The sequence below is a fragment of the Lampris incognitus genome, chromosome 9 (assembly GCF_029633865.1).
Source record: "Lampris incognitus isolate fLamInc1 chromosome 9, fLamInc1.hap2, whole genome shotgun sequence".
Lineage (NCBI taxonomy): Eukaryota > Metazoa > Chordata > Actinopteri > Lampriformes > Lampridae > Lampris > Lampris incognitus.
The window spans coordinates 22,287,779-22,404,311 of NC_079219.1; the positions used below are offsets into that span (position 1 = coordinate 22,287,779).

Genomic DNA, 116,533 nt, shown 5'->3' on the forward strand with positions numbered 1-116,533 from the left:
GCAAACATCCTGCTCTCACCATCTGATTTTGTAGGGGGGGGTTGTGTTTTTACCTACCTTCCTACCTTTTTTTCCTCCATCTATGAGAGTGACTATTGATTGGTTTAAGTCGGGAGATTGAAGCTTGTTTGGCTTTGTATCCAGTTCTTTGTGCAGGAAGAACATCTGTAGGCTCTCATGTAGAGAACTCTCCTTCAGGATGTTTCAGACCATGAGTTTATTCCACAGACATTATTTCAGAGAGTGCCCATTACGATACCAGAAACCTTGTGCTGTCTACATTTTTAGTGAGGATAAAGGTATGTATTGGACCAAGACCTTGTGGTCTTTAAAGTAATAGTAAAATTTATTTTTTTTAATTCGTGATCTGAAAACATTTTGATATGGGCCTAAGATGATTGACGTCCTCATGATAAATTCAACAAAAAAATACATCTCACATGGCTGCTTTTAGGGAGAAAATCTTTGCTTTCACTTACATATAGGGGAAAAACATACATCACAATCAACCCCCTACAAACCACCTACTGAAAGGATAATTCTGTTTGGGTTTTTTTAGAACCTAGGTCTTATTTTCATAGGTTTTGCTATCATGCATTTTGGTTATGATATCATTTTACTCACTGCCTTCATTTCAAAATTTTGGACATGAGACAACTGCTAGACACAGCTTTACAAGGGCATCTTATAGGGAAACTGAACATGGGTTTTAAACCTGTCCGTTCAGCAGTAGCAACAATTGAAAAATAACCTATTGCCTCGGTTAGACTGTGTACATGATTTCCCCATCTTCTTCTTCTTTCAGCTTGTTCCCAGTTGCTCAGGGATCGCCACAGCGGATTTTATAGTTTCCATTGGTAGCCTGTGAGGCCACAGCACCAGTGGCAGTCATTGTTAACCCGGGCCTCAACCAATCCGATATGGAGCCTCGACCAATCCGGTACGGAGCCTCGACCGATTCGGTATGGTCTTGTCAATCCACATGATCGTCTCCTCCTCCTCCTTCTTCTTCTTCTGTTTCTTCTTCTTTTGCTTGTTGTTGTTGTTGCTTATTCCCTGTTTCTCAGGGGTCGCCACAGCGGATTTTACAGTTTTCATCGCTACCCTGTGAGGGCACAGCACCAATGGCGGCCATTGTTAACCTGGGCCTCGACCGATCTGGTATGGTCTTGTCAATCCGCATGATGATTGACAAAATCTTACGTCGGATGCCCTTCCTGACACAACCACTAACCCTATGTAGGGGGCACAGGTAAAGCACTGGATGCCATCCCAGTATTCATGGACTTGCACCTATGCCTGTCACCAAATTTCCCATTATCTACTTCCTCATTGTGTTGGCTGTGTAGTGATATGATGAATGCTACTACGGTCATTCCTACAAGTTGAACCAGAAAGTAGCCCAGTGGTCGACCATTGATAATATCGGACATTTCGAGTAACAACGCTTAACTTGCACTGTCATTTTCAGTTAAAATAGTATGTGATTTATAGATAACTGGGTTAAATTAGATTTGTTGAAACATTTTTGATGAGTCTTATGGGACAACTGTGTTCAGTTGCCCCATAACAACGGAATCAGACTACACAAAATGTTTGTCTTTCACGAGGGTCAGCATGTCAGATTAGGTAATCATAGTGCCATACATTCTTGCCGCATCTTGGCCGGGAGGCTGGCAACACTACAAGTATGACCCCAACCAATCATTGTATGCTGCCTTTCAGGCTCTTGCGTGAGTTCATAGGTCGTCAGGGAGGAGGGTCAAGAAATTGTCAATCATGGCTACAGAAGCGCTATGTGTGATGCTTGCGGTCTTGTGTGCCGAAGCGGAAAAGAAAGAAACAAACAAACAAACAAACAAAAAAACGATTGTGGACGCTGTTGCGTCTTGTCCTACCGGGGAATGATAATGTAGCATAGCTTAACCACTACTCACTGGGTTGCTGAAGTGCCTCCACTGTTTCTCGCCAACATTTAGCCTATCTTTCTTGGCATTGTACTCCCTCGAGGAAGCGTCAAAAAGACAGGGGTATTGTTGCCACTGCTCAGTTTCATCGTACCACCTGACAGCAGCAACAGCAACATCCCTCTTTCTCGTTTACATATGTGCACCAGAAAGCACTCTGTCATTCTATTGGTCAGCATCAAGGAACACGTCGTAGGATTTGTCAGACTAAGCAGGAATATACAAAAAAATCTGACGTGCTTGACTTTTCGTTGGGGTATCGTGGGGCATCCTAGATGCCACATCGCTGATCTTCGAGTAAGTCACACTATATGGGGTAATCGGGCTGAACGCTGGAGATTTGTCGGCAACAACAAAATTATGTCAAAATCGGGCTGAATTCGTGTAGTCTGATCCCGGTTTAAGATGCTGCTGCAAAGCTAGTGGTGGACTCATCTCAGTCTTGACAATTAAGACGGTGAGCAAAGTGATATGGCTGGTATGCACAATGGCAAAAACTACGAAAATAAGACCCTTTAATATGGGGGCATCAAAGTCACCGGAACCGTGTCACTCAGGCAGCTGACATCGGGTCCATTGTGTTAGAACCATAGAAATTGGCCTTTGGGGTGGGGTGGCGGTCTATTCCATTGCCTACCAACATGGGGATTGCCGGTTCGAATCTCCGTGTTACCGCCGGCTTGGTCAGGCGTCCCTACAGACACAATTGGCCGTGTCTGTGGGTGGGAAGCCGGATGTGGGTATGTGTCCTGGTCGCTGCACTAGCGCCTCCTCTGATCTGTCGGGGCGCCTGTTCTGGGGGGAGAAGGAACGGGGAAATAGCGTGATCCTCCCACGCGCTACGTCCTCCTGGCGAAACTCCTCACTGTCAGGTGAAAAGAAGCAGCTGGCGACACATGGAAGCATGTGGTAGTCTGCAGCCCTCCCCGGATCGGCAGAGGAGGTGGCCAGTGACCGGGACAGCTCGGAAGAGTGGGGTAATTGGCCAAGTACAATTGGGGAGGAAAGAAGGAGGAAACCCCCCCACTCAAAAAAAAACAACAAACAAACAAAAAACAAAAAAAACGAAAACATAGAAATTGAATGAGAGTAGAACGGACATTGAGCTGTTTGCCTTGGTCATTCGAGTAGTTCAAAACAAAATGGCGATTAATATTAGTTGTTATGGTAACAGCACACCTCAGTGGAGCCGCAAATGTTCGTACTACTACTCCACTGCTCGATTGGTCGTTACGGCAAAACCTCACTTCAGTGAGTCCCCGGTTTAGCGCAAGTCCGTTTAGAGGAAAGTTAGCCCGCTACAACTGTCACTGGTTTTTACAACGGCAGCGGTTCAAATGAAAATGGCCTCCGCTCTGACCATCCTGCTATGTTGACTTGAGTGGGAACGTCCGTTCTACTCATTCAGGTTCTATGGTTAGAACACTTATGAGGTGCTAACTAAACTCCCTGGGTAGACTTGTGAGAAGGTGGGATGTGTTGATCTATTACAACACGGCACCCCCCCTCCCATTACCACCACCATCACTGTCCTCTACATCTACACCCTTTTTTATGTTGGTGGGTGGAGACAGGCTAAAAACAAGTGCTTTTTCTTTACGGTAAGTAAAGAACTCGTGGCTTTTCCACTCTTTTAACCATTTCTGTTGCATTTATTGGTCAGTTGAAGCAGCACACTCAAAGGAACCATGGGATTGTCCGTTTTTGTTTTATTTCATTTCCTACATGAAGCCCTGAAATCAGTAGTACTCACACAGGCCTCAGAAGAGAGCAAATCAGTGCCTGGGACTGGGCAGTCTCGTGGTGGTGGTTGGCCTGGTGGAGACAGCCGGTGGAGACTGGTTTTGGGTGAAATTCTAGGCTGGGAGTCAAAGTCTCTCAATCAAACTCTTTTTTTCCCCCAGTGTCCCCGACTAATGAACGGCACTAATTGATTGAAAACGCTGGTGGGAGGGGATGGATGCAATGGGGATGGGGAGAGTGTTGGTTGGTGTGAGAGGGAGAACGAAACTTGAAGAGAACAGTGTCTGGACTCGGTCCAGATGGATGGAGGGGCCCACAGCAGAGAGTCCTGAGAAGAGAGCATATAACAGCAGATACATTTGCCACAAGGGAATCATCAATACAAAAAGGGACAGTCAACTCAGACTCTCCAAAGCTGCTCCCCTGCTGATAGTGGTTATACTTGGTGGTTAACCCTACAATAATTACTGTGGGTTTATTCATTGTGGGTATTTGACAACAGTTGTAAGGAGTTCTCGTGTATTGTGTATTCTTACGTCATGTAGCCAAATCTCTACCGTATTAAATACGCCTTTATCTGATTGCCCATTTTAGTATATATATATATATATATTTGAATATAATGACGTATAGGACATTTATTTCCTCATGACTGCCAAAAAAACCGAGCACACTTGGTTCGTGCTGAGCAAATTTCTGACTCGTATTAGCACTGACTCCATGTTAACAGGAGATGGAGAGGATGTGCTGTTCCAGATCATCTTTACAGCACCACTATTGTCCCCACAGGTTGATAGTCCAGGCACACGTGTTAACAACGGAGCAGGAAGAAGAAAAAAAGACCAAAAAAAACCCGGCACAGAAGTCGATGAGAAAGGCGGAGGGGTCACGATAAACGCTTTGTACTGCGGGCCTCGCATATATTCTGCACAAGATCTGCACACATTCGTGCCACAGCCCCGCACCGCGATAAAAGAGACCGCAGCGACATGCGTGGGCCTTCCTTGCTGATTGTATTCACCACGAACCGCCGCTTTCACCTGACACCACTGGCGAAGGCTCCTGCCTGTGTGACTTTAACATAACAACTGGTACCGAGAGAAGAGACTACAAAGGTTAGCGCACTATAGGTGCCGTGTGTTTAACAAACGGATCCAGCAGGACATCTCAAGGCCAGTTCTTTTCTTTTCTTTCTTTCTTTCTTTCATCTTATAAGAAAGATACAGCAATGCCCCCCCCCCTCTTTTCATTCAGCCAACTCATAGTGATATATATTGCTCAAGACATACCTACAAGGATATCTCGTATATCTTGAGATATACTGCAGCATATTGATATATTGTTTTTTTAAATGCTCATTGCACCATTTTTAAAATATATATATATATTATCGCGCATGTTGTAACGAGACGTTTTCCAGATAATCCTGTAGCGATGATGCAAGACAGCAGCACGATGAGATAAACTCATCCGCTGTTTTTCGGAGTTGTCAGAATAGATGTTCACATGTGGTTGATATGCACGTGTATGAATGCGGAGCGCCGCACGGGAGGCGCTCCTGCCGTGGCAAAGTCTGACGCCTCCGCTGGTTCTGTTTGCAGGAGGCGGGTTGACTCCGACTCGTGTGTCAGACGGCAAGGTACGGAGGAGACGTCAGAGCTTCGTCCCGCGAGACACGCGCCGTGACACGGGCGTCAGCTCGTTTGGGAGAATCCATGTAAGTGAGGCCAAACGTGAGTTATCACCTTGTTCCTCTCTTGGGTGCTGCTTGCCCTTGCATTCACACTCTCGGCCCAATCAAATCCTCCCATTTACCGACTCGTGTGACCCGACATTTTCCCTAGTTTTAACCACGTTTCAATCATTTTTTTTACTTTCTTGGGAATTCATCTTTTTCGTTGGCTGAAACAACTTCAGACCTTGGGCACTTCCACAGATGAAAAAAGATAATGAATGAATGAATGAATGAATGAATGAATGAATGAATGAATGAATGAATGAATGCTAATTCCTTTTGGCCCAACCGCCAAAAACCAATCAAATCCTTTTCTTATCGGGGTGGCACGTTAAAACTGGATCGCCTGGGTTTGGCTGTTATATTACATTCGTCCCTGACAGGCTGACAGCAACAACAATAATAATAATAATGATAGTAATAAAATTAAGAAGACAGTGATGAAGATGAAGAAGATGTATAAGGCTGAACGAGGGACATATGTTCAGGGTGTACGTATTGTAGATTTTGCCCTCGTGCACCTTCATCGTGCCTCGCTAGTGGTGCTTTAAGGTGTTTCAAAATGGAAACGGGCCTTGAATGAACACACATGAAGGCTGACTGCTCACCAGCAAGTCTTGTGATCTGGAGGATTTTACAACTTTCAGCCCAATTCCCCTTTTCAATGCAGACAATTAAGGAAAAACTCTCATTGAAATAAGAAACCTTTTTTTCCATTTGTATAAATTTGCATCCTAAGACAAATTGATTCGGTCCTGCACAGCTGCACGTGTTCACATCAGGTGTGAGGATGAGCAGGTCTCGGACTGCTTTCGTCAAAATGAAACTTTATAACAACATTGTGGATATTTTTGAAATATATTTATTAAAAATCGAACAACTCAATGAACAGGAAGGAAATATTGTCTGTGGACAATATCACTTTATAAACAAACCTACACAGTGCTTTTTTTCCTCTCTATCGGACTGTGAAATATCACACTTTACAATTTACATTAACGAAATCAGTATTTTTTTCATGTATTTATTCATTTATTTTTATTTTTTTTCTAGAAGTGAGTCGTTAAATAAACCGGATGCTGCCGACCGCTTCTTTAGGAACAGCATATGTATTAATATGTCCGGACGAGAAAGTGCAAACTCAACGGTATTTCCTCAGGCTAGGGAGCATCACATCTTTATAGTGAAGTGAGAAAAGCAGGCAGCGAGTTCAATTGCGCCGTTGTACTCTTCGTTTAGCCGGATTGTTGAAATGAGACGCCCTTGCCGTTTAAAGTGCACGTGACGCGGTGGGAGGAGAGGGCCTGTGTCGTCTTGTTTCACAGCTCATAAAGGCTCCGCGGGATGTCACCCTATTCCGTCTGATGAAATGTAGGCTTAAACCACTTTTCTTTTCTGTTTTATCATACTTTAGTAGCTTTTAAAAAACCATAAATATATCGTCTCGGGAGACAAACATACAATTAAAAAAAAAAACAGTCCCGCGAAAGTCAACAAGTATATGATCAGTCTGTGACGGCGGCGGCGGCGCGCGCGGAGGCGCTTCAGTCGTTGTGTTTGCTGGACTCCTGGTCGCTCTGGTCGTCGGTGAAGCACACGTCGACGTCACTGTCGTTGTCGCTCTTCTGCTCGGCGTCGTCGAACATGCCCTCGGCTTTGTCGTCGGTCTTCTTGATGGTCTGCCCGGGGTGTCTGGACTTGACGTGGCGCTCCAGGTCTCTCCTGCGCACCAGCACCTTGCCGCAGAACTCGCACCTGTACGGGGTGTTGCCCTCCGCGTGGAGGCGGATGTGCTTGTTCAGGTTGCTCGGGTCGCCGAAGGGCCGGAAACACACTTTGCACTTGAGCGGCTTGTACCCCGTGTGTGTTCTCATGTGTATTTTAAGTCCGTATTTTCTCGAGTACAGCTTGCCGCAGTACAGACACAGGTGGCCCTTCTTGGGCTTGCCGGAGCCCGCGTTGCCGGCGGGCATCGAGTCCAGCCTCGCCCTGTTCTTCTCCACGGCGATTTCCGACAGCTGCTGCGTGTGCATGGCTATCTCCCTGTCGATGTTCGCGATGGAGCCGAGGTCTTGGTTCAGAGACGGGGCGCCGAAATAGGACATCGACTCTGGGTACTTGAGCAGATTGCTAAAATGGAATTTGAGCGGGTAGTACGGCGAGCTATAAAGGAGCTCCCCGTTGTAGACGGTGAAGGGCATGAGGGGGATGTTACAGTCTCCGCTGTAGGGCTTGACACCGTCGAACTGAGGGAGGGAGAATCTTTCAAAGTGAAATCCAGGGGGCATCTGGGGGTAACGGGACGGGGACAGGCCGGGGTGCACCCTGCTCTCCACCTGCTTGAAAGCGGAGTTCTCCTCAATGTGAGGTAGCACCGGGAAACCCCGGATGGCGTTTGCGCATGGCACCATGGGGGAAGTCGAGTCCATTGTGGGTACACACTTTGGCGGATGGCTGCCACCGTTCAACGCCTCGTTGATATTGCGCATTGGCTTCATGTTGCCAACGAGTTTGCTGAATCCCAGGCCGCTGAGTTTGGAGTCCTCCCTGCAGACGTCGGTGGCCGACACTTTGGAGACGCCCATAGGCTTGAACGCGGAACGCACGCCGGGGTGGAAGCCCATGTTGCTCAGTACGGAGGACGCAGCTCCGACGCCAAGGAGGTGTCCGTGGTTTCTGGCTGAGGTTACGCTCATGTCAAGAGCCCTGTCCTGCTCCTCCGAGTTGGTTTTCTTGGACAGCGCCGCTTTGTTCACGAAAGGCGAGGAGGACACAGTCCGCCTGCCAGAGTCTGAGATGGAGGTGTTGTGTCCGTTGCTCGGAGAGGTCGAGGTGTTGGGGATGTCTCCGGATTTCGGTGACCTGTTGAAGCTCTCCGTGCCTCGGGCCTGCTCGTTGTTTACAACCCCCCGTCCGTTGCTCAGAGCGCAGTGGAAGTGGACGTGCGCCTTGAGTGTGTTGGGGTATTTGAATATCCTCCAACAATACCAACAGATGTAGCGCTCCTCACCTGGAGAAAGAACAGGACACGTGGTGTTAATGATACGATAAAGTGACACAACACAATATAACACAACACAGAGTAATAATGGACGCGTTATATTGTTGTCAGTTCCCGTGCGTAAAATGCAGCTCGGTGCGTAAAATCCAAATGAACGGCGCGGGAACTTGCAAAAAAAGACCAATACTAAACAAATGTCCCTCCTAAAGTTTAAATACACGAGTGCATTGTCTTGCAAAGCTTCTCAATGAACACAACCCCGTTAGAATTAGGCTGTGCACTCTTTTGGCCCCGCGTAATGACCCCAGTGGAGTTATTGGACGCTGATATACATGTAATGATTTTGTAATCCTCACACTGGCCATTGTTTACTGTCGCCATCAAAAGAGCAAACGCCCTGCCCAATCTGGCGCACAGAAACCCATGCATTGAATAGTGCTCTCTCTCTCTCTCTCTCTCTCTCTCTCTCTCTCTCTCTCTCTCTCTCTCTCTCTCTCTCTCTCTCTCTCTCTCTCTCTCCCCCTCTCTCTCTCTCTCTCCCTCTCCCTCTCTCTCTCCCTCTCTCTCTCTCTCTGTCGCTCTCTCTCTCTCTCTCTCTCCCTCTCTCTGCCTCTGCTCTTTCCCGTGGAAGTGACAGCAGCTGTTGCTTGAAATCGCAAGTCGCCAGAAACAATGGCGGTGGCCCATCTGTTGATGGCAAATAATAGGAAAGCGTATGTCAAGGAGCGCGCTGTGTGTCGGCCGAAGAGCGGCGTACAGAGCCGCGCCGCAGAATCAGGGCAATATACATCCCACATAAAAGTTAGCATTCATTAGGCAACAATACCTCGCGCACCCAAGCTAATTTGCCGTGAAGCACTTGTTTTTTGAATTTATTTGCTTTTGAATACATGAATATTAATGACGCGGTGACATTTGTTAACCTTTGTCCAGCGACTGAATCACCGTCCTGTCCTTCAGTGATCACTGAGACACGTCGATTTCTGTTTATTCTCCTTCTTCTTCTTCTTCTTCTTTTTATGACCGGATTGATCCTATTTTCATTCGTTTTGCACAATCATGGTTTGGGTGCAGGAGGAAGGACTCCTCTTTTGGCTTGTTATCATTTGCAGGGGGATCATCTAAATTCATTGGCTATCAAGGGAATTTGCTGTGTAAAATTCGTTTATAATATATTTTTAAAATCGGATTACATGGATTAAGCTGGTGTCCCATTGCAAGCAAAGCAATTAACAGAAAATTAATCCCCAAGCATCAACTGCTGACCCAAACAGTGTGCGCAAAACGGCAGGCGCATTATAATGACCAAGCTCGCTGTCGGTTATTGCATCGAGTTAATATTAATAGTAATATTAATATAGTCCGGGTTAATGTTTTGTGTTTTTACGGTCCAGAAATAGGCTAGGCCAATGCTTTAATCGTAAAACACGGCGCTTCACCCTCAGATGGCTCGGCCTATTCACCCAGACAGACAGACAGACAGACAGACAGACAGACAGACAGGTAGATCATAATTTCATCGTACTTGCAGCCCATAACATTGCATTAACCACTTGAAGGATAAACACATTTAACACTTTTTAAAAAGTAACTTTTTTCACGATTATTTCGATTGCCTTTGCTTTGGAATGATAATGATAATAATAATAATGATAATAATAAAACAATACACAGTGAGAAAGTGCAAAATAACTGACTGCAGTGCCTCGCCGCCATCATCGGGCACGGCGCTACTGACAGGGGCTTAACCGGTGTAATGACACTCTCCTCAAAATGTCGATGGTGGTCGCGGGCGTCCGCAGCACGAGGCCTTTACGACATAATTGTGGGGCCCATTGAAAAGTTTGGCCGAGCGTCGGTAAATTAGGCTGTGGACGGAGGTGACGTGTGGTGCCCTTGGCGTGGTTTCTGCCGCGGTGTTTACCTTTTTCGTCGTGCGTCGGCGTGGCGGTGGTGGGTATGTCGTACCACTGGGCCAGAGGGTTGGAGTACCACACACTCAGCTCCTCTCCTGCAGGGACCTCCCTCAGCACGCGGTAGAAAATCTAACGGGAGAGAGCCCAGAGAGAAAGATGACTGACATGTTCCCCCCCAAAAAAAGAGCAGCTATCAATTACAACTGGCGGAACCTTTTATATAGAAGAAGAAGAAGAAGAAGAAGAAGAAGAGGAAGAAGAAGAAGAAGAAGAAGAAGAAGAAGAAGAAGAAGAAGAAGAAGAAGAAGAAGAAGAAGAAGAAGAAGAAGAAGAAGAAGAAGAAGAAGAAGGTCACCTGTCCACCGGGTAAATCAGAGACAGCTTCTAGGTTTTGCTCTTGACTGTTCCTGGCGGCGCGTATCAAGCCGATCCAGTCCGGCACAGGACAACCCGACTCGTCCACCAACTCTCCCCTCACCATGCGAATCTAGCGGAGAACAGCAATTACAAGACGTATAATGAGACACATAGATCCTATAAACACACCCTCTTTTTTTCCCCGACACACACACACACACACACACACGCACGCACGCACGCACACACACACATGCAAATTAATGCTTGAGCATCTGTAAATTATCATTATTATTAGTAATAATTTCTCTATTTCTCTCTGTCTTTTTCATTTAATTGCTTTTCCTGTGTTATTGGAGGGAGAAAAAAAGCATAAAAAATAAATTAGGCAATCGGATCTATCCTTGGGTCTGTCAGTCTATCTGTCTTTATTCATTTAATTATTTAGTGTCGTTCGCCCTGGATATTGTCTGGTATAACCTGGGGTATCCCAAACCCGTTTAAAGGCGTTTTATCCGCTCTGTTGGGCCGCGCTGATAATTGACTAAAGAGAAGGACACATGGGCCTAATTGAGTTGATATGGGAAACGAATGTGAGGAGTGTCAGAGCGTCTCTAATCTGCTGAGAGAGATTATAGATCGGAGCGTGACGTTTGACACAGCCGGGGACACGGGGGCCGCACCTGATGACTGCGCGCAGCCCGGGGCCGCGTGCATCCTCACACGTCACTCACCATGTCCCGTGGCGTCAATCCCCCGCGAGAGTCATTCTACAAATGCACGCGCTTGCTTCTGATATTTTACCGAATAATGGCCAGCGATTGTTTCTTCACTACGAAGCCCTTTATTATTGTTGTTATTATGTGGGTCTTCGTCGCCATACCGGCGATTTTGTCTAGAAACTTCCATTTCAATCTGCTAACAGCTCAAATTGTATCCTACTCAATTTCCGTTCAAATAAAAAAGATCTATTTATTTTGTTTTACCTCGAGGGCGCCTATGGTTTGTGCGATGGCACCTCTCCTTGGCTGGCTTGCGTCAGGATTAAATGGCTGCCTGTGAGATGTGAAACGGCTGCAAGCGTCCCAAACGGCCCATTAGGGCGGTTAAATAAAACCCCAGACTGACAAGTCGGCCGCTAATATACACGTCAATTATCTCCAACCTGACAGCACAAACAGCCTAGCGACCAATACGTCCGATGGACTTTGACAGCGTGGCTTAAAACCGTTCCTTTTGACCTGTCAGCTTCTGAAATAATAAGAATGTGTGGAAAACAAAACAGCCAGTGTGCACAAATATAGCTGTTTCCGTATTGTTTTTTTTCCCCAAAAATACGTTTAGACAGCGCAAATTTTATTTCTTCTTCTTCTATGAACAAAACTGTGCTCTGAATCGTCCGCCATCACAGAGTTCAAAGTTTTGTCGTTTGTTGAATATTTTTTGTTTTAATTTAATAATTTGAAGGGGAAAAAAGAAAGATATTCTCGGCCTTTTAACTTGAAATCTTTCAGTGCATTTGCTGTTTTACACCCATCCAGAAAATCAAATCAAAAGAGGTTGCTTTTTTTTCCACATTAAAAGTACACCACCGAATATAAAGACATAACTGTACAATAAGTATATATAAGCCTATATAAAAAAATAAAAAGTTTCAGAATACCTTTTTCTTGGGGCCCACGTCTTTGCGGTCCGACACGTACTTCCCGAGTTTGAAGATGCCGGCCACCGGTCCTATCCGGAGACCTGCGGGGATGCTGCAGTCTGCACACACACTGATAGCGGACGTCCGCGCGGCTTGCATGGCTGGCTCGGCGCGCGGCGAGATCAGAACCATGAAGAGCGAGCGGTGACTGATTCTAGAGACTGAGTAGTGGGGGGGAGAGTCGGGAAGATGAGGACAGGCCAACCTCCGCCCGGAAAGTGACGCGCCGGCGTATGTGATCCGGCTTTTCTAATGGAGCGGCGAGGTATCCCCTCGGCGCATTAAGGCGCAAGGACGAGCATGTGGGCAGTAGGCGCGCACGCGGCGTGTGAGAGAGTTTGGCTCTCTGAGCAGCTGTGAGCAGAGGGGGGGGGGGGGCGGAGGGGGGAGAAACCGGGGCCGAGGTGGTCACATGGAGACTTTCCCTCACCCTATAGCACCAAATGAATTGCTGCAAAACGGTCAGGAGACAAAAGGCCAGGCGACCTTCCCATCCCCAAAATCCAATTTGTCAAGGGCAGAGAAAAGAGGGTGCACAATCAAAGGTCTGGAGTTACCATTAATCCTCAGCATGTGGCTTTGTCCGCCAGACAGTTCCGATATTTTAACTGACAAATCCGCTGTATAATTTATCCATAAATTCTCACCCTTTTCATTATTCCCTTTCAAGCCGTTTTTTTGGAAATAAATGACTACTTTAAATCTACTTGGCTGGCCTTCTTTTGGTTTTACATACTTCAAAGCACTTTATTCTCCTCTTTGTGTCCTTACTTTAACAAAAGGAGCAGGAATGTTTGGAGGACTTGTTAATTTCTATTGACTCTCGGCGTGTGCCGGCGGGTTGAGATCAGGCAGGTACTCAAAGGGAGAACCACCAGAGGAAGGGAGAAAAAAAAAAAGCAACAGCTCGAAAATAACCACCACCATCTTTCCATTTCTCACACTTGTGGGTTTCTTGTCGCGTCTTCTTTGCAGCTCCTATCATGCATGCATTTCTTTCTTTTCTTTTTTTTTAAAGTCATATGGCGAGGCCTTTCAGAACAATTTTACAACTTTCTCCCGCCATCCTGCATTATATGTCCCACTTATCCCAAAATCATGCAGTTAGATACACATTCCCATCACACGTCAATTACACAACCATTCCAATCACAAATACACGCCATATATATGCAATAATATGCATATGTGCATATATGCAATTATATTTATATATATAATTGCATATATGCACATATGCATATTATTGCATCTATGCAATAATGCACGTATGCATATTCAATAATATGCATATCTGCATATGTGCAATTATATATATATAATTGCACATATGCATATTATCGCATATATATGCATATTGTTGCATCTATGCATATATGCACATATGCATATTATCGCATATATATATGCTATTGCAAGTTCTCATAAAAAGTGTGTAAAGGTAATCTAAAGACATAATGGTTTATCTTACCAAGCAATCAAAACGTAATTATAGACTGATTTGACCATATATAGGCCTTCACAAGGAACGAAGACTGAAAATGCACCATTCATTCCATCGCTGCATATCACTGTATATAGCCGATGTTTGGCACAGCGTTTTGGGACTCCAAACGTCAGAAAGTCAAAACTGACTGTTATTTCAAGGACAGTTGCACCAAGAACCTGTGGGCGACAAATTCGGGTCATGAAAATGTCTTGATGCCGCCACGTCGGTGTTGATTTGTGTGTGTGTGTGTGTGTGTGTGTGTGTGTGTGTGTGTGTGTGTGTGTGTGTGTGTGTGTGTGTGTGTGTGTGTGTGTGTGTGTGTTTGACTTGTCGTCTGTCTGTCTGTCTGTCTGTCTCTCTCTCTCTCTCTCTGTCTATCTATCTATCTGGAGTGTAAAGGCATCCCACTGCTCCATTCTGCGGGGCCTCTCTCTCCCCTCTCCCCCTCTCCACAGAGCGTGAACGACACGCGAACAATTTCGTCAATAGGCGCACATTAACTCCGGCTGCGCGGCCGGTTATTTATTAACGCGTCGCCATTTGCGGGCCGCTTCCCATCCACTCGGCGATAACGGTGCATGCCCGCTACCCCCCCCCCCCCCCACACACACACACACAGCCAAGCCTTCAGCCTACACGGCCGTCTCGTCCCGTGCATGCTAAAGGTCTCGCAGTTCTCAAAGTGAAATTAATTATTCCCGGAGAGGAAAAAGGGGGAGAGACGTTTCCTTTCTGCTTGCGAGCCTTCTCAAAGTAGAAGGGTGAGTCCAGATCCAATGCGCGCACTGGAGCCCGGCGAGGAGTCAAAGGCTCTGTGTCAGGCCAGGAGCAGTGTTCGCGGCAAATGGGATGGAAAATTAAATGAAATTAAATGGTTCGACCCGGCGGTATTGTCCTCCCCCCCTTTGAAAGAAACATTAATTACATGGTTGGATCTTTATCCGGGAACAATATTTCGGAGTCCATCAACGGCATTCCACAAGTGCTAGTCTCTTAAATGAACTCCACTTCTTCTTCTTCTTTCTTCCTTTTTTTATACTCAATTTAAATAACGACCTTCCAAAGAAGTGCATGGGGCTTTAGCGGAGGGGGGGGACGTGTTTTATGAGAGCTGGCCTGGTTTGCCGTGCTTGGCTCTTGCCAGCACGTCAGTTTTATGGCCTAAACGGCGGGGCTCTGATGAAACTGGTAGGCCATTAATGAGCCGTGAATAGAGAGGAACAACCTGTCTGCGGAGCAATGCGATAAATATAAGGACCAATGCCCCACCAGGAATCCCTATTGATGCTCTGAAGCCATACTTTCGGTCGGGGGGGGGGTGCCAAGGGTTCATCGCCCACCTCCCCTTTGCAGGGTTTCAGAGGGGGGCTACAATCGAAGACCCCCACGGGCTCAGAAGAAAACACGTTTGTGTCAACCCATAAACTTGGTTTGGATCATTTTTCGGAAGACCCCCAAAACCTTTTGTCCTGCTCCGCAACGGGGCTTGTGGCCTGTTTTTCCCACGATACGTGTCACTTTCAAATCATTTCGTCTTGTAAATGATACGAATCTCTTTTGGTTTTGGATTATTTTGTCCAAAGCTGCGCACCTCGGTTTTTAATGTGGTCACCTTTGATGCGTTAATGTATAGTGTGTGTGTGTGTGTGTGTGTGTGTGTGTGTGTGTGTGTGTGTGTGTGTGTGTGTGTGTGTGTGTGTGTGTATGTGTGTGTGTGTGTGTGTGTGTGTGTTCATTTTCTCAAGGCAAGAAATCTAAAATACAGCCTTTAGGACTTAACATACCCCTCGACGACCGCCCATTACACCTTGGGGTGGTGTCTTCCTCGTCTCCGTTTCGCCTGCGTGTCTTCACCTCCTCGCGAACCTGCCGAATATGAGAACATGCGAGCTGGGCAGCGAGCAGACCAGCTGCGTTGATGCGGGTGGCGGGACATTACCGAGGCACTTGAATAGTAATTATGCTTGTATGGGACTCCCACCAGATGACATGATTGGGATTTTAACCCAGACTAATATTCAAAATCGCATTAGAGGCTATAGCTAAATAAATGACCCCTCCTCGATTCAGCGCTGTTCATGCGTGCTAGCGGCTCTCGTTTTAAACGGTGCTCTTTTCTTCGCGAGTGGGCCGCGCCGTTTCAGTTATTCAAAGTCCCCTACAAAGTCCGCGCCGGCTTTTCAGGCAGATTTCCCTAACTTAAACGCCATTGTTTCCGGTTGAGAGGGCGCGGAGAAAGGCGCGCGGAGCGGCCTGAATTGATATGTTTCGGTGTACCTTATAAATTCATACCTTTTCTCACCCGACTGCGCCAGAAAGGAGCTGTCACTCCGCCCGATTCTCTGTGCTGTCGGACGCGTTTAGCGCGAGAGAGATGTGTTTGTGAAGTTCATTCCTGCGCGAGGGGAGGGGGGAGGATCTCTCGCACGCTGAATGGGGCAGCGTGTCAGCCCTCCTCCTCCTCCCCTCCTCGCCGGGCCCTCGGCCACTTGCAGCATGCGCGCACAAACAAGTGACAGAAAGTCACTGGGTTTCAAAGAAGTCGCAGCTTTTGCCCTTCTGCGCGAAAGGAGGCTTCGTTATTTTATTTGAGTAAACCCAGCATCCCCCCACCCCCCACCCCTCCTTGTATAGGGCGATGGTTAGGTTGCTGACCTAACTGGCAACGCAGTGTGTTTCTGCAGAAACTGCACATCGTGTCAATGAGCAAGTGTAAACAACCTTAACCTACGACTGAAAGAGCATGGCTTTTTTTATATGCTTAAAAAGGCGAGATATTTTAGACAAAGTCAAAGTTATTATTTCAGACAAAAAATTCAGACAAGAGTTCCTTTGCCCCCCCCCCCCTTGATGAATGAAAATAGCAAAACGTTTCCCTCCCTGTCGGCGGCCATCCGTGTGTGTTGAACGCACGGCATTAATTTGCACGCGCTTGGCAGGACGAGTTTATTTGCAGAGTTAAAAAAAAAGGAATTTTTTTTAAAAATCTGGGCTGGATAGATCAAAACATTTCAACGTCGTATTGTGAAACGATCCAATGGCGAAATAAACCTGACTGAATTTCGTTTCGTGTAATTTCAGTGTTATATAAAACGAGTCGCAGCTACAACACTGCACTTGCTAACCTCCGAGTTAAACTCAAGATGGGAGACGTGAACTTAAACATGTCACCGCGTCACTCATGCTGCCCCATCATTGCATCTTGGGTCGGCTTTTGTATTCTTGTACTGTGTGTTTCGCCTTCCGGATGGGCGGTGGCAGGTGGATATAATGGGGGGTGACAGCACCCTGGATGGCGCTACGTAATATTGTAAATCACCGCCCTCCCCTCACGCAGAGGTAAGGCCTCGCTCGTCTGCTGATTATACCGCTAATCAGGTCCATCCCATCATATTGATGAGAGGGTCTCTTTCACCGATTTCGTGATAATGACCGGACCTGGGTAAATATCATTCCGGTTGGATGCACATTAATAAGCAGCTGTAGCAAAACGCAGTCTAATGATATGTACCAATCGACTCTGACGGCTCCTCATTAAAGCGCTCGATTGACGGTTCTGGGTTCTCCTAATTGTGCCTGACTCAGCATGTGGAAATGACGTACCGGAGGAATATTGATCGGTTCGATAGACATATATATATATATATATATATATATATATATATATATATATATATATATATATATATATCCTCACAAAGAAATCCTCAGCATATACAGGAGTCACGTTTTGTTGCATAATAGTTGAGGTGTGAGTAATAACACTTCGTGTATTCTCGTTTACGGTAAGCTACTTTCTTGATTTCCTTATTTCAGTGTCATATCCGTTGTTGTTTTTTGTTTTTTTTTGCATTGTGTGCTGTTTTCTCCCCCAAGAATGCCCAATTTGTTGTTATACTCTGTCAAAATGAATAAAAACATGACTTAAGCAACACTGTCGTGCCTGTGGGAGAAAAAAATTATGAAACAGTTTACTTCTATTTCACTGAAGCTGGTGCAGATATGCACTGAAGCTGTTATGCTACTTTATGAATTTCTGTAAGCAACACATATGCAGCCTTTTCCTTTTTTTCCACATTATTTTGCTGAGGAAACTGAGAGAAAATCTGATACAACACACCTAGTCCACAATAACACGGTCATCTGTGCTTGTTTATGCATATGAGGGAATTCAAATTGCTCTTTGCAAAAAAAAAAATTGTTTTTTTCTTTCCAAACGTGCAACTATTTTGCAAACATATCGCCCTGAAATTCCAGGATGCATTGAAAATAAATGCAGCAGCACATAACAGTATCAATGTGCATACAAATGTCAGATTTTTAGTCTTCCCTTGAGGAGATGACATTTCAATCGCATTCCAGTAATATTAATGCCACAGCAGTGCAGTTGCTGCCATAATTCTAGTATGTAATATAATAATTCTGTATAACAGTGACCCTGTCCTCATTTTTGTTGCTTTTTCTGTGAGTGGATTCGTGCTGCATGTCTGGGCTCCCAGTCCCAAGTGTCAGCCACCCTGCCTCTGCTCTATCTCTATGGTACACTGAGCATGTTTGGCATGTGCTGGCGAGATCCAATCGCTCCCGATCAGCGACAGGAGGAAAAGGTGTGGATGTGGATGGAATGGGGACAGGAAACGGCTGTGTGCCATCGCTTTGCTGCAGGGAAGAATCATGTTGACGCTTCCCCTACCACTTCAGAAAGTGTCAGGACGACCAACTCGACCCTCAGGTGACTCGCTCCCTTTCGCTGTTCTCTCAGTACCTCGCTTCCTTCAGCCTGTCCCCCCCTTTTTTTTTTACTTCTTTCATCACACCCAGAAAAAGCAACATTTCTCTCTCTCTCTCTCTTCCGAGTGAACTCTCATACAAGTGAAAGAAGAAGCAAAGATTGCTGTAATATCTATTATTCGTCGCTTTGATAAGGGACCTCAAACCAAATTCCTGTTCCAAGTCTACTCAACTTTGCTCACAAAAGAGACATCAAATAACAAGACGAACAAAGCAAGTGAATGCTGATAGCTTTATTTGCTAGTGGAATAAAGGAGGAGCGTAAGACACACAAAAAGTTTAGAGACCATGTTGAGTGGTCCTAGGGGGGCACATTTTAGCCCTATGGTAAAGGCTCGACTTAGTAGCAAGGGGTCACTCGGGGTCTTCATGTCCCGGTCAAGGAGCAAAGGTCAGCAGCCAAACACGGGGACTTGGTCAAAGCAAAGCTCAGAGGAGATGTGAAGGTTTAAGGGCGGCAGGGGGTCACATGGTAATTTATGCTTCTTCGTCATCAGAGTCATCGGCTGCACCAGTGATGGTGTAAGTCTGCTCCTGGTGGTCCGTTTCCAGCACATCATCCTCGTTTTTAACCGTCCTGAGGAAGGGAAATGTATCAGTATGGGTAAACGGACCAAACCATGCCCATTGCAGTTAGATTCTTTTTTGGTGGTCGATATTATCTTTGCTATATGAGTGAAAACGCTAAAGCTAGGGGATGAGGCCATGTTTAAGACCATGATGTTGCTGTTAATGTCTGTGTCTTGATGTTGGGGTCACTTTAGAGGTGCCACCAATCAATCAAGCAGTTATTCAAAGTACAACATTTGATTCTACTGGGAAAACAGCAGCCTGCTGTGGAGATAAGGAGATACTATATGATAGCTTTGGAAGGCTGATCTTTTGCTGACCAATACTTTCCATACTTAAACGATCAGAGACAGTTTTGTCTGTATGGTTCTAAATGATGCCGAACAACATAAACTTGACTTAAAATTTTAATGAAGTCTGGGTTTCAGTCTTCTAGTGCCTTTGTTGCTTAAGAGTACAAATATACTTAATTAAACTGTATCCCAAAATTTAATCAGTTTGATGCTCAGGCCTCAAAGGAAGCTCTGCTTGAAGGAAACGGAGGGATACCCGATGTTACCTTTACCTGATAAGGACTGTTCTTCTCTCAGTCAACTCCACGGCCTGCCCTTCATGGGTTTCCATGGCGGCGTCATATTCATAGGATCCATGTCCTACTCCAGCACCCATGCTTCCAGCACCACCCTTCACACCATCAGCACCCATTCCACCCGCAACCGAACTGATACCACCCATGCTGTCTCCGGCCCTTCCTTCAGCACTTCTCATTCCTGCATCTCCAGCCGCAGGAGCTGCCATACCATTGGCACCCTTCCCTCCACCCATGCTGCTATTGGTTCCATTAAAACCTACACCTGAACCACCTGTGCTACCAACACCCCCAGCGTCAATTCCTGCACCACCCGTAACATTGCCAACCTTCGCTCCAGCACTAGCTCCACTGCCTCCTCCTACGCCGCCAGCACCAAATCCCCGAGTGCCCATTCCTCCAAGACCGCCCATGTCTCCAGCAGATCCCATTCTTCCACCGATTCCACCCATGCTTATGCTCATCCCAGCACCACCAATGCTCATGCTGCTACTGGTAAGGGAAAGAGTTTGCACCATGCCGGAGAGCCGCAGGTCCTCTCCCTCAATCAGTTTTCTGTAAAAATGAAATAAAAAAAGACACATATCAGACCTAATGTACCAATTGATGGCTCTAAGCTTGATTTCTGCTGGTTGTTCCATCACCTGTAAGTTGTAATCTCTATCTCCAGAGCCATCTTCACATTCAGGAGGTCCTGGTACTCACACAGGTGCAGTGCAATTTTCTCCTTTGTGGATTTCAGCTGAAGCTGCAGGGCCTCGATCCGTGCCTGTTATGTAATGTGCCACAATGGGATGCAGGCATCACTAAAAAACTGAGTCCCCCATATAGTGCAGGTTTTGGTTTTTGCATGTATTATTGTTTGCATGTGTATGTGTGTATATGAGTCCATTTGTGTGTATGTTTTGAGAATATCCTACACATCTTTACCTTCAAGTCCTCCAACTCTTTCTTGCACTTTTCCTGTGTCTCTAGGATCTTGGCCTCGAGAGCTTCATTCTTGGTCCTCAGGGAATCCAAGTCTTGTTCTTTGTTTTGGATCTTGAGCATTTAGGGAGTATTTTTGCATATGTCAACGTAACACTTACTTTGTCATCAATGATCAATTCTCACTTTTGCTCATTTATTGTAACGATGAGAAAGATTCAATTTTTTCACTTTTATACCCACATCCTTTTTCGCGCCTGCTATTTCTTCTCTGATGCTTCGAACCTTGTCCACATGTCTTGATGTCTTACTGGTTATGTCTTCAAACTTGTTCTTATACCACGAATCCATTTCCTATCAAGGTACAAAGGACAACTGATGGGTGGGTGACAAAAGGAGCTAAACTAATTTGCTATTCAGTGGTCTTGGCTATGGACTTTTACCTTCAGATTATCACATTATTTTACCTGGAGATTTTTGGATGCAATTTCATCATACTGGGCTTGGATTTGTTTCAAGGCAGCAGCCAGATCAGGCATGGCGAAGGTGCTATCGGCCGAAACATGAGCTGCATATATCTGCTTCATGAGTTCAGCAATTTCCTGGAAGGAAAAATAAATCAGAGTAATTACCAAAATAGAAAAAGTCTTTATAGAAAAAAATAAAATAAAGACGTAAAGATGAGACCCACCTGTTGGTGGACCCTTTTCAGAAATTCAATTTCAACTTCCAGCTGCTCCAGTTGTTTCTCCAAGGCAATGCGTGAAGATGTGGCTTTGTCAACATCCTGAGAAACACAAAACATTGATACCCTATCCGTTTGGAGTTATAAAGACATTGAATGTAGCGGGAGAAACTGGCTAATGTATTCAGAAGCTGTTAACTTACAGGACGGAAGGCCTCAATGTGCATTTCAGCTTTCTTCCTCAGCTCAACTGCCTCCTCATATTTGACTTTCACTGAGTCCAACTGAGCAGCTGTGGACTCTTTAGCAGCCAGGGCCATGTCCTGAAAAAGCAAGAGACCATAAGTAACATGGTTGTCTAGATGTTCTGGAGGTATGTGTGTAAGGCTGTGTGCAAAATGTGGATCAGCCTTTTTGTATTTTATACATGCACTTTATACCTGCGTGTATACACATGCATATGCGTGTGTGTGTGTGCATGTGTGCACTCATGCGTGTGTAATCGAGTCATCTGATCTGTGCTCAAAACATTTCTGAAGACAGCTGTACTCCACAGCACCCTAACACGCCGAGGCACCTCTCCATTTGCCTGCCAGAAATAAGCCTGTTACCTGGTAACAAACCTTGAAAACACCAAGTTGACGTCTTGTATCATTGCTTGAGCAGATCCTCTCGGGCTCGGTGAGGCGTAGCCCCCGCCAGAAACAAAGACTTTTCTCTTTATGTTCTTTTGGTAATTTGAAATGTAAAAATAAAAGAGCAACAACGTGTGTTCTGTCTCACCCGCTGAACCCTCATCTGGTCAGCAATCTTTCGCAGCTCCTTCAGCTGCTCCTCATACAAGAGGCGCAGACCTGTTGGCTTCTCAAAGCGATTCTGGTAGGCCTCAATTTCTGCCTCCAACAGCTTGTTCTGCTTCTCCAGTGATCGAACCTGCAGGAGCGGCAAAGGGACTTCAAATCAGATATCCGTTGTGTTGTCACAAGTATGCCTGAATCAGACACCACAGTGTGCTTCCTGTCCATGTGCTCACATAGGTGAGAATAATATGCCCCGGTTTTTCAGAAAAACACGTTTTTATTCATTTTGCCTTTTGTTCGTGTCACATTCAAGCCATCCACCCATCCATCCATTATCCACACTGCTTATCCTACACAGGGTCACGGGGATGCTGGAGCCTATCCCAGCAGTCACTGGGCGGCAAATGGGGAGACACCCTGGAGAGGCCGCCAGAACATCACAGGGCCCACACACACACACACACACACACACACACACACACACACGCTAACCACTGCGCCACCGTGCCGCTCACATTCAAGCTATGTTCAGACAAACTGTAAACACTTACTGATGAGACAAAGCTAAAATGTGCTTTTATTTATTTTACCTTTTCAATATATGTGGCCAGCCTGTCGTTCAGGACAATCATTTCCTTTCTTTCACTTGTGCGGGTGCTGAGGTATTCCTGGTTCTCGGCTGCAGCCACATCCAGATCGATGGCAGCCTGCCCATCGAAGCCCACACATACCAAAGCCCCAGCACTTGCACTGGAACGACAAGTCAACAAAGACTGCTTGACGCTCACTGACCTGAGAGCTGTGCATATCAGATCTGTAGGAGCACAAGGCAATAACAGCATGCCAAACAGCGCTTATCCTCTCCTGTGGCTGTTCCCCAGAAAACAAAACTGACGAGAGAAGCGTACATACTGTATTGTTTCGTTTTATTCACACTGACTCTTCTTTTCCAGATGAGCTGTGATAAAGGTGTGAAATGCATGCTGTGATCCGTATCTGTTTCTTTATCCCCTCCGTCATAAATCCGTATCCGTTTCTGATCTTCAGTAATAGCTCTATACATTTTTTGATGAGCTTTCACTTGGGGAAATATTAAGAAGTGTTGACGTGGAAAATGTTGCATGTTCAACTTTGTAATGTCATGAAAAATTGATGAAATTTTCCCAACGGCTTTGAAAAATTAGAGTACAAGTGTGGATACTGAAGCTATAAGATTTGTTGACAGTTGGGTTCATCCTTAAATCAGATATTCTCTGACATCACTTATTATTTAAACATCTAGTATTTGAAAAAAAAAGGTTCTTTTCAGATTGAATAATACCCATTACTTGATACGACATTGCATCAGAGCCATGAAGGAATCAAGGCAGGAATCACAGGCTATGAATCACTCAAATTCATTAGAAAATTTATAAATCTGAAATGTATAGGCAGAAAAACAATGAAGTAGAATATAGTTGCATCATGGATTACATTTCTCATGTCTGAATACTACAATATTAATTTACAGTATTCACTTCTCACAGTTGGATATTTTCCTAATAGTTCCACGTCTTTCCTACATCAGTCTACGTTTGCAGAAGTTGAAAGTATATGCATACAGTTACTGATAATATATTTAAATTAATTCAAAACAATCAAAACTATTTTACAGTGAAGGGTCATTTCTAATCTTTGTTAACTTCTAGTATGAAGCTAAAAAGCTGTACATGTTTATCAGATCACTAGGTATGTATGTGGCTCACATGACGTACCTGGCTCCAGCCACGCGGGATTTGCGTGCAGCCGAGATAGTCCTCCGTCCCATTGTCTCCACACGCATGCTGCTGGCTCCGCCGCTGCGGGAGAAGCCGGCAGAAGCCTGTCGAGCCTCTCTCCTGCTGGGGGATGGGCTGGCCAGCCTAACCTGGTAGGACGAGCAGCTGCTGTCCTCGAAGTGACGGCGATAGGACGAGATCCTCTCCGGGCTGCGGCTCATGGTGTCGGCTGTTGGCTTCCTTTTTTTTCTTCTTCTGCTTCTGGTGAAGGGAAGGTTGGTGCAATATTTTTTTCGTGGGCCTGTGGCTTACTAGTGCTTCACTACTGCTGCAGCTCTCTCTCATGCATCCCAGCTTGTCCCCCTTGTCTCAGGTTTTATATCTCCGGTGCCAGCCGTGCCCAGGCTGTGGCCAGTGCGGGCCAGCGCATGAACTCACACCTGTGGAATCTCTAACTTGCTCACCAACGAAGCCCTAACCTGCTTGTCAGACATCTGTCAGCTGCATGTGAAGAGGTGAGCCATGTGGGCAAGGCTCAGGGTGCGATAGCAATAGTGTGCATGAAGCTGAATCTTTTTATTTCTCCAGAGAAGGCCCCATCGCCTATTGATCCAGTTTTTATTGCAGAATAATGTGCAAGAGCAGAGTTACGCCATGTCCGCCACCTCGGTGTCCACTACACTACACCATGCGATGGCAGACGGGCACGCAGGCAGCACCCCGTCTGTCACAGCAGCCAGTAGGTGCGCTGCTGATGTGATCCGCTATGATGGGATGAGGGACTTTAATTACATGCTGTGAAGAAGCTTGAGGGTGACCTGATGAGGTCACAACCACAGAGGGAGAAAGGGCCCTGGCAAGATTTGACATAAATTAGTACTTATTAGTCTGGTCTGTTTTCAACATTTAAATGGAGTAAGCCCCCCCCCCCCAAAAAAAAGAAAAGAAAAGAAAATGGAATTAACTGCTTCAGAGGATAAATGAGGTAGTGGGGGGGGGTAGTGGAGGGGGGTGGGGGGGTAACAGTCTGGAGTTTACGGTTCACATGGCACAGAGATAGAGAGGCTGTGGTCTGTGCCTGTCCAGGGAGATATTCAGCTGACACCTACAGGGCCACCCAGACAAGGCTTAGCAAAGACTGTTCCAATAATATAGCATTTACTGTAAACATTAACTGGCCACCGCCATCAACCCTCATAAACTTAGAAAACCTAAGTAGAGTAGACAGATAAAAAAGTGTGAACATTCTACAAAGGCCAGGTAACGAACCCTCACGCCAAATGTAAAACCATTATAAGATGCTTTACATTTGCGGTTTCCTCTATATGCAATGGAACTGGCTTGTCAGTCAGTACTTGATTACAATAAGTGAATATCCATTTCCTCTCTGTGACCTCAGACCTTGCAGCACAGTGGGACTCCTTTGGGAGGAGGCTGCATGTTTCAGTGATGTGAACAGATTCTATCTCCACCGCCCGGCCCTTCCCAGCATGCAGCCAAATAACATTACTCATCTTTTGCCACACCTTACACACTGCGTGCTCCTGATAAACCGGCCGAGAAGAGCAAATGTTAATTCTCCTTAATACAGCGCTTACTTTTATAAATCACTTTAATGTAGCAATTATCATGTCCATTGTTAGGCCTGTGTTCATCATTCTTTCAAACCAGAACAAAAAGTTTGCAATGTGATGCCATCAAAAGAACAGTTTTTGGACCACCCATATTCAAAATGTACTGGAAATAATTTTGGTTCACTCATTGAATATTATTTATATGATAACAATAACAGTTCTGAAGAAAATAATCTATCCATAACCATAAATTGTCCGTTTTCAATTCAGTGTCAAAGAGTAACATCAGAAAGGTTGCAGACCAATTTTTGAATAGACCCATTCATACACATAGCCCTTTGGTAACTTGAACCATAACAATAATCTTAGTGTATTCTGTTTGGTAGGTTTTCTAGCAGTGATCTACATGGAGAAATATTCTACCGTCATCACTTGGGGAGACGGCTAATTTGGAAATTTACTTTTCCCATTCATCATCATGGATGACACAGGAATTTGCTAATGTTCCCTGGAGGGTGAGTGACAAATTCATATTGAGATGATTATAGATAATAGATAGCGCTATTGAATACATTGATCATTCTAATTCCAGTTTTTGTCATCTTAATGTTTATAATCATATTATGTATGGCGACAGGCATGGGCGCAAGTCCATGAATACTGGGATGGCATCCAGCGCTTTACCTGTGCACCCATCCTTATGGTTAGTGGTTGTGTCAGGAAGGGCATCCGACGTAAAACTTTGCCAAATCATTATGCGGATTGACAAAAACACACCAGCTTGGTCAAGGCCCGGGTTAATAACGACCGCCATCGGTTCTGTGCCCTTACAGGGTACCAATGGAAACTATCAAATCCACTGTGGCGACCCCTGGTAAACAGGGAACAAGCCAAAAGATGATGATGTTTGTAATCATATAATTTGGTTACTGCAGAAACATACCAAAAATATCTCTACTGTTGGCTTTTGGTTTTCGGAAACCCATTGTTGCCCATGAGAAAAACATGTGTCCCACAGTTCAAACTGTTGACAAGACTGTTGATTGTTATTCAAAACATTTTTTCTTTATTGAATTATGCTGGCAAGAACTATACAGATCAGTGCTGCTATGAACACTTAACAATTAAATACTTACAAAATATTAAAAAAAAATGTTTTCTTATCTTGCATTGGAAGATTTCAAAACCAAAATTAATCAGTTCAGTAGTCCCTCGCGGGGGCGCATCCGTTGCCGAATGGTTGTATGCGAACAGTGCATATAACATGGCCACAACTGTCGCTGGTTCAATTCCAGCTGGAAACATTTGTTACAAGCCATGCCCCCCCCCCCCACAGTTCCTGTCTGCTTTTCATGATAGCTGTCTAACAAAACTAAAAAATACCAAAAAAAAAAACCCAAAAAAAAAGTATTTTGCATAGATTGTCTGGAAAGGAAAAGAGAAATATGACCTGATAATTAAATCAAAATGTTCACATTATAGTCGCTCCAAACTATAAAGAATCAGATTATATCTTGCAAAGACTATAATCAACAGTGATTACATATATACCTTTGGTTGGGATGACTTTTGCATGGAGTCACTGAAAGGTTTATAAATTATTCTAATGCACTGTAAAAAACATGCAATGGTTAGTATGAGGAAATAGTAGTTCAAGAGCTCATTTTTGCTGTAAAGTGATTATTGATATCGAGAAAGCCCTCTGGCCATAACGGATTTCATTTAAATAAAGTAGATCTTTGTTTTCATCAGGTGTGATGATTGAGGTTACTGTTCTGTTTCTCATGGATCACTTTAGTTCATTTTTCGCCCAGTCTTGCCATCCACCAGGATAATGCTGAACACTGGAATGTGGAAAAAGAGAGGAAAACCTCAGATAAATCACAAAAAAGAAAAAAGAAAAAAAAAGAATAGAAATAAATCAGTGGTTTGAGTGTACAATGGTATCTTCAAGACCCTCAAAAGACTTCAAACATGCATATTCCTGTGTATTTGTGTAGGTTGGGCTAAAGCTATTGTTAGCTTCCTGACCTATGTAGCTTCCTATCCTAATTTCCATTCAGATATTATGATTGTGGTGTGTGGAAACTTTCCAGCGAGCTTGGTACACTAAGAAAGCAGTGTCACTACTGTTCAAAACCTCAAGTGGGTTGAAGATACACTATATGTATTATAAGACGTCACCCTTTTTTTGCGGGTGCAAACAAATACGGAATCTCAGTGTAATAAAAAACTTCACCTGTCAGCTTGGAATTGAGTTAAAAGTTAATTTACAGTTAATGGCAGACAGTGTTTATACTATAAACTTGTGTCGAGTGAAGAGAAGGCATACATATATATTCACACTACTTGGCCAAAAGTATGTGGACACCCAAACATCACATCCACATGTGCTTGTTGAACACCCCCCCCCCCCCGATTTGCTGCTTTAACAGATTTTGGAATAGATTTTGGGACATGGCTTCAAGTATTTACTCCCATTCAGCCACAAGAAAATTAGTGAGGCACTTTTTTTTTAAACCACTTTATTAATCCCTGTGGGGAAATTCTCTCTCTGCATTTAACCCATCCTAGCTGTGTAGTTTGGAGCAGTGGGCAGCTGCCGTGCAGCGCCCGGGGACCAACTCCAGTTCATCTTGCCATGCCTCAGTCAGGGGCACAGACAACAGTATTAACCCAAACATGCATGTCTTTTTGATGGTGGGGGAAACCGCAGCACCCAGACAAAACCCACCATAGACATGGGGAGAATATGCAAACTCCACACAGAGGACGACCTGGGATGACCCCCAAGGTTGGACAACCCCGGGGTTCGAACCCAGGACCTTCTTTGCTGTGAGGCGACAGCGCTAACCACTGGGCCACCATGCTCCCCACTGATGGTGGGGAGAAGGCCTGGCTCACAGTCGGCATTCCAATTCATCCCAAAGGTGTTGGATGGGGTTGAGGTTAACGCTCTGTACAGGCCAGTCAAGTTCTTCCACACCAAACTCTGCAAACCATGTCTTTATGGACATCACTTTGTGCATGGAGGCACTGTCATGCTGAAACCAGAAAGGGCCTTCCCCCAAACTGTTGCCACAAAACACACAATTCTCTAGAATGTCATTATATGCTGTAGCATTAAGATTTCCCTTCACTGGAACTAAGGGGGCTTAGCCCAAACCATGAAAAACAGCCCCAGACCATTATTCCTCATCTACCAACTTTACAGTTGGCACTATGCATTCGGACAGATACGTATCGTTCTCCTGACATCTGACAAACACAGATTGGTCCATCAGACTGCCAGACAGTGAAGCATGATTCATCCCTCCCAAGAATGTGTTTCCACTGCTCCAGAGTCCAATGACAGTATGCTTTACACCACTCCACTTTGGGCAGCCGTGGCCTAAAGTTTAGAGAAGTGGGCTTGTGATCGGAAGGTCGCCGGTTCCATACCCGGACCGGCAGGAAAATGTGGGTGGGGGGAGTGAATGAACGGCACTGTCCCCTCCTTCAATACCCACAGCCGATGTGCCATTGAGCAAGGCACTCTCAAGCCAACTGCTCCAGTGGCGCTGCTCAATGGCCACCAGTGAAGACTGGTTGCACTGGGCAGTTCCCAGGTGTGAATGTGTGGAACAGTATGAATGTGTAGCAAAGCATTGCTGAAAAAGAGCACACATGCTCAGTAATATCCTGGGTAAAAGTTAAAAAAAAAAAAAAAACCAAAGAAAAAAAAAAACTCCAGCCGACACTTGGCATTGCACATGGAGCTCTCAGGCTTGTGTGCGGCTGCTCAGCCATGGAAACCCATTTAATGAAGCTCCAAATGAACAGTTCTTGTGCTGACGCTGCTTCCAGAGGCAGTCTGGGACTGGGTAGTGAGTGCTGCCACTAAGGACAGACAATTTTTATGCACTATGTGCTTCAGCACTCGGCAGCCCTGTTCTGTGAGCTTGTGTGGCCTACCGCGCCATGACTGAGCGGTTGTTGCTCCTTGACGTTTCCACTTTATATAAAAGCACTTACAGTTTACCGGGGCAGATCTACCAGGGCATAAATTTGACTGCCTGACTTTTTTTTTTTCTTAAAAATTTCCCCCCTTTTTCTTCCCAAGCGAATTTTTTGGCCAACTATCCCACTCTTCCGAGCTGTCGCGGTCACTGCTCCACCCCCTCTGCCGAGCCGGGGAGGGCTGCAGACTACCACATGCTTCCTCTGATATATGTGGAGTCACCAGCCGCTTCTTTTCATCTGACAGTGAGGAGTTTCACCAGGGGGACATAGCGCGTGGGAGGATCACGCTATTCCCCCAGTTCCCCCTCCCCCCCGAACAGGTGCCTCGACTGACCAGAGGAGGCACTAGTGCCACGACCAGGGCACATACCCACATTCGGCTTCCCACCCGCAGACACAGCCAATTGTGATTGTAGGGACGCCCGACCAAGCTGGAGGTAACATGGGGATTCGAATCGGCGATCCCTGTGTTGGTAGGCAACGGAATAGATGGCCACGCCACCCGGACGCCCCCTTGACTGACTAACTTGTTGGAAAGATGGTATCCTATGACAGAGCCACATTGAAATTCACTGAGCTCTTCTGTATGACCCATTCTACTGCCAATGTTTGTCTATAGAGACTACATCGCTGTGTGCTTGATTTTATGCATCTACCAGCAATGGATGGATCTGAAATAGCCAAATCCATTCATTAGAAGGGGTGTCCACATAATTTTGGCCATATAGTGTGTTTGTCTATACACACACATACCTCTACATCTCTCTCTCTCTCTTGCTATAGAAAGACAGAGCCACAGAGAGAGAGAGAGAGAGAGAGAGAGAGAGAGAGAGAGAGAGAGAGAGAGAAAGACAGAGATCTACACAAAACTACTCTCATTCCATTCTCTCTGCTTGAACCCATATTCCTATAAACTTCACTTATGCATACTTAGTAGCTACCTAGCTATATTTGCATACCATGCATATATGTTGGTGCCACTTTCTGTAATCCTTTGTGCCATTTGTTTTTTTTTAATGCCTGTTTCATGTCCATTATGACAGATATTTTATGCACACTAAGGGACAACTAGGTTGTTCTTACCCTATGACACTTTCATTAGCATTACCTTTTTACTCAAATGGGTCTTTTCCTTATGTTAAACTATGGTACTGCTGCAGCCGCCATTTGTGGATTGAGAACCAATGCTATTGAATGTACTGGCCAAAGAAACATAAAGACAGTCATTCTCACTCGTTGTAGCCCAGCGAAGTGGCTGTGTCAAGTGCTTTCTTGCTCCTGACTCCAGCCAGGCAGGTGAAGACAATATTATCTGTTGGCTGTGGCATATCTCCTCCATACTTCTCCTTAAATTCCTCTGAGTCCAGCTGGAGGGCAACATTCACTTGCCCCACTGTAAAATAAAAGGTACACAGATGTTGATCTCGACTATAGTGGTGTGTTGTACTTGCACCTCAAGATAAATCTAGACTCATTGTGTGGGCCTTGGTGATCTAAGCAATATATTGACATCATTTTGATATCATGATATGAGACTAGACATCATCTGGGATTTTGGTCAATGGAATATTGTGACAGGAATATTGTAGGTGTGAATGTGTTGGCCCTGTGATGGCCTGGCAGCCTGTCCAAGGTGTCTCCCTGCCTGCCACCCAATGACTACTGGGATAGGCTCCAACATCCCGCGACCCAAATTTGGATAAACGGCTTGGTTAATGGATGGAAGGAATATTCTAACATCCTAAAGGTTGAATTACACTGAAGTGATTCAACTTTTTGAACTTATTATACTGTTATAGATCAGTGAAATGGGCAATGAGTGCCTCTACCTGTTTGGTCATCAAAGTCAACATCAATGATCAGTTCTCAAATGTTTTAGTGAGTAAATATGCTATGAACACATCACCAGTCATCCTCAAAATATTGGAATATTGTTGATAGAGATATTAAGTCAAAAATATTGTGATGTTTGCTTTGTCAGTATCGCTCCACCCTATTCTTGATATTGTGTCAAATTTGTAGGACTAAATAGACTGATATACTTATCAGGATCATCTAGGAATATTTGGAGTCCATGGCATCTTATTCCCCCTCGTAATGTAAAGTCTGACCTGCCAACTGTGTGGAGACGGGGTGACAGAGGAGGAGCAGGGTGGCAGCTGCTGACCTTCCACACATCTTGCCACCCAGGGTAGAGACATCAGTTGAGAAAAGTGACTTAAGTGTTGTTGAGCCAAGCACTGTATTTGTTGCCAAACTTCCTGTTGATTCATGATAAAACCATCACAACCAAAACAGCCTCTGGGTTTCTCCTGATTGGCCGCCTCTCTGACATCAAGTTTAGATGGACAGCACAGCCCTTCCACTATCATGTCTGCTCAAATCTGCTCAGGTTGCCAAACTTTAGATATGGTACCACTGACTGTCATCTTAGCAAGGCCATTTGTGGCAGATGCAGCAAGATGAATCTCCTATCAATCCTTCTTAAAGATCTAAGGCACACTTACACTAAATGCACCTGACACGACCTGTGTTCTTGGCTATGATATGATTAACTACACTGCTCAAAAAAATAAAGGGAACACATAAGCAATGCAATGTAGCTCCAAGTCAATCACACTTTTGAGATATCAACCTGTCCAGTTAGGAAGCAACACTGATTTGTGAATCAATTTCACCTGTTGGTAAATTGTCTAATTTCCACCAGGTGGAAATTAGACAATTTGCAAGACAACCCCTATAAAAGGAATGGATTTGCAGGTGGTGGCCACAGACCATTTGCCTGTCCTCATCTTTTCTGGCCGATCTTTGGTTAGTTTTTCATTTTGTTAGTGCCCTCACCACTAGAGGTGGCATGAGGCGGTATCTGCAACCTACAGAAGTTGCTCAGGTAGTGCAGCTCATCCAGGATGGCACATCAATGCGTGCTGTGGCAAGAAGATTTGATGCATCTCCCAGCACAGTGTCCAGAGCATGGAGGAGGTACCAGGAGACAGGCCAGTACACCAGGAGACGTGGAGGGGGCCGCAGAAGGACAACAACCCCGCAGCAGGACCGCTATCTGGTCCTTTGTGCAAGGAGGAACAGGAGGAGCACTGCCGGAGCCCTACAAAACGACCTTCAACAGGCCACTAATGTGCAGGTTTCTGCTCAAACAGTGAGAAACAGAATGCATGAGGATGGTATGAGGGCCCGACGTCCACAATTGGGGCCTGTGCTCACAGCCCAACACCGTGCAGCCCGATTGACCTTTGCCAGAGAATATCTTGGTTGGCAGATTCGCCATTGGCGCCCTGTGCTCTTCACAGATGAGAGCAGGTTCACACTGAACACATGTGACAGACGTGAGAGAGTCTGGAGACGCTGTGGAGAACGTTCTGCTGCCTGCAACATCCTCCAGCATGACCGGTTTGGCGGTGGGTCAGTGATGGTCTGGGGAGGCATATCCTTGGAGGGCCGCACAGACCTCTACGTGCTAGCCAGAGGTACCATGACTGCCATTAGGTACCGGGATGAGATCCTCAGAACCATTGTCAGACCATATGCTGGTGCAGTGGGCCCTGGGTTCCTGCTCATGCATGACAATGCTCGTCCTCATGTGGCCAGAGTGTGTCAGCAGTTCCTGTATGTCGAGGGCATTGATGCTATGGACTGGCCTGCACGTTCCCCTGACCTGAATCCAATCGAGCACCTCTGGGACATCAAGTCTCGTACCATCCGCCAACGCGATGTCGCACCACAGACTGTCCAGGAGTTGACCGATGCCCTGATCCAGGTCTGGGAGGAGATCCCTCAGGAGACCATCCGTCGTCTCATCAGGAGCATTCCCAGACATTGTAGGGAGTGCATACAGGCACGTGGAGGCCACACACACTACTGAGCCTCATTTTGAATCGTCTTGGAAGAATTTCCACAGAAGTTGGATCAGCCTATGTTCTCATTTTCCACTTTGATTTTGAGTATGATTCTGAATCCAGACCTTAATGGGCTAATGATTTTGATTTCCATTGATCATTCTTAGGTTATTTTTCTCTAAACACATTCCTCTGTCTAATAAATAAAGATTTTCAGCTGAAATATTTCATTCATCGAGGTCTATATTGTGTTTTTAGGTGTTCCCTTTATTTTTTTGAGCAGTGTACTTGGTGCTCTATCACGACTGTTGGGAGAAATATTTCTCTGCTAATTCCTGATTGCTTCTATCCAAAGCAAGTGCTTTGGATAAAAGGGTCTGTTAGATGAGTAAATGTAACTTTTATGAAGTTAAATGAAAGAGTGACTACTATGACAATGATTTAGCTGTAAAACAAACTTGACATTAGTGTTTGTGAGCTTTATGGCTCGGCAGAATGAGCGAGTTTGTGAGCTAATGTTAACGTTAGCTAGATAGGGCTGTCCTTTGTACACTTCTGCTGACGCTTACAGATAAGATCATGTATAACTGTAAACTACAAATGGCTGTTTGAAGAAGAACAGTATTTCTTTCATGGTGAACTTTTTCAACATGAAAATTTAACAATGTAGTGAATGTTAGTAAGACAGTGTTCAGCATAACATCATTCACCTAGACTACAAAGCACTAGCTATCTATAGACAGAGTCTTGATGTATACTGGAGGTTTGATTCAGTTCAGAAATGGTGTAACATTTTATGGATTTGATAAGTAGCTTTTAGCCTCCTGCCCTCTTGCATTTTAGTGAACCTGATTCTTCAGGTACCTTAAAGTAGAGCACGCACGCACGCAAACACACACACACACACACACACACACACACCAAATTGTGAGCATAAGAGAATCAAAAATATGAAATGAAAAGGCCAATCATGATCCAGTAACAACTGTTGGAAATATAGAGCACAGGACATTGCGCTGGCCTGAACTGGTGCCATGGACTATATTTTCCAATTTTATTTGGCTTTAAAGATAAACCCGGGTTAACAACGACCCCGAAACCTATCAAATCCACTGTGGCGACCCCTGGGAAACAGGGAACAAGCCGTAAGAAGAAGAAAAAGATTCGGCTTTAGAGATGAGTCAATGTCTGTCACTGGCTGACACTCTAATTAAAGTATATAGGTTTACTCAATGAGCCAAGAGTCAGTAATTTGGAAAATCCAGTGCTTTTCACTGTACATAACACCTTTTTAAGAACTCATATCAAAAGAATACGATGCATTCAAAACTTCGATCAAATTATTCATCAGATCACACTGAGCAAGTGAGCCATGAAAACTGTCACATGCCACAGCCACCCCTAAATGCCTTAATAGTCTAGTCCATGTACATAACTCGACACCAACAACATTGGTGTATTTTTCTTTAATTCATGACTATCAGCTCTATTTGTTTAGGGATTTTAAAACACGAAAGAGAAGGATCACGCTCACGTGGGACGTTAATTGACCCCGGGATGTTGCCGTATTCGCGGAGCTCCCAGGGCTCCCGGACATCTATGACCACCGCCTCCCGGCCGGCGAGGAGCTGTTTCAGTCGTTCATAGGTCACGTCTGTACTTTCCGTCGAGGAACAGGAATGACGTCGCAAGCAGTCCGATGTCGTAGGCGCATCTGCGGGGGTCAAGGAACTATGTGAGAAGGGGATCTGACATTGTTCTCTTTGAATATGAATTAGTGTGAACAGCACTCGGCCAAAAAAACAAACAAACAAACAAACAAACAAACAAACAAACAAAGTGTTCGATCTGTCGAAACTCACGTGTGTAACGGGAGTGCGTATTGAGGAGGCTGGACAGTGAGCGAGTGGAGACATGAGCGACGGGAAGGACGCGGCTGTTCAAGACCCGTGAAACCACTCCTGCGTACCTCCAACACCTTCCCAGACTCATGGCTTGAATTACAATTATAAAAATAATCCCTTACAGTAAAAGTCGGATTGGATTTATACACCCATAGTTTGTGCTACAGCCGTTAGCCTTGCTCATTCACAGCATTGATACGTAAACACCAACTGACGCATATGCGCCTGCGTGAAAGTATGGGTCACGTCAAGGACAAAATAAATCAACATTATAACGCACGTAAAATAGATATCTTGCAAACGGAATATTGCTTGCTTGTTTGAGATGAGGACACACAGAAGCTGCCTACAAGCTTGTACACGGCTTGTATCTCAATACGTACCTGGAACCAAACTGAACCGCCGTATTGTGTCACATGTTGACTGCCGTATCGTGTCGTGTTGACCATGTGACTTCCGTCGGTTTCGGATGCTATCGATGTCCCTGACAGTTTTACAAAGTCAAGATTTAAGCCGTGTGGTTATTTGAGAGAATCGCCATGTGGGGTTAAGGGAAATGCTGCGGAATAAAACGTGTTGATATCGCCGTAGTGTTTTCTAGAAACGCGTTTTTTTTAACTCATTGTTTATATCTGGCAAGCTAGTTTAGTTAGCTTGCTAGCCAGCTGGGAAGCTTTGACAGCTCAGGTGTTGGCTCACCGGCCAACAAAATCACCGTAGGAGCAAAATTAACAGGTGAGTCTTTAGTGTAACTTCTATTCTGCCCGCATCAGTTTTAAATCCGTCATGTCGGATGAATAATCGAATACACCGGGGTATTTGTTGTTCAGCTAAACTTTATGCTGCTGATTAAGGCCTCATCCAGTTAAGATAAGTTAATTTTTCAAATCAAGTGCTTATCTGAATCCCTACCATGGTTACATTGGGTGAGATCAAGGAGTGGGTGTGTGGGAGAAAAACCCTCATATACGACCAAGTACCCTTTACTTAAAAAGTCGTTTTGAGATACGTGATTAAACCGATTTAATAGGATTGAGTGAATTCCACATTTGATTTTCGCATCCATAGCTCCAGATGCGTCTAAAAGACCCCTTCTCCTTGAAAGCCGCCGACATGACCAAGCGGACTAACAAACCGAAGAAACCTCGAGATGAGGAGTCATCGGATGAAGTCAGTGGTAAGATGCTGATGTAGTTTAAATGGTGTGTTCAGGTGACAAGATTATGAGACCATTAACCTCAACGATTGAGTGTGGTATAGAAGTATACAGTTTATAGAGACTTGCGTGCAAACACTGCTACTGTGGCAGATTTCTTCCCTCGAAGATGTGTATTTATGTGTGCTTTACAAAAACAGTACATTAATAACACTGGCAATGTTGTATTTTCATCCTATATCCTTGGGTTATTCCACTGACAGAAAAGTTAATATTAGTTAGCAGCAAGTGATCGAATTTCTGTTGTTTACGTAATTTTTAGATAACTTCTTTATCGTCCGTGAAGAAATTGTTTGCTATAGCCTGTACATTAAAATACAAGTTTAACTACAAACACATAAATATTTACATGTACAGTGCCTTGCAAAAGTGTTCAACCCCCTTGACAGCGAAACATAACTTGTTTTGGCTTTGGGAACATGCTGTTATGGGTTGTGAGTATCTTTTATAATCCAGAAATTACTGATGACTGTCAAAGGGGTTGAATACTTTTGCAAGGCTCTGTACATCCACGCACACACACACACACACACACATATATATATATACATATACAGGTCTTACACAGGTACAACAACATACTCCAAACATACACCGACCAGCCAAAACATTAAAACCACCGAGAGGTGAAATGAATAACATTGATTATTTCGTTACAATGGCACCTGTCAAGGGGTGGGATATATTAGGTAGCAAGTGAACAGTCAGTTCTTGAAGTTTGTGTGTTGGAAGCAGGAAAAATGGGGAAGCATAAGGATCTGAGTGACTTTGACAAGAGCCAAATTGTGATGGCTTGACAACTGGGTCAGAGGATCTCCAAAACGGCAGGGCTTGTGGGGTGTTCCTGGTATGCAGTGGTCAGTACCTACCAAAAGTGGTCCAAGGAAGGCCAACCGGTGAACCAGTGACAGGGTCATAAGCGGCCAAGGCTCATTGATGTGCGTGGGAAGCGAAGGCTAGCCCATCTGGTCTGATCCCACAGAAGAGCTACTACCGCTCAAATTGCTGAAAAAGTTAATGCTGGCTATGATAGACAGGTGTCAGAACACAGTTTATGGTTATGATAGACAGGTGTCAGAACACACAGTTTATCGCAATTTGCTGTGTATGGGGTTGCGTAGCCGCAGACCAGGGCCCGAACTGATCCCTGTCCACCACTTACAGCGCCTACAATGGGCACGTGAGCATTAGAACTGGACCATGGAGCAGTGGAAGAAGGTGGCCTCGTCTGATGAACCATGTTTTCTTTTCCATCATGTGGATGGCTGGGTGCGTGTGCATCTTACCTGAGGAAGAGATGGTACCAGGATGCACTATGGGAAGAAGAAAAGCTGGTGGAGGCAGTTTGATACTCTGGGCAATGTTCTGCTGGGAAACATTCTGCTGGGGTGCATTCATGTTGATGTTAATTTGACACATACCACCTACCTAAACATTGTTGCAGACCAGGTACACCCCTTCATGACAATGGTATTCCTTGATGGCGCTGTCCTCTTTTGGCACGATAATGTAGCCTGCCACACTGCAAAAATTGTTCAGGAATAGTTTGAGGAATATGACAAAGAGTTAAAGGTTTTCCCTTGGCCTCCAAATTCCCCAGATCGCAATCCGATCGAGCATCTGTGGGATGTGCTGGACAAACAAGTCCGATCCTTGGAGACACCACCTTGTAACTTATAGGACTTGAAGGATCTGCTGCTAATGTTTCGGTGCTAGATACCAAACGACACTTTCAGAGGTCTTGCGGAGTCCATGCCTTGATGGGTCAGGGCTGTTTTGGTGGCACGAGGGGGACCTAAATAATATTAGGCGAGTGGTTTTAATGTTTTGGCTGATCGATGTACATCCATAATATTCAATCGGGCTTGTAAGACATGGGTACATATCTTCCATGACACTATTCTGCACAAAGACTTTCAGCTGGGTATTTTGTTGATAGCAGCTATGACAGAGGGAATGAATCTCCACTAATGCAGGATTTTCTCCAACTTATGGACCTGTACCTACAACAGTATTTTAGGTGCATGTACAAAATCGCAGAGTTTCTTGGGGTTCTTTTTCTCTTACCATAGGCTCAGAGATTGCATAATTAAGCTACATGACACCTGTGCTATGTCTGTGAGAAAGCTTAACCCTAGTATGGAGTTATTTGTGGATACCACCCTTTTTTTTTTAGAAGGTTTTCAATCCGTCTTTAGTAATGATACTTGTTTGTGTGGATTATAATTGGGTTGGACTATATGAAGCTGAGGCATATTGGTTAAAAGAACTGAAGAGGAGGTTTTGGGATTTTTTTTCCCCTCAGGATTGACATGCCAGCATGTGAGTAAAGCAGTGGACCTGAGCTCCGTGAAGAAATCTGTGAGCTCCAACATATGGTCGGTGTGCTCTGACTGTTTAAGGGAGAGGACCTTGATGGATGGAGAGCCAATAGTGCCCCATGACATCCTTGTATGCCTCAAGTGTGGCTTCCAGGTAGATTCTCTTTCAGTAATGTTTTAAAACATTATTTTTTTTCCACTTTAGTTTTCATGATTTTACGACAAACAAGCCCTAAAATGAAACACAAAAAAGTAAAAAGTAAAAATTAAAAATACATTTTGTTTGGGAGTTACAATCTTAGTAGTCCATCCATTCTTACAGTTTCCATATCTAGATCAGTTGTCCTTTCTGTAGTCTTCATCGCTATTCTGGTTTCTGAATAATGTCCATTTCAGCCACTTTTCTTCTAGTTGTGCTTCTTGTAATCTCAAACGATGTGTCAGTTTTTCCATTATATAGAGTTCCTCTACTATCTCTAACCATTGATCCTGGGTAGGGGGATCCACTTTACCCCATTTCCTTGTAATAGCCTTTTTACTAGCTATTAACAGTATTCTGACCAGATATCTATCTGTTATGTGTACATTTCCTTCAGTAAAATTACACAGATAAAGCGCAAGGACATCAAAATTAGAGTCATATTTGCACTATACCAAAAACTGAGGACAAATGAGTATTCAACTAAATATATAAATGAAAAATGGAAACGAGTTCAACGTAAAAATTTAAGATGGCGATTGGCAAAACAGGTTGAAAATGCATCAAACATCCACCAATTCACAGATATAGGGGAATTCTCTTGGAAAATTTTGATGTTTTTTATCACACCCATAGTCAATGAAATATTTCTTTTATTAGACAAGACAATTAGGAAATTATTAGAATGAATGGGGATGGCATTGCGATGTCATGCAATATGCAAGCACTTCAAGTAGAAGGGAGGTTTTAACATGAAAAAAACAAAACAAAACAAAATAATCCCATATTGAAATAGTTGAAAAAATGATCACATACTGAGTTTTTTTTTATATCAGTACTTTTTCTTGCTGTAATAAAGGGTTACCAGCATTTACAAAAACAATTTGTTCTCGACTGTCATGCTGTTCCTGCTTTTACAGGGCTGTAACCAGTCAGAGACCCAGCACTCAGTCAAGCATCACCAAGCTCTCCATTCAGAATCCCACTGCATCACTATCAGCCTGAGCACATGGAGGGCCTGGTAGGAAGCCAAATAACTGCAGTAGTCATTTTCTGGAATTAGCTGACCTGCATACGTTGTCAGTGCCTCCCTTGAATAAACCCATTGCCACCAATCATGGAGATTTTGATCAGAGCTGGTGCTGAAAATGTTACACCATGGTAGCATTTACAGTGTTCTTATTGAGCCTTTTAACAATGTTGTTTTTCTGCATATCTTTTCAAAAATATTTGAATATGATTCTGTGAATATTTCATTGTGATATGCTGTACTGTGAGAATGTAATGTTGAATTTAGTTGCACTGGTGGTGTTGGCATGATTTTATGCAAGTTGAAATGACATCATTAGCTAAGAAAGTCTGTACATGTAAGGACTTTTGTCTTGATGGACACATAATCAGTGTAGTAAAACTTAGTCATCCATCCATTATCCAAGCTGCTTATCCCAATTGGGGTCGCGGCATGCTGGAGCCTATCCCAGCAGTCATTGGGCGGCAGGCGGGGAGACACCCTGGACAGGCCACCAGTCCATCACAGGGCTGACACATTCACACCTAGGGACAATTTAATATGGCCGATTCAGCTGACCTACATGTCTTTGGACTGTGGGAGGAAACTGGAGCACCCAGAGGAAACCCATGCAGACACGGGGAGAACATGCAAACTCCACACAGAGGATGACCCGGGATGACCCCCAAGGTTGGACAACCCTGGGGTTCAAACCGAGGACCTTCTTGCTGTGAGGCTAACCACTGCACCACTGTGCTGCCTTACTCATCCAAAGATCATATTTATAGTTTGACACATAAAGGGAATCCACTGTAGGGAGTAGTAATGTTTTTTTTTCCCTGTATACTGTGAAGAACATGGGTGTTGCTAGACCCAGGCTGAGGAGACTGTAGCCCCCAATCTTTTATAGCTTCAAATGTTTGTTTTTGTTTTTTTTTTGGTCATAAGGAAGAAATGATCAAACAACTTAATTTTGAATTGATGGTTTATAGGCCATTGACACATCAAACAATAGTTGGAGGTATTAATTTAGCTATCATATTCCTAGAACAGCACTGAGCCAGCTTGATAACAACCTTATGCCATATAGCTTTGCATTATTTCATTCACCAGAGACAGAGGCAACAAAGGAAAGAGGACCAAAGCTCAATGATCCATTTTCTCTCAGAAGAAGGGGATGTGTTGGACACTTGTGTATTTAGTATGTACAAAGAGAGAACTTGCTCAATAACCTCTTTCAAAACACAAGCCATTGAATATAAGAATATAGCCACCAAGTGTTTTCTTATTCTATATCAAGAAGTTCCCCTTTGTCTCATATTATATGTTTGGGGTCTTGTGCGTCACAGCTTTTTGCATCTCAGTAGATTTATTCATTAATTTATCCATTAATTTTTGCTACTCCCTCATTATAAATAGCTAAGTAATAGTAGTGCAGTGATATCCATGATGATGCATAAGGACTAGAGCTGGGAATCAGCTGGCACCTCCAGTTCGATTTTATTTTTTAGTGTTGATTTGATAAATATCGCAATTTCTGTAGATTTCACAATATAAATCTTGTGATTCCATATTACAATTTTATTAGGGCTCAGTCCCCGCTCATCTACAGTTAAATGTGAAAGGTGCAATAATCGAAAGAAAATGCACAGCCAAATGCATTTATTAGCATTTTAAATGCAAAATGCATTTATAAGCCCCATATGTTACAAAAGCTTAAAACATGCTTCCCTGAGTATATTCAGAGATGCAGAAATCATTGCATCAAGCCTCTTCACAGCATCTGTTCATTGTGCTTAAACACTGCAATTCAGGGGAAATGCTGCAATATTAAAATCGTCACAGCTTTTTATTGCGACTTTGCACTGCATCAATTTTTACTCCCACCCCCTAAAAAGGACTAGTAGAGGGAGAAAAGGGGCAGTGCAATTTTTGATGACTCTGGTGCCTGGTTGTTTATGCCAGTTTTTTTTGTTTTTTTTGTTTTTGTTTTTGTTTGCTGGCATTCCTCCCCGAATGGGTGAGCTTTGACTATGTGGTTGCCAGAGAAAGAGGATCAGTGGTGGTCTTACCCGACATTTCCTGGACCTGGGTTTCATAGTTCTCCTCCCTACAGTCATCTTCAGGGTACTTTTTGGGCCCCAGCTGTCTTACTAGTTCAGCTACAGCAACCTGGAGAGAGAAGTCAAGGCAGTTGCTTGACTTATCTGTATGTTGTTAGCTCCGTCATGTATTAAGATGTACATACAATTTGTTTTCCCCAATAGCCTGACCTTATTTAATTCGTATTTTGTTATATTATTATTATTATTATTATTTATTTTTTAAGTTTACCAATTCAGTTGATTGTCCCTGCTTTGGTCCATTTCAAGATTTATTTCCTCAGTTTAGATCCATTCCACTTTACCTATAGCCTTTCTCTGTCCAGGTATACTGATCTGTTTGCCATCATTTTAACAGGTGCTTTGAGTGTAATGAGGAGCTTTCCACCCACTGTAACAAGAAGGCTTTGGCCCAGACTTTGGACTTTCTACAAAAGCACTCTGTCAAGGCATCAGGTAAATTACTCTATGCTCCGTCCGCTGTCTTGTCGCTGATGTGGAATCAGGTTTTTGTTCTATACACATTCGCCTTACTGAATTTTTCAAGCAAAAATCGTTTGTTAAATTTACCTCCATTTAATGAATTCAGCTACCCAGTCTTGACTTAAAATTAAAAATGAAAGACCTCCTTTAAAGATTGCCTGTTACACTCCTTGAAAAATGTTAATGGCTAATAATTACCTTTCTGAAACTCAAAGAAATCTTACTTGCCCTTAGAGTTGAAATAAACTCCTGAGTAGATGTTAATGCTGATTCACTCATGAATGAAACCCCAGACGATGACGTCAGTCCGGGTTATTAAGTAGCCAGTCTGCTTTCATTAAAAGCTAGCTGAACAATAATATTATCCTGTATGAGGTGGCCTCCCATGGCCGCCAGTCTTAGGGACCAGATCCATTGCAGTATCAAGATCATCTCACTTAGTCCACTATACCTCAATGGAGCTCTGAGAGCCAAACAGCTCTCCAATACATAAACTGTCCCCATGTTCTTATTAATACCAGCGCTCTCTTTAGTATCAGTCACTGTTTTTACGGTATGTAAAGGAATTTACTGCAGTACACCTACTCCCCCTGGTGGCACTATTCAGATTCCTGTTTTTACCATCTGAGTCTGAATTTGAGAGGACTGACAAACATAAAATACATAAAATTGTATGTGTGGTATCCTCAAGGCTCGGAGTGCGGCGGAACGCCCGGAGTTTTGTGTTTTCTTGGGAACATGCCTGTGTTCGGATGAGTACTGTCAAATGTTAACACTTGAAAGTGCAGCGTACAACTCTTAGCGGTGGATCGCTCGGCTCGTCCGTTGATGAAGAACGCAGCCAGCTGCGAGAACTAATGTGAATTGCAGGACACATTAATCATCGACACTTCGAACGCACTTTGCAGCCCCGGTAGAGGCCACTCCTGTCTGAGCGTCGCTTTGCCATCAATCGGGAAGGAGAGGGTAACCTCTTCCACCCGCGGCTGGGGTGTCGCAAGCTTCCGCACTTTCGTCTCCCACAAGTGAAGACTGTTTCAGTTTCAGCACAGCCTTCCGTCTGTGCTCGGTTCTCCCACACACACCACAGGTGCGTGCGCCTTCGTCATGTCCCGCATGAGTCGGGCGTGGCAGCCGGTGGACGTGATGGTCTTGGACCGTCCTTCACCGCTGACCACGTTACGCGTGCAGGTTGGGGTTTCCGTGAGCGATGAGAGAGCTGCTGTCGATGTCTCCGAGGCGCACAACGAGCAAAGGCAGCTGCCGTGAGCTGTGCGTCAGCCCACCAGTCTTGCACGCATGCCATCCATGAGTGGACTATGATCTCAGATCAGACGAGACAACCCGCTGAATTTAAGCCCATTACTAAGCGGAGGTCCATGAATACTGGGATGGCATCCAGCGTTTTACCTGTGCCCCCGTCCATAGGGTTAGTGGTTGTGTCAGGAAGGGCATCCGACGTAAAATTTTGCCAGATCATTATGCGGATTGACAAGACCGCCATCGGTGTTGTGCCCTCACAGGGTACCAATGGAAACTGTCGATTCCGCTGTGGCGACCCCTGGGAAACACGGAACAAGCCGAAAGGAGAAGAACAAGAAGAGTATGTGTGGTATCCTTAATGGAATATATATATACTGATGAGCCAAAATATTATGAGTGAACCAAATAACATTGCTTATCTCCAAAAAAGGGCACATGGCAAGGTCTGGGTAGATTAGATGGGAAACGAACAATCAGTTTTCGTAGTGAATGTGTTTGATGCAGGAGAACTGGGCAAGAGTAAAGACCTGAGTGACTTTGACAAGGGCCAAATTGTTAAGGCCAGATGACTGATCAGAGCATCTCTGAAACAACAAGGCTTGTGGGGTGCTCCTAGTCAGCAGTGGTGAGTACGTATTGACAGTGGTCCGAGGAGGGACAAGCAACAAACCGGCGACAGGGCGGCCAATGCTCATCAATGCACGAGGACAACAAAAGCTGTCCCGGCTGGTCCGAACCAACAGAAGGTCTACTGTGGCACAAATCACAGAAAATTTTAAGATAGCTACGGTGGGAATGTGTCATAAACACACAGTGCATCACACCCTGCTGCGTATGGGGTTGCATAGTCGCAGACGGGTCAGAGTGCCCATGATGACTCCTGTCCATCATCAAAGTGCCTGCAATGGGCACACAAGCATTGCAACTGGACCTTAGCGTGGGAAGAAGGTCACCTGGTCCGATCAGTCCCGTTTTCTTTTAGGTCACGTACATGGCCGTGTATGTAGCCGTGCACCATTTACCTGGGGAAGTGATGGCACCAGAATGCACTGTGGAAAGACGACAAGCCGGTGGAAGGATTGTGATGCTCTGGACAATGTTCTGCTAGGAAACCCTGGGTCTGGCCATTCATGTGGATGTCAATTTGACACGCGTCAACTACCTAAACATCGTTGCAGAGCAGGTACACCCCTTCATGGCAATGGTATTCCCTGATGGCAGTGGCCTCTTTCAGTAGGATAATGTGCCCTGCCACACAGCACACATTGTTAAGGAATGGTTTGAGGAACATGATGAAGTGCTCAAGGTGTTGTCCTGGCCTCCAAATTCTCCGGATCTCAATCGATTGAGCATCTGTGGTATGTGCTGGACTGACAAGTCCGAGCCACGGCAGCTCCACCTCGCAAATTACAGGACTTGAAGGATCTGCTGTTAATGTTTCGGTGCCAGATACTACAGGTCACCTTCAGTTGTCATGTAGAGTCCACACCTCAGTGGGTCGGCGCTGCTTTGGTGGCACACGGAGGACCAATACCAGATTAGGCAGGTGGTCATAATGTTTTGGCTCATCAGTGTAGGTTGGCTGTTTTGATGACACTGATAAAATATATGTATTGTAGTTGGAAAATATTGATTTTAAAAAAACAATAATAAACTCCACTTATATTGCACCTTGTAAAACCACTGTTACAAAGATAAATGCAATCAAACCAAATGAGAATTCTTGAAGTAATTATAGATTACAAATCACCCCTTGCCTTCTGCTTTTTAGGTCAGTATATGTACTCTTATCCACTATACATTGAAATGTATAGGGGAGTAATTGTAATGTGAGAGCTAGATACAGATTATGCAGTTTTCTTACAATAAGTTATTATTGTTATTATTATTACAGAAATGTTTGATTGTGTAGCACTTTTCATACATGCTGTAGCCCAAATGTCTTCCAGTGAAAAATAACTGAAATAAAATTAGTGTTAACTGACACATTAAAAGTCAAGTCCGTTTTATTTGTATAGCCCAATATCATAAATTACAAATGTGCCTCGGTGGGCTTTACAGCAATACAACATCCTGTCCTTAGACCCTCTCATCGGATAAGGAACAACTCCCTAAAAAAAAAAAAAAACCTTTAACAGGGAGAAAAAATGGGAAGAAACCTCAGGGAGAACAACAGAGGGATCTCTCTCCCAAGACGAATAACGTGCAATGGATGTTGTGTATACACAATTTAAAGAAAATACAACATTGAAAGAGGATAACAGAAAAAAAAACTTGAACGTAAAGCTCGGTAACTTACATCATAATTAGTAAGTCATGAAATGGAAGAAATAACAGGTTAAAATAAATGTTATAGGAAGTGTGAATGTTTTCTCGACAAATAGCAAGAGGTCCAGTTATGTTGCTGCAGGTTTTGCAAATATTGATTATTGATATAGCTGCTTCGGGTAGTTTTAACATTTCCATGTATAACATAATCATTGCCTGTGGCTTGACAGCCTAATTTCTTTCTGCTGTTGCCTTTAACCTTAGTCAGACCACCTGAGCCCCCCTAAACCTAATCAACCAACCGTATAAATGCCCACAGATGCCCCCACTAGACTTCTTCTCAGCTCTGTTTAACTCTATGCCCCTCCTGCTTTGTGCTGGCATGTCAAGTCTGGGATCTCGTTGGCCCTGAACAATGTGGGTGGTGGACCCTCTGTCTGTCTTCTTGGCTTCTTCCGCTCAGCCTCCTGCCCCTTACCCCCTTGCCCTATGTAGTGTAGGGCTCATTTCCAGACCTGGTCAGGCTGGTCCCCCGTCAGTCTGCCAGCCAGGCTAAGTGATAATGATGCTCGGGCTCCCCCTCCTCCTCCTCCCTCCCTTATAACCTGCTGCATGGCTGCGCACATTAGAGGAATTAGGAGATTGAGCGATGCTTCCCGGCTTGGTTCCCTAAAGAACGACAACAGCTGTGTGGGGTTCACCCACTGTTGATGCCCTATTTCTTTGTTGTTCCAACTCTCTCATTTGCACTGCCGTATGTCTCAACACGTCTGGGCCTGTGTGCTGCACTTGTGGGAGCCAGGCTTCTCAACAAGTCAAAGGGACAGGATCCCTAACAGCTGGAGCATACTACCTCTCTGCACATGCGCGTGCACACACACACACACACACACACACACACACACACACACACACACACACACACATAGATTAAACCATGTTTTAAAAAAAAAGTTTGCACAGTGACCGTATTCCTCATAGTTTTTTTCTATATATTTGAGGGCATTTACAGAATGGTTTGTAACTTGGCTCATTGTTGTTACATAAGCTTATGCTCTTTGCAGTAGAGAGAAGAATCTCATTGTGGTCTTCGAATTCTGAATCTGAGTTCAAGTACAGAACCAGCTTGCAGAATCAGAATCCATATTCCGTAACTTTGATTTATCGTCAGGTGGGTTTGCAGAATCAAACTTCTATCTCCTGTTTTTCCATAAGCACGTTCCATGTCACCGTGGTACCAGTAATGATAGTTGTTTATTTATTAAAAGATCAAATGAAGATACTTTCTGCTCACTGGTCCTTTCACTCAGAAAAGCAGAGAAGAATGTGAATGAGGCAAATACTTAGAAGTTCCTGTAGAGCAACTGTTAAGTTTTTTCGTGTGTGTGCGTGTGTGTGCTTATATTTACATTTCTGTGGGTGTGAGAATGTAGCAGTGGCTAAACAATAAGTGGAGATGGGGAGGGCTAAGCCATGGTTCTTCTGTTGGTGAGGGAAGGGGTGCTAAAATCTGCTGTGCTGGCCAGTCACTACCTACATCATTTCTTTTGCCGCTTTAAATTACCTGTCACCTTTCCTGCTACCTGATTGTTCCACACCGGCTGGCTAAATGGGTAGCAGGCGGCCATTGTTACAGCAAAATGGACTGTTGCTATCTGTTGAGGGGCTTGTGAAATTGCATTTCAGCTTGAAGGCCAGGTTTTAGGCAGAAGCTGTTGTTGTGCTCTCTTTTTCCTATAGACCCCAAGCACAAAAGAGCCCCAGCAAGGAATTTTTCAGAATCTATATTAGTTTTGTTCAACAACAGCTCAGGGAAGAAAGAAAATCTATTAACCGTGTTCTCTCACCATCAAGGCCTTCAGCTCAAGTACCAGAGTCTCAGTAGAAAGCAAATTGACCTCAGGGACCCAGGCTCCAGCTTGTAACACAGCTGGGGTGTCTTTGTGAAATAAATTAAAACATTGCATCTGAATAGGCATCAGAGTTTGCTGGGTTCTGCCCATTTTGTCCCCGTTTTGTTGGGCCGATTCTTATCAGCTTAGATAATTTCTTTTTTTTTTGTTCTTAGTGTGGATACCCAATTATAGCAGCACTGTTTTTTTTGTTTTATATTAAAAGTCTTTTAGATTGATTTTTTTTTCAGCAAAGCTCTAGCTGTCCAGTCATCCAGCTTGAAAGTGTCTTAATTTCATGCTGACATAGTTAATAAACATATGGTACCTGATTTGGCTTGTATTTTGGCTTTCTGGTTTCGTGTCAGTTAGAGGGGAGTTTTTTCCTTTCCACAATTAAAAAAAAAAGTTTTTATTTTCCATTGAAACTTCAGCAGCAGTACCATCTCACCCATCAAGCTCAAACAAATTTGGTGCCTGCTTGGCCAAACTTATAGAAAATCTGCCAAGCTGACTGGAACCTCTGCCAAGTTGCCAACCTTTACACTGGTTGATCGATCTATAGGAAGCTTCCAGCAAGCACATCCATCTAATTCATGTCGTATCTCTTAATTTCTCATTTTGCTTGGGAAAGACGACATGTATTAGGACATTTTTCCTTAAAACATGAAAATATTTGTATCTTTATTCCGTTATGGTTATGCAAGTAGATTAATGGCTGCATGAATGAATGAATAGATAATTGATTGATTGATGGCTTTTTTGTTACTGTAATTTCATTGTCATCCCTTTGAATGAACACAAACCGTCTTGCTCAAAGTCCGTGTCAGGTGTGCTTGTGATGTTTAGGTCTATGAAGTAATTCTTGTTTTTAATGCACTTTTTGTTTTGAATATTTATTGTGTGTTATTTGTTTTTATGTGGCACTGAGGTCCATGTGAAATGTAATTTCATTCCCTTGTATGTCTAAGACATGCATATAAGGCAATAACAAATAAAAGCAGTCTAAGTCTAAAAAAACCTTTAAAATTGCAAGTAAATCTAGGTAAGTGTGAAGGAGGAAGTGTGAGGGTCAGCCGGCCTCTATAGAAACACACACACACACACACACACACACACACACACACACACACACACACACACACACACACACACACACACACGCTAAAACATTCTCACAGAAAAGAGTACTGTCAGTGAAAAAATATATAATCTTTGTGTCATGGGCCATGATCGTAGATGGTTGATCTGGGCCCCCTTTTTATAACTACCTGTCCTGTGGCCTTGCATGTGGAAATTATAATAATGGATTACATTTATGTAACACTTTATCTAGACACCTAAAGTGCTTCACAGAGAAGGGGGGAAACTCACCTCAACCACCCCCAATGTGTAGCACCCACCTGGGTGATGCACGGCAGCCATTTTGTGCCAGAACCATACATCAGATTGAGGTGGAGAGGGAGGAATCATTGAGCGAATTACACAGGGGGACGATTAGGTGGCCAGATGAAGAGAGCCAGGTTGGGAATTTTGCCAGGATAACGGGGATCCACCTACTCATTACGATAAGTGCCACGGGCTCTTTTAAAGACCACAGTGAGTCAGGACCTCGGTTTAACGTCTCATCCGAAGGACAGCATCTCCTACAGCGCAGTGTCTCTGCACTGGGGCATTGGGATTTTTTGTTGTGTTTTTTTTTTTTTAATATTTTTAAACTAGGACCAGAGGGAAGACTGCCCTTACTAGCTCACCAACACCACTTCCAGCAGCAACTCAGTTTTCCCGGGAAGTCTCCCATCCAAGAACGAGCCAGGCCCATACCTGTGTAGCTTCTGTCATTCGGCAGAACCAGGGTACATGTTGGTATGGCTCCTGGCAAAATGCCTTCCCCTAAACAGCTGTAACTGACTGTCTCAGGCCCTTACTGAATCCAGTTTACTTGTCGCATTATAGCCCAGCCTACTGATTATCTGACTGCACGTGCATGCATAACAGTATGTCCTTGTTAAAATATTAGTAGACTACCTGTTAAGATATATAAAAATGGCTTTTATCTTTTGGTGTGATCTGTTATATTTCTTCATCTATTTTGCAGAAACAGTAAGAAGGGAAAAAATGTTAAAATATAGGTTACATTATTAGACCATGATAGGTTGCTGTACTTGTCATTAAGTAAATATTGTGCCAAATATGACCTAATACTGACTAGATGACAAGATAGGCCCACTATTTCTTGTGTTTTTCCTGTTAATTTCTGCATTGTATAATTAAGTGGAAGAAAAACATTTGAACAATTTTAAGTTTATGGTGAGAAAGAACAATACACAAAAACATATCTTCCTTTTTTTAGTGCTTGTTTAAAGTGTTATTAGTTATACAGTATATATAATAACAATACATCTTCGTAAAAATTGACTGTAAAATTAGATGGACATAATCGATTGGTGGTGGACAGTAATTTTCCACATACCACATCAATGGGATCTAGGATCAATGAGATTGAAGTCTTGGTTTTGGCTGGGCTATTCCAAATTATTGGTCTTTTTTTAATAGTAATGATAATCATTACATTTATTTATCACTTTTCTAGAAACCCGAAGCGCTTCACATAACTCACTTCACTTTTTTGGGGTAACTCACTTCAACCACCACCAATGTGCAGCACCCAACTTGGTGATGCACAGCAGCCATTTTATGCCAGAACGCTCACCACACATCAGCTTGAGGTGGAGAGGGAGGAATCATTGAGCCAATTACATTGGGGGATGATTAGGTGGCCAGATGGAGAGAGCCAGCTTGAGAATTTTGCCCGGACACCGGGGAACCCCCTGCTCTTTGCGATAAGTACCATGGGATCTTTAATGACCACAGTGAGTCAGGACCTCGGTTTAATGTGTCATTCAAAGGACGGCCTCTCCTACAGCACAGTGTCCCTGTCACTGCACTGGGATTTGATATTTGTCGTTTTATTAGAACCAGAGGGAAGACTGCCCCCTACTAGCCCACCAACACCACTTTAGCAACTCAGTTTTTCCCGGGAGGTCTCTCATCCAAGTGCTAGCCAAGCCCATACCTGCTTAGCTTCCGTCATTTAGTAGAGCCAGGGTACATGTTGGTATGGCTGCCATACCACTTTAAGCCATTCATTAGTAGATTTTGCTGTGTGCTTTGAGTCATTGTCCTGTTGGAACATGAATCTTTGCCCTTAATGCAGGTCTCTTGCCGAATGAAACCAGTTCTCCTCAAGGATTTATCTGTATTATGGGGGAACACTGATGCACAGTGTACTATTACGCTAACATCCTAACCCTGAGATTCTGTTTGAATGCTGACATTAAACTGGCTTGGCCAGGCGTTGCAAAGAGTGCAGGTGGTGGGATGCTTGTATAGCTGTGGGTAAATCTGGGGGAAATAGCATGAGCCTCTGCATACATAGCATTTTGCTAGAGAACCCTGCCACATGCAGGTGTAAACTGGCTCCATGTGTATCCAAGGATGCTTGTGGAAGTCTTCATTCTTCCCAACCACCGTAAGGCTTTTGCAGTGGTGAGACCCAGGAGAACAGAGATTTGGACACACCAAATTTGGAAGGGAAAAGGGTGAGAAAGAAGGATTTACCTGTATTTGAGTGCCATCCATCTTTTCAAGATGAAGAAAAAGAAGAAGAAAACTACTTTATTTTGTCATTATAGGTTACAATAAAAAATTTTCTCTGCATTTAACCTATTCTGTTGTATAGGAGCAGTAACAAAGCAAGAGAGGCAAGCTTGAGATGGCTTGGAGAGATGGAGGAGAGCTGCTGGGTATATTGGGAGAAGGATGCTGAATATGGAGCTGCCAGGGAAGAGGAAAAGAGGAAGGCCAAAGAGGAGGTTTATGGATGTGGTGAGGGAAGATATGCAGGTGGCTGGTGTGACAGAGGAAGATGTAGACGACGGGAAGAAACAGAAATGGATGATCCGCTGTGGCGACCCCTAACTGGAGCAGCTGAAAATAGTAGTAGTAGTATTGTATAGGAGCAGTGGGCAGCTGCAGTGTCTGGGGACCAACTCCCGTTCTTTTTCATATTGCCTTGGTCAGGGGTACAGGCAGGCGTATTAACCCTAACATGCATGTCTTTGTGATGGTGGGAGGAAACCGGATCATCCGGAGGAAACTCACGCAGACACAGAGAGAAAATGCAAACTCCACACAGAAAGGACCTGGGACGGCCTGGGGTTCGAACCCAGGACCTTCTTGCTGTGAGGCAACAGTGCTAACCACTGGGCCACCGTGCCGCCCCGTTGCTACACAGTAAAACAAAATATTTAGTGGGAGTTGAATTTTTTAATTTCTGTTCTGCCAATTGTCCAATTTGTTGAAACTCTGAGGAATGGATCAACAAGAGCTGCTGCCCCTCCTAATGCATCGAGTCACTGGTTTGAGAGCACATAGCCCATATTGCTTTGTTGCACTTGTAGTAAGTTTCCTGTCAGTTAGGGCTAAATGCCAGTCAGTAGCTAGTAACAAGCTTGTCCCCTGGTGGTGATTTCACAGAGAGGTAATTGTGGGTTATTTTGTCTTTATTTCCACCACTGCACACTAAAGTAGGCCAGCGAGTGGGCGGCAAAGGCTTGTGTGTGTGTGGGGGGGGGGGGGGGCTGTCTGTAAGTAACATGGCACTGGCTCTCTTGGCCTCAGATGGCAAAGAAACAGGCTTTTTATGCCCTGCAGTTACAGCACATTAACAAATTATTAAGACATTTGGTGTTTCCTGGCCTTCCTCTTGACTGCCCTTTTTCCGATGCATGATGGGAGCTGGCCTCAGCTCTCTGCACCGCTACACTGTACCTTATTTTTTATTTTTTTTACTAGACTTTATCAATTAAATACTTAACTCTGTGTGGATGATCCATTCAAAGAAATAGATTGCATTTTTTTAAACAAATGTTATATAGCACTTTTCTAGCTGCAACAGCCACTCGGAGAGCTTTACAATGAATGCCTCACATTCACCCACGCTCACACACCCTCATACACTGAGTCAACCATGCAAGGTAACAGCTCATCCTCGTCAAGAGCACTTTGGGGTTTAGTGTCTTGCTCAGGGACACCTGGACATTTTTGCAAGTAGGAGCTGAGGATCAAACCAGCAACCCCGCAGTTACCAGACGACCTGCTCTACCTCCTGAGCTACTAGAACCCCCGAAATGTGTGTTTGTTATAATACTTTTTTAAACATTTAATTGAAAATGTATAACAACACTAGTTGAGGCTTAACATTATTTTTTACAAGTCATTAATTATTTACTAGACTTTATCAATTAAATGCATGCTGGTTGCAGATGAGCCATTCAAAGAAATGTGTGTGTGTGTGTGTGTGTGTGTGTGTGTGTGTGTGTGTGTGTGTGTGTGTGTGTGTGTGTGATACACTAATAACATTGAGAGGCAAACATTGATGTGAAACAAATTTGAAAGGAAGCAGTCATTTATTGTATTGCTTCCCAAGGCTGAATTCCAGTTGTTTGGTCTTGGTCAGTTTTTTTCAGTTATGAAAATGTGAAACCAATCCAAGCTTGAGAGATCATGTGGACTGAGCTTGTTTTTAATGCTCTTAAAATTGTCCGCTTTTCTCAAGTAAAAAGTCCCCTCTGTTTTTCTTGTGTGAAAAAGAGCAGGGAGTGCAGGAGGTGTTTGAGATTGTGTGTGTGTGTGCATGAGCATCATGATGCTTTCCTCTGCCCAGGGGACAGGCTCCTCAGTGTCACTGCTGCCCATACTCGGTGGCTGAGCAAGGAGGGCCAGGTGGTGGTGCCAAGCACAGCACAGTCAAGCGTGGATGCAGCGCATGCTGACATTTGCAGTCCCTGACTGCTGCAGGGAGAGGAAAAATCTGCTTTTCCATATGCTTGTGCTCGTTGCAACCCTTCCCCTCACCCACCAACCCCCTCTCTCCTCTCCCCTCCCTGTCCCTACCAGATGGCTCCCTGAACATTGTTTACCTTGGGTGACGGTCCCAGATGCAGAGTGTGACCATAGGCATTCCAATTCTGCCCAGTTTGTTATCCATTCCTTTGCTCGTTCGTGGCGGAAGTGCTATTCATTGACATTCAAGCTGCATACCTAGGTATATTGGCCACTTTTTTCGACTTACAAGTACTAGAGGTGGACCCCACCCCCGCACACACACATGCATCAACACATCTCTTGATACCTTCTCAACTGCACATCAACTCCAAAAATACACAGAAGTTTAGAGTGCTCCCCAATCTCAGTTTCTTTTACCATGCATTGGCTATTGACATATGGTGCTCCCTCATGGCTGCAGCATTGAGTTAGGAACAGGCTCCCAGATGTTGCCAGCAAGGAGGGCCAGATGCTTTTTGCCCCACTGGGTGGGTCTCCACGATAGTCAGTTGTCCCGACAAGCTGAACCTCTCCCCCTCCCTCTTAGTCCCGTAAACAAGCATAGGACAAGTGCCAGCTTCTCATCAGTTATTAATGGAGCATTTCCTGACAGTGTTTCAGCATGTTGTACAAGGTAATTGATCTTGTTGAAAAATAGAAGGACATATATCAGGCATGGATAACCATGTGCCATGGAGGACCAACAGTATACAGGTCTTCTTGCTAACCAAACACTGCACCAGCTGGTCTCACTGATTAGCTCACTTACAACCAAAAAGGAGGAACCAGTTTGTGAAATCAACTAGTGTACACTTTGGTTGGAATGAAAACCTGCATACTTTCAGACCTCCATGGCACATGATTGCCCATCTTTGACATATCGTGGTTACATTTTGACATATTGTGGTTACAGATTACATTTTTGTGTACTGCATACTTTTTTTCCTTGCATTATAATAGGTCTGCCCTTGATATGCTTTATCATACAAAAGTGTTTACAGTTTAAATTGGTCCTTGACAAGAAATGACAGACATGGATATTCTGATAATTAAGGCAACAGGATTTTTTTGAGCAAGGAAATTCCATTGATAAACCACCAATAGAAACTTTGTTCTTGTGTGTTTGAGTAAATATGACCATTTCTTTTCATTCCTTTTAAATAGAAAAGTTCAAATTTTTCGAAGATTTCTTTTGGGGAATAGAATTACATTGTGCGTAAAATGTGAAGTGCCAGGCCAAGAGTAAAATGCCCAGGGTTCACATCCCAGCTAACCTTATCGGGGCCACATGTATCAAGAGCCTTGTCCTTGGAAGAAAAGAAAAAAGCCTGCCGGGTTGAGGGCAGTAGTGTAGGATGACTATTGCTGTTGGATGAATAGATTTCTTATCAAATGTGTTGTGCATAAAGAGTGGTTCTATGAATTGAGGAAGACATGCAAGAGCAAGGCCATTTGTGTGTTGAGGATTATGGTGGTGAATGCAAACGGAAAGGTTGTCATGATTAAGCTGGTTTACTGCTGGGTTCTGCTTTCTTGGTTTGGGCTGAAGTGTGTTCAAGCCAGAGGCCTAAATGTCAACCTGCCCTCTTGACTGGTCTGCTTAGGTGGAGTGTTCTTGGACCTTGCTCTTTCATACATTATACAGACATGAATAGCTGAAGCCATACAACATTCAGTTGATGAAGAGAATTGTGTTTGCAAACAACATAGTGATATTCATTCTTCAGTTTTCATTCTTCAGTTAAAAAATGTCAGAAGGGAAGTGGGGGTGAGTCTGATTTTCAGAGTAAAAACTCCGTTGTGCGTTCCCTTCTCTAAATATATAGCAATCATAGCTAGCAACAGCAGCCCAGTTGTCATTCAGAGTTTTATGCTAATGCTGAGCTCATGGGTTGGTGGTTAATTGTGTGCAGGTTATATTCTGGTCTGATTTCAATAAAAGTAGACTATTTTTGTTTTAATAAAGTTAGTATCAGTGACAATCCGCACTGATTGTGACCTCAATATTTTGATGGGCTTAAAAAGTGGATGTGGCGTTATATTGTAATGGCCGTCTTATAATATGTCATATCATAAAACATGTTAAATTAAAAAAAGTATATCTGTGGAAATTCATCACTTTTGAGTGTTTTCCAATCTCTAACTTATGCAACTTTTTCTACAACATTCTACATTTTCAGGCAATTGTTAAGAGATGCTAGTACTGCTGCTGCTACTACGACTAAAAATAATAATTCATGAAGAATCACAGGAATAATAAAAATAAACTTTTATAGGCTACAGAACTGAATTCACAGTGCTTAACAGAAAGCGTGAAAAGAAGAAAAAGTAGAAGAATGAGAAAAGAATGCGCAAAAAAAAGCTGTTTAAAGCTTCTTTTTTTTTATAAATTGCATGAGGTGTGAAGTAAGGATTTATGTGATTGACTGATCAAGTCTAAGTTCCTCAGGCAGGGCCTTCTGCAGTCTAGAGGCTGTCACAGCGAAAGCGCACTCACCTTGTCTTGAGTCCAAACCTCCACTGGCTCCCCATAATTTGAACTGCTGCTCCTCACTTACAAAGCCCTCTGCTGCCCGCCCCTCTCTCTCTCCCTGTCCCCCACCCTCAGCAGCCACAACCACCACCATCACCGCTTAGGCCGAGCACCGACCATTGGTTGACAGGGCCATTTCTATTGCTTCCCTGTAAACCACCCTCTGTTACTAAGATACTGATCACAATGTAATTTTGTAAAACGTTTATGTGAAGTGTCTTTGAGTACCTTGAAAATGACTATACAAATGAAATATATTATTACCATCTAATTTAATAGAACCTTGGTCTAATTTATGTAAGTACTTTGCCCTAAAAATTGCAATGCTTTGCAAGGGCTGGGCACTGTATATAACACGCGCGCACACACACACACACACACACACACACACACACACACACACACACACACACACACACACACACACACACACACACACACACACACACACTACATGAGATTGAGAAGAGCTCTCTATAATAATGTTATTATTAACATTAATCTTTTTATTTGATTAGTAATGTTGCTTTGTGCAATGTTACTGTCCATGACAGTCCTGCAGAACAAATTGCCTCATTGAGGACGAGTGTGTGTGTGTGTGTGTGTGGGGGGGGGGGTTTGGGCTATTGGGATATCATCCATGTACCTTTGTCTCAATCGATTTCCTAATCTGGAACGAAAATCAAAAAATTAAAACGGGGCTTGTTTTTTAAATTATCACTGTTACAACGTTTTGGAAATGATGATAGAGCCGTTTTCCATTTAACTTTGCCCTCAAAATAGAATTTTTTGTTGTTTCCTTATTACGCATTTTCCTACAGTTAGTCAAATATGAAAAATCCAGTTTCCATTACTGCGAAATGCAAAATTGGGGCAATTTTAAAGGACCTTTATCAAAAGCTGAACCGGAAGTACATTTTATTAGTACATTCATGTCATCCTCCTTGAGGATTATCAATCAATCAATCAATCAATCAATCAATCAATCAGATTTTATTTGTATAGCACTTTTCATACAAACAAATGTAACACAAAGTGCTTCACACAATAAAACAATGAAATCAATAAAATCTCTCCCCCCTCACAAAAAATAAATAAATAAAAGTACAGACAAATTTTAGAAGAGTACAAACAAGTTTAAAACTGAGTAAAATAAATAAAAGTGCCATAAACACTGATTAATTAAAAGTAACAACAGAGCAGAATATATAAAAGTTGCAAAATGTATAAAACACACACACTACGAATTTAGCTGTAGTCTGTTTTAAAAAGTAAGGTTTTTAACCTGCTTTTAAATGTGTCCAGTGTGGGGGCCTCTCTCAGGTCCTCAGGCAGGGCATTCCATCTACTTGGGGCATAAATAGAAAATGAAGCTTCCCCTGCTCTAGACCTAGCACAAGGGATGGTTAAAAGACCACTGCCATTGGACCCAAGAGTTCTTGCTGGTTTATAAGGAATTAATGTGTCTTTTATATAGCGTGGTGCAAGGCCATTTAGCACTTTGTATACAATTAAAAGAATTTTAAAATCAATTCTAGCTTTAACGAGGAGCCAATGCAGAGATCTAAGAACAGGTGTAATGTGCTCATAATTTTTAGTTCTGGTGAGAACACATTCTGCCGCATTTTGAATTAACCCTTGTTGGTGCACAACTGATTTTGGAAGGCCAGTGAATAGTCTATTGCAGTAGTCTAGTCTACTTGTTATAAAAGCATGGATTAATTTCTCACAGTCTGATATTGATAGAAAGCCCCTTAGTTTTGAGATGTTTTTAAGATGTTAGAAGGCTGATCTTGTGAGGTGATTGATGTGGCTCTTAAAATTTAGATCACTGTCCATGATTACACCAAGATGTCTAGCTTCACCTTGCACTCCAGAGACAGAGAGCTGAGATGAGCTGCAATTCTCTGTCTCTGAGTCTTTGCACCAAAAATAAGTATTTCTGTCTTGTCTTTGTTCAGTTGTAAAAAGTTATCTGACATCTATAAAGTAATATCATTAATACACTGAATTAGGGAACGTATGGGAGCTAGGTCATCAGAAGATATTGATATGTACAGTTGTGAATCATATGCATAATTATGGTAATTTGTTCTGTGTTTCTGTATAACATGTGCAATAGTAGTGGTCCAATAATTGAACCTTGGGGTAGCCCACACATTATACCCACTTTGTCCGAAGAAAAGTCTCCAATAGACTAAAGAACTGCCTGTCCTGAAGGTATGTTCTAAACCAGTTGAGAACTGGGCCAGAAAGGCCGACCCATTTTTCTAATCTCTAGCAAAATATCATGATCAACAGTGTCGAAAGCAGAACTGAGATCCAGGAGTACAAGAACAGACAATTTATTGGAATCTGTGTTCATATGCAGATCGTTCACAGCTTTGATAAGTGCTGTTTCTGTGCTATGGTGAGCTCAAAAACCTGATTGACAAATGCCTAGAAGGTTGTTAGATATTAAATAGTTATTAACTTGAGAATAAACTGTTTTTTCAAGGATTTTGCTGAGGAATGGTAAGTTGGAGATGGGCCTGTAGTTGGCAATAGCTGTCTTATCAAGATTACTCTTCTTCAGAAGTAGTTTAATAACAGCTGTCTTAAGTGCTGCGGGAAATACCTGCCTGAAGACAGTAGTTAATAATTTCTAAAACGTCATGTGCTAAGCAGTTAAAACCATTTTTAAAAATTTGGTAGGGAGAGGATCCAAGCAGCAGGTGGACGACCTGAGCTGCCTAACAATATTGTCTAGACTTTTAAGGTCTAGAGTGTCAAAGTGAGACATGGCGCCAGTGATATTTCTGGAGAACTGGAGGGTAGGTACATTACTGGATCTTAAGGCACTAATGTTCTGTCTAATGGCAATAATTTTGTTATTGAAGAATGTAGCGAATTGCTCACATTTTTCAGTGGACAGTATCTCTGATGGGTTTGGAGATGATGGATTAATAAGTCGGTCAATAGTAGAGAAAAGCACTTTACTATTGTTAATATTTTCATTAATGATTTTAGAGAAAAAAGACTGTCTGGCCTGTTTAATTTTTTCGCAGTACTTGTTCAGTGTATCCTTATAGATTTCATGGTGAACCTGAAGTTTAGTCTTTCTCCACTGTCGTTCTGCTTGGCGACAGTCTCTCTTAAGCTGCCTAATAACCACTCCATTTCTCCAGGGGGCTTTTTGTTTTTCTATGTTTTTAGTTTTAACAGGTGGAATGTTGTCAAGGATATTTTGTATTTTTGAGTTGAAGTCGTTCACAAGATCCTCAGTTTGTGATGACATGAACGGTGGCAATTCATTTACGGTTTTCTGAAAGGTTTCAATTGTGTTACTATCAACGAAGTGTTTTTTGATCATTTGAGTGCTCTTCTGTTGTACAGGAAGAGCAGACACATCAAAAAATATGCAACAGTGATCAGAGATAGCAACATCCATGACACGGGGTACAGTAATATTAAGTCCTTTTGATATGACTAAGTCTAGAGTATGCCCCTTATTGTGGGTGGGTCCGGAAACATGCTGAGTGAGAGCAAATGCCTCCAGTAAGCTAATTAGGTTTCTAGCATTGGGGTCTGTTTGATTGTCAACATGAACTTTAAAATCACCCAGGATGATGAAATAATCATAATCAGTGGAAACCATAGACAGTAGCCCACGAAAATTCATCAAGAAAGCCATGTTTAGATTTTGGTGGCCGATAGACAGTAATTATTAAAATCGTAGCAGTACAATGTATGGTAAGAGCAAGGTGTTCAAAAGACGTGAATTTCCCAAGGGGGATTTCCTCGCAGCTATAGGAATCAGAGAAGACAGCAGCTATTCCACCGCCTTTCTTATCAGATCTGGTGGTATGGATGAATTTGAAGCCAGGAGGTGCAGTCTCAATAAGCGTGACTGCACCATTTCTATCCAGCCAGGTCTCGGTCAGTAGGGTGAAGTCCAGGTTATAGGTACTTAAAAGATCATTAACTAAAAATGACTTATTAATTAGCGACCTGACATTTAATAAAGCCATTTTTATCGTCTGAGGTGCATGGCTTTGTGGGGGACTGATAACTGAAGTCCGAACTGGCAACAAATTTTTTAACTCCCTGTATGTTACAGGGAGATTACGGGGTCTGTGTCTATTGTTTATTATTACAGGAATTAGTATGACAGAGTGACAGTCATCGGTATGATGGATTGAACTCACCAAAGGACCTGAATAAGTATGGTTTACAACCGAACCAAAACCACTCTGCTCCTGTGGACGTCAATTAGTGACGGAACTGTCCACACCTGTGTGCGGGCACCAAACGTTATTGTCGATAGCACAAACACGAGAGTTGGAGACAATGGGATAAAACACGTTTGCAGCCAGCATTCGTGAGCCTGCTCGATTTGGATGGAGTCCATCACATTTAAAAATAGAAGACCGCTTCCAGAACAGATTAAAATTGTCAATAAAACCAAATTGTAAACGAGAACACTGTGACTGAAGCCAGGTGTGAAGCTGCAGAAGTCTGCTAAAACGACCAATGCCACGGCTGAAAGTTGGAAGGGGGCCAGAGATAAAAACTTCCTTTTTACTAAGTTTTAGAAGGTTAAAAAGATGCATGAAACCCGATTTTATAAGCTCTTGACTGCTGCCGTGGAATATCATTTGTGCCAACGTGAACGACAACGTTCTCAACAGGTATATTGGGATAGCAGACTAGGAAGTTCTACCAGAATGTCATTTACCTTGGCACCTGGAAAGCAGTGTGTTGTAGTTCTGTTCGACCTGACGTTCCTGATGATAGAGTCACCCACAATCAGAACAGAAGGTGGCTGTGGAATGGGTGCAGTAGAAGAGTGCACCCGACCATCATACACCGGTGAATGGGGGCTCCCAGCCAGTGTTGGAGAAACAGCACCAGGGGGGATGCCACCGGTGACCAGTTTAGAGCCGGCAGAGTGTTTGGACACTGCCTCCTTCAACAACCTACGTCGAACGGATGAGGTTTCTTTTCGGGATCCGGGGTGGTGAGTAGTAGCCAATGCTGAGCGTTCTGCTCCTGGATGCGACACACTGGTCAGTGGAGGGAAATCTTTGTTGTCCAAAATGTCAAATCCATTTGCTGAAAGGTCAGGAGGAGCAGCCGAGGAAGGAATGCCAGCCGGATCAGGATGTAGTGGGGGATTGGGGAGGTCAGATTTTCCAAGACTTGAAATTTATTTCCAAGCTGGAAAGCCTCATTTGAAAGCGGTTGGAGGCGGTGGAGGCGGTGTTTAGCCAGGTGGTTTTTACAGTTCTTAACCTGGACCCAAGGCTCTGGGATGGATGGCGTTGAGCAAACTTGGATCTTAGGTTTTGTTCCAAGGCTGAGCCACATGTCCTCCCCCAGGGTAGAGAGGCCTGTAGAGTGGATCGCTTCACCTCCAGACCACGAAATAGTGGTATCATTGTCCTGGGTCGGTGCTGTATGGTCTGGGGGGTAGGACGGGCTGGTGCTGCTCTGATTGCCCAGGAGAGAGAGGTGTTTTGATTGTGCTGTGGCCACGGATGATAGGTCCAGGATTAACTTGTCCTTCTCCCTGAGTTCAGCCTGCAGTCAGGTAATGTCAGTCTTCAACTGTGCAAAGGTTGGATGGCAATCCACACACACGGCCATGTTTGTTGTCCAGCAATTAGCAAACAAATTGGAATAAGACTCCATAAAAGTGCAAAAAATCTTAAAATCCTTAAATAAAAAGCGACCGGCTAGCCTACCCACCAGGCTAAAAATGAACCTAATTAAGCTGGCAGCAGTCGAAATTAAGATCCGAAAGTCCGATGAATTTTTTTTTTTAATACCGTGTTAAAATATATAGGTAAAACAACCAGGATCTAAAAGTGTAGCGTAAAATTGTGGCCAAAAACTAGACAAAAAAACATCAATTCACGACAGAGCCTCTCTACAACGCAGACGGTTCACACCGACGCATGCCTCGCATGCATATCCTCTTGTTTCCCTTGATAAGGATAAAACTGTTCATTCCCTCATGGTTGGCAAGATGGCCTGAGGGCAACGTGTAGCCTGAAGCTGTCTATAGTGTGTTCCTGCAGTAGAGGAAGCTGCAGTTTCAGGACCGCATTTCTAGGACCCTAAAGGGAGGGGGAAAGACCGACCAGAGGAGGCGCTATTGCAGTGACCAGTACACATGCACACATCCGGCTTCCCACCTGCAGACACGGCCAGTTGTGTATGTAGGGATGCCTGACCAAGCTGGAGGTAACACGGGGATTCAAACTGGCGATCCCTGTGTTGGTAGGCAATGGAATAGACCGCAGTGCAACCTGGATGCTGCGAGCGCTCTTCTTGTAGGCCTGCTTGACTCTGTCGGCATCGAGGGGTGCATTGCGCACCCCCAGCTTAATGTTTGCCCCCCACACACACACAGTGAACCAGTATCAAATTTATTAATCAAGTGTAATTATTTTGTTTCTATAAAATATTTCATTTACAGCACTGGTTAGATAATACAACCCAAATGATGAGTATAGTTTAGACAGGTTATGCAACAAGGACTCTGACTACATTCATGTAGTTGTAGGCTATTTATCTAAATATGCAACAGTAAATATGCATATCACAAAATGGATCCGTTCTCCTCCAGTAGTTATTTCAAGACAAGATGCAAGTAAGGAAGAAGATAATGCACAAGCAGACATCGAGCTCACACAACGTTGCCTGTGCATGTGCATTATGCCACAGAAATTAATGGAGAGGCCACAAAGCAAAAGGTGACGATCTATAAAGTTCTTACAGTACATCGAAAGACACTGAAGTTCATGCTTAATATCCTCGCAATGAAATTTGCCCTTCGATGCCTTCACTGCTATGTATGAGCATTTATGTTCCACTGTCAAGATGACTAAATGTGACCACAGACCACAATAAAAACGCTGGCAACTGACAGCGCTTAGTAGATTTTGCCTTTCAGTGTGCACTCTGGAAGCACCTGACAGGAGAGATCCAAGCATTATTCCGTTTGCCTGTAGACTAGCTATTGTATTGTCAACATGGCTGTAAACTGCTTAGCCTATTTATAATTTTGTTCAATAGTGATGAAAAAACTAGAATACATTACAGCCAATTTACTTATTCCATGGTAAGGGATTTATATTTGATTGGTTGAACCTTTCCATTTTGGCACATATGTCTGATGAGATTTAATTAACTATGATCTGAGGGTAATTAGGCTACTGTAGGCAATTGTTGGCTGTTGATTGGATCTGTGGCCATGTGAGGACATTTATTATATTCAGTTAAACTTTTCCAAGACCATATAATCTGTTAATATGTAGGCTAGCCTACAAGGTTTTTATTTCTGGTGACCGGGAATTTTTTTCCACTTGAGAGGATAATTATTGTTTTGTTTTTTTGTTTTTTGTTTTTTTTTGGGGGGGGGGGCTTTTCTCCCCAGTTGTATCCGGCCTATTACCCATCTCTTCCGAGCCGTCCCGGTCACTGCTCCACCCCCTCTGCCCATCCAGGGAGGGCTGCAGACTATCACATGCCTCCTCTGATACATGTGGAGTCGCCAGCTGCTACTTTTCACCTGACAGTGAGGAGTTCGCCAGGGGGACATAGTGTGTGGGAGGATCGCGCTATTTCCCCCAGTTCCTCCTCCCCCCTGAACAGGTGCCCCAAGTGACCAGAGGAGGCGCAAGTGCAGCGACCAAGACACATACCCACATCCACTTTCCCACCCGCAGACACGGCCAATTGTGTCTATAGGGACGCCTGACCAAGCTGGAGGTAACACGGGGATACGAACCGGCGATCCCCATGTTGGTAGGCAATGGAATAGACCGCCGCACTACCCAGGTGCAGGATAATTATTTTTAGCAGCTTTTATCAGTAGGCATATTTTCAACTAAATAATCAGTAACAGACTGTGCATTGCCAGACCTATTCCACACTTCTATTAGTGTAACAGTGGAAAGAAAACTCTCCTATGGAATTTCAAGCCAACAACATGCTAACATCAACTTTTATAATAGGTAGGTAGAGTCCTCAATATGTGCTGTTGTAGGCCTCAGTGCCGTATAGCTTTGATTATTCATTTGTTCACTGTTGACATATTATTGGATGTGATATATTAACAGAGGATGTGCGATCATTTTGCAGCCAGTTCATGTTGAAGTGGATAAGTTTAGAGTTGTAGAAATTACATGGGCGTGGATGGGCGTACCAAGTTTGATAAAATAGTTGGGAGATTACTCCGCATGTTGTAGGCAGAATACTGTTGTCTTGTACTTATTCTGTGCGGGCCATTGTGTGCTTAAGATTTATAGACTAGACACTAGGGATGGCACAATATAGGATTTTATCGCGAATCGCGATTAAAAAAACACTCATGAAACGTAACCCTAGTAAACCCAGATAGGGGGTTCCTTATCAGGAAAAATGAAACCTGTGAATGAAAAAGCAGAATTTCAAGCCTTTTTCTATTCTATTTCGTGTCTTAAAATGCTTTGATATCCATTTTTTCAAATTGAGTGACAAAACCATTTTTTAAAAAAAGCCCCATTTTTCATTTACCAATTTTCGTTTCGGAATAGGAAGTCAATTGAGGCGGTGGTACACAGATTGGCTAGGGATCCATCTCTGTGTTCATCCGTCCATTTGTTTTTACCGTTGCACAGTGGCAATATGTGTCTGCCACAAAGTGGGGGTCTAACAAAAGTATCGGCAAATAAAGGGTAGAGGCTAGTTCCCATCGATGCAGAGAACGGAAATGGAGTACAGAACGGTCAACTGAGCAGACGCGAAATGCCTCTACCATGCCTCCACATGCCCCGCGTAGCATCCAGGCGCTAGGATTCTAGGAAGACCCACCCCTACTCTGCGTCTGATTAGCTAACTTTAACCCTAACCTCGCCCTAACCCTAACCTTAACCTACCCAAACAACGGAGGCAACGAGTACTTGCGCATGCTCAGTTGACCGTTCTCTGCATCGATGGGAACGAGCCTCTACCCAAATAAAGCAACAAAGTGGCCAGTATAGAAGGCAAACACACAAGCCACATCCAAAATTTACACCACGTGCATACATGCACCTGTTATGTATGTGTTTCCTAATTGCAGTTTGTAAGTGACTTGATGTGTTCTGATGTGTCCGTAACGTGTCGTCAATAGCGGGTCTAAGATAATGGAGAAGGCCTCTTTACACGGTCAATTTTTTTACAGCCTTAATTCAAAGAGTTAATATTATCAGGCACTGCAGGAACTTTCCAGATTACTTTTTTCTTTTTCTTTTTTTTTTGCTCTGAAAAGGCTTGCAATTCTTTCTATTGTCTCTGTCTACTGCAAATAACTCTTAATATTAAGAGATAAGAATGATGTGAGGTAATCAGGTATTTCATGCCTGGTGTGATGTTTATTACTCCATTGCCTTCCAGTAACTCAAGCCCCACTTTCATCAAATACTGCTCTAAAACAATAAAACATATTTTCTTAAGTCTGCAGTTAGTTTATGTAATAGTTTTAGGCAAAAATAACATATTTTGCCGTGTTTATGTGGTCATGGAGCACAACCAGGCAACTGGACCTTATCATGTGAGACTTATGGCATGATGCCCTGGGGGTGTGTACTTTTACTTCGAAGGTGTGTGTGTGTGTGTGTGTGTGTGTGTGTGTGGTGGGTGGGTGGGTGGGTGGAAGGGAGTCAAGCCAGGTGGTTGGATTGAGCGCCTGCTTGTTTGTTCGTGTGGTTTCAAAGCATTATAGTTCAATTACAGATATTTAACTTACTAAGGACTTCTAAAGACTTCTAAAAACTATAATCAAATCCAAATATTGTCAACAACCACCAATTTGAGAAAATCAAGTAAATACTTGCAGAGGAAACAATGCATGTAAGTTCTTCCATAATATACTTCAAGGCCGCATGCCTTGAATGCACATGTACTGGCTTTCCCCAGTTTGTTTTTGTTTTTCGGATTACCATTCATAATCGAAGAAATTATGGGCGTCAATCCATGTGCTAATCAATGTCCTATCATTTGCTCATTGATTGTGCAAAAATAAACAAAATTTTAAACATTCTTTGGTCCGATTAAGCAGCATATGCTTTATGGTTGGTTTTGGATAAAATTATTTGAAATCCAGGCTGTCTGGTTGGAAAGCAATGTCTTGAAAATGTGTTGTGTTTGGCTACCAATAAAGGTTTACATTCCTTCACGAAGGATGTTCAGATTTACAGATGTTCTTCGTCGATGTATGATGAACATAAGCAACCATACCCTCTGACGCAAGCACTCCGAGACAGAAATCACACAACTGATGAGATAAGAACAGAGATAAGAACAAATAAAAACATAAAATAATTTTGGGGAATGCATTGCAGTTGTTTTAGATGTATTGAAACATTTCCTTTTTTTTTTAGACAAGACAAATGTACAAAATTGCGGATCTTGACAGTGTAACAGTGACGAGCCACTGAGCTTTATTATTATGTAATAAACTTTTCTAATGTTGAATGTTTTCTTGTTCAGTTTAGGTTATCAAAAATGAATTGAGTTTAGATGAGACTGACAGATGGTTAAGATCATAGATAAGATAAAGCAAATGTTGAATGCTTAGAATTAAAACAGTTGATTGTCAGGGTAGTTTAGAAGGTAATACTTATTAGAAGAAATTGCCAAACTTTAAAGTTTGGAATGGAGATTTTTTTTTCTTCAATAAAACACTGAGCTCATTTTCATCGAGCAGATTGCAAGACATCCACCTGTTTAGGCCATGCATAGCTCATACTACCTGCTAGTGATATCACTGCTGCAGTTATTGCAGTGTTCATGCATGTGCTTGTTAAGCAGTAAGGAGGCTTGCAGCTTGCATTCTCCTGAAGCATGAAAAACAAGCTAAATAGTGTGAAATGTGTAATTTCTGAGTTGTGTGTTGAAGCATGGGGGAGGGGTGCCATCTCTCTCCGGTCTTCTCTCTACAGCCTTGGGTCCTTTCACTTGTTTTGCTCATTAATGCCTAATGTGACGGAACACCACTTGTCTCTCCCTTCACTAGCGGGATGGACGACAATTAAATTGGAAGTGATGAGCTGGGACAATTCCTAATCGTTGGTTGCATGTCTCAGCCCAAGCGTTGTTTGTGTATTTGGCGCCAGCATGTTTGCTAGATACCTGCGCAGTGCTTGTATAGTTCCACTTATAGATTAGACACAATTTAAATTTTTAAATTTGCAGTACCCAAGTATTGCTAACTCTTAGTCATTGATGATGGCATGACTTTGTGGTGGTTTCTGCGTTTTATGATTCCATGTAAGCAAGCTTTGTTTTGAATATAGATGTGCCTTTGCAAACCTCCCAACCATCCAAAATTATAATAGTAAAGGACTTTTCAATGTTGGTTTAGATTTTAAAAGTACCAGTAACACATACTTGCAATAACTTAAATAAACATTAGCAGCAGTGATAGACTTGCTCTTAACTACTAGCATGCCATTGGCATAAGCTTCATCTACTAGGTCTTGTTTATTTCTAGCTACTATCTGTGTCTCTGTGTAAGACTCTCACCATCTGCAGAAGGTGGATCTCTGTTTTAGGTTAGTTTTCAGTGATCAGGAGAACAGCTGGAACTGGAGAGCCCTCATGTCCCCCCCACCCCCATCCTGCCACTCCCTAACCAGTGTAAACTTCTCCAGCTGTCATCTGCTCCTCCCAGATGACCCAGCTCTCTCCTTCCAGCTGCCACCTCAGCACTGTGCTCCCAGCCACAGTCCTTTTTCCAGGCCAGGCCCAATGTTTACATCTCCCAGCTGCAATCCCGAATTCAGGGCAGCCCCAGTTTTTTAGCTCTGAGGCCCAATATTAGTGTCGAGCCCAGGTTCTCACCCCAGCCCAAAACTCAGCCCCATTTCCCAGCCTCATTCCAACTCTAGGCTTTCATTCTTGCTCACTAACTCAAATCCAGCACCAAGTCCTGGTATCAGAAATAGTCTCAAATGAAATGTAAAATCCGACCACTCACTAACGGCAATGTGGTTTGAATACCCCAGACCACCCCCGAACCATAACCCATCAGTATTTTTTAACTATCATCATCATACTTCTTTTACTAATTTGCAGTGGGTTTTCTGTTGGAGTATCGAGTTAAGCATAGACTGGTCACTTGTATACTATCTTACCTCTTTAAACCACTGAACTATTTCATCCCTCTGTTTTATAGGAACATCTCCCAAGATTATCAGTTTGCGAGAGGAGCAATTCGACTACGCTGACGGTCCCAGGGGTAAGACTCCGGTCATCAACAGCACTTTGGTTCCTGTCAAAGGCATCAACAACCTGGGTAACACCTGCTTCTTTAACGCCGTCATGCAGGTTGGTATTGCTCTGGTTTGAAAATATACATTTTTCTAGTGTATTTGGGGTAAAGGGTAAGTTACTAACTTAGAAACTGAATTTGGGAACAGATGTAGAGAGCCAATGCCTATACATGGCTGTTGATATTAAAATTATTTTTACCATGCATGTGGAACACAGTGAAGTTAGAATATACTACTATGTCAAGAACAATGCAAAAAAAGACCTAAAAAGTAGTTACAATGTTTCACACTATTAGATTTTTTTTATTTTCATAAAAGACACCATACAAAAAATACAAATCCTTAATAAAGACAGTTATGCACCTTACATAAACATAAGTCATACAGTGTGATTCACATACAGTGCTGCTTGAAAGTATGTGAACCCCTTGAGCAGTTTAGATTTTTCTGTTGTTTTACCATGATTTTCTTATTCTATCATCACCAGTTTTTATGTATGAAATGTCAGATATATGTTTATCAGTTGCATGTACTTGTTTAGTGGGACTTGTTTAAGTAGCCCAAAAACTACATGAAACATGGAATAGTGTATGTGCAAAAGTAAGTGAACCCCCAGCTGCATTGGTTAAGTCAAGCAGGTAACAGACTCAGGTGAAACACATTTGGATGCTTAATTAATCATTTAAGCAGACCATTGAAATGATTGGTCACAATCAAAACCAACATGTTTGGAGAAAAGCCAAGACTGCATATGAAGAAAAGAACCTCCTCCCAACAGTGAAGCATGGTGGTGGAAATGTGAAGGTCTGGGGCTGCTTTTCTGCTTCTGGACCTGGACGACTCCATATTATCCAAGGAACCATGAATTCTCCGGCATATCAACAAATTCTTGACCAGAATCTCCTGCCATTAGTCAGGGACTTGAAGCTGGGACGAAAATGGATTATGCAACAAGACAATTACCCAAAGCATTCCAGCAAAACTACAAAGGAATGGCTTCAGAGAAAGAGGATTCATACTCTGGATAGGCCCAGTCAAAGTCCGGATCTTAATCCAATTGAAATGTTGTGGCGAGACCTGAAGAAGTTGGTACATACCAGATGTCCCTCCAACCTCTCTCAACTGGCTGAGTTCTGCAAGGAGGAGTGGGCAAAAAGCCCCATAAGCAGATGCGAGAGACTGGTTAGTGGTTACGGAAGACGTTTGGTTGAAGTAATGGCTGCAAAAGGAGGAGCCACAAGCTACTAATACAAGGGTTCACATACTTTTGCACATGTTAAATTTTCAGTTTTTGTGAAATAAACCACCTTTGTTGAATTAAATAATGAAAATATATCTCTTTTTGTGTGTGTGTCCATTATTTGGAAGGTGTGCTTTACAAATTGGGATTTGGATGTATGTGTAATAAGCTCATTTTAATGTTTTTACAAAAACAGTGACCATGTCTGGAGGGTTCACAAACTTTCAAGCAGCACTGTACATACATTGTTTTTTTTACAAATTCCCTTGTGACTTCTACCACCTCCTCCCCTGAACATTTAACTCTAAGGTTTTCCAAAATATTCCCTCCCACAAACCTCTTACAGTTGGCCTTTTTTTTTTTTTACAATCCACTGCCAACGTCTGTTCAATTCTCAAATAATAATTTATGTCTTCCAGTCTTGTATTTTTGGCACTAAATTAGATTTCCAGAATTTAAGAACAGTATTTTTAAAAACCAAACATGAAAAACACTGATGTGGGTACCCTAATGACTGCTCATAGCTAGTGACTTGAAGAATACAAAGAGAAGCGCACAGAGCAACGTTACACCTAAGGATTAACATTTAGCTAGTTCTCAATTTCAAACCATATCTTTTGAATTTTCCAGCAATCCCAGAAAGTATGGAACAAAGATTCGCTTTTCATTTTACGCTTGATACTCAGCTCTGAGGATTTATTCATCCTTATTATCTTCTCAACGAAATTTCTTTTTTCAAAATTGACTTACACTGGACTGGAAGTTTTTTTGAGCCAGTCACCTAGTGGCCATAATGAAATCGCAATTTAAGGCACTTTCCCATTGGCGTCACATTGAGTCCCGGTGGTTGCTGCTTGCTGGAAATGCCTGCTGTTGTTGTGGTTCTGTACCACGCTGTTACAATAATGCCCCTGCCACTTGGTGGTCGGAGATGTAAACAATACAATGAAGTAATGCCGCAGCCACACCTCACAGCAAGAAAGTCCTGGGTTCAAGCCCCGGGGTAGTCCAACCTTGGGGGTCATATCGGATCATCCTCTGTGTGGAGTTTGCATGTTCTCCCTGTGTCTGCGTGGGTTTCCTCCGGGTGCTCCGGTTTCCTCCCACAGTCCAAAGACATGTAGGTCAGCTGGATCAGCCGTACTAAATTGTCCCTAGGTGTGAATGTATGTGTGTCAGCCCTGTGATGGCCTGGCGGCCTGTCAAGGGTTTCTCTCCATCTGCCGCCCAATGACTGCTGGGATAGGCCCCAGCATCCCCGCAACACTGAGAGTTGGATAAGCGATTTGGATAATAGATAATTGATGGATGTAAAAGACAGTATCGTGATAGTCAAGTGTATCGATATTTCCTTACATTCCTACTTTTAGGTAATTTTGAAGTATGCTTAGTGTGGCAGTAAATGCAAGGGTAGTTTAAAGCTGCTGTAGGCAATATGAACATTCCAATGCAAAACCTTTCGCCTCACTCTCTCTACTGCCTCGTATCACATCGCTAAGCCCCTCCCACCAGATCAGCAATTCAAATGTGTACAACCAGGAAATGTCAGAGACTCATGAAACTTGTATCATAGTAGATAATCTGTCCATGTAAAGAAATTGTTTGCTTTTTTTCCAGTCTTAGTTACACTAATACCCCTTTTACATTGGCCAAAAAACCCGCTAATGTCACCTTTGGTCAATGTAAAAAGGCGGATGTTAGCAGGGTTTTTTGGGCCAGTGTGAAAGGGGTATTATAATATTGTTCATGTGAAGCAGCCATTTCCAGTTGGTCTTGTTGATTTTTTTGAAAATAAAACACTTGTGTGGGGGGCTGGTAGAGAATGGAGAACTAGTCCACAAGCGAACGGTGGGGCAGGGAAGACGCGAATTGATCGTGCACACATGCATCTGTTTTTGTAGAACAGCCAAAAGGAACGCCCTCTCGCTGAATTGACCCATGATTGGCTAAAGTCTCGTGTCACTGGTTACATTTTTTAAAGCCTGAATACAGAGCCAAGAGGATGTACAGAAGTCTAGTTTCCACTCAGATCACTTGAATTACAATATGCTCAAAGGTTATTATGGAAAAACCGCCTACCCCAGCTTTAAAGGCTCTGACACTTTCACCTGCCCACACAAGTGGCACTTGGTTAGTGCAGAGAATCCATACAGCACCGCAACAGAGCAGCCCCAGCTTTTCTCTGGTCATGTTGTGGTGACTGTAAACTGACATTCCTTTTCAACAATGAGGCTGTTTTTTCCACCATTTTGTTAATCACCCTCAGGGCCTTCCTCGTTGATTGAAATTCGAGTGAGCATGCTTTATGTGTTGTTCCGCCCTTTATCTCTGTCTGTTTGTATTGTCTCCTGGAAAATTGCAATCTTTCAGGTGAAAACACATAATTGTCAGAGGATGAGCTGTGTCTGCACTCACAATGCCTGCTCCATTGTGTGTTTTCCATAGCAACTGTCCTCACCGCAAGGATGTGACAAAATGAATATCTCTTGAAAAGGAAGAAAAATATGCTTCTCTAACATGAAGGGACAATGGCTGCTTTGGGCTGTCTCCTCACTGAGGATCCTCTCTTCTCTACAGATACATATGAAAGCCTCTTCTAGAATAATGAACACATGTCATTTTTCAAAATCCACCTAAAGTTGAGATAACGTTTCACAAGGGTTATTTTTAATTCACCACCTTGCATTGCCATTTTTTAAGCACAAATGCAATGGTATTGTCATGCAGGGAATTCTCTTCTAGTTTGCATGCGGGTTTGTTTGTATATCGGGGTGGGCTAAGCTAACTGCTAGCTCATGCAGACCGGCGACATTCATCCTGGCTGGCGTTGGTTCCCTTGGACAGTAATTTTTTTTTGTTTAGTTTGGATATATGTGTTAGTTTGAATTTGTGTGTTTGTGTAGTTTTTGGATGTTTTTGTCTTTGCGTTGTACTGCTGTGGGCTGGGGGAAATGGCATTTTGTTTCATCATGTCCGCAAGTGCATCAAGTGAAATGACAAATAAAGTGTTCCTGATTCCTGATATACTCAGAGAAAGCAGTTTTTCAGATCGTTACCTTAAAAATTGTACAGTCAGTGCAGCACTAAAATGGTTTACTGATTTTATTACATTTTGTCCACTTCTGATTATGTCCTGATTTTTTTTCTACGTTTATTGACATGTAGTAAAATTGTGATATTTATTCTGTTTATAATATGGTAGTAAAACAGAAACAAATAACTATTCTATCCTTATAGAATTTGTCCCAGACTCACATGCTAATCGACCTCATCCAGGAAGTGAAGGAGAAGGGACACAAACTGAGGATCTGCCCCCCTGGAGAGACCCACCTGGTACAGTCTGCTTTGACCCCTTCAAAAAATAATAACTGATTCCAGACCATATAACCTTGCCTCTTGGACTATCATTGATATGCAAATTACTTTTTACATACCAGCATCTTATAGACCCTCAAATAATACCTCAGTCCCCCATTGAATCTTTTTTAACATCCTCAACAACTATAAACATTTGAAAGAAATTGAATGAAAATGATTATTGTTCTCAGCATTTTCTTCTCGCATTCTGCAACTTCCAATTCAACTGAAAAACTAGACTTGATTGTTTTCAAAGGTATTTGAAGTGCTAAATCATTAAAAATATTTCTTACAGGATAGGATCAGTTAATGAAAAATATTAATCATTTCACATGATGCAAAAATCTTTGTGTTGTATTCCTGAGTAATCATTCAAAAACGATCAATAAAAACTTCCAAGAGTAGAATTTAATCCTGTTTGATATTTATGATTCCACTCTTACTATTACGCTTCTCCTCCAGAATATTAAATACCACTTCCACCTTTGAAACAAAGATGGCTAATTTATAGTTTGTTCCTGTGCATTTCAGAGTCCACTGACGGTGACCCTTGCCAGCCCAGAGCCCCTGACCTCAGCCATGTTCCTCTTCCTCCACAGTATGAAGGAGCAAGGGAAAGGTCCTGTCAATCCCAAGGTTCTCTTCAACCAGCTCTGCCAGAAGTAAGACTCACGGCACCCTCTATTCATATCATTATTGATTGTAACCAGACCTATTTCTCAAACTAGAGGGGTTAAATGAGAAGTAGATATTTTTGTTTTAGTGATTCACCAGGGCTGAAATCCTGAGCCTTCCTTTTTGAAGTGCTTTGTGACAATAAGATGGCAGGAGGAAAAATTTGAACTTGCTTCAAGTGATGAGCAGACACCTTGAAATCATCTATGATGATACACATCAACACACCTTCACCATCTGTTGCATCTGATTGGCCTAGTCAGTGATGACTAATATTACAGAGACCCCTAAATTTAATTCTGCTTAGACATAATTGACAAGCTCTATAGTCATGTGAAGGCTGATCCGACCACCATGGTGAGCAAGATCCCCAAAGTGCACCACAACTGGCCTAACTGCACTCTGTCAGCACTTTACAACAGAGGGGCCACAGTTTTCACCTGCTCTCATCCCCTTGCTACCATGGTGACCACTTCAACCAGCCAGAAACCACTAGCACCTGGTCCAGAGAAGCTCCACCTGGTCCTAGCCAAACACCCTTAAATGTACTCCAGGCCCAACACAGACACATACGCACATACACAACCATATTACTGCACTGTACCATACTAAATGCCTTGAAGCAGCCAGTTATTTTTTTGCTCATCTCCCTTTTGCCACACTGCTGTGCCACCTGTGTCACGATTCATCCTGTGCAGGGTCTTGTTGACTGCGACAGGCGGATGTGCAGCCCCATATTGGTGAACTCTGCTGTCCACAGGCTGCTCTTTGATCAGGCTGAACGGTTGGCTGGCTGTCTATTATGAACAAACAGCATGAATGTTTGGTTGGTTGGGTTCTTGTTATTGGAGCATGGTATACTGCTGGTTAGGTCCATGCTCTGTATATATGTAAGAGGGGATCCTGCTCTGTTCAGCAGTGCAGGTGGGTGGCTGAAGCATTTGACTATCGAACCACTGGGTTTGTCCCTGGTATGGCTTTGATGAATAATCAGGTACCCCTTTTGTGTGTGTGTGTGTGTGTGTGTGTGTGTGTGTGTGTGTGTGTGTGTGTGTGTGTGTGTGTGTGTGTGTGTGTGTGTGTGTGTGTGTGTGTGTGTGTGTGTGTGTGTGTTTATGTTTATTGCCACCTCACCTGGTACCACCTTAGCCTGCAGTGTGCATGAACTCAGCCGTGCATCCAGACAGGCAAGCATTTTACACACATGAAGGGCATATCTGCACTCAAAAAGGCCTAGTTTTATGTTTGTACATTGCATGCATTTGAATTTAGGCACATCTTCACTGAAGCCTAACCGCTCATTTCTAATATCAAACACACACACACCTCAATTTCTCCATCATCAAGATTCTTTGCCGTTTGGTTTTTGCCTCTGTACAACCTGTGTATAACCTAGTGTATAATGAAAGGCCTACATACAGTAAATCTCAATCTTCATTCAGCTAGGTCTGTAGCTGTGAGCGGAAGGAGGTGGATCAAAAGTTGCTCTTGTTTGCATCTTTTTTTTCAGTGTGGTTACCTGCAGGATGGTTAAAGTGCACTTTGGAGGCATGCTGTAGCTCTCAATTGTTGCTAAAGGCCTTTTCTTCCAAAGGGGGTTGCTTTAACCGTGACCCGTGTGGGTGGGAGAGTGCCACTGCCTCTGTGTCAGGGTGCCTGAGAATGCCTGCCGCTCCCTTTCACTCTCAGGCCAAATGTTTTTGTTGACAGGCAGGTTAGTGTGGCCCCCTGGCTCATACCAGGCTCACATTTCAGTGTTTAATTATGACACTGGAGACATGTTAAATTTTCTGTTTGTGTGTGTGTGTGTGCTCTTGTGCCTGCACATACATGAGTGTATGTGCACATGCATTCACGATCAACCAGCTGGGTACTCGCAGCCTGCCGCTATCGGCTCTTGCCAGACCAGACCCTCTTCATCATGCCAGCTGGAAGAGTCTGGTCTGGGTTCAGACCAATGCCAGGCCAGTGGTTTGAATGGCCAGCACCACATGCTCTCTGGTGCCAGAGAGGGTCCCAGCTTGTACAGGGCTCTACAATGCGAGTATTTCACTCACATTTGCTGCTAAAAATAGATATTTGCAAACTGGAAAAATAATTTACAAGCACAGTGTAAGAGTAAAGATTACAGCCTACAGTAATCTTTTTTCCCTGCTGCTGCTAATCGTTCGAAGTCCCACAGTCCACAAGCCACATTACGCCAATCACAGTAGGGGTTACTGTGATGACGCAGCCCATGTCAAGTGAGAGAGAAAGCTGAACAACACTGTAAACAAGACGTAGTATATGGCTGGACTGGGTATGAAACCCTATAGGGCTTTTAATTTGAAACAACAGATAAAGGAAGTGGCGACGCAAGGCTGGCCAATGGTGTAAGTTCATCACTCAGTCAGTCAGGGACAGGCGCATTTAAAAAGTATCACAGACATTGCTAAAAATGAAGCCCATTGATTTATATATTGAGTGAAAAAGAGACAGAGAAAAAAAACCCTGTATTGCAGGACCAATACATCTGTTAAAATGCAGTGTCAATATTTTAAAACCTGTTTCAAAATTGTTTCAGTGTTTCAATGTTAAAGAAATCTTTCGAATGTTTTAAAAAGCTCTTGCAATATTTTATATAGGCTCCAGCATCCCCGCGACCCTGAGATCAGGATAAGCGGTTCGGATAATGGATGGCTGGATGAAAGCCGTGTTTTAACATTTCAAGCTATGTCAATGTTGTTTTCGGTACTTTAAGGCCCACGCTTAATGTCTAGATACTAAGGTCTTCCACTTTCATAGTCCTCCACTAGTTTTCACATCATAATTGCACACAAGGAGGAGGAACACACACACACACACACACACACACACACACACACACACACACACACACACACACACACACACACACACACACACACACACACACACACACACATAGTGTAGAGCCCTGTTGTACTCAGATCATGTTCTGTTACAAGGTTGTAACATGGACGAAAATGTCATAAAATGAAATAACTAAAAGTATCTTCTTTCTTAACTTTCCCCTTGAATTTTACCTTTGATCTGAGAGTTTATCTAATAATTCTGCAATTTCTATTTATAAGAGGCTGTTACTGCACCCCTGGCAAAAAAAATGCCAAAGTCAGATAGAGATGGGCCGTGCATACTGAGGCATTTGCCTGCACCTGCTTTCTTCCTGGAGTGATAGAATTTTAAACAGAGCTACTGGGCACAAGTGCTCTGCCCTCACCTTCATCCATGTGGGGTAAATAAATGCCCACATCTTTCATGCATTGTTCTTATAGATTTATGATAAGCCTACTTTTAGTGATTGAAAATGAAGTAACAGTGAATCCTATCTAGTTCCCTGCTGTCGGAGATACAAAGGCGCACGCGCGCGCGCACACACACACACACACACACACACACCCATTCATAGTCACACACACAAGCCCATATAGAGGGACAGACACTGTACTGCTTTGCACAGGAAGACCTTTCCTTCAGCTTGAAGAAAGGAAGCTCACACATTCAATGAAGGACATTTCTAACTGATTACAAAACACTAGTATGCAACGAGGACCACAGACCAGGGCTCCTGTATATACAGTTCATTGATTAGATTTCTATTTGCTCTGCTTCCCAGTATGAATGTTTCTACGTCCGAATGTAAGGGTGCTGAGAACCACCTTTTAATGCTCATTCTAGCAAAACAGTATGTGTGTTACTGCACACCATTCTGTCATTGTTATTCTGTTGTTATCACCCTGTTATTATCATCACCTGTGTCGGTGAATCTTTTTTTTTAAAGGATATTCAGTGGATCAGCTGTCAAAGATGGTGCAGTCATTATCATGTAATGTTAGACATGATAGAGATGATGACTTCAAATGTTACTCTGGAAGGGTTGGCCAGTGCAAACAAGAGCTGAGCTTTAAGCATGGTTTGTGATAAATTGCACTTTCAGAAACGACAATTGACTATAATTATATCCACTGATTTCGGCTGTTAGATATGTGTGTAGCTTTTGTTACGCAAACATTTTTGTTGTATGTGTAATGTGTGAGCGTATGTGTGTGTCTGTTGGGTGGGGGGTTGTTTCGTGTCTGGTACTAACTCATCCGGCTGTTAATTGTGTTAGCACCGCAGCTGTTTGCATTGGCCAGGGCCAGATTGGGAGCAGTGCTACAGGGCCCTTCTGCTTCCCTCTTCCACTGGGATGAGCTTCCAGACCGCCCTATTCCCACTGATCCCATGTGAGCTTTTCTTTCTCCCCGTCCCGCTTCTTAACTCAATGTTCCTTCCTTACTCACTCTCCAGATCTGTGTTTCACTTTCCTAATTATCTCTGTGTGCCGACTGAATACCAGTGCAACCCTGTCCTGTGTTCAAGCTGTCAGATGTATAGTATCAGAAGGAGAAATCATGCAAAAACATAGTTAAGGCCTCAGTAATGAAAATAGATTGTGGTTCCAATCCACATTTAATGTCTTCATTATGTATGATGGGTGGATGTATGTATATGTGGGTGAGTATGTGGGAGGGCTTTAAGAATATGTGATGACACCATGGTTACTACCATTAATGGCTCAGGGCTCATTATAAGCAAATATTTCCCCCTACATAGTAGATTGTTGATTGGCCTATACTTATTTTCAGAGCAGATAGGTAATGGAGACAGTGATAGCCATTTGCATTGCATTAATTCACAAAGAAAATTGTTTGCAGTAACTGTGATATTATAGAATATATCAGTGTTTGATCCCAATTGCATATAAGTAATTTTAAGCTTAATTATCTAATTAACTTCCAGTGCTCCAAAATACTAACCTGAAAAAGACATCTACTAAAGGTAAAACAATACAATTACTTACAGATATTATCAGTATATTGTGTACATTATCAAAATCATCTTAATATCAGTCACTTGACTTATTCAAGAGCAAGTTCTTGAGATTCAGAAATCTCAAGAACCTGAAAATATTTCTTGACTATCCACAGAGCATGCTTGTATGACATTGCAGTTTACGGTCCTTCATGGGACACAAAATATGTGAACACAAATTCTACCGGGGAATATCTTAACCAATGATTAGGTGTTTTTAATTTGTTAAATACTTTACAGATTTATTTGGTGTGCTGCACCATCATATTTGAGCATTTGACCAATGGTGACTAACCAGCGGCGTGTCCTTTCATTATGTGCTCTCTGCCCGTCAGACCAACCTGTTATTTAGTTATGTGGTTGGCACTGCCCAACAGGTTTCCAGTGCCCTAGCCATTACTGCCCATATGCCCCCAACATCTGTCCTCACATCTGCCTCACCAAGGGTGGCCAAGGGACAGACTCAAGGAGAGCCACTCACTTGACCACCCCAATATAAATGTCCTGGGTGCTAGGGCATTCACGGCTGCTGCATTTTAGCAGTCATCAACTACTCCCAAAAATTAGCAGAGTAGTCGGTTAATCGTGGGAGAGATATATATTTTTTCACACAATAACAACAATCAGTTCTCTTCAAAAAGGTCTCAACTACTGGGGGCGTCTGGGTGGCTGGTGGCCTGTTCCATTGCCTACCAACGCAGGTATCGCTAGTTTGAGTCCCCGTGTTGCCTCCGGCTTGGTCGGGCATCCCTGCAGACGCGATTGGCTGTGTCTGCGCGTGGGAAGCCAGATGTGGGTATGTGTCCTAGTTGCTGCACTAGCTCCTCCTCTGGTCAGTCGGGGGGAGGGGGAACTGGGGGGAATAGCGTGATCCTCCCATGTGCTACATCCCCCTGGTGAAACTCCTCACTGTCGGGTGATAAGAAGTGGCTGGCGACTCCACACGTGTATCAGAGGAAGCATGTGGTAGTCTGCAGCCCTCCTCGGATCGGCAGAGGGGGTGGAGCAGTGGCCGGAATGGTTCAGAAGAGTGGGGGTAATTGGCCAGGTACAATTGGAGGGAAAAGGGGCAGAAGGAATCCAAAAAAAAAAAAAGGTTTCAAATACAACCAGTAAAGTGTTAACTAATGTAGGCGGGACCAACCTGGGGGTAGATGAAATAGCAGCGTTTACAAATGAGCAGCAATCTGATCAGCCGCAATCTCCAGCTCAGACAAGCTTCCGGGGGGTTTCCCCAGCAAGCCTTATTGAGCTGGAGATACTCTGACTGCGGTAACAATGCATCTCTTGCTGGGGGTGACTTTCAGCTGAATCTGTCCGTGGTTGTCGTGTTGACGGAAGCAGTTGAAAAGCCTATAAAAGCCTTAGATTATCTTAAATTGAATGTTCCATACAGTATATATTCGCCTGGTTCTTTTTTATCGTAAATTATGTTAATTAAATGGTTTTGCCAACAAAAAGCATTCACATTTCTTTGACATAACATTACAGGTTAAATGATTGACTATGGGTCATGTTCTGATTGAGGATAATGGTATATAACACAACTGCGGTTTGTTTCCCACATTATAAGAAATGTTACGAGAGGTGAATGAGTCTTGCTGAACACTATTTAACTTACGTAAATGGTTTGCATAGATATTAAACAAAGATGAGTGTGTATTTAAAACTGATTAACGTAATTAAATTAATTAAATTAATTAATTAAATTAAAGGCTTTTAGGAGGACACTGTTCTGTTCATGTTTTCAACAGCTGCTGTCACTAATAAATTCACCAGTCACAGGGAAATTTTGCCGATTTTCAGCCTCAGGTTCATGTATTAATCTTAGGGTTGACATCTCTATAATGCATGCAATACTTGTCAATGTTGTCTGCATCACTGTAGCCTGCTGTAGCAACCTGGCTTATGTCTGGTACCGGTGATGTCAGTGGAGAACGTCAGCTCTATTGGCAGGAGAATGTCGATTTCTATGTTAAAATGATTTGCATTGAAGCGGTTATATTTTCAAAAGACTAGACAGACCACTAGCATTTACTGGACATGCAGATTATAACCTGCATCTGCATGTCAAACTTTATTTATATTGCACATTCCATACACAGGCAACACAATGTGCTTTACATAAAGTGACAATTCAATTGAAACACAATCATAAAAGTGCAAATGTAGAAAATAAATATGCATATCAACGGGTGTTAGTGCAGTTATACAGGAATTGGAGCAGAATATACAAATATACAAAACACGCTCACATACTCGTGTGTACACACACACACACACCAAGAACTTGGCCAGGCTGTTGTGAAAAGTAAGGTTTATAACCTGCTTTTAAAAGTGTTCGGTGTGGGGGCCTCTATTAGGTCCTCAGGTAGGGCGTTCCATCAATTTAGGGCATAAATACAAAAGGCAGCTTCCTCTGCGTAAGAGTTAGTATGAGGGATGGTTAAAAGACCACTGTCTTTGGACCAGAGAGTTCTTGCTGGTTTGTATGTAATTAACATGTCTTTTATATACTGCGGTCCAAGGCCATTTAGAGCTTTACATACAAGTAACAGAATTTTGAAATTGATTCTAGTTTTGATGGGGAGCCAATACAGACATCTAAGAACAGGTGTCATGTATTCTTACTTTTTAGTTTTGGTGAGAACACGTGCAGCCATATTTTGAATTAACTATAGTTGCCGCACAACTGATTTTGGGAGGCTGATGAATTGACCATTGCAGTGGCCTTATCTAGTCTACTTGTTATAATTGCATGGATCAATTTCTCAGAGTCTGATTTTCATAGAAAGCCCATTAGTTTTGAAATGTTTTTAAGATGGTAAAAGGCTGACCTTGTGAGATGATTGATATGGCTCTTAAAATTTAGACCGCCATCTATGATTACACCCAGATTCCTAGCTTCACTTTTGCACTCCGGAGACAGAGAACTGAGATGAGCTGCAATTCTCTGTCTCTGAGTCTTTGCACCAAAAATTAGTATTTCTGTTTTCTTTGTTCAATTGTAAAAGTTCTCTGACATCCATAGATTGATATCATCAATACACTGAGTTAGGGAATGTATGGGATCTACGTAGGTCATCAGGAAATAGACATATGTACAGTTGTGAATCATCTGCATAATTATGGTAATCTTGAGGCACTAATGTTCTTTCTAATGGCAATAATTCTGTTACTGAAGAATGTAGTGAATTGCTCACATTTTTCAGTGGACAGCATCTCTGATGGGGTTTGAGATGGAGTATTAATGAGTCGATCAATAGTAGAGAAGAGCACTTTACTATTGTTAATATTTTCATTAATGATTTCAGAGAAGAAATACTGTCTGGCCCTTTCAATGTCTTTGTTGTAGTTATTCAGTGTATCCTTGTAGATTTCATGGTGAACCTGAAGTTTAGTCTTTCTCCACTGTCGTTCTGCCTGGCAACAGTATCTCTTAAGCTGCCTAACAACCACGCCATTTCTCCAGGGGGCTTTTAGTTTTTTTTTTTTTTTTAGTTTTAACAGGTGGAATGCTGTCAAAGAGTTCATATTTTTGAGTTGAAGTTGTTCAAAAGATCCTAAGTTGGTGATGCCATGAACGGCGATAACTCATTTAAAGTTTTCTTAAAGGTTTAGATTGTATTACTGTCAATGATGCATCTTCTGATCGTTTGAGTACTCTTCTGTTGTACAGGAAGAGCAGGCACATCAAAAAATATGCAACAGTGATCAGAGATAGCAACATCCATGACACAGGGTACAGTAATATTAAGTCCTGTTGATATGACCAAGTCAAGAGTATGCCCCTTATTGTGGGTGGGTCCAGAACAATGCTGAGTGAGGGCAAATGCCTCCTGTAAACTAATTAGGTTTCCAGCATTGTGGTCTGTTTGATTGTCAACATAAACATTAAAATCCGCTGTGATAATTAAACAGTAGTTGTCAGTGGAAACCTTGGACAGTTGCTCAGAAACTGTATCAAGAAAGCCGTATTTAGATTTTGGTGGCTGATAGACGTTAATTATTAAAATTGTACCATTACAATGTATTGAAAAAGCAAGGTTTTCAAAAGAAGTGAATTCCCTGAGGGGGATTTCCTTGCAGCTGTAGGTATCAGAGAAGACAGCAGCTATTCCACCACCTCTCTTATCAGTTCTAATGGTATGGATGAATTTGAAGCCAGGAGATGCAGTCTCAATGAGCACAACCGTGCAATTTATATCCAGGCAGGTCTCGACCAGTAGGGTGAAGTTCAGGTTATGGGTACTTATAAGATCATTAACTAAAAATTACTTATTCATTAGCGACCTGGCGTTTAATAAAGCCATTTTTATTGTCCGAGGTGCATGGTCGTCCCAGGTTGTTCTCTGTGTGGACTTTCCTTTCTCTGTGTGTGTGTGTGTGGGTTTCTTCCGGGTGCTCCAGTTTCCTCCCACAGTCCAAAGACATGTAGGTCAGGTGAATCGGCCGTACTAAATTGTCCCTAGACGTGAATGTGTGTGTGTGTGTGTCTCCCTGTGATGGACTGGTGGCCTGTCCAGGGTGTCTCCTCGCCTGCCGCCCAATGACTGCCGGGTAGGCTCCAGCATCCCCGCGACCCTGAGCAGGGTAAGCAGGTTGGATAATGGATGGATGTAATGCTTATGGGGCTGGCTGTACACATACTCAGTTGTTTACAACATTGAGTTGACCCTTCTCAATACATCATGGCCTCTTTTTTTTCACCCATCTTTTAACAACAATTATAGAATTGCCCCTACTGTGCCACCTGTCGACTGAAACCTTCCTGCATGATTTATCCTAAGAGCAGTCTTAAATTTCTTTGCATTTAGTCTGAAAGGGGTCTTAAAATTATTAAATTTAACCCTGTGGGTGTCCAGATGGCGTGGCAGTCTATTCTTTAGCCTACCAACATGAGGATTCGTGGTTTGAATCCCCGTGTTAGCTCCGGCTTGGTTGGGCGCCCCTACAGACACAATTGGCCGTGTCTATGGGTGGGAAGCTGGATGTGTGTGTGTGTGTATGTCCTGGTCACTGCACTAGCGCATCCTGTTCAGGGGGGATGGAGAATAGTGTGATCCTCCCATGCGCTACATTCCCCTGGCGAAACTCCTCACTGTCAGGTGAAAAGAAGCGGCTGGCGACGCCACATGTATCAGAGGAAATGTGGTAGTCTGCAGCCCTCCCCGGAACGGCAGAGGGGGTGGAGCAGCAACCGGGACAGCTCGGAAGAGTAGGGTAATTAGCAAAGTACAATGAGGGAGAAAAAGGAGGGGGGGAAAAATCTAAAAAATTAACTCTGCTACATGCAGGCACCTTGGTACAGTGCCTCTGTCTTTACAATGGTGTTTTCTCGGGGTTTACTTTAAAATAGGGATTTATTTAAGATATGACCACTTATGTAGAGAAAGTATTGCTTCAACCATATTTGGTGCTGATAATATGGAAAATTTTGTTTAAATAGTACACATCACACATGTACTTTGTCTACATAATTGTCAGACACTGTAGCAAGCTGGTAATGATATGCAGCGTGTAGTTCACATCATAAAATAGACTTGGGTTACATAAATTAATAGTATGGTATATATTTGCTTTACATACAACTGCTTCTCTTAACATTTGAGCCTATGTATGTATTTCTTGGCATGGTGGCCCAGTGGTTAGCACTGTTGCCTCACAGCAAGAAGGTCCAGGGTTCGAACCCCAGGCTGTCCCATCCTTTGTGTGGAGTTTACATGTTCTCCCCGTGTCTGCGTGGGCTTCCTCCGGGTGCTCCGATTTCCTCCCACCATCAAAAAGACATGCATGTTAGGGTTAATACTCCTGTCTGTGCCGCTGACCAAGGCAATGGAAAGAAGAACTGGAGTTGGTCCCTGGGTGCTGCAGCTGCCCTCTGCTCCTATACAGTAGGATGGGTCATATGCAGAGAACAAATTTCATTGTCAGAATAGAATGTCAAAGTGGCTTTCATTTCATTCTTGACTTATACATATGTGTACATTGGTGGGTGTTTGTGTTGTAGCATATGAGCCCTCTTACATGGGACACTGAGTGCCTCTCAGCCTAGTTTTACTTTTTCATGGTCATTTTCTTTTATTTTGTGAGGTTTTGTTTAGTGGATGCAGGCTACAATTTCTTCTTTAGATAGATAGACGGACAGATCGTTAGACAGATGACTTTATTAATCCTCAAAGAGGAAATTCATTTGCCACCAGACAAATAAGATAAATACATCAACAAAGACAGTCATCATGCACAGTAAAAATCAACACATAGTAAAAAGCAGTCATATACTACACATGATTTTAACCATGTACAAGCACCACATCTAACTGATGCATATATAAACGGCAACAATAAAAAAGACCGAGTACATTAGCAATCCAGTCAAGTTCGATTTACATTTTCTAGAGGCCACTACCAATTTTCATTAAGGAATTTTGACTGCAGCTGGAACAAAGGACCTCCTAAGTCTCTCTGAAGACACCGAGGCATCACCAGGTATTCACTAAAGAGACTTTTTAGATAATTAAAAACAGAATGTAAAGGATGGCCTTCATAATGTAGAATGGTCTGCATTATGGACCTGGTTCTCTTTTTTTTTTTTTTTTACATGTTTATTGGCATTTACAGTTTTAGCATATTAAACAAGTCACATATTGAGTAATTTAACACAATAATCCCCTCACCTCCCCCACCCGACATTCCCAGATCTTCAAGGAGAAATACAAATTAAAGAAATAATGAAATTACATACAACTAAATCGAAGACAAAAAAACAAAAAAAAGTTCAAGAAAAATAATCAGCATGGTGTCACCTAAACACAAAAAAAATCTTTTTTTTTAAGAGTAACCTCCAGTGAGTCTGGATTCAGGCCAATAACAGCTTATTAATCCTGTTTTTGTCTTCCGTTGATACCCCCTGAGGACTGAGATTTCTTAACAATGACATTAGTGTTCTCCTTCCAATTCAATTTGCTATCCAAGTTGACACCAAGGTATTTTTTAAGACTGGGCCATCTCAACTGGATGACCTTTAGTCATGACTTGAGATACCTCCTTTTTTTTCCTAAACTGGATAGTCATCTCCTTTATCTTATTTACATTCAGGTTGAAGAAAATAGAATCATACCAGCTCTGATAAAGGAGTCCACTTGTCTTCGATAGGCCACATTATCATCATGATTTATTAGGCAAAGCAGAACAGAGTCATCAGAAAATGTGTGTCGGTAACTATAGACTTGTCTGAACTTAGTCAGCTGTATACAGTGTGAAGAGAAAGGGAGGTAACGCTGTTCCTTGTGGTGTTCCAGTTTTAGTTAAGATAATATCAGAGACTTAATGTACGTCGCTTTGGATTCTGATTCTGATAAAAGCGTCTGCTTAATGAAATTGTAAATTGTAAATTATCTTTAATCTTGTCATACTGAGGTCTAGACAGGAGGTGGTTCATGACCCAGGATATGGTAGTGTTATGCGCATTAAAAGTAATAAATTTTTGTGCTAAAAATATATGTCGTATGGCTGCTTCACCTGACCTACATGTCTTTGGACTGTGGGAGGAAACCAGAGCACCCAGAGGAAACCCATGCAGACACGGGGAGAACATGCAAACTCCACACAGAGGACGACCTGGGATGTCCCCCAAGGTTGGACAACCTCGGGGTTTGAACCCAGGACCTTCTTGCTGTGAGGCAACTGTGCTAACCACTGTGCCACCATGCCGCCTTAAATCAGTGAATCGGCCATACTAAATTGTCCCTATGTGTGAATGTGTTGGCTCTGTGATGGACTGGTGGCCTGTCCAGGGTGTCTCCCCGCCTGCCGCCCAATCACAACAATCCTTTGAAACCATTTCTTAATATTGGAAGTTAGACAGGTGGAAAGCTCAGTAAGTAAGAACGCTGGTTTTCCCGCCAGAGATCAGGGGGGTTTAAAGCATCTGCTAAATGAAATTGTAAGTTAAGGCTATAGGCCTAAGATCATTCAGTTCACAAAGGCACAAGGGCTACGCCTTGACTTAGCTATAAGGGAAATGTTGTGCTGTATGTATATATTATAAATATCTGTCTTTTTCTCTCCCAAAAGCACCTTTTTCGGTCATTAAATTATCTTTTACTTCCCTCTTTGTTAATTTCTCTCTCACCTTGTCTCTATTTTTTTCTCCAGGGCTCCTCGCTTCAAGGGCTACCAGCAACAGGACAGCCAAGAGCTCTTGCACTACTTACTTGACTCCATACGAGTAGAGGAAACTAAAGTGAGTTATGCACACTCTGCCACCTGTTTATCTAAGATATGCCAAAATATATGATTTAAAAAAACAGATTGGACGTCCGGGTGGTGTGGCAGTCTATTCTGTTGCCTACCAACACAGGGATCGCCGGTTCGAATCCCTGTCTTACCTCCGGCCTGGTCGGATGTCCCTACAGACATAATGGGCCGTGTCTGCAGGTGGAAAGCCGGATGTGGGTATGTGTCCTGATCATTGCACTAGTGCCTCCTCTGGTCGGTTGGGGCACCTGTTCAGGGGGGAGGGGAACTGGGGGGAATAGTGTGATCCTCCCACGCGCTACGTCCCCCTGGCAAAACTCCTCACTGTCAGGTCAAAAGAAGCGGCTGGCGACTCCACATGTATCGGAGGAGGCATGTGGTAGTCTGCAGCCCTCCCCAGATTGGCAGAGGGGGTGGATTAGTGACCGGGACAGCTCAGAAGAATGGGATAATTGGCAAAAGTACAATTGGGGAGAAAAAAGGGGGAAAATCCCGAGAAAAAAAATACATTTTATGAAATACAAACAAAAGAATGGAAGTGTAGTGTGGGATTAAACTGGTCCGTGGTTTGAACTCTTCAAGTAAAGCTAAATGTAAAGAAACCAGTCAAACTGTTGGAAAGATAATTTATGAAGACCCATTCCAGTGACTTTAATTCATTCAGAAGTCATAGGGAGCGTACTGTGAATATGTATTAAATCAATGAGACGCACATGTATCCACGTTTGTTTCCACTGAATCGATATACAGTGACTTGCAAAAGTATTCATACCCCTTGAACTTTTCCACATTTTGTCACATTACGACCACAAACATAAATATATTTTATTGGAATTTTATGTGAAAGACCAACACAAAGTGGCACACAACTGTGAAGTACAAAGAAAATTACACATGATTTTAAAACATTTTTACAAATAAAAAAATGAAAAGTGCGGTGTGCAAAAGTATTCAGCCCCCTTTTCTCTGAGTGCAACCAATTGCCTTCAGAACTTGCCTGATGATTGCTGAATGATCGAATGTTGACCTAATGACTAAATAGAGTCAACCTGTGTGTAATCTAATCTCAGTACAAATACAGCTGTTCTGTGACGGCCTCAGAGGTCTGTTAAGAGAATATTGGGGAGCAAACAGCATCATGAAGTCCAAGGAACACACCAGACAGGTCGGGGATAAAGTTGTGGAGAAGTTTAAAGCAGGGTTAGGCTATAAAAAGATTTCCCAAGCTTTGAACATCTCATGGAGCACTGTTCAATCCATCATCCGGAAATGGAAAGAGTATGGCACAACTGCAAACCTACCAAGACACGGCCGTCCACCTAAACTTACAGGCCGAACAAGGAGAGCACTGATCAGAGATGCAGCCAAGAGGCCCATGGTGACTCTGGACGAACTGCAGAGATCCACAGCTCAGGTGGGGGAATCTGTCCACAGCACAACTATTGGTCCTGCACTGCACAAATCTGGCCTTTATGGAAGAGTGGCAAGAAGAAAGTCATTGTTAAAAGAAAACCATAAGAAGACCCGTTTGCAGTTTGCCAGAAGCCATGTGGGGGGACACAGCAAACATGTGGAAGAAGGTGCTCTGGTCAGATGAGACCAAAATTGAACTTTTTGGCCTAAATGCAAAACGCTATGTGTGGCGGAAAACTAACACTGCACATCACTCTTAACATACCATCATCCCCACTGTCAAACGTGGTGGTGGCAGCATCATGCTCTGGGGGTGCTTCTCTTCAGCAGGGACAGGGAAGATGGTCAGAGTTGATGGGAAGATGGATGGAGCCAAATACAGGGCAATCTTGGAAGAAAACCTGTTGGAGTCTGCAAAAGACTTGAGACTGGGGCGGAGGTTCACCTTCCAGCAGGACAACGACCCTAAACATAAAGCCAGAGCTACGAAGGAATGGTTTAAAACAAAACATATTCATGTGTTAGAATGGCCCAGTCAAAGTCCAGACCTAAATCCAATTTAGAATCTGTGGCAAGATCTGAAAACTGCCGTTCACAAACACTCTCCATCTAATCTGACTGAGCTTGAGCTGTTTTGCGAAGAAGAATGGGCAAAAATTTCAGTCTCTAGATGTGCAAAGCTGGTAGAGACATACCCCAAAAGACTTGCAGCTGTAATTGCGGCAAAAGGCGGTTCCACAAAGTATTGACTCAGGGGGGTTGAATACTTTTGCACACTGCACTTTTCAGTTTTTTATTTGTAAAATTTTTTTAAAATCATGTATAATTTTCTTTGTACTTCACAATTCTGTGCCACTTTGTGTTGGTCTTTCACATAAAATTCTAATAAAATATATTTATATTTGTGGTCAAAACGTGACAAAATGTGGAAAAGTTCAAGGGGTATGAATACTTTTGCAAGCCACTGTATTTTGCACACCAATGATATCACCACATCAAACCATTCTCTTTAAGTCTGGGGATGTCGTTTTCTTACCTTTTGATTTTTCAGGTTGATCGCAAACACTGTTAGGTGACATTGAAACAGCACATTCTACATAAATTATTTACAGTGGCTGTACATTTATTAAAATATTAATGCACAGGGTGTCCGGGTAGCATAGCAGTCTATTCCGTTGCTTACCAACACGACGATCTCCAGTTCAAATCCTGTGGTACCTCCGGTGATATCCCTATAGTATAGACACGATTGGCTGTGTCTGCGGGTGGTGGGAAGCAGGATATGGATATGTGTCCCGGTAGCTACACTTGTGCCTCCTCTGGTCGGTTGGGGAGCTGGGGAGCCTCTTTTGGGGGGGGGGGCTGGGGGAATAGCGTGATCCTCCCACGTGCTACGTCTCCCTGGCAAAACTCCTCACTGTCAGGTGAAAAGACGCGTCTGGCAACTCCACATGTTTCAGAGGAGGCATGTGGCAGTCTGCAGCCCTCCCCGGATCGGCAGAGGGGTCGTAACAGAGATCAGGATGGCTCCAAAGAGTTGGGTAATTGGGGAGAAAAAGGGGGGGGGGGAATAAATAAATAAATACATATAGGCGGCACGGTGGCGCAGTGGTTAGCGCGGTCACCTCACAGCAAGAAGATCCTGATTTCGAGCCCCAGAGTAGTCCAACCGTGGGGGTTGTCCCGGGTCATCCTCTGTGTGGAGTTTGCATGTTCTCCCCATATCTGCGTGGGTTTCCTCCACATGCACCGGTTTCCTCCCACAGTCCAAAGACATGTAGGTCAGGTGAATCGGCCGTACTAAATTGTCCCAAGGTTTGAATGTGTCAGCCGTGTGATGGACGTGGCCTGTCAAGGGTGTCTCTCCGCCTGCCGCCCAATGACTGCTGGGATAGGCTCCAGCAGCCTGCGACCCTGATTGAGATAAGTCACTTGGATAATGGATGGATGGAGCAGTATAAGTTGTGAGGGACTACAGCAGTTGTGACAAATTAAATTTATATCAAAATGTATAATGCATAAATGTTGCATATTTGACTTGTTTTGAAGACTGAGGCACAGATCATATACCTCAGTTTGGCAGAGATTGTAACTGTACAACACCTTTTTAGAAAGTTAAATGCCAGGCTTTGATTTTTAATCACATTAGTATACACTCAAAATGTCACCAAAGCCTCCTGGGTAGTGGAAAAATCTTATTTCTCACTGGAATTGACCTGTACTTATTATTTTTCTAATTTCCCTACAAGGATAAATTGTTTATCTTGATGCCAAAGTGCATAGCAGACTGAGTATTCTAGTAAATCAGATGCTTGCAGGGGTAATAACAGAAACATCCACTACACACATTTGCAGTTGCACAAATGCATGTCACCTATCTGTGGTGCAAAACTTTGAAAGGATTCAGTGGAGGGCTTATCTGCTATGACCTGATGTCCCACACTCTGAATGGACAACGAAAAATAAGCAACAAGAGATGCTTAACACTGAGGTGGTTTTAATGCTTGGTTGAGGTGTGTAGCCCTAGTTTTCTAGCTATCCCACTTGTTATAGTGGCCAAACACACCCAAGGCCGAAAAGCAGCAGATCATTGAGGTCACAGACTGTCACAAGTAGAAAAAGTTGATCACTTAAAACCATTTCATATCACTGTAAAACCAACATGTCAGTTATTCAGTTGTTTATTTGTGGATGACTAGTGTCTCCTGCACAGCTTACCAATTAAAACCATTTCATATCACTGTAAAAACCAACATGTCAGTTATTCAGTTTGTGGATGACTAGTGTCTCCTGCACAGCTTACCAATTAGAACCTTTTTCTTTCACCTAAATAGTTTTCTGGCAAGTACAAAGTGTCCCCCGCATACCCCTTTGCAGGGCTATTAAGGCACCCTGCAGCAGCTCTTTTCAGGGCTCATGCCCCCATGGCCCCACCAGCGGCTCAGCGAACCAAGGAAGAGAAGTTAGCGGGTGTGTGCATTGGTCAGCCCGAGGCCTGGAAGGGGGGTGCAGACAGAGCTTCCCCTAGTCCCATTCAAACTTGTGACCACTAACAGTTGTGCTACTTAGGCTACTTGCAAGTGGTACAACCAGCATCATTATGTGATCTTGGGAAACCCACAGCTGCTGTATGAGCTGCAGGGCCGCTCCATTGTGCTGGAGGGTCATCCACCCCCCACTCCCGCACACACACACACACACACACACACACACACACACGCAATCATCTGTCCCCCTTCTCAGTCCAATCAAGGAGGTAAAGAAGGAGGGGGGTAAAGGCTTCGCTATTCATGTACTCAATCCCATTAATCCAGCCGAGTACATTGTTAAAAAAACAGACATGTTAGTCTGTATTTATATCAACCACTCTCATTTTGAAATCAAGGATTTTAATAGGGTGCAGAAATTTTTTTGAAATATTTTAACATTTTTTTTATCAAGCACACACACACACACACACACACACACACACACACACACACACACAAACACAAAGCTCAATAACGTTTTATGAATCCAACAGCAATTAAACTATGTTGGTCAGCTTGATTTAACTCTCGTAAGTACATTTCGACATTAAGAGGAACATTTGAAGTAAGAAACAGAAACAGCATCCTCCCTCAGTCTTTACCGTATTATTCTTGCCTGGTTAATTTCCAGAGGGTATCACCGACCACAGAGCCCCTAATTGTTTGTGTAGATTGGCCATTAGTATCAAGGGTCTTAACATGCTAATTTGGCTCCAGTCAATTATCACCAATTAGCTGAGATGGTAGGTATTGCTCTCTCAGGGCATGGGCGCTCCGTCTTTGCCCCATCTTATTTTAGGTTTCCACCCCTGCACCCTTCTACCACCAGCCCTCTTCACCCCCTAGCCCCCTCTCGATTCCTCCCCGCCCTGCTCCACTCTGTCTTGCATGGGACAATCCATGTTGTTATTTTGGGGAGGGAGGATGGGGAGTGTGTATGGCAGTGGGGTGGGGGGTGCTGGTAATTAATTAGTGGGAGAGCCTATGTATGGTCGGGCTGCACTGGCTCAGTGGGGTGCAGGCTGGCCGGCTTGTGATTAACAGGGCATTTTGACCTAAATAGCCAGTCCAGTGCATGCGTCCTGGAATAATGGGCGGCCAACTGGTCAAGTCTGCAGACATCGAGCATGGCCAATTATCTATTGATTGGCACTTTATAGTGGCTGTGCCTCTTCACAGCTCTCTCACAAACATAGTCACTGACCATGTCACCTCCAATAAGAGAGCCCCACCAAGATCATACACACACACACACACACCCACACCCACACATTCCAGTGAGATGAATGTTAACGTCACTGGACAAGCACAATTGTATTTTACCATAATAACGCCTTGAATAAATGTGCTTTAAAAAAATTAAAAATGTTATCCTAGATTGTGATAAATTTACCGATGGATGTAAGATAATTTGACCTAACCATAGGGTTTCCCCCCCACCCCGGCTCTGAAATAGTAATAATTTTTGTTTGACTTTGCCAGAGGGTCAAAGCCAGCATTTTGAAAGCTTTCAACAATCCTACAGAGAAGACGGCAGACGAGGAGACGAAACGCCAAGTCAAAGGTCAGTCATCTGCAGACTACGCTAGACACATGGACTAGATCAATAGCGCCATCTGGTGGTAGTTTGTGTAAATCCAGCTCAGATAATTTGATTTCTGGTCTCTAGGTCACTGGTGATGATGTACAGTAGGACTGCTTAACCTCAAACTGCTCTTAACCATTACAGTTATCTGGAAAGAGCTTGTGATCCCAGATCAGAATTGTCTAAGGAATGTGATGCCCCTCCATTGCTGACGCAACTGACTATTAGTGACAGGGATATATAATGAATTAAATTATGGCCTTCAGGAATGAGTACTCTCAATAACGGATAAGTCCGTATCATTCTTCTTATAGTCCTCATTTTTGCCCCTCACCAAATTGAATGTTTTCCCTTTCTGACAGCATACGGCAAGGAAGGTGTGAAGATGAACATTGTTGACCACATTTTTGTTGGGGAGCTGACCAACACAATTATGTGTGAAGAATGTCAGCATGTAAGTGCTTGAGTAAATACAATAAATTTTGTTATTTAGTGAAACACCACTGTGTTGGCAAGTCTGTTGTGAATGTCTTCTGAGCTATTTGATTGAATTCTTAACAATAAAATTATTGTCTTTATTTTTTAAAGCACATTTAGAGGACAAATGTTACTAAGTGTGTTACAGTGGAATAAAAAGCTGGAAGAACAGTCAATGCACAAATAAAAACAGAATTGCATGGAGAAAAAAAGCTATGATGTATGAAAGAAAATAATTAAAATAAGAAAAATAATGAGAAAAAAACAAAAAAATTGAAAATAAAGAAATAGAAATTCAGACAAAACAGTATACAACAATAAAATGGCAAAAGTGAAATTAAATCATCAGAAAAAAAGGCTTGTGAATGAAAGTGCTTTTAAGAGTTAATTTAAAACATGAAAGGGAATTTGTTATTTTGAGCTCTTCGGGCAGGGCTTTCTAATGGCCAGGGGCCCTAACAGCATGAAGCACACAGTCACCACTTAATTATTAAGTTCTTCACAAAATTAAGTTGCCTTGTGTTTCAATTTTATTCTTCCTACAGGTAATCATATAAACCTGACCCTGTTTTAATAGTTAAACTATAGATATGTAATTATGTTAATTATTATCTTCAATATTATTATTATCATTAATAATACTCATACTGGTATTATAAAGACATATGTGATATATGAAACACTAATAAATCCATTTATGAAATAACAAATTTAAATGCAAACAATAGTAGCAGATAGTAAAATGAGAATTAGAGGACATACGAAAGGACAAAAATTAAGAAGAGTTAATAAAAGGCTTACAAAAAAAGGGCAGTAATTTCTTGTTGTTTTATCTGTAAATTTGACACAGAATTTGTTTGTCTTGGCTCTTCGGCAAATGCATGGCATAGTCACAGGGGGATGAGACTATGCCATGCAAATCCTGATTGCCTCTTGTAATGGTGTTTTTTTGTTTTTGTTCTTTTGGACCACCAAGTTAATTTTTTAAACCACTGCTGCTCAAATAGCTACATATATTGCTCGACCATTAGCTGGCAGGTCCCTGTTACTGAACTAGAGTAAGCAGAGAAACCTAGCATTAAGTTTGCTTTCCTGCTTTGCCAACTACTTCATGAAGGCCTTGTCTTTGCATGAAGGACACTGAGAACCAAAGGACGTCCTCTTCTATAAACTGAGTCAGTGGAAGCCAAAGAGAATTGGACAAAAAAAAACCTCCAAGGACCAGCTCAAACACCAACTCTCCTCAGCAGGCACTGACAACAAAGTGTGGAAGCTCAGGGCTGTTAACAAAACAAATTCTTCTGTGCATGTAAAGGAGCAGCCTTGAAGGCAGAGAACACCAGGTGTGCAGCCCGAGAGGAAAAGAAGAGGCTCAAGGAAGATACAGCCTCCTCCCTAATTTTCACTCCATCCTATCAGGCAGGAGCTACTGCTCACATGCCGCAGTGGAGATTTATTTTCTAAAATCAGCCCGTTGGCCAGAATTAGACTTGATGGCAGTCAAATTCAGGATGTCATTGATTATTTAGACAAATTGCTGATTTCTGTGCTAGTCCTGATTTTACCTGCTGATATTTTTTTCTTTCAGATTTCCACAGTAAAAGAGGCCTTCATAGACATCTCTTTACCCATCATAGAGGAGAGGGTGAGTATTTATATAAAGGTGTAATTACTACCACCAAGATGTAAGATGCTGTATGCTTAATAGTTAATTCCCATGCAGTTTCACTGTTGTGTGAGAATACACTAGCTGCACACCAGACTGCTCAATTCTTCTACTTCTCTTCCCTGCTTCTTCACCAATACAATCACCAGAAAAAAAGACTCTTTTATTCAGATACCATGCCATATCTTTTATAGCTTCATCGCTGACCTGATGACTGGTTTTCATTTATTATGCTCAGATATCCAAACCATCCAACCCTGCGAGGTTGGGGAAAGGCATCCGGGAGCAGGAAGCCCAAGTGGCTCACAGTGACCATGTTCTTGCGACAACACACCCATTCAATAGAAACACCAGGAAGTTGAGTGGACAGGTAGGATTGTGTGCATGTGTGCGTTTAGTGGTAATTTCTGTACATCCAGATAATATATTTGGTGTTCTAGCAGACCCGTTTGATTTAATTCCACTATAATCTTTGTTTGGTGTTCCTATTCAGATGGTGTAATAGATTTAGTGCCAATGCATTGTCGTAAGAAAGTAGATGCTCTGGGGTGCTTCGGTTGCATAGCACTAATACACTAGCGTCCCAGTTCTGAGGTTCATGGTTTGAAACCTGTTGGTGCCTCTGGCTTGTATGGGCGTCACAGGCAGAACAATTAACAATGGATCTGAGTGGGGAATCAGCAGGGTTACGTAATGTGTCCTACCATTGCAATTCGTGACTCCTATTGGTGGTGGGCCACCTGTACAGCTATAAGGGGATCCGGGGGGAAATGGCGTGGGCCTCCACTAATATTACAGTACCCCAGAGAAACCTAAACCTAGCAAGTGAAAAGGAGTGGTCATCTGGCTCCACGTATATTGGTGGATGCTTATGGATGTGTACACTGTCTCTCAACCACTGTAGGGTTCTTGGTGGCGGGACCTTAAAGGAAAACAGTATTGAACAAGCTAGCACCAGCTCCCTGCTGCACAATGAGCTGGAATGTAATCCTTCCGGGAAATCGCTGTCGCCAAATGACATCCACTTAAAGAGCTGTTTTTTAGTACCAACAGACTTGGAATGTTATAAGTGTCTGAAAATACCCTTCATAAAAAGCATGGGTCTCAAACTCGCGGCCCGGACGTTATTTTGTGGCCCCCTACTTGACATCAAAGTTTAGTGTTAGTGCGGCCCGCGCTTGCGCTGGGCTTTTATTTTTCACTTATGAGCTACCATAGCGCAGGTTCATGACAGCTTCCGTCGTCGCGTTTGTTGTAAAGTCATGGTGCATTCCCGTTACGTTGGAATTTGTAAATTGGAACGACTCGGATTTCAGACTTCCAGTTGAAATGTCCAACTCGGAGCTCAGAAAGTCCGACTTCCGAGCACAACTTGAACGCACCATAATGGGCAGCGCGAATCAGCAACGGTTGAAACTTGGTTGAAACTTGATTCTGGAGCGACACCAAGTGGAAGGAAAATATCCTGTCAGCAAGCCCCAGTTATATCTTTCTCAAAACCTGCCGTGAAGAGAAAAGTTGGTGACGAGCACAGACAATTTCAGGAAAAGTGGGAGACGGCATATTTTTTTGTTGAGCACAGAGGCAGCCCGACGTGTCTTATATGCACCGAGAAAGTTACGGTGCACAAGGAATACAACATCAGACGTCATTACTCGACTAGACATGCTGATGATGAGTATACAAAATACCAGGGAGATGAGAGAAACGGGTCGCCAATCTTAAAACATGTTTACTGAAGCGACAAGATTTCTTCAAGAGAGCTAGCAAAGATAATGATGCAGCAGTCGAAGCTAGCTACGTGGTGAGTGAGATGATTGCTAAGTCGGGAAAGCCATTCAAAGCAGGGGAGTTTGTTAAAAAGTGCATGTTACAGGCTGTAAGTATAGTCTGTCCGGAAAAGAAGGGTCAGTTTAGCAACATCAGCCTTTCAGCCAACACAGTGGCAAAGCGCATTTCTGACCTGTCAGGTAATATATATGATCAACTGAGTGAGAAAGCCAAACGTTTCTGTGCATACTCAGTCGCTCTTGATGAGAGCACAGACATCATTGACACTGTGCAGCTCGCAATCTATGTCCGTGGTGTTGACGACAGTTTTGAAGTGATGGAGGAGTTGCTCACAGTGATTCCAATGCATGGCCAGACCACCTCTCAGGAGATATTCCGCCAGCTGTGTGATGCCATTGTGGATGCGGGTTTGCCATGGAAGAGGTTTGCTGGAATAACAACCGACGGAGCGCCATCAATGACAGGGAGGAGAAATGGAGTGGTGGCACTTGTTCAAAAAAAACTGGAAGAGGAGGGTGTGGAGGAGGCCATTGCTCTGCACTGCATTATCCATCAGCAGGCCCTTTGCAGCAAATGCCTGAAGTTTGACAATGTGATGTCTGTCGTTGTGAAATGCATCAACCATATCAGATCCAGGGGTTTAAAGCACCGGGAGTTCTGCACCTTTTTGGAGGAAATAGAGTCAGCATATGAGGATGTGCTCTACTTCACTGAGGTACGTTGGCTCAGCAGGGGAAACGTCTTGAAGAGGTTTTTTGAGTTGAGAGCAGAAGTGAAAGCCTTCATGGAGAAGGCTGGGATGGCTGTTCCTGTGCTAAGTGATCCCAAATGGCTCATGGACTTAGCTTTCCTTGTTGACATCACACATGAGCTGAATGTACTGAACAAGAAATTACAAAACCAGGGGCAGCTTGTCAGTGCTGCCTATGACAACGTGAGATCATTCTCCACAAAACTTGTGTTATGGAAAGCCCAGCTCTCTCAGACAAACCTCTGCCATTTCCCAGCATGCAAGGCACTCATGGATGCAGGCACACCATTCAGTGGTGAGAAGTATGCTGATGCCATTTGGCTGAGCAATTTGATCACAGGTTTGCAGAGTTCAAGACACACAGAGCCACTTTTCAAATTTTTGCTGACCCCTTCTCCTTTGATGTGCAAGATGCCCCTCCTGTGCTTCAAATGGAGCTCATTGACCTGAGCTTATTTGATAGTTTGTTTGTTTTTGTTGTTTGTTTTTTTTTTGTTTTTTTTTAGCTTATTAGCTTATTAGTATTCCATCTTGTCATAACAGAACCTGGTGTCCCCTTTTTTGTCTCACACTGTTTGTTTTTGTTCCTGCACTTGTACTGTTACCTGTCTTGTTTTGATCACCTGTATATATATAAAAAAAAATTTTTTTTAAAGATTGAGAACATTGGATCGGTTGTACTTTTTTTTTGGAATACTTGCGGCCCAGCCTCACCCAAACTCTACCTCCAGCGGCCCCCAGGTAAGTTGAGTTTGAGACCCCTGATAAAAAGACAATCCCAGTGCAGTCAGTCAGTTAGCACAGTGATGGACCTTTGTTTTAATTTAATTTTTTTTTTTGCACTTCTCAAACTTTCTCACACTTCCACTGTTGTCTTCCTCACTGTTCATATGATTACAGAGCAAGATTTCTACTCGGGGGTCAGAGATGTATTGATTGCTATATAACTCCATGATTCAAATCATGGTCAAGGCTCTTTCGATTCCTCTCAAAACATTCTGAGCCTGTTAATGCCAAAATCAGGTTTGTTAGTGGATGTTACTTGATGAGCACTATCGCAGTGAAGGATTGCATTGCAGCTTGGTGCATGGCAGTTTGCTGATGCCAGCTTGCTCAGTAATGAATCAATTTAAAGGATTCTGCTTTCCATTGGTTGGTTTGACTCCTAAGAATAAAAAATAGGGCTTAAGTTAAAAAATACCAGCATTTTCTTTTAAGACAACTGGGAATTTGACATCAGTAAGGTTGACAAGAAGAGATAGATAGATAAATAAATAAATAGGTCAAAACTGTTTTCTTCCCACAGAAGCAACAGGGAAGGAGGTCTGTAGAGGAGAAAGGAGTAGGTTGCAGTGCAGAGCAGCCAGAAGAGGAGGCAGCAGTTGTTGGAGCAGCGCGGGGCATCACAGCCTGCAGGCTGGCAGCTGCAGGCAGCCTGTCGGACTGCAGCGACAAAGACAGCGGCCCTCAGGACAGCAGCAATGATGCTGACAGTGAGGCCTCTGAGACCGAGTGGGCGCCCCGCCCATACTCCAGCCAGAGCAGCCACGGCAGAGTAACTGCCCCGACATCCACCTCTACCTCAGCTATTGCCCCTTCTGCTGCGCAAATTCCAGCCCTTGCTCTTGCCCCATCACTTTCCCCGTCCCCCAGGCAGGGCAGTGCTGTAGAGCAGTTGGTCAGTGCAGTCTCAAAGATGAACTTGGGCCCTGCTCTGGGAGAACTCCCTCCTTCAGTGCACTGTTCTAGTGAGGAGCGGGGAGAAGTGCAACCTCAGCAGTGCTGCGACAATTTCCTCCCCCACCACCAACAACCCCTCCACCAGGGGGCCTTCCAGGCACTGTCCCACAGTTACACACCCTCCTCCAAGGAGTGCTCCATCCAGTCCTGCCTCCACCAATTCACCTCCGTGGAGCTATTGATGGGCAACAACAAGCTGCTGTGTGAGAACTGCACCGAACGGAGACAGAAGCAGCTGTCCAAGACTAGCTCGGCCGGTAAGGTGGTTCGATTTAGAGCTGACTGTAAAATAATCAAGACATTTTGAACAGTGCAAGTAGAGTTTTAAAGAATAGCTCTGACCAAACTCATTGGTCACACCAAACATTTGGTCTCATTAGAGTCCATATTAAACTATACATGGCAAACTGGTCTCTGATTTGAACTTCGTTTTCTTTTCAGGCTCGAGTATCATTTTTCTGCCCCTTTTATTTTCTCAAACAACTAAACCTTGGATTTATTAGTTTAAGTGAAATGAAATTAATCTGGTCATTAATACAAATGTATTATTCCTTCGTTATTGGCGCAGACAAAAGGGCAGAGAAGGTGTACACCAGTGCAAGGAAACAAATGCTGATCTCCTCGCTCCCTCCTGTCGTAACGCTGCACCTAAAACGCTTCCACCAGGTCAGTAGCACCTCACCGCATTGCCTTTGCGTTGCATTTGTTAATGCTCATGTCATTTCTCTTTTATATAGAACTTATTAAATCTGGCTTTTGTTTATGTGTAGCATATATTACTTTAATCCTTTATAATCTTTTTTTCAGTGACAGTGTGATACTTGCAGTTTAGATAGAAGACTGTGTGCTGATGTGTCTGGGTTTTTTTTGTGTGTGTGTGTGCGTGTCTTAAGGCAGGGATGAACCTGCGTAAGGTAAACCGCCATGTTGACTTCCCATTAATCTTGGATTTGGCTCCGTTTTGCTCTGCAACCTGCAAGGTATTCCTCTGCCAATTCTGCTGTGCTACTATTCTGGTTTCTACTACTGATTTTGCTCCTTTCAAAGCAAAGGAGCTGTTCAAATCAATGTTTAGAAGAATTTAAACTCCTTAAAATTGAACTGATATTTGTCATTTAAAACCATTTCAAAAACTGGGCTGTACATAAACTACTGCTAATAACATTTACTGACTTTTTTCCCTTTGGCTAATTATTTCCTGCCTCGGTAGCTATGTTTCTGAAGAATGACCTTAATGTGTAACATTTTATGCAAAGGCTTCTGTTTCTGCCCTCCCCTGAGAATTCTATGCATTTGTTTTGATTTTTGGCTGGACCGGCCAGTGGACCAGCCCTACAAATGCAAATGTCCCTGACTGACTACATTAGAGTGACTGACTGAGCAATCAGTTTGACACGATTAGGCTGCTGGATCAGGTGACCAATGATGTCACTGAAGTTACACGATTGGTTGGCCGAGCGCCGAGAGGCAAGAGGGGGCGTGCACAGTTAAAGCACCCCAAATAACAATCACTCCGACAAAACACTCACCGGCAAATTCACAAAAGGATTGCGCGGCTTTTGCGGCCGCTAAACCTGAACAAATAAGACAAAAAGAAACCATTTAATTCTCAAAGCACCCACAAAGTGTGAAATGCACCCCAAACTGCACTGCCAGGCAAATAGTGTCTCGGTGCTCCGGTGCTATTTGCACATATTTACATTAGGTGATATGCATACATTTGGTGCAACAAAAAAAAAATGTATGCATGTAGTAGTAGTAGATACATTTGGCGCAAAATTGGCCCCTTTCTATGCAAATGAGCCTCATTGCAAAAAAGTCCGATTCACAAACACAAGTGCTAATAGCCACATGCAGTTAGAGTGAAAATTAGTAGCATCTTCAGAGAGCTGGTGGTAACTGATGCTCAGACTTTCCAGTGATCATGGCAGCAGTGATTATAGCCAGGCAAAGGCATCGTCATGCCAGGCGTGCTCATGAGCGGATATTTCGAAGGAGAATATCACTTTCTGATTTAACAGAGACTGAAATCATTCGCAAATACAGATGCCAGGTCAAAAAGTTCTTGCTATACTTGATGACATCACGGATGACATTGAACCTGCTTACTGTGTTTAGCCACCATTTATACTTTGCCACATGGATAATTCCAATCAGGCACAAATCAAGGGCAAATTGCACTCAGCTGCAAAACTTTATGGGTGTGTTTGTGCTTTAATATAACTAGTCCAATATCTTTTGTGAATTGGACCTTGAGATGGGGCAGATAGCAGTTGCAAGTGATGCATAACTAATGGTGCTATCAGCGGCTGCAATCCCTTCTTTGTGAATTTGCCTGTCAATACAGAGTGACTCTTAGAAAAATGAGCGACGTCTGCAGATAGAAACAGATAAAAGAGGAGGGGGAATTAACAGATAATTAGAATAGGTATACTTAAGTAAATTTTCTTTCAGCTCTAATTAATTAATTTCAATTTCTAATTAAGTTCTCTTTCAAATCAAGCATCCCTCCCCGTGTTACCTCTGGCTTGGTCAGGCGTCCCTACAGACACAACTGGCTGTCTTTGGGTGGGAAGCCGGATGTGGGTATGTGTCCTGGTCGCTGCCCTAGCGCCTCCTCTGGTCAGTTGGGGCGCCTGTTCGAGGAGGAGTGGGAACTGGGGGGAATAGCGTGATCCTCCCACGCGCTATGTCCCCCTGGCGAAACTCCTCACTTTCAGGTGAAAAGAAGCAGCTGGCAACTCCACATGTATCGGAGGAGATGTGGTAGTCTGCAGCCCTTCCTGGATCGGCAGAGGGGTTGTTGCAGAGATCAGGATGCCTCGGTAGATTGGGGTAATTAGCTGGTTACCATTGAGGAGAAAAGGGGGGGGATCAAACATCCCACGATAAGAGTGGAAAGTATTGTTCTTGCAACTGCATTTATGACTTCTTTTTTTTTTTTTTTTTTTTTTTTTTACTCGAATGTAGTTAACAACAAATTTTACTGGGACCACTACAGTAAATTGCAGATGAACATTTAATATCCAGGAATTCGCGTTATAGAGACTACCACTGACTATCCCTGTAAAAATTTGGCCACAATTTCGAACATTGACCATACACGGTCCAGCCATATACTAGGTTTTGACCAAGTTTGTTGTTGTTCCCGTTTCCCTCTTTGCTAATCTTTCATTTTGTTCAGAACCTGGCAGCTGGGGAGCGTGTCCTGTACAGTCTCTATGGGATTGTTGAACACAGTGGTTCAATGCGCGGGGGCCACTACACTGCATATGTCAAAGTTCGCTCTCCCCAGAGGAAAACGGAACAGTACCGCAAGAACCTGTCAGGCAAGGCTCACACAAACCTATTCTCTAAAGCCATTCCTTAGATATTCTTTGGTTTATGACTTTGTTGTACACATGAATACAGTTCATACAGACACTAGGTATTTGTTGCAGCGAAGGCCTCAGTACATGCAACCTTGAAGACTGCATTTAAAGACCACCAGAGATCTTTGTAGGTTAGAGATGGAGAATTTTTATTTTCTCTTTTTGCTCTCAAGGATAGAGCCTGCCTTTTCCAAAAGAAATAGTGAAGCATGATTAAAAGTGTAGAAAGGACAAAGACGCTGTTGTCCTTGCAGATAACTACCTAGTTCAGAACTAGATGCATTATTACTTGGAACTTTGTTGGTGATGGGTGTTGGTCAAAGATGCTGCCACAATCGCTGATAGAGTTTGGAGCTAGAAAATCCATAATTACCCACTATTACTTCATTAGTAACATCATCTTTTCATTTGTCGCTAGTCATTTTTCTTGTAGATTTGGCTTCTGCTCATCCCTTCTTTCACTGAAAGTGTCTTTGTTGCATGGTTGTAACAGTGTACAAAATAAGGTATTGGAGAACCTGTTGTCAAAACATTTGATTAGAAGAGGGATACAGAAATAGAAATTTCAAAGACCTTAGGTATTGCTTGGCTCGGAGTGGAGACCATAATTAAAAAGTCAAAGGAATATGACACCAACAGGATCCTGTGAAGATTTGGCCCTACCTCTAAGTTGAACGAGTGTGTGAGGAGGAGGCTCATGAAGGGAAGCTACCAAAGGCCTAACAGTGACATTACAGCAACTGCAGGAGTGTGTGATAGTCTATCAGCTCCAGATAGCATGACAAAGGCCACTTCTCAGCAGTAGAGCCAGAACGCCACGTCGCTCCGAGAACACAGTAGCTGCTGTTAAGTATGGGGGTAGCAGTATCATGCTACGAGGTTTCTCTTCAGAAGGTTCCAGTCAGGAGATAGGAGAAAGTGAATAGCTTCAGATGCCAAGATATTTTTAAGAAAATCTGCTGCCTTCCAAAAAAAACCCAAAAACCTCAAGTTAAAGAAGGATGGAAAAGTAAAATAGAATAGAATACACTTTATTTGTCATTTGTACATACATACAACGAAATTCACTCTCTGCATTTAACCCATCCTAACTGTGTAGCTAGGAGCAGTGGGCAGCCACCGTGCAGCGCCCGGGAATGGTTTAAAAGGAAGCTTAGGATCCTTTATGCTACAGACAACTCTTTTGAAAACCTGTACATGGGCCTATAGAGAAGTGTGCATAGGAGTTCCCCTCACAGAATGGGTGGAAATTCCTAAATCCACATGTCATTTTGAGACTTACCCAAAAAGACTTATTTATTTCTGAGTTCCTGCTCAAAGCAAAAGGTTCTCTCACTAAATAATAACTGAAGAAAGTGCAGCATCTTAGTTTACTGTTTTTGTAAGTGCAGCCTTTTGTTTTTACTTTGCTGAATATTAAAGGATAGAATAGAAGTGGGAAATGGTTTAATTTAAAGAGTAATGAAATACACTGCTCAAAAAAATAAAGGGAACACCTAAAAACACAATATACACTACCGTTCAAAAGTTTGGGATCACATTGAAATGTCCATATTTTTGAAGGAAAAGCACTGTACTTTTCAATGAAGATAACTTTAAACTAGTCTTAACTTTAAAGAAATACACTCTATACATTGCTAATGTGGTAAATGACTATTCTAGCTGCAAATGTCTGGTTTTTGGTGCAATATCTACATAGGTGTATAGAGGCCCATTTCAAGCAACTATCACTCCAGTGTTCTAATGGTACAATGTGTTTGCTCATTGGCTCAGAAGGCTAATTGATGATTAGAAAACCCTTGTGCAATCATGTTCACACATCTGAAAACAGTTTAGCTTGTTACAGAAGCTACAAAACTGACCTTCCTTTGAGCAGATTGAGTTTCTGGAGCATCACATTTGTGGGGTCAATTAAACGCTCAAAATGGCCAGAAAAAGAGAACTTTCATCTGAAACTCGACAGTCTATTCTTGTTCTTAGAAATGAAGGCTATTCCATGCGAGAAATTGCTAAGAAATTGAAGATTTCCTACACCGGTGTGTACTACTCCCTTCAGAGGACAGCACAAACAGGCTCTAACCAGAGTAGAAAAAGAAGTGGGAGGCCGCGTTGCACAACTGAGCAAGAAGATAAGTACATTAGAGTCTCTAGTTTGAGAAACAGATGCCTCACAGGTCCCCAACTGGCATCTTCATTAAATAGTACCCGCAAAACACCAGTGTCAACATCTACAGTGAAGAGGCGGCTGCGGGATTCTGGGCTTCAGGGCAGAGTGGCAAAGAAAAAGCCATATCTGAGACTGACCAATAAAAGAAAAAGATTAAGATGGGCAAAAGAACACAGACATTGGACAGAGGAAGACTGGAAAAAAGTGTTGTGGACGGATGAATCCAAGTTTGAGGTGTTTGGATCACAAAGAAGAACGTTTGTGAGACGCAGAACAAATGAAAAGATGCTGGAAGAATGCCTGACGCCATCTGTTAAGCATGGTGGAGGTAATGTGATGGTCTGGGGTTGCTTTGGTGCTGGTAAGGTGGGAGATTTGTACAGGGTAAAAGGGATTCTGAATAAGGAAGGCTATCACTCCATTTTGCAACGCAATGCCATACCCAGTGGACAGCGCTTGATTGGAGCCAATTTCATCCTACAACAGGACAATGACCCTAAACACACCTCCAAATTGTGCAAGAACTATTTAGAGCAGAAGCAGGCAGCTGGTATTCTATCGGTAATGGAGTGGCCAGCGCAGTCACCAGATCTGAACCCCATTGAGCTGTTGTGGGAGCAGCTTGACCGTATGGTACGCAAGAAGTGCCCATCCAACCAATCCAACTTGTGGGAGCTGCTTCTGGAAGCGTGGGGTGCAATTTCTCCAGATTACCTCAACAAATTAACAGCTAGAATGCCAAAGGTCTGCAATGCTGTAATTGCTGCAAATGGAGGATTCTTTGACGAAAGCAAAGTTTGATGTAAAAAAAATCTTATTTCAAATACAAATCATTATTTCTAACCTTGTCAATGTCTTGACTCTATTTTCTATTCATTTCACAACATATGGTGGTGAATAAGTGTGACTTTTCATGGAAAACACAAAATTGTTTGGGTGATCCCAAACTTTTGAACGGTAGTGTAGACCTCGATGAATGAAATATTTCAGCTGAAAATCTTTATTTATTAGACAGAGGAATGTGTTTAGAGCAAAATAACCTAAGAATGATCAATGGAAATCAAAATCATTAGCCCATTAAGGTCTGGATTCAGAATCATACTCAAAATCAAAGTGGAAAATGAGAACATAGGCTGATCCAACTTCTGTGGAAATTCTTCAAGACGATTCAAAATGAGGCTCAGTAGTGTGGTCGGCCTCCACGTGCCTGTATGCACTCCCTACAACGTCTGGGCATGCTCCTGATGAGACGACGGATGGTCTCCTGAGGGATCTCCTCCCAGACCTGGATCAGGGCATCAGTCAACTCCTGGACAGTCTGTGGTGCGACATCGCGTTGGCGGATGGTACGAGACATGATGTCCCAGAGGTGCTCGATTGGATTCAGGTCTGGGGAACGTGCAGGCCAGTCCATAGCATCAATGCCCTCGACATACAGGAACTGCTGACACACTCTGGCCACATGAGGACGAGCATTGTCATGCATGAGCAGGAACCCAGGGCCCACTGCACCAGCATATGGTCTGACAATGGGTCTGAGGATCTCATCCCGGTACCTAATGGCAGTCATGGTACCTCTTGCTAGCACGTAGAGGTCTGTGCGGCCCTCCAAGGATATGCCTCCCCAGACCATCACTGACCCACCGCCAAACCGGTCATGCTGGAGGATGTTGCAGGCAGCAGAACGTTCTCCACAGCGTCTCCAGACTCTCTCACGTCTGTCACATGTGTTCAGTGTGAACCTGCTCTCATCTGTGAAGAGCACAGGGCGCCAATGGCGAATCTGCCAACCAAGATGTTCTCTGGCAAAGGTCAATTGTTCTGCACGGTGTTGGGCTGTGAGCACAGGCCCCAATTGTGGACGTCGGGCCCTCATACCATCCTCATGCATTCTGTTTCTCACTGTTTGAGCAGAAACCTGCACATTGGTGGCCTGTTGAAGGTCGTTTTGTAGGGCTCCGGCAGTGCTCCTCCTGTTCCTCCTTGCACAAAGGACCAGATAGCGGTCCTGCTGCGGGGTTGTTGTCCTCCTGCGGCCCCCTCCACGTCTCCTGGTGTACTGGCCTGTCTCCTGGTACCTCCTCCATGCTCTGGACACTGTGCTGGGAGACACATCAAATCTTCTTGCCACAGCACGCATTGATGTGCCATCCTGGATGAGCTGCACTACCTGAGCAACTTCTGTAGGTTGCAGATACCGCCTCATGCCACCTCTAGTGGTGAGGGCACTAGCAAAATGAAAAACTAACCAAAGATCGGCCAGAAAAGATGAGGACAGGCAAATGGTCTGTGGCCACTACCTGCAAATCCATTCCTTTTATAGGGGTTGTCTTGCAAATTGTCTAATTTCCACCTGGTGGAAATTAGACAATTTACCAACAGGTGAAATTGATTCACAAATCAGTGTTGCTTCCTAACTGGACAGGTTGATATCTCAAAAGTGTGATTGACTTGAAGCTACATTGCATTGCTTATGTGTTCCCTTTATTTTTTTGAGCAGTGTAGTAAGTCCCATCAGGTATGAAAGTAGTGTTGCACTGGCCTTCAGATTGAAGCTTTCAACTAGGTCACACTGTTGGCCACAACCCAATCTTGATGAAGTTTTTTCAATTGACACCTGTGTGCAATCCTTACTGTTACATCATGAGTGGGGTGTTTTTTTTTGTTTTTTTTTTAAGGCATCGAGACGATTAAAACTAGAAAGGTAGAAAGTTCGTTTTAAATTGCTTTACGTTCTCTGTGTGTTTACAGGGTCAAAGGAAGGCAGCAGCAGCATCTCCCAGGGCCAGTGGGTGTATGTCAGTGACACTACTGTTCAGTCTGTACCAGAGTCCAGGGTCCTCAACTCTCAGGCCTACCTGCTGTTCTATGAGGAAATGCTGTAATGCAGCTGGGGAAATCACCCCCCCCCCAGTTTGTCTTTTCTTGCCTGGCTTTGGTAGAGCCCGTACTAGACTACATTGTACTGTATCTCTGATTGAGGTGATGTGAGGAGGGGAGAAAGACATCTTGTACTCCATCACTTTTTTTTCTTTTTCTTTTTTTGCCTTTTTTTCTTTTTTAATGCAGCAGTTATTCCTAAGGAAGCGAGTGGCTAAATATCCCTGTATGATGTCATTTGCAGATATTTTGGTTTTTGAAATTGGCTCTTTACATCTGAATATCTTTGACAAAACAAGACAATTTTTAACTGTTTAGTGATTGTACTTTGCTTCATTGTAGTGAAGGGTTCCGGTTGTAACCTGAAATGTTTCAAAATGTCTTCATTTTCCATTTGAAAAATAAAGGAGAGCGCAATGAATCAGCCCCCCCCCCTCCCGATCTTCTGGTGACAAGTCAGAAGAAGAGTGAGAGTGACTTAACCTTGATAGAGAGAAATGATTGGAACTTAACTTAAATACTTGCAATTTCCCCGGGCTTTAGATGTATGCTGCATGAAAGGGTTTTGTAGCCTACAGGAACTAAGTAGACATCGTGCACGCTGTACTCATCACTGATTGGTTGATAATAGCTTTTCCTGCCATGTCTCTATTTGCTGAAAGTCTTTACCTATTTATTTTTTCTTAGAGCTGTAAGTATGATTTTGTACGTGGCAGAGGGTTTGCTTTAGAAAGCAGCACCACCTAGGAGAAATCTATTTAAAGTTATTTGCAGCCAACCACGATAGAAGGAGTTGTTCTTAATGTATATCAGGATGTATGAATGTATGACGATCACTGAAGCATGGTTTCCAAAGACGGGTTTTGGCGTGCAAATCATAACAGGAAAACACGGGCTAAACCGAAGGGATGTATTCCATGTTGAATTTCTCTAACGTTTGTGCTGTCAAGGTTGTCAGCATGGCTCTTGTGTGTGTGTGTTTTTTTTTACGCCAAAAAAGTGCTAAATTCTTATCAAACCAACAAAGCACTTTGTCAGCCTATGCTGTGTTTGAGTTCTATCATACCACCTAGGCACACACAGAAACCTCTTTAAGATGTTCCACAAAGAGCCAGTAAGTATGACTCACTTTGTTATGTGAAGTTCAGGTTGTAAACATGTTTTCTCCTGATCTTACCCACCATTAACCCTGCAAAGCCAGCCAGCCCACAGCTTTCACTTCACTCGTTGTAGTGAACTGAGCTGAGCTTATGAGATTTAGGCTGGCTTCGTGAGGCTAACCTACCATGAAGATTTACCAGAGAAATAAAACAAGAATATTAAAAAAATAAAAAATGCAAGTAATTTGAGTTTCTAGCCCTGACCGGAAAACACTTCATCTGTGCATTGCATGGGCTGATGGTATAGCGAGCATATGTATTTGCTTACTCCTGAATTGTCTTACTAGTTGTTTATACTGTTTATGTGATGGTTTATTAGATGGAAGCATTTTACATTTTTGGTCATTGGACAGTTGCCAAAAGTGTTGAGATGGAGAGGAAAGGTTTACAGTATACGTTAGGACATAGAGGTTTGATATAGTACATATTTTGAAACAAGCAAATATTCAGTGCCTATGATTCAGGTTGAATAAGCCTGTGCATGGTGAGGGGAAGACCACACGGGTGGAAATGCAAAGGGGAAAGTGGCTGGCATATAGGTATACACAGAATAGGCTACTATATGCAAAAATAAAGGTATGCTCTAATCAGATGGATGTATGGTGCCTCAGGCTTGCAGGGATTTTCTTCCAAGCTGATATATTTTTGTTTTCAGAAAATATTTGTTTTCAGTTATGAACTGTAACACGATTTCGGATGTGTATACCACATACATTGAAAACTGAATAAATGTAATTTATGAACTGAGGATGCTAAAAAGCTGTGGTCCATCTTTTATGTTTTCACCAAAACAGGTTGCACTAGTAGAACAAGGAGCTGAGGGCAAATCTCTCTCGTCCCCTCCCCTCTATTGGAACCGATGTCACCCTGTTTTTACTCTACACGAGACGTTGTCGGCCAATGGCGTCGTCTGTCGCCGCGGATACAGTAGTGCCATGTTCAGTCCATCGTTGGTGGAGATGAGCCCTGACGGCTGCAAAGCAGTGCTGTTTCGGAACATGTCGCGAGCTGGTGAAGAGGAGGTGGGTGTGGAATCAAGAAAAGGGCAACGTCCAAAACCATTGCTTTACCCGTCCTCATGTTCTCACACACTGTGAAATCCAAGTCAATTTGTTAGGACATTAAAACAGGTTGTCAAGCTGCCACCAACAGAAGTGAAAATCTTTTTGAAATGCATTTGTCTATTTTTAAAAACAAGCCGTTGCTTTTTCTTTTCTTTTTTTGCCCGAGGACATGCTGTTGAAGGATTAGATGTGATATATATTCGGCTAATGAAAGGCACCCTGCTTGGGTGCAGAAATGGTCTTAGAAAGCAAACAAGGTTGCAGTGGGATGCTCCATTGCGCGTGTCTTTTTATCCAGCAGTTATTCACGGTTAAATGTAACTCCATTCTGTAGTGCTCACCACAGTCACTTAACCGTCCAAGAAAACCTTGGATACACAGCAACACAATAAATGTCACACAATCCTTGTACATCACATTACACACAATATGGTAAACAGCACAGTTTACATAACTATACATCATCTGTCCTTCATTTTTAGAATATACCAACTCTGACAGCACATACGCGTTACTGCTATTGCAGCATTGTGACCTACATTAAACATAGTCATGCCTGCATACCAAACTGCAATTCATATTTATCAATGGAGCACTAACAACATCTGCATGTTAATCCATGCCAAAAAAAAAATGTGTTGCTGGTAAATGCCTCTGCTAGTGCATGCTATCGGGCCAATGACCCCTTGGCCTTGTTAGCATCTTGTCTCGTATCTACGTAGCTCTACAGGCTATTTCAAAAATTCTGAGTAACAGAAAACACCTTAAAGGTGGTCGGGCCTCTGTAACAGCAGCCCCAATCTCACCTCCCCTCACCATATTTTGTGTTGTATGTATCGGAAAGGCGGCACAGTGGTTAGCGCAGTCGCCTCACAGCAAGAAGGTCCTGGGTTCGAGCCCCGGGGTAGTCCAACCTTGGGGATCGTCCTCTGTGTGGAGTTTGCATGTTCTCCCCGTGTCTGTGTGAGTTTCCTCCGGGTGCTCCGGTTTCCTCCCACAGTCCAAAGACATGTGGGTCAGGTGAATTGGCCATACTAAAAAAAAAAATTGCCCCCAAGTGTGAATGTGTGTGTGTGGTCAGTCCTGTGATGGGCTGGCGGCCTGTACAGGGTGTCTCCCCGCCTGCCGCCCAGTGACTGCTGGGATAGGCTCCTGCATCCCGTGACCCGAATTCGGATAAGCAGCTTGGATAATGAATGGATGTACGGGAAATTAATTTATGGTAACTTAGAGCATGGCGGCTTTGGACATGTTTACAGGTTTGTGGACCAATTGAAAAACAGCCAAATTTTGTTCAATGTTTACAGCAAAACATGCTTGGACATGTGGAAGGGACAGTGATTCCTGAAATCTCCTTAAACTAATGTTGAACCACTGCAACCTTCCGTTAGTGATACTCTCATATAGTGTGTTAGTGGACACTATATATTCTTGTTAATTTAACAATGAAATCCTTTCCTCACAATGCATGAATTGTTCACTGGAAAATCGAATTGAATTTGACTGATACAGCTGCAATGCAACACTTAGCTGGTGTGTCCGATGTCTTCCTGATATTTTCCACCTGTGACAAGTGAGAATCAACCCATCCCATTTTCTTAATGGCAGTGGCCATTATACTGTGAAAAGAACAAATGACTCACATCTTTAAAATAATCACAATTATTATTTATGTTGTGCCTTTCCACAGCTCAAAGTCAATTAACAATAGAAAAATAGGCATTATAGCAGTAGCAAGACATGACAACAAAAATTTAACAAGACATAAATCAAGGAGATGAGGGTGAGATAGAAAGAGAGAGGAAGCATTGGGGAAAGCGAGAGGTCTGAATGGATGTGAGGCGACATGACAGTTATTCCACCTCATCTTCCCCCTCTTTGCTAACCAGGCTAGTGGTCAGGCCATCTTGCAGCAGAGACCTGGCAGGGGACACAATAGCCTTGTCAAGGAGCCAGCATTGTTGATGTGGCATCAAAATCCACTGCTAAGGTTGCTTAAGGCTCTCCAGGGTACCCACATAAATATCCACAAGAGCCGAAGGCGGTCCAGGCTCCGTCCACAACAGCTGGAATCATATTGTTAAGTCTAAAGAGATCCGGAAGCCTTTGCCAAAAAGGTTAAAATGTGTATGGACACTGCTTGGCATCCCCCTCGCGATATTCTTCATATAGTTTATAATTCCATTATAATTCTGTTATCCTCTTTCAATGTTGTATTCTGTAAATTGTGCACACACAACATCCTTTGCACGTTGTTCGTCTTGGGAGAGAGATCCCTCCTCTGTTGCTCTCCCTGAGGTTTCTTCCTATTTTTTCTCCCTGTTAAATGTTTTTTTTTTCTTTAATGGAGTTGTTCCTTATCCGATGCAAGGGTCTAAGGACAGCATGTTGTGTTGCTGTAAAGTCCACTGAGGCAAATTTGTGATATTGGGCTGTACAAATAAAATTGACTTGACTTGTCCAAATACATGTTGGTCAGGTGAATCGGCCACACTAAATTGTCCCTAGGTGTGTGTGTGTGTGTGTGTGTGTGTGTGTGTGTGTGTGTGTGTGTGTGTGTGTGTGTGTGTGTGTGTGTGGGCCCTGTGATGGCCTGGCGGCCTGTCCAGGGTGTGTCCCCGCCTGCCGCCCAATAACTGCTGGGATAGGCTCCAGCGACCCTGAGAGCAGGATAAGCATTTTGAATAATGGATGGATGGATGACTTGACTTATGGAGATTTTTTTGCAACAGGGTTTTAAATATGCATGAGTTGGACATTTCAGAATAGACCCCTTATTGCGTGACGTAAAAGCTACGTTGTAAACAAGATGCGCGTGCAGAACGTGTGGCAAAACATGGCCGAGAAACAACGTGCGTACCTATGAAACTCGCAGATGAAAGCGTATAAAACTTGAGAAAAGTTAGAAATTTGAGAAAATGAAAATCTCAGAATATGTTGAAGGTCTACGCAAGGAAGACAGAAAGCATTATGAGTCGAACCTTACGCTGAGCACTGGAGAAAAACTTCCTGATCCGTTTATGCTTGCTGAAGCTCGGTGGACAAGTGATATCACGAAGTTGCCAAACATCAGCTGGAGGGATGTGACTGAATACCTCATAGACCAGGGGTGGGTAATCTTACCCAGAAAGGGCCAGTGTGGGTGAAGGTTTTTATTCCAGCCAAGGAGTTACACACCTGAGCCCACTAATCAACCAGTAGAGTCTTTGCTGAGGAACTTGATTTGGAGGCACAGGTGTGTAACTGCTTGGTTGGAACAAAAACGTTCACCCACACTGACCCTTTCTGGATAAGATTGCCCACCCCCTGTAACAGACACCAAGTATATTTATGAAAAAATCAATGAAGGCATACAAGTCTTTAGAAGCATACGATTACTTTGTTGGTGGACATGTCCAAGACTGCTCTGTTATCGCAGCAAAACCAAAGGTAAGCCCTCGTAGTTTAACTCGTGCTTTTAGGCCCCATGTGTAAGTTTACACAAAGGATAGAAAAATATCACCAATCGTGCTTAGAATATCTTAGGCCAAACAAAATAAGTTATATTGGGATAATCATGGGCTTTAATAAGAAACTCTTTGTAAGGAACCAAACTCAGACCCCTAAAAATTAAGTACAGGGAAAATGAATGCTGAGAAGAAACTTGAGTTCGGGGGGGGGCGATATTGAAGAAACTTTTTTTATTCAGTTTAAGAAATCCGGAGCATATTCTCACCTGTTCTTGTATTTTATTATTATTTCAGTAATGTCCCAACAGAGGTATGGTTTTCCATAAACTTTGCAAAACCGTCATAAACTGTCATATCACAAGATTATTTATCATTTTAGGTACTCCCAAGCCAACGTCAAGGTCAGAAGACTATACTTTATGATGCGTGTCCTCTTCAGTTACCTCAGGATATGTGACATCACTGAAGGGACTGTCAGGTTCATTGCCATCTTGGTTTGAAGCTTGCAAAGACTTCTTCCTTTTTGTTTGTGTTACTTGGTATTGTGCCTGCCCTTTTTTCTTCCTATCAACCACAGACCCCTTTATAAGACGTAACGCAGAAGCTGCGTTGTAAACGAGATGCGCGCGCAGAACGTGTGGCAAAACATGGCCGAGAAACGACGTGCGTACCTATGAACGCGTATAAAACTTAAAATTAAACGGAGAAAAGTTAGAAATACGAGAAAATGGAAATCTCAGAATATGTTGAAGGTCTAAGCAAGGAAGACAGAAAGCACGACGAGTTCGAAATTTACGCTAAGCCCTGGAGAAAAACTTCCCGATCCGTTTATGCTTGCTGAAGCTCAGCGGACAAGTGACGTCACGAAGTTGCCAAACATCGGCGGGAGGGATATGACCGAACACCTCACAGACACACCAAGTATATTTACGAAAGAATCAATACATGTCTTTAGAAGCATACGATTACTTTGTTGGTGGACATGTCCAAGACTGCTTTTAACATCCGTTACCGAAGGAAAACAAGTTTTGCTGCGTCAAGTCAAAGGTAAGCCCTCGTAGTTTTGTTTGTACGGTTGAATTGTTTGTACGCTTATGAGATCGAGGCTGCAGTCAAATTGCGACCTCAAACATCATGACACAAGAAAGCTGATGGAATCTTTGTCAGACTTGAGGAGGGCTCGGCATTAACAACCCAAACTTTGGTTTGGCAGTTGCTCTGCTAGTACCTCACCTCACCTCACCTCACCTCACCTCACCTATCCCGTAACCTCTCGCGAGGTTGTTGGGGCACCGCTGTTGAATCCGCAACCAGTCCTCGCCACCTCTGTCTGTCCTCAACGGGCCTCTGTAAGCTGGCAAAGTCAAGGCCCGTCCACTCTATGATGTTATATAGCCATCACTTCTTCTGTCTTCCTAGTCTTTGCCCGCCCCTCTTCATGTGTTCCAATGGTTTGTGTAATCCTTCTTCTCACCTCTTTATTCATAATGTGGTCTCTATATGAGATGCCTAGAATCTTTCTGTAGCACCTCATCTCCATTGTGCTTATTCTTCTTTGGAGATCTGCTGTAAGTGTCCAAGTTTCACACGCGTATAAAAAGATGGCGATGACTAGTGAGCGCATCAATCTGACTTTAGACCCGGTACTAATAGTTTTGTCTTTCCAGATTGATTTTAACCTTGTGAGTGCCGCAGTTGCTTGTGCAATGCGGAAAAGGACGTCTGGTTTGGACCCTTCATCTGTGACGATGGCCCCAAGATATTCCAAGATACTCGTACAGGATCACATTAAGAGCTGCTACTTATGTATGTTCAATCGTAATACTTATTTGTGTAAGAAACAGATCCCAGATAGCAAAATTGCTGTGGCCCAGACCCATCCCACACCGACACTTTCATCCGGCCCATATCCGGTGGAATGATGGCACTTGGGCGGTCCGCTCCTATATCCTGTTTGCCAGATCTGGGCCAGAACCAAGCCATAGCAATGCCACATGTGACACATATTTGCCAAAGGTGGCCCATATTTATTTTATGATATTTGGGCCATATTCACCATTTATCACATGGGCCACTTCAGGGTCACATCCAGATTACATGTTGCCGAGAGCACCAAATTTTTGCCAAAAAAAAGACCCACATTTGACTTGGCATATTTGGGCCATAGCTGCCATTTTGTCAGGGCCAGAAGAAGGCCATCAGTGCCTCATCATTGCCTGAAGTGGCCCACATCTGGATGCTATCTGGGATACATTCCCGATATGAAATGTTCTCTGCAAATCTTCGCGTTTAATATTTGCTCTTCTGATCCTGTCTTCCAGTCCTCCTGACGGATCGCATGAATCCATGCCTGTCTTGTTCGTTTTTCGATTGGAGTTTTCCCTTTCATCATGCGATAAAAATGATGCTTGTTTTTACCATCTTTATGATTTGTAGAACTATCAGCACAACAACTGTGCGGTGTTTTGTTTTAAATCAATTTCTCCGTGATGATCTCTTCAAAATGAACGCAGTAATCTTTACAAACACAAGACTCGTGGCCCCTTTTGCCTCACAATCTGCGCACGCTTGTTTGCGCATGTAAATAAGGGAACACATCTATAAACGTCGTATGGAGGAAGTGGAAGGGGGGCCTCTGATGTCCTATTCAGGGACACCACCTAGCCATTGGTTCAGATTTGTGGACGACACCTGGGTCAAAATTTAATCTCAGGATTTACGACATTTCACCGACTACATTAACTCTTTGGACAACCACATCA

General features: G+C 43.2%; 4 protein-coding genes and 1 non-coding gene across 8 annotated transcripts; 2 read left to right on the top strand and 3 right to left on the bottom strand.

Annotated features, from left to right (window-relative positions):
• Positions 1-6,989: 6,989 nt before the first annotated feature.
• prdm13 (PR domain containing 13) lies at positions 6,990-12,556 on the bottom strand. The gene is made up of 4 exons (XM_056287097.1): positions 12,383-12,556; positions 10,718-10,849; positions 10,371-10,491; positions 6,990-8,455 (listed from the first exon to the last, which is right to left on the bottom strand). Exons 1-4 carry the CDS (start codon positions 12,554-12,556, stop codon positions 6,990-6,992), a joined length of 1,893 nt encoding a protein of 630 aa, XP_056143072.1.
• A 7,947-nt stretch (positions 12,557-20,503) lies between these two features.
• On the bottom strand, positions 20,504-24,253 carry zgc:172323 (uncharacterized protein LOC564165 homolog). The gene is made up of 9 exons (XM_056286850.1): positions 24,030-24,253; positions 22,866-23,025; positions 22,259-22,408; positions 21,679-21,798; positions 21,482-21,577; positions 21,258-21,392; positions 21,034-21,144; positions 20,794-20,904; positions 20,504-20,632 (listed from the first exon to the last, which is right to left on the bottom strand). Exons 1-9 carry the CDS (start codon positions 24,251-24,253, stop codon positions 20,504-20,506), a joined length of 1,236 nt encoding a protein of 411 aa, XP_056142825.1.
• A 2,119-nt stretch (positions 24,254-26,372) lies between these two features.
• On the bottom strand, positions 26,373-35,799 carry tstd3 (thiosulfate sulfurtransferase like domain containing 3). Its single transcript, XM_056286403.1, has 5 exons — positions 35,750-35,799; positions 35,325-35,456; positions 34,997-35,176; positions 30,842-31,001; positions 26,373-27,450 (listed from the first exon to the last, which is right to left on the bottom strand). Exons 2-5 carry the CDS (start codon positions 35,452-35,454, stop codon positions 27,396-27,398), a joined length of 525 nt encoding a protein of 174 aa, XP_056142378.1. The 5' UTR covers positions 35,455-35,456; positions 35,750-35,799; the 3' UTR covers positions 26,373-27,395.
• Positions 35,800-35,845: 46 nt separating this feature from the next.
• Positions 35,846-110,006, top strand: usp45 (ubiquitin specific peptidase 45). 4 transcript variants are annotated; one of them, XM_056285784.1, is made up of 18 exons: positions 35,846-36,101; positions 36,435-36,543; positions 38,888-39,057; positions 40,023-40,123; positions 42,572-42,669; positions 68,729-68,880; positions 73,303-73,398; positions 73,954-74,084; positions 87,127-87,214; positions 93,153-93,234; positions 93,618-93,709; positions 95,321-95,377; positions 95,637-95,768; positions 99,247-99,937; positions 100,249-100,346; positions 100,574-100,660; positions 102,865-103,009; positions 107,970-110,006. In XM_056285784.1, exons 2-18 carry the CDS (start codon positions 36,441-36,443, stop codon positions 108,101-108,103), a joined length of 2,457 nt encoding a protein of 818 aa, XP_056141759.1. In that variant the 5' UTR covers positions 35,846-36,101; positions 36,435-36,440; the 3' UTR covers positions 108,104-110,006. The 4 variants fall into 4 exon arrangements, 2 of the variants coding, with proteins under 2 accessions (XP_056141759.1, XP_056141760.1); XM_056285785.1 differs by lacking the exons at positions 100,574-100,660; positions 102,865-103,009; XR_008810703.1 differs by lacking the exons at positions 99,247-99,937; positions 100,574-100,660; positions 102,865-103,009 and having other exon boundaries at positions 107,970-108,023.
• Positions 43,490-43,636, top strand: LOC130118695 (5.8S ribosomal RNA). Its single transcript, XR_008810767.1, has one exon. It is a non-coding gene; the product is annotated as a 5.8S ribosomal RNA (ribosomal RNA).
• Positions 110,007-116,533: the final 6,527 nt, after the last annotated feature.

Bases quoted from the DNA above. Each gene is read 5' to 3' on its own strand.
- prdm13 (XM_056287097.1), bottom strand. From the start codon at position 12,556: ATGGTTCTGATCTCGCCGCGCGCCGAGCCAGCCATGCAAGCCGCGCGG. The intron at 10,492-10,717 runs GTGACCTTCTTC...CTCTCCCGTTAG, and splicing joins CTGATTTACCCGGTGGACAG to ATTTTCTACCGCGTGCTGAG. The intron at 8,456-10,370 runs GTAAACACCGCG...TTCTTTCTCCAG, and splicing joins GCCGACGCACGACGAAAAAG to GTGAGGAGCGCTACATCTGT.
- zgc:172323 (XM_056286850.1), bottom strand. From the start codon at position 24,253: ATGAGCCGCAGCCCGGAGAGGATCTCGTCCTATCGCCGTCACTTCGAG. The intron at 21,145-21,257 runs GTAAAATAATGT...GTACCTTGATAG, and splicing joins TTGCATCCAAAAATCTCCAG to GAAATGGATTCGTGGTATAA. The intron at 20,633-20,793 runs GTAAAGATGTGT...ATTACATAACAG, and splicing joins AAGAGTTGGAGGACTTGAAG to GCACGGATCGAGGCCCTGCA.
- tstd3 (XM_056286403.1), bottom strand. From the start codon at position 35,454: ATGAGTCTGGGAAGGTGTTGGAGGTACGCAGGAGTGGTTTCACGGGTC. The intron at 35,177-35,324 runs GTGAGTTTCGAC...TGACCCCCGCAG, and splicing joins TACGCACTCCCGTTACACAC to ATGCGCCTACGACATCGGAC. The intron at 31,002-34,996 runs GTGAGCGTGATC...TTTATTTTACAG, and splicing joins GGGGTCAATTAACGTCCCAC to TGGGGCAAGTGAATGTTGCC.
- usp45 (XM_056285784.1), top strand. From the start codon at position 36,441: ATGCGTCTAAAAGACCCCTTCTCCTTGAAAGCCGCCGACATGACCAAG. The intron at 39,058-40,022 runs GTAGATTCTCTT...CTGCTTTTACAG, and splicing joins GCCTCAAGTGTGGCTTCCAG to GGCTGTAACCAGTCAGAGAC. The intron at 87,215-93,152 runs GTGAGTTATGCA...TGACTTTGCCAG, and splicing joins TACGAGTAGAGGAAACTAAA to AGGGTCAAAGCCAGCATTTT.